Genomic DNA, 144179 nt, shown 5'->3' with positions numbered 1-144179 from the left:
GCATTTCGTTCAAAAAGTGCTTATCTCACCGAGTGGAAGCGTTTTTGATTAGGAGTGGAAATAACTCATGAATTTCATCAAGCTGGTTTCTGCTTTTGCAATATATTGTTTAGGACATGATTCAGCAAAATATATGTGAAAATCAGTGTAATCCAGCGACAAGTTCAAAAGATATAGCCATTCGTTCACAAAGTGCTTATCTCACCGAGTGGAAGCGTTTTTGATTAGGAGTGGAAATAACTCATGAATTTCATCAAGCTGGTTTCTGCTGTGGATATGTGTTGTTTAGGACATGATTCTGCACAATATATGTCAAATTCAGTGTAATCCCATCACAGTTTATAAAGATATAGCCATTCGTTCAAAAAGTGCGTACCTCACCGCGTTGAAGCGTTTTTGATTAGGAGTCGAAATAACTCATGAATTTCATCAAGCTGGTTTCTGCTGTTGAAATATGTTGTTTAGGACATGATTCTGCACAATATATGTCAAAATCAGTGTAATCCAGCGACAAGTTGAAATGATATAGCCATTCGTTCAAAAAGTGTTATCTCACCGAGTGGAAGCGTTTTTGATTAGGAGTGGAAATAACTCATGAATTTCATTAAGCTGGTTTTTGTTGTTGCAATATGTTGTTTAGGACATGATTCTGCACAATATATTTCAAATTCAGTATAATCCCATCACAGTTTATAAAGATATAGCCATTTGTTCAAAAAGTGCGTATCTCAACGCATTGAAGCGTTTTTGATTAGGAGTGGAAATAACTCATGAATTTCATCAAGCTGGTTTCTGCTGTGGAAATATGTTTTTTAGGACATGATTCTGCACAATATAATTCAAATTCAGTGTAATCCCATCACAGTTTATAAAGATATAGCCATTCGTTCAAAAAGTGCTTATCTCACCGAGTGGAAGCGTTTTTGATTAGGAGTGGAAATAACTCATGAATTTCATCAAGCTGGTTTCTGCTTTTGCAATATATTGTTTAGGACATGATTCAGCAAAATATATGTGAAAATCAGTGTAATCCAGCAACAAGTTCAAAAGATATAGCCATTCGTTCAGAAAGTGCTTATCTCACCGAGTTGAAGCGTTTTTGATTAGGAGTGGAAATAACTCATGAATTTCATCAAGCTGGTTTCTGCTGTGGAAATATGTTGTTTAGGACATGATTCAGCACAATATATGTCAAATTCAGTGTAATCCCATCACAGTTTATAAAGATATAGCATTTCGTTCAAAAAGTGCTTATTTCACCGAGTGGAAGCGTTTTTAATTAGGAGTGGAAATAACTCATGAATTTCATCAAGCTGGTTTCTGCTTTTGCAATATATTGTTTAGGACATGATTCAGCACAATATATGTAAAATTCAGTGTAATCCCATTACAGTTTATAAAGATATAGCCATTCGTTCTAAAAGTGCTTATCTCACCAAGTTGAAGCGTTTTTGATTAGGAGTGGAAATAACTCATGAATTTCATCAAGCTGGTTTTTGCTTTTGCAATATGTTGTTTAGGACATGATTCCTCACAATATAATTCAAATTCAGTGTAATCCCATCACAGTTTATAAAGATATAGCCATTCGTTCAAAAAGTGCTTATCTCACTGAGTTGAAGCGTTTTTGATGAGGAGTGGAAATAACTCATGAATTTCATCAAGCTGGTTTCTGCTCTTGAAACATGTTGTTTAGGACATGATTCTGCACAATATATGTCAAAATCGGTGTAATCTATCGACAATTTCAAAAGATATAGCCATTCCTTCAAAAAGTGCTTTTCTCACTGAGTTGAAGCGTTTTTGGTTAGGAGTGGAAATAACTCATGAATTTCATCAAGCTGGTTTCTGCTGTGGATATATGTTGTTTAGGACATAATTCTGCACAATATATGTCAAATTCAGTATAATCCCCTCACAGTTTATAAAGATATAGCCATTCGTTCAAAAAGTGCGTACCTCACCGCGTTGAAGCGTTTTTGATTAGGAGTGGAAATAACTCATGAATATCATCAAGCTGGTTTTTGCTGTTGCAATTTGTTGTTTAGGACATGATTCAGCACAATATATGTCAAATTCAGTGTAATCCCATCACAGTTTATAAAGATATAGCAATTTGTTCAAAAAGTGCGTATCTCACCGAGTGGAAGCGTTTTTGATTAGGAGTGGAAATAACTCATGAATTTCATCAAGCTGGTTTCTGCTTTTGCAATATATTGTTTAGGACATGATTCAGCACAATATATGTAAAATTCAGTGTAATCCCATTACAGTTTATAAAGATATAGCCATTCGTTCTAAAAGTGCTTATCTCACCAAGTTGAAGCGTTTTTGATTAGGAGTGGAAATAACTCATGAATTTCATCAAGCTGGTTTCTGCTCTTGAAAGATGTTGTTTAGGAAATGATTCTGCACAATATATGTCAAAATCGTTGTAATCTATCGACAATTTCAAAAGATATAGCCATTCCTTCAAAAAGTGCTTATCTCACTGAGTTGAAGCGTTTTTGATTAGGAGTGGAAATAACTCGTGAATTTCATCAAGCTGGTTTCTGCTGTGGATATATGTTGTTTAGGACATGATTCTGCACAATATATGTCAAATTCAGTGTAATCCCATCACAGTTTATAAAGATATAGCCATTCGTTCAAAAAGTGCGTACCTCACCGCGTTGAAGAGTTTTTGATTAGGAGTCGAAATAACTCATGAATATCATCAAGCTGGTTTTTGCTGTTGCAATATGTTGTTTAGGACATGATTCAGCACAATATATGTCAAATTCAGTGTAATCCCATTACAGTTTATAAAGATATAGCCATTCGTTCTAAAAGTGTTTATCTCACCAAGTTGAAGCGTTTTTGATTAGGAGTGGAAATAACTCATGAATTTCATCAAGCTGGTTTCTGCTGTGGAAATATGTTGTTTAGGACATGATACTGCACAATATATGTCGAATTCAGTGAAATCCCATCACAGTTTATAAAGATATAGCCATTTGTTCAAAAAGTGCTTATCTCACCGAGTGGAAGCGTTTTTGATTAGGAGTGGAAATAACTCATGAATTTCATCAAGCTGGTTTCTACTGTTGAAATATGTTGTTTAGGACATGATTCTGCACAATATATGTCAAAATCAGTGTAATCCAGCGACAAGTTGAAATGATATAGCCATTCGTTCAAAAAGTGCTTATCTCACCGAGTGGAAGCGTTTTTGATTAGGAGTGGAAATAACTCATGAATTTCATTAAGCTGGTTTCTGCTGTTGCAATATGTTGTTTAGGACATGATTCTGCACAATATATTTCAAATTCAGTGTAATTCCATCACAGTTTATAAAGATATAGCCATTTGTTCAAAAAGTGCGTATCTCAACGCATTGAAGCGTTTTTGATTAGGAGTGGAAATAACTCATGAATTTCATCAAGCTGGTTTCTGCTTTTGCAATATATTGTTTAGGACATGATTCAGCAAAATATATTTGAAAATCAGTGTAATCCAGCGACAAGTTCAAAAGATATAGCCATTCGTTCACAAAGTGCTTATCTCACCGAGTGGAAGCGTTTTTGATTAGGAGTGGAAATAACTCATGAATTTCATCAAGCTGGTTTCTGCTGTGGATATGTGTTGTTTAGGACATGATTCTGCACAATATATGTCAAATTCAGTGTAATCCCATCACAGTTTATAAAGATATAGCCATTCGTTCAAAAAGTGCGTACCTCACCGCGTTGAAGCGTTTTTGATTAGGAGTCGAAATAACTCATGAATATCATCAAGCTGGTTTCTGCTGTTGAAATATGTTGTTTAGGACATGATTCTGCACAATATATGTCAAAATCAGTGTAATCCAGCGACAAGTTGAAATGATATAGCCATTCGTTCAAAAAGTGCTTATCTCACCGAGTGGAAGCGTTTTTGATTAGGAGTGGAAATAACTCATGAATTTCATTAAGCTGGTTTTTGTTGTTGCAATATGTTGTTTAGGACATGATTCTGCACAATATATTTCAAATTCAGTGTAATCCCATCACAGTTTATAAAGATATAGCCATTTGTTCAAAAAGTGCGTATCTCAACGCATTGAAGCGTTTTTGATTAGGAGTGGAAATAACTCATGAATTTCATCAAGCTGGTTTCTGCTGTGGAAATATGTTGTTTAGGACATGATTCTGCACAATATAATTCAAATTCAGTGTAATCCCATCACAGTTTATAAAGATATAGCCATTCGTTCAAAAAGTGCTTATCTCACCGAGTGGAAGCGTTTTTGATTAGGAGTGGAAATAACTCATGAATTTCATCAAGCTGGTTTCTGCTTTTGCAATATATTGTTTAGGACATGATTCAGCAAAATATATGTGAAAATCAGTGTAATCCAGCAACAAGTTCAAAAGATATAGCCATTCGTTCAGAAAGTGCTTATCTCACCGAGTTGAAGCGTTTTTGATTAGGAGTGGAAATAACTCATGAATTTCATCAAGCTGGTTTCTGCTGTGGAAATATGTTGTTTAGGACATGATTCTGCAGAATAAATGGCAAATTCAGTGTAATCCCATCACAGTTTATAAAGATATAGCCATTCGTTCAAAAAGTGATTATCTCACCGAGTTGAAGCGTTTTTGATGAGGAGTGGAGATAACTCATGAATTTCATCAAGCTGTTTTCTTCTGTTGAAATTTGTTGTTTAGGACATGATTCTGAACAATATATGTCAAATGCAGTGCAATCCATTGACAAGTTCAAAAGATATAGCCATTCCTTCAAAAACTGCTTATCTCACCGAGTTGAAGCGTTTTTGATTAGGAGAGGAAATTACTCATGAATTTCATCAAGCTGGTTTCTGCTGTTGCAATATGTTGTTTTGGACATGATTCTGCAAAATATATTTCAAATTCAGTGTAATCCCATCACAGTTTATAAAGATATAGCCATTCGTTCAAAAAGTACGTATCTCACCGCATTGAAGCGTTTTTGATTAGGAGTGGAAATAACTCATGAATTTCATCAAGCTGGTCTCTGCTGTGGAAATATGTTGTTTAGGACATGATACTGCACAATATATGTCAAATTCAGTGAAATCCCATCACAGTTTATAAAGATATAGCCATTCGTTCAAAAAGTGCTTATCTCAACGAGTGGAAGCGTTTTTGATTAGGAGTGGAAATAACTCATGAATTTCATCAAGCTGGTTTCTGCTGTTGAAATATGTTGTTTAGGACATGATTCTGCACAATATATGTCAAAATCAGTGTAATCCAGCGACAAGTTGAAATGATATAGCCATTCGTTCAAAAAGTGCTTATCTCACCGAGTGGAAGCGTTTTTGATTAGGAGTGGAAATAACTCATGAATTTCATCAAGCTGGTTTCTGCTGTTGAGATATGTTGTTTAGGACATGATTCTGCACAATATATGTCAAATTCACTGTAATCCCATCACAGTTTATAAAGGTATAGCCATTCGTTCAAAAGGTGCGTATCTCACCGAGTTGAAGCTTTTTTATTAGGAGTGGAAATAACTCATGAATTTCATTAAGCTGGTTTCTGCTGTTGCAATATGTTGTTGAGGACATGATTCTGCACAATATATGTCAAATTCAGTGTAATCCCATCACAGTTTATAAAGATATAGCAATTCGTTCAAAAAGTGCGTATCTCACCGAGTTGAAGCGTTTTTGATTAGGAGTGGAAATAACTCATGAATTTCATCAAGCTGGTTTTTGCTTTTGCAATATGTTGTTTAGGACATGATTCCTCACAATATAATTCAAATTCAGTGTAATCCCATCACAGTTTATAAAGATATAGCCATTCGTTCAAAAAGTGCTTATCTCACTGATTTGAAGCGTTTTTGATGAGGAGTGGAAATAACTCATGAATTTCATCAAGCTGGGTTCTGCTCTTGAAAGATGTTGTTTAGGAAATGATTCTGCACAATATATGTCAAAATCGTTGTAATCTATCGACAATTTCAAAAGATATAGCCATTCCTTCAAAAAGTACTTATCTCACTGAGTTGAAGCGTTTTTGATTAGGAGTGGAAATAACTCATGAATTTCATCAAGCTGGTTTCTGCTGTGGATATATGTTGTTTAGGACATGATTCTGCACAATATATGTCAAATTCAGTGTAATCCCATCACAGTTTATAAAGATATAGCCATTCGTTCAAAAAGTGCGTACCTCACCGCGTTGAAGCGTTTTTGATTAGGAGTCGAAATAACTCATGAATATCATCAAGCTGGTTTTTGCTGTTGCAATATGTTGTTTTGGACATGATTCAGCACAATATATGTCAAATTCAGTGTAATCCCATCACAGTTTATAAAGATATAGCATTTCGTTCAAAAAGTGCTTATCTCACCGAGTGGAAGCGTTTTTAATTAGGAGTGGAAATAACTCATGAATTTCATCAAGCTGGTTTCTGCTTTTGCAATATATTGTTTAGGACATGATTTAGCACAATATATGTAAAATTCAGTGTAATCCCATCACAGTTTATAAAGATATAGCCATTCGTTCTAAAAGTGCTTATCTCACCAAGTTGAAGCGTTTTTGATTAGGAGTGGAAATAACTCCTGAATTTCATCAAGCTGGTTTCTGCTTTTGCAATATATTGTTTAGGACATGATTCAGCAAAATATATGTGAAAATCAGTGTAATCCAGCGACAAGTTCAAAAGATATAGCCATTCGTTCACAAAGTGCTTATCTCACCGAGTGGAAGCGTTTTTGATTAGGAGTGGAAATAACTCATGAATTTCATCAAGCTGGTTTCTGCTGTGGATATGTGTTGTTTAGGACATGATTCTGCACAATATATGTCAAATTCAGTGTAATCCCATCACAGTTTATAAAGATATAGCCATTCGTTCAAAAAGTGCGTACCTCACCGCGTTGAAGCGTTTTTGATTAGGAGTCGAAATAACTCATGAATTTCATCAAGCTGGTTTCTGCTGTTGAAATATGTTGTTTAGGACATGATTCTGCACAATATATGTCAAAATCAGTGTAATCCAGCGACAAGTTGAAATGATATAGCCATTCGTTCAAAAAGTGCTTATCTCACCGAGTGGAAGCGTTTTTGATTAGGAGTGGAAATAACTCATGAATTTCATTAAGCTGGTTTTTGTTGTTGCAATATGTTGTTTAGGACATGATTCTGCAAAATATATGTCAAATTCACTGTAATCCCATCACAGTTTATAAAGATATAGCCATTTGTTCAAAAAGTGCGTATCTCAACGCATTGAAGCGTTTTTGATTAGGAGTGGAAATAACTCATGAATTTCATCAAGCTGGTTTCTGTTGTGGAAATATGTTGTTTAGGACATGATTCTGCACAATATAATTCAAATTCAGTGTAATCCCATCACAGTTTATAAAGATATAGCCATTCGTTCAAAAAGTGCTTATCTCACCGAGTGGAAGCGTTTTTGATTAGGAGTGGAAATAACTCATGAATTTCATCAAGCTGGTTTCTGCTTTTGCAATATATTGTTTAGGACATGATTCAGCAAAATATATGTGAAAATCAGTGTAATCCAGCAACAAGTTCAAAAGATATAGCCATTCGTTCAGAAAGTGCTTATCTCACCGAGTTGAAGCGTTTTTGATTAGGAGTGGAAATAACTCATGAATTTCATCAAGCTGGTTTCTGCTGTGGAAATATGTTGTTTAGGACATGATTCTGCAGAATAAATGGCAAATTCAGTGTAATCCCATCACAGTTCATAAAGATATAGCCATTCGTTCAAAAAGTGATTATCTCACCGAGTTGAAGCGTTTTTGATGAGGAGTGGAGATAACTCATGAATTTCATCAAGCTGTTTTCTTCTGTTGAAATTTGTTGTTTAGGACATGATTCTGAACAATATATGTCAAATGCAGTGCAATCCAGCGACAAGTTCAAAAGATATAGCCATTCCTTCAAAAAGTGCTTATCTCACCGAGTTGAAGCGTTTTTGATTAGGAGAGGAAATAACTCATGAATTTCATCAAGCTGGTTTCTGCTGTTGCAATATGTTGTTTTGGACATGATTCTGCAAAATATATTTCAAATTCAGTGTAATCCCATCACAGTTTATAAAGATATAGCCATTCGTTCAAAAAGTGCGTATCTCACCGCATTGAAGCGTTTTTGATTAGGAGTGGAAATAACTCATGAATTTCATCAAGCTGGTTTCTGCTGTGGAAATATGTTTTTTAGGACATGATACTGCACAATATATGTCAAATTCAGTGAAATCCCATCACAGTTTATAAAGATATAGCCATTCGTTCAAAAAGTGCTTATCTCACCGAGTGGAAGCGTTTTTGATTAGGAGTGGAAATAACTCATGAATTTCATCAAGCTGGTTTCTGCTGTTGACATATGTTGTTTAGGACATGATTCTGCACAATATATGTCAAAATCGTTGTAATCTATCGACAATTTCAAAAGATATAGCCATTCCTTCAAAAAGTACTTATCTCACTGAGTTGAAGCGTTTTTGATTAGGAGTGGAAATAACTCATGAATTTCATCAAGCTGGTTTCTGCTGTGGATATATGTTGTTTAGGACATGATTCTGCACAATATATGTCAAATTCAGTGTAATCCCATCACAGTTTATAAAGATATAGCCATTCGTTCAAAAAGTGCGTACCTCACCGCGTTGAAGCGTTTTTGATTAGGAGTCGAAATAACTCATGAATATCATCAAGCTGGTTTTTGCTGTTGCAATATGTTGTTTTGGACATGATTCAGCACAATATATGTCAAATTCAGTGTAATCCCATCACAGTTTATAAAGATATAGCATTTCGTTCAAAAAGTGCTTATCTCACCGAGTGGAAGCGTTTTTAATTAGGAGTGGAAATAACTCATGAATTTCATCAAGCTGGTTTCTGCTTTTGCAATATATTGTTTAGGACATGATTTAGCACAATATATGTAAAATTCAGTGTAATCCCATCACAGTTTATAAAGATATAGCCATTCGTTCTAAAAGTGCTTATCTCACCAAGTTGAAGCGTTTTTGATTAGGAGTGGAAATAACTCCTGAATTTCATCAAGCTGGTTTCTGCTTTTGCAATATATTGTTTAGGACATGATTCAGCAAAATATATGTGAAAATCAGTGTAATCCAGCGACAGGTTCAAAAGATATAGCCATTCGTTCACAAAGTGCTTATCTCACCGAGTGGAAGCGTTTTTGATTAGGAGTGGAAATAACTCATGAATTTCATCAAGCTGGTTTCTGCTGTGGATATGTGTTGTTTAGGACATGATTCTGCACAATATATGTCAAATTCAGTGTAATCCCATCACAGTTTATAAAGATATAGCCATTCGTTCAAAAAGTGCGTACCTCACCGCGTTGAAGCGTTTTTGATTAGGAGTCGAAATAACTCATGAATTTCATCAAGCTGGTTTCTGCTGTTGAAATATGTTGTTTAGGACATGATTCTGCACAATATATGTCAAAATCAGTGTAATCCAGCGACAAGTTGAAATGATATAGCCATTCGTTCAAAAAGTGCTTATCTCACCGAGTGGAAGCGTTTTTGATTAGGAGTGGAAATAACTCATGAATTTCATTAAGCTGGTTTTTGTTGTTGCAATATGTTGTTTAGGACATGATTCTGCAAAATATATGTCAAATTCACTGTAATCCCATCACAGTTTATAAAGATATAGCCATTTGTTCAAAAAGTGCGTATCTCAACGCATTGAAGCGTTTTTGATTAGGAGTGGAAATAACTCATGAATTTCATCAAGCTGGTTTCTGTTGTGGAAATATGTTGTTTAGGACATGATTCTGCACAATATAATTCAAATTCAGTGTAATCCCATCACAGTTTATAAAGATATAGCCATTCGTTCAAAAAGTGCTTATCTCACCGAGTGGAAGCGTTTTTGATTAGGAGTGGAAATAACTCATGAATTTCATCAAGCTGGTTTCTGCTTTTGCAATATATTGTTTAGGACATGATTCAGCAAAATATATGTGAAAATCAGTGTAATCCAGCAACAAGTTCAAAAGATATAGCCATTCGTTCAGAAAGTGCTTATCTCACCGAGTTGAAGCGTTTTTGATTAGGAGTGGAAATAACTCATGAATTTCATCAAGCTGGTTTCTGCTGTGGAAATATGTTGTTTAGGACATGATTCTGCAGAATAAATGGCAAATTCAGTGTAATCCCATCACAGTTTATAAAGATATAGCCATTCGTTCAAAAAGTGATTATCTCACCGAGTTGAAGCGTTTTTGATGAGGAGTGGAGATAACTCATGAATTTCATCAAGCTGTTTTCTTCTGTTGAAATTTGTTGTTTAGGACATGATTCTGAACAATATATGTCAAATGCAGTGCAATCCATCGACAAGTTCAAAAGATATAGCCATTCCTTCAAAAAGTGCTTATCTCACCGAGTTGAAGCGTTTTTGATTAGGAGAGGAAATAACTCATGAATTTCATCAAGCTGGTTTCTGCTGTTGCAATATGTTGTTTTGGACATGATTCTGCAAAATATATTTCAAATTCAGTGTAATCCCATCACAGTTTATAAAGATATAGCCATTCGTTCAAAAAGTGCGTATCTCACCGCATTGAAGCGTTTTTGATTAGGAGTGGAAATAACTCATGAATTTCATCAAGCTGGTTTCTGCTGTGGAAATATGTTTTTTAGGACATGATACTGCACAATATATGTCAAATTCAGTGAAATCCCATCACAGTTTATAAAGATATAGCCATTCGTTCAAAAAGTGCTTATCTCACCGAGTGGAAGCGTTTTTGATTAGGAGTGGAAATAACTCATGAATTTCATCAAGCTGGTTTCTGCTGTTGACATATGTTGTTTAGGACATGATTCTGCACAATATATGTCAAAATCAGTGTAATCCAGCGACAAGTTGAAATGATATAGCCATTCGTTCAAAAAGTGCTTATCTCACCGAGTGGAAGCGTTTTTGATTAGGAGTGGAAATAACTCATGAATTTCATCAAGCTGGTTTCTGCTGTTGAGATATGTTGTTTAGGACATGATTCTGCACAATATATGTCAAATTCAGTGTAATCCCATCACAGTTTATAAAGGTATAGCCATTCGTTCAAAAGGTGCGTATCTCACCGAGTTGAAGCTTTTTTATTAGGAGTGGAAATAACTCATGAATTTCATTAAGCTGGTTTCTGCTGTTGCAATATGTTGTTGAGGACATGATTCTGCACAATATATGTCAAATTCAGTGTAATCCCATCACAGTTTATAAAGATATAGCAATTCGTTCAAAAAGTGCTTATCTCACTGATTTGAAGCGTTTTTGATGAGGAGTGGAAATAACTCATGAATTTCATCAAGCTGGTTTCTGCTCTTGAAAGATGTTGTTTAGGAAATGATTCTGCACAATATATGTCAAAATCGTTGTAATCTATCGACAATTTCAAAAGATATAGCCATTCCTTCAAAAAGTACTTATCTCACTGAGTTGAAGCGTTTTTGATTAGGAGTGGAAATAACTCATGAATTTCATCAAGCTGGTTTCTGCTGTGGATATATGTTGTTTAGGACATGATTCTGCACAATATATGTCAAATTCAGTGTAATCCCATCACAGTTTATAAAGATATAGCCATTCGTTCAAAAAGTGCGTACCTCACCGCGTTGAAGCGTTTTTGATTAGGAGTCGAAATAACTCATGAATATCATCAAGCTGGTTTTTGCTGTTGCAATATGTTGTTTTGGACATGATTCAGCACAATATATGTCAAATTCAGTGTAATCCCATCACAGTTTATAAAGATATAGCATTTCGTTCAAAAAGTGCTTATCTCACCGCGTTGAAGCGTTTTTAATTAGGAGTGGAAATAACTCATGAATTTCATCAAGCTGGTTTCTGCTTTTGCAATATATTGTTTAGGACATGATTTAGCACAATATATGTAAAATTCAGTGTAATCCCATCACAGTTTATAAAGATATAGCCATTCGTTCTAAAAGTGCTTATCTCACCAAGTTGAAGCGTTTTTGATTAGGAGTGGAAATAACTCATGAATTTCATCAAGCTGGTTTCTGCTGTGGAAATATGTTGTTTAGGACATGATACTGCACAATATATGTCAAATTCAGTGAAATCCCATCACAGTTTATAAAGATATAGCCATTCGTTCAAAAAGTGCTTATCTCACCGAGTGGAAGCGTTTTTGATTAGGAGTGGAAATAACTCATGAATTTCATCAAGCTGGTTTCTACTGTGTAAATATGTTGTTTAGGACATGATTCTGCACAATATATGTCAAAATCAGTGTAATCCAGCGACAAGTTGAAATGATATAGCCATTCGTTCAAAAAGTGCTTATCTCACCGAGTGGAAGCGTTTTTGATTAGGAGTGGAAATAACTCATGAATTTCATCAAGCTGGTTTCTGCTGTTGCAATATGTTGTTTAGGACATGATTCTGCACAATATAATTCAAATTCAGTGTAATCCCATCACAGTTTATAAAGATATAGCCATTTGTTCAAAAAGTGCGTATCTCAACGCATTGAAGCGTTTTTGATTAGGAGTGGAAATAACTCATGAATTTCATCAAGCTGGTGTCTGCTGTGGAAATATGTTGTTTAGGACATGATTCTGCACAATATATGTCAAATTTCAGTGTAATCCCATCACAGTTTATAAAGATATAGCATTTCGTTCAAAAAGTGCTTATCTCACCGAGTGGAAGCGTTTTTGATTAGGAGTGGAAATAACTCATGAATTTCATCAAGCTGGTTTCTGCTTTTGCAATAAATTGTTTAGGACATGATTCAGCAAAATATATGTGAAAATCAGTGTAATCCAGCGACAAGTTCAAAAGATATAGCCATTCGTTCACAAAGTGCTTATCTCACCGAGTTGAAGCGTTTTTTATTAGGGATGGAAATAACTCATGAATTTCATCAAGCTGGTTTCTGCTGTGGAAATATGTTGTTTAGGACATGATTCTGCAGAATAAATGGAAAATTCAGTGTAATCCCATCACAGTTTATAAAGATATAGCCATTCGTTCAAAAAGTGATTATCTCACCGAGTTGAAGCGTTTTTCATGACGAGTGGAGATAACTCATGAATTTCATCAAGCTGTTTTCTTCTGTTGAAATATGTTGTTGAGGACATGATTCTGCACAATATATGTCAAATTCAGTGTAATCCCATCACAGTTTATAAAGATATAGCAATTCGTTCAAAAAGTGCGTATCTCACCGAGTTGAAGCGTTTTTGATTAGGAGTGGAAATAACTCATGAATTTCATCAAGCAGGTTTTTGCTTTTGCAATATGTTGTTTAGGACATGATTCCTCACAATATAATTCAAATTCAGTGTAATCCCATCACAGTTTATAAAGATATAGCCATTCGTTCAAAAAGTGCTTGTCTCACTGAGTTGAAGCGTTTTTGATGAGGAGTGGAAATAACTCATGAATTTCATCAAGCTGGTTTCTGCTCTTGAAAGATGTTGTTTAGGAAATGATTCTGCACAATATATGTCAAAATCGTTGTAATCTATCGACAATTTCAAAAGATATAGCCATTCCTTCAAAAAGTGCTTATCTCACTGAGTTGAAGCGTTTTTGATTAGGAGTGGAAATAACTCATGAATTTCATCAAGCTGGTTTCTGCTGTGGATATATATTGTTTAGGACATGATTCTGCACAATATATGTCAAATTCAGTGTAATCCCATCACAGTTTATAAAGATATAGCCATTCCTTCAAAAACTGCTTATCTCACCGAGTTGAAGCGTTTTTGATTTGGAGTGGAAATAACTCATGAATTTCATCAAGCTGGTTTCTGCTTTTGCAATATATTGTTTAGGACATGATTCAGCAAAATATATGTGAAAATCAGTGTAATCCAGCGACAAGTTCAAAAGATATAGCCATTCGTTCACAAAGTGCTTAACTCACCGAGTTGAAGCGTTTTTTATTAGGGATGGAAATAACTCATGAATTTCATCAAGCTGGTTTCTGCTGTGGAAATATGTTGTTTAGGACATGATTCTGCCGAATAAATGGAAAATTCAGTGTAATCCCATCACAGTTTATAAAGATATAGCCATTCGTTCAAAAAGTGATTATCTCACCGAGTTGAAGCGTTTTTCATGACGAGTGGAGATAACTCATGAATTTCATCAAGCTGTTTTCTTCTGTTGAAATATGTTGTTGAGGACATGATTCTGCACAATATATGTCAAATTCAGTGTAATCCCATCACAGTTTATAAAGATATAGCAATTCGTTCAAAAAGTGCGTATCTCACCGAGTTGAAGCGTTTTTGATTAGGAGTGGAAATAACTCATGAATTTCATCAAGCAGGTTTTTGCTTTTGCAATATGTTGTTGAGGACATGATTCCTCACAATATAATTCAAATTCAGTGTAATCCCATCACAGTTTATAAAGATATAGCCATTCGTTCAAAAAGTGCTTGTCTCAAGAGTTTGAGCGTTTTTGATGAGGAGTGGAAATAACTCATGAATTTCATCAAGCTGGTTTCTGCTCTTGAAAGATGTTGTTTAGGAAATGATTCTGCACAATATATGTCAAAATCGTTGTAATCTATCGACAATTTCAAAAGATATAGCCATTCCTTCAAAAAGTGCTTATCTCACTGAGTTGAAGCGTTTTTGATTAGGAGTGGAAATAACTCATGAATTTCATCAAGCTGGTTTCTGCTGTGGATATATATTGTTTAGGACATGATTCTGCACAATATATGTCAAATTCAGTGTAATCCCATCACAGTTTATAAAGATATAGCCATTCCTTCAAAAACTGCTTATCTCACCGAGTTGAAGCGTTTTTGATTTGGAGTGGAAATAACTCATGAATTTCATTAAGCTGGTTTCTGCTGTTGCAATATGTTTATTAGGACATGATACTGCACAATATATGTCAAATTCAGTGAAATCCCATCACAGTTCATAAAGATATAGCCATTCGTTCAAAAAGAGCTTATCTCACCGAGTGGAAGCGTTTTTGATTAGGAGTGGAAATAACTCATGAATTTCATCAAGCTGGTTTCTGCTGTTGAAATATGTTGTTTAGGACATGATTCTGCACAATATATGTCAAAATCACTGTAATCCCATCACAGTTTATAAAGGTTTAGCCATTCGTTCAAAAAGTGCGTATTTCACCGAGTTGAAGCTTTTTTATTAGGAGTGGAAATAACTCATGAATTTCCTTAAGCTGGTTTCTGCTGTTGCAATATGTTGTTTAGGACATGATTCTGCACAATATAATTCAAATTCTGTGTAATCCCATCACAGTTTATAAAGATATAGCCATTCGTTCAAAAAGTGCTTATCTCACTGAGTTGAAGCGTTTTTGATGAGGACTGGAAATAACTCATGAATTTCATGAAGCTGGTTTCTGCTCTTGAAATATGTTGTTTAGGACATGATTCTGCACAATATATGTCAAAATCGGTGTAATCTATCGAAAATTTCAAAAGATATCGCCATTCGTTCAAAAAGTGCTTATCTCACTGAGTTGAAGCGTTTTTGATTAGGAGTGGAAATAACTCATGAATTTCATCAAGCTGGTTTCTGCTGTGGAAATATGTTGTTTAGGACATGATTCTGCACAATATATGTCAAATTCAGTGTAATCCCATCACAGTTTATAAAGATATAGCCATTCGTTCAAAAAGTGCTTATCTCACCGCGTTGAAGCGTTTTTGATTTGGAGTGGAAATAACTCATGCAGTTTCATCAAGCTGGTTTCTGCTGTTGAAATATGTTGTTTAGGACATGATTCTGCACAATATATGTCAAATTCACTGTAATCCCATCACTCTTTATAAAGGTATAGCCATTCGTTCAAAAAGTGCGTATCTCACCGAGTTGAAGCTTTTTTATTAGGAGTGGAAATAACTCATGAATTTCATTAAGCTGGTTTCTGCTGTTGCAATATGTTGTTTAGGACATGATTCTGCACAATATATGTCAAATTCAGTGTAATCCCATCACAGTTTATAAAGATATAGCCATTCCTTCAAAAAGTGCGTATCTCACCGAGTTGAAGCGTTTTTGATTAGGAGTGGAAATAACTCATGAATTTCATCAAGCAGGTTTCTGCTTTTGCAATATGTTGTTTAGGACATGATTCTGCACAATATAATTCAAATTCAGTGTAATCCCATCACAGTTTATAAAGATATAGCCATTTGTTCAAAAAGTGCTTATCTCACTGAGTTGAAGCGTTTTTGATGAGGAGTGGAAATAACTCATGAATTTCATCAAGCTGGTTTCTGCTCTTGAAATGTGTTGTTTAGGACATGATTCTGCACAATATATGTCAAAATCGGTGTAATCTATCGTCAATTTCAAAAGATATAGCCATTCCTTCAAAAAGTGCTTATCTCACTGAGTTGAAGCGTTTTTGATTAGGAGTGGAAATAACTCATGAATTTCATCAAGCTGGTTTCTGCTGTGGAAATATGTTGTTTAGGACATGATTCTGCACAATATATTTCAAATTCAGTGTAATCCCATCACAGTTTATAAAGATATAGCCATTCGTTCAAAAAGTGCGTATCTCACCGCGTTGAAGCGTTTTTGATTAGGAGTGGAAATATCTCATGAATTTCATCAAGCTGGTTTTTGCTGTTGCAATATGTTGTTTAGGACATGATTCTGCACAATATATGTCAAATACAGTGTAATCCCATCACAGTTTATAAAGATATAGTCATTCGTTCAAAAAGTGCTTATCTCACCGAGTTGAAGCTTTTTTGATTAGGAGTGGAAATAACTCATGAATTTAATCAAGCTGGTTTCAGCTGTGGAAATATGTTGTTTAGGACATGATTTTGCACAATATATGTCAAATTTGTGTAATCCAGCTACAAGTTGAAATGATATAGCCATTCGTTCAAAAAGTGCTTATCTCACCGAGTGGAAGCGTTTTTGATTTGGAGTGGAAATAACTCATGAATTTCATTAAGCTGGTTTCTCCTGTTGCAATATGTTGTTTAGGACATGATACTGCACAATATATGTCAAATTCAGTGAAATCCCATCACAGTTTATAAAGATATAGCCATTCGTTCAAAAAGAGCTTATCTCACCGAGTGGAAGCGTTTTTGTTTAGGAGTGGAAATAACTCATGAATTTCATCAAGCTGGTTTCTGCTGTTGAAATATGTTGTTTAGGACATGATTCTGCACAATATATGTCAAATTCACTGTAATCCCATCAAACTTTATAAAGGTATAGCCATTCGTTCAAAAAGTGCGTATCTCACTGAGTTGAAGCTTTTTTATTAGGAGTGGAAATAACTCATGAATTTCATTAAGCTGGTTTCTCCTGTTGCAATATGTTGTTTAGGACATGATTCTGCACAATATATGTCAAATTCAGTGTAATCCCATCACAGTTTATAAAGATATAGCCATTCGTTCAAAAAGTGCGTATCTCACTGAGTTGAAGCGTTTTTGATTAGGAGTGGAAATAACTCATGAATTTCATCAAGCTGGTTTCTGCTGTGGAAATATGTTGTTTAGGACATGATTCTGCACAATAAAATTCAAATTCAGTGTAATCCCATCACAGTTTATAAAGATATAGCCATTCGTTCAAAAAGTGCTTATCTCACTGAGTTGAAGCGTTTTTGATGAGGAGTGGAAATAACTCATGAATTTCATCAAGCTGGTTTCTGCTCTTGAAATATGTTGTTTAGGACATGATTCTGCACAATATATGTCAAAATCGGTGTAATCTATCGAAAATTTCAAAAGATATAGCCATTCCTTCAAAAAGTGCTTATCTCACTGAGTTGAAGCGTTTTTGATTAGGAGTGGAAATAACTCATGAATTTCATCAAGCTGGTTTCTGCTGTGGAAATATGTTGTTTAGGACATGATTCTGCACAATATATGTCAAATTCAGTGTAATCCCATCACAGTTTATAAAGATATAGCCATTCGTTCAAATAGTGATTATCTCACCGCGTTGAAGCGTTTTTGATTAGGAGTGGAAATAACTCATGAATTTCATCAAGCTGGTTTTTGCTGTTGCAATATGTTGTTTAGGACATGATTCTGCACAATATATGTCAAATTCAGTGTAATCCCATCACAGTTTATAAAGATATAGCCATTCGTTCAAAAAGTGCTTATCTCACCGAGTGGAAGCGTTTTTGATTAGGAGTGGAAATAACTCATGAATTTCATCAAGCTGGTTTCTGCTGTTGAAATATGTTGTTTAGGACATGATTCTGCACAATATATGTCAAAATCGGTGTAATCTATCGAAAATTTCAAAAGATATAGCCATTCGTTCAAAAAGTGCTTATCTCACCGAGTGGAAGCGTTTTTGATTAGGAGTGGAAATAACTCATGAATTTCATCAAGCTGGTTTTTGCTGTTGCAATATGTTGTTTAGGCCATGATTCTGCACAATATATGTCAAATTCACTGTAATCCCATCACACTTTATAAAGGTATAGCCATTCGTTCAAAAAGTGCGTATCTCACCGAGTTGAAGCTTTTTTATTAAGAGTGGAAATAACTCATGAATTTCATCAAGCTGGTTTCTGCTGTGGAAATATGTTGTTTAGGACATGATTCAGAAGAATAAATGGAAAATTCAGTATAATCCCATCACAGTTTATAAAGATATAGCCATTCGTTCAAAAAGTGATTATCTCACCGAGTTGAAGCGTTTTTCATGACGAGTGGAGATAACTCATGAATTTCATCAAGCTGTTTTCTTCTGTTGAAATATGTTGTTGAGGACATGATTCTGCACAATATATGTCAAATTCAGTGTAATCCCATCACAGTTTATAAAGATATAGCCATTCGTTCAAAAAGTGCTTATCTCACCGAGTGGAAGCGTTTTTGATTAGGAGTGGAAATAACTCATGAATTTCATCAAGCTGGTTTCTGCTGTTGAAATATGTTTTTTAGGACATGATTCTGCACAATATATGTCAAAATCACTGTAATCCCATCACAGTTTATAAAGGTATAGCCATTCGTTCAAAAAGTGCGTATTTCACCGAGTTGAAGCTTTTTTATTAGGAGTGGAAATAACTCATGAATTTCCTTAAGCTGGTTTCTGCTGTTGCAATATGTTGTTTAGGACATGATTCTGCACAATATAATTCAAATTCTGTGTAATCCCATCACAGTTTATAAAGATATAGCCATTCGTTCAAAAAGTGCTTATCTCACTGAGTTGAAGCGTTTTTGATGAGGACTGGAAATAACTCATGAATTTCATCAAGCTGGTTTCTGTTCTTGAAATATGTTGTTTAGGACATGATTCTGCACAATATATGTCAAAATCGGTGTAATCTATCGAAAATTTCAAAAGATATCGCCATTCGTTCAAAAAGTGCGTATCTCACTGAGTTGAAGCGTTTTTGATTAGGAGTGGAAATAACTCATGAATTTCATCAAGCTGGTTTCTGCTGTTGCAATATGTTGTTTAGGACATGATTCTGCACAATATATGTCAAATTCAGTGTAATCCCATTACAGTTTATAAAGATATAGCCATTCGTTCAAAAAGTGCTTATCTCACCGCGTTGAAGCGTTTTTGATTTGGAGTGGAAATAACTCATGCAGTTTCATCAAGCTGGTTTCTGCTGTTGAAATATGTTGTTTAGGACATGATTCTGCACAATATATGTCAAATTCACTGTAATCCCATCACTCTTTAGAACGGTATAGCCATTCGTTCAAAAAGTGCGTATCTCACCGAGTTGAACCTTTTTTATTAGGAGTGGAAATAACTCATGAATTTCATTAAGCTGGTTTCTGCTGTTGCAATATGTTGTTTAGGACATGATACTGCACAATATATGTCAAATTCAGTGAAATCCCATCACAGTTTATAAAGATATAGCCATTCGTTCAAAAAGAGCTTATCTCACCGAGTTGAAGCGTTTTTGTTTAGGAGTGGAAATAACTCATGAATTTCATCAAGCTGGTTTCTGCTGTTGAAATATGTTGTTTAGGACATGATTCTGCACAATATATGTCAAATTCACTGTAATCCCATCAAACTTTATAAAGGTATAGCCATTCGTTCAAAAAGTGCGTATCTCACCGAGTTGAAGCTTTTTTATTAGGAGTGGAAATAACTCATGAATTTCATTAAGCTGGTTTCTGCTGTTGCAATATGTTGTTTAGGACATGATTCTGCACAATATATGTCAAATTCAGTGTAATCCCATCACAGTTTATAAAGATATAGCCATTCGTTCAAAAAGTGCGTATCTCACCGAGTTGAAGCGTTTTTGATTAGGAGTGGAAATAACTCATGAATTTCATCAAGCTGGTTTCTGCTTTTGCAATATGTTGTTTAGGACATGATTCTGCACAATAAAATTCAAATTCAGTGTAATCCCATCACAGTTTATAAAGATATAGCCATTCGTTCAAAAAGTGCTTATCTCACTGAGTTGAAGCGTTTTTGATGAGGAGTGGAAATAACTCATGAATTTCATCAAGCTGGTTTCTTCTCTTGAAATATGTTGTTTAGGACATGATTCTGCACAATATATGTCAAAATCGGTGTAATCCCATCACAGTTTATAAAGATATAGCCATTCCTTCAAAAAGTGCTTATCTCACCGAGTTGAAGCGTTTTTGATTTGGAGTGGAAATAACTCATGAATTTCATTAAGCTGGTTTCTGCTGTTGCAATATGTTTATTAGGACATGATACTGCACAATATATGTCAAATTCAGTGAAATCCCATCACAGTTCATAAAGATATAGCCATTCGTTCAAAAAGAGCTTATCTCACCGAGTGGAAGCGTTTTTGATTAGGAGTGGAAATAACTCATGAATTTCATCAAGCTGGTTTCTGCTGTTGAAATATGTTGTTTAGGACATGATTCTGCACAATATATGTCAAAATCACTGTAATCCCATCACAGTTTATAAAGGTATAGCCATTCGTTCAAAAAGTGCGTATTTCACCGAGTTGAAGCTTTTTTATTAGGAGTGGAAATAACTCATGAATTTCCTTAAGCTGGTTTCTGCTGTTGCAATATGTTGTTTAGGACATGATTCTGCACAATATAATTCAAATTCTGTGTAATCCCATCACAGTTTATAAAGATATAGCCATTCGTTCAAAAAGTGCTTATCTCACTGAGTTGAAGCGTTTTTGATGAGGACTGGAAATAACTCATGAATTTCATCAAGCTGGTTTCTGCTCTTGAAATATGTTGTTTAGGACATGATTCTGCACAATATATGTCAAAATCGGTGTAATCTATCGAAAATTTCAAAAGATATCGCCATTCGTTCAAAAAGTGCTTATCTCACTGAGTTGAAGCGTTTTTGATTAGGAGTGGAAATAACTCATGAATTTCATCAAGCTGGTTTCTGCTGTGGAAATATGTTGTATAGGACATGATTCTGCACAATATATGTTAAATTCAGTGTAATCCCATCACAGTTGATAAAGATATAGCCATTCGTTCAAAAAGTGCTTATCTCACCGCGTTGAAGCGTTTTTGATTTGGAGTGGAAATAACTCATGCAGTTTCATCAAGCTGGTCTCTGCTGTTGAAATATGTTGTTTAGGACATGATTCTGCACAATATATGTCAAATTCACTGTAATCCCATCACTCTTTATAAAGGTATAGCCATTCGTTCAAAAAGTGCGTATCTCACCGAGTTGAACCTTTTTTATTAGGAGTGGAAATAACTCATGAATTTCATTAAGCTGGTTTCTGCTGTTGCAATATGTTGTTTAGGACATGATTCTGCACAATATATGTCAAATTCACTGTAATCCCATCAAACTTTATAAAGGTATAACCATTCGTTCAAAAAGTGCGTATCTCACCGAGTTGAAGCTTTTTTATTAGGAGTGGAAATAACTCATGAATTTCATTAAGCTGGTTTCTGCTGTAGCAATATGTTGTTTAGGACATGATTCTGCACAATATATGTCAAATTCAGTGTAATCCCATCACAGTTTATAAAGATATAGCCATTCGTTCAAAAAGTGCGTATCTCACCGAGTTGAAGCGTTTTTGATTAGGAGTGGAAATAACTCATGAATTTCATCAAGCTGGTTTCTGCTGTGGAAATATGTTGTTTAGGACATGATTCTGCACAATATATGTCAAATTCAGTGTAATCCCATCACAGTTGATAAAGATATAGCCATTCGTTCAAAAAGTGCTTATCTCACCGCGTTGAAGCGTTTTTGATTTGGAGTGGAAATAACTCATGCAGTTTCATCAAGCTGGTCTCTGCTGTTGAAATATGTTGTTTAGGACATGATTCTGCACAATATATGTCAAATTCACTGTAATCCCATCACTCTTTATAAAGGTATAGCCATTCGTTCAAAAAGTGCGTATCTCACCGAGTTGAACCTTTTTTATTAGGAGTGGAAATAACTCATGAATTTCATTAAGCTGGTTTCTGCTGTTGCAATATGTTGTTTAGGACATGATTCTGCACAATATATGTCAAATTCACTGTAATCCCATCAAACTTTATAAAGGTATAGCCATTCGTTCAAAAAGTGCGTATCTCACCGAGTTGAAGCTTTTTTATTAGGAGTGGAAATAACTCATGAATTTCATTAAGCTGGTTTCTGCTGTTGCAATATGTTGTTTAGGACATGATTCTGCACAATATATGTCAAATTCAGTGTAATCCCATCACAGTTTATAAAGATATAGCCATTCGTTCAAAAAGTGCGTATCTCACCGAGTTGAAGCGTTTTTGATTAGGAGTGGAAATAACTCATGAATTTCATCAAGCTGGTTTCTGCTGTGGAAATATGTTGTTTAGGACATGATTCTGCACAATATATGTCAAATTCAGTGTAATCCCATCACAGTTGATAAAGATATAGCCATTCGTTCAAAAAGTGCTTATCTCACCGCGTTGAAGCGTTTTTGATTTGGAGTGGAAATAACTCATGCAGTTTCATCAAGCTGGTCTCTGCTGTTGAAATATGTTGTTTAGGACATGATTCTGCACAATATATGTCAAATTCACTGTAATCCCATCACTCTTTATAAAGTTATAGCCATTCGTTCAAAAAGTGCGTATCTCACCGAGTTGAAGCTTTTTTATTAGGAGTGGAAATAACTCATGAATTTCATTAAGCTGGTTTCTGCTGTTGCAATATGTTGTTTAGGACATGATTCTGCACAATATATGTCAAATTCATTGTAATCCCATCACAGTTTATAAAGATATAGCCATTCCTTCAAAAAGTGCGTATCTAACCGAGTTGAAGCGTTTTTGATTAGGAGTGGAAATAACTCATGAATTTCATCAAGCTGGTTTCTGCTTTTGCAATATGTTGTTTAGGACATGATTCTGCACAATATAATTCAAATTCAGTGTAATCCCATCACAGTTTATAAAGATATAGCCATTCGTTCAAAAAGTGCTTATCTCACTGAGTTGAAGCGTTTTTGATGAGGAGTGGAAATAACTCATGAATTTCATCAAGCTGGTTTCTGCTCTTGAAATGTGTTGTTTAGGACATGATTCTGCACAATATATGTCAAAATCGGTGTAATCTATCGTCAATTTCAAAAGATATAGCCATTCCTTCAAAAAGTGCTTATCTCACTGAGTTGAAGCGTTTTTGATTAGGAGTGGAAATAACTCATGAATTTCATCAAGCTGGTTTTTGCTGTTGCAATATGTTGTTTAGGACATGATTCTGCACAATATATGTCAAATTCAGTGTAATCCCATCACAGTTTATAAAGATATAGCCATTCGTTCAAAAAGTGCTTATCTCACCGAGTGGAAGCGTTTTTGATTAGGAGTGGAAATAACTCATGAATTTCATCAAGCTGGTTTCTGCTGTTGAAATATGTTGTTTAGGACATGATTCTGCACAATATATGTCAAAATCGGTGTAATCTATCGAAAATTTCAAAAGATATAGCCATTCGTTCAAAAAGTGCTTATCTCACCGAGTGGAAGCGTTTTTGATTAGGAGTGGAAATAACTCATGAATTTCATCAAGCTGGTTTTTGCTGTTGCAATATGTTGTTTAGGCCATGATTCTGCACAATATATGTCAAATTCACTGTAATCCCATCACACTTTATAAAGGTATAGCCATTCGTTCAAAAAGTGCGTATCTCACCGAGTTGAAGCTTTTTTATTAAGAGTGGAAATAACTCATGAATTTCATCAAGCTGGTTTCTGCTGTGGAAATATGTTGTTTAGGACATGATTCAGAAGAATAAATGGAAAATTCAGTATAATCCCATCACAGTTTATAAAGATATAGCCATTCGTTCAAAAAGTGATTATCTCACCGAGTTGAAGCGTTTTTCATGACGAGTGGAGATAACTCATGAATTTCATCAAGCTGTTTTCTTCTGTTGAAATATGTTGTTGAGGACATGATTCTGCACAATATATGTCAAATTCAGTGTAATCCCATCACAGTTTATAAAGATATAGCCATTCATTCAAAAAGTGCTTATCTCACCGAGTGGAAGCGTTTTTGATTAGGAGTGGAAATAACTCATGAATTTCATCAAGCTGGTTTCTGCTGTTGAAATATGTTTTTTAGGACATGATTCTGCACAATATATGTCAAAATCACTGTAATCCCATCACAGTTTATAAAGGTATAGCCATTCGTTCAAAAAGTGCGTATTTCACCGAGTTGAAGCTTTTTTATTAGGAGTGGAAATAACTCATGAATTTCCTTAAGCTGGTTTCTGCTGTTGCAATATGTTGTTTAGGACATGATTCTGCACAATATAATTCAAATTCTGTGTAATCCCATCACAGTTTATAAAGATATAGCCATTCGTTCAAAAAGTGCTTATCTCACTGAGTTGAAGCGTTTTTGATGAGGACTGGAAATAACTCATGAATTTCATCAAGCTGGTTTCTGTTCTTGAAATATGTTGTTTAGGACATGATTCTGCACAATATATGTCAAAATCGGTGTAATCTATCGAAAATTTCAAAAGATATCGCCATTCGTTCAAAAAGTGCGTATCTCACTGAGTTGAAGCGTTTTTGATTAGGAGTGGAAATAACTCATGAATTTCATCAAGCTGGTTTCTGCTCTTGCAATATGTTGTTTAGGACATGATTCTGCACAATATATGTCAAATTCAGTGTAATCCCATTACAGTTTATAAAGATATAGCCATTCGTTCAAAAAGTGCTTATCTCACCGCGTTGAAGCGTTTTTGATTTGGAGTGGAAATAACTCATGCAGTTTCATCAAGCTGGTTTCTGCTGTTGAAATATGTTGTTTAGGACATGATTCTGCACAATATATGTCAAATTCACTGTAATCCCATCACTCTTTAGAACGGTATAGCCATTCGTTCAAAAAGTGCGTATCTCACCGAGTTGAACCTTTTTTATTAGGAGTGGAAATAACTCATGAATTTCATTAAGCTGGTTTCTGCTGTTGCAATATGTTGTTTAGGACATGATACTGCACAATATATGTCAAATTCAGTGAAATCCCATCACAGTTTATAAAGATATAGCCATTCGTTCAAAAAGAGCTTATCTCACCGAGTTGAAGCGTTTTTGTTTAGGAGTGGAAATAACTCATGAATTTCATCAAGCTGGTTTCTGCTGTTGAAATATGTTGTTTAGGACATGATTCTGCACAATATATGTCAAATTCACTGTAATCCCATCAAACTTTATAAAGGTATAGCCATTCGTTCAAAAAGTGCGTATCTCACCGAGTTGAAGCTTTTTTATTAGGAGTGGAAATAACTCATGAATTTCATTAAGCTGGTTTCTGCTGTTGCAATATGTTGTTTAGGACATGATTCTGCACAATATATGTCAAATTCAGTGTAATCCCATCACAGTTTATAAAGATATAGCCATTCGTTCAAAAAGTGCGTATCTCACCGAGTTGAAGCGTTTTTGATTAGGAGTGGAAATAACTCATGAATTTCATCAAGCTGGTTTCTGCTTTTGCAATATGTTGTTTAGGACATGATTCTGCACAATAAAATTCAAATTCAGTGTAATCCCATCACAGTTTATAAAGATATAGCCATTCGTTCAAAAAGTGCTTATCTCACTGAGTTGAAGCGTTTTTGATGAGGAGTGGAAATAACTCATGAATTTCATCAAGCTGGTTTCTTCTCTTGAAATATGTTGTTTAGGACATGATTCTGCACAATATATGTCAAAATCGGTGTAATCCCATCACAGTTTATAAAGATATAGCCATTCCTTCAAAAAGTGCTTATCTCACCGAGTTGAAGCGTTTTTGATTTGGAGTGGAAATAACTCATGAATTTCATTAAGCTGGTTTCTGCTGTTGCAATATGTTTATTAGGACATGATACTGCACAATATATGTCAAATTCAGTGAAATCCCATCACAGTTCATAAAGATATAGCCATTCGTTCAAAAAGAGCTTATCTCACCGAGTGGAAGCGTTTTTGATTAGGAGTGGAAATAACTCATGAATTTCATCAAGCTGGTTTCTGCTGTTGAAATATGTTGTTTAGGACATGATTCTGCACAATATATGTCAAAATCACTGTAATCCCATCACAGTTTATAAAGGTATAGCCATTCGTTCAAAAAGTGCGTATTTCACCGAGTTGAAGCTTTTTTATTAGGAGTGGAAATAACTCATGAATTTCCTTAAGCTGGTTTCTGCTGTTGCAATATGTTGTTTAGGACATGATTCTGCACAATATAATTCAAATTCTGTGTAATCCCATCACAGTTTATAAAGATATAGCCATTCGTTCAAAAAGTGCTTATCTCACTGAGTTGAAGCGTTTTTGATGAGGACTGGAAATAACTCATGAATTTCATCAAGCTGGTTTCTGCTCTTGAAATATGTTGTTTAGGACATGATTCTGCACAATATATGTCAAAATCGGTGTAATCTATCGAAAATTTCAAAAGATATCGCCATTCGTTCAAAAAGTGCTTATCTCACTGAGTTGAAGCGTTTTTGATTAGGAGTGGAAATAACTCATGAATTTCATCAAGCTGGTTTCTGCTGTGGAAATATGTTGTTTAGGACATGATTCTGCACAATATATGTTAAATTCAGTGTAATCCCATCACAGTTGATAAAGATATAGCCATTCGTTCAAAAAGTGCTTATCTCACCGCGTTGAAGCGTTTTTGATTTGGAGTGGAAATAACTCATGCAGTTTCATCAAGCTGGTCTCTGCTGTTGAAATATGTTGTTTAGGACATGATTCTGCACAATATATGTCAAATTCACTGTAATCCCATCACTCTTTATAAAGGTATAGCCATTCGTTCAAAAAGTGCGTATCTCACCGAGTTGAACCTTTTTTATTAGGAGTGGAAATAACTCATGAATTTCATTAAGCTGGTTTCTGCTGTTGCAATATGTTGTTTAGGACATGATTCTGCACAATATATGTCAAATTCACTGTAATCCCATCAAACTTTATAAAGGTATAACCATTCGTTCAAAAAGTGCGTATCTCACCGAGTTGAAGCTTTTTTATTAGGAGTGGAAATAACTCATGAATTTCATTAAGCTGGTTTCTGCTGTAGCAATATGTTGTTTAGGACATGATTCTGCACAATATATGTCAAATTCAGTGTAATCCCATCACAGTTTATAAAGATATAGCCATTCGTTCAAAAAGTGCGTATCTCACCGAGTTGAAGCGTTTTTGATTAGGAGTGGAAATAACTCATGAATTTCATCAAGCTGGTTTCTGCTGTGGAAATATGTTGTTTAGGACATGATTCTGCACAATATATGTCAAATTCAGTGTAATCCCATCACAGTTGATAAAGATATAGCCATTCGTTCAAAAAGTGCTTATCTCACCGCGTTGAAGCGTTTTTGATTTGGAGTGGAAATAACTCATGCAGTTTCATCAAGCTGGTCTCTGCTGTTGAAATATGTTGTTTAGGACATGATTCTGCACAATATATGTCAAATTCACTGTAATCCCATCACTCTTTATAAAGGTATAGCCATTCGTTCAAAAAGTGCGTATCTCACCGAGTTGAACCTTTTTTATTAGGAGTGGAAATAACTCATGAATTTCATTAAGCTGGTTTCTGCTGTTGCAATATGTTGTTTAGGACATGATTCTGCACAATATATGTCAAATTCACTGTAATCCCATCAAACTTTATAAAGGTATAGCCATTCGTTCAAAAAGTGCGTATCTCACCGAGTTGAAGCTTTTTTATTAGGAGTGGAAATAACTCATGAATTTCATTAAGCTGGTTTCTGCTGTTGCAATATGTTGTTTAGGACATGATTCTGCACAATATATGTCAAATTCAGTGTAATCCCATCACAGTTTATAAAGATATAGCCATTCGTTCAAAAAGTGCGTATCTCACCGAGTTGAAGCGTTTTTGATTAGGAGTGGAAATAACTCATGAATTTCATCAAGCTGGTTTCTGCTGTGGAAATATGTTGTTTAGGACATGATTCTGCACAATATATGTCAAATTCAGTGTAATCCCATCACAGTTGATAAAGATATAGCCATTCGTTCAAAAAGTGCTTATCTCACCGCGTTGAAGCGTTTTTGATTTGGAGTGGAAATAACTCATGCAGTTTCATCAAGCTGGTCTCTGCTGTTGAAATATGTTGTTTAGGACATGATTCTGCACAATATATGTCAAATTCACTGTAATCCCATCACTCTTTATAAAGGTATAGCCATTCGTTCAAAAAGTGCGTATCTCACCGAGTTGAAGCTTTTTTATTAGGAGTGGAAATAACTCATGAATTTCATTAAGCTGGTTTCTGCTGTTGCAATATGTTGTTTAGGACATGATTCTGCACAATATATGTCAAATTCAGTGTAATCCCATCACAGTTTATAAAGATATAGCCATTCCTTCAAAAAGTGCGTATCTAACCGAGTTGAAGCGTTTTTGATTAGGAGTGGAAATAACTCATGAATTTCATCAAGCTGGTTTCTGCTTTTGCAATATGTTGTTTAGGACATGATTCTGCACAATATAATTCAAATTCAGTGTAATCCCATCACAGTTTATAAAGATATAGCCATTCGTTCAAAAAGTGCTTATCTCACTGAGTTGAAGCGTTTTTGATGAGGAGTGGAAATAACTCATGAATTTCATCAAGCTGGTTTCTGCTCTTGAAATGTGTTGTTTAGGACATGATTCTGCACAATATATGTCAAAATCGGTGTAATCTATCGTCAATTTCAAAAGATATAGCCATTCCTTCAAAAAGTGCTTATCTCACTGAGTTGAAGCGTTTTTGATTAGGAGTGGAAATAACTCATGAATTTCATCAAGCTGGTTTCTGCTGTGGAAATATGTTGTTTAGGACATGATTCTGCACAATATATTTCAAATTCAGTGTAATCCCATCACAGTTTATAAAGATATAGCCATTCGTTCAAAAAGTGCGTATCTCACCGCGTTGAAGCGTTTTTGATTTGGAGTGGAAATAACTCATGAATTTCATCAAGCTGGTTTTTGCTGTAGCAATATGTTGTTTAGGACATGATTCTGCACAATATATGTCAAATTCAGTGTAATCCCATCACAGTTTATAAAGATATAGCCATTCGTTCAAAAAGTGCTTATCTCACCGAGTTGAAGCTTTTTTGATTAGGAGTGGAAATAACTCATGAATTTAATCAAGCTGGTTTCAGCTGTGGAAATATGTTGTTTAGGACATGATTTTGCACAATATATGTCAAAATCAGTGTAATCCAGCGACAAGTTGAAATGATATAGCCATTCGTTCAAAAAGTGCTTATCTCACCGAGTGGAAGCGTTTTTGATTTGGAGTGGAAATAACTCATGAATTTCATTAAGCTGGTTTCTGCTGTTGCAATATGTTGTTTAGGACATGATACTGCACAATATATGTCAAATTCAGTGAAATCCCATCACAGTTTATAAAGATATAGCCATTCGTTCAAAAAGAGCTTATCTCACCGAGTGGAAGCGTTTTTGTTTAGGAGTGGAAATAACTCATGAATTTCATCAAGCTGGTTTCTGCTGTTGAAATATGTTGTTTAGGACATGATTCTGCACAATATATGTCAAATTCACTGTAATCCGATCAAACTTTATAAAGGTATAGCCATTCGTTCAAAAAGTGCGTATCTCACCGAGTTGAAGCTTTTTTATTAGGAGTGGAAATAACTCATGAATTTCATTAAGCTGGTTTCTGCTGTTGCAATATGTTGTTTAGGACATGATTCTGCACAATATATGTCAAATTCAGTGTAATCCCATCACAGTTTATAAAGATATAGCCATTCCTTCAAAAAGTGCGTATCTCACCGAGTTGAACCTTTTTTATTAGGAGTGGAAATAACTCATGAATTTCATTAAGCTGGTTTCTGCTGTTGCAATATGTTGTTTAGGACATGATTCTGCACAATATATGTCAAATTCAGTGTAATCCCATCACATTTTATAAAGATATAGCCATTCCTTCAAAAAGTGCGTATCTCACCGAGTTGAAGCGTTTTTGATTAGGAGTGGAAATAACTCATGAATTTCATCAAGCTGGTTTCTGCTTTTGCAATATGTTGTTTAGGACATGATTCTGCACAATATAATTCAAATTCAGTGTAATCCCATCACAGTTTATAAAGATATAGCCATTCGTTCAAAAAGTGCTTATCTCACTGAGTTGAAGCGTTTTTGATGAGGAGTGGAAATAACTCATGAATTTCATCAAGCTGGTTTCTGCTCTTGAAATGTGTTGTTTAGGACATGATTCTGCACAATATATGTCAAAATCGGTGTAATCTATCGTCAATTTCAAAAGATATAGCCATTCCTTCAAAAAGTGCTTATCTCACTGAGTTGAAGCGTTTTTGATTAGGAGTGGAAATAACTCATGAATTTCATCAAGCTGGTTTCTGCTGTGGAAATATGTTGTTTAGGACATGATTCTGCACAATATATTTCAAATTCAGTGTAATCCCATCACAGTTTATAAAGATATAGCCATTCGTTCAAAAAGTGCGTATCTCACCGCGTTGAAGCGTTTTTGATTAGGAGTGGAAATAACTCATGAATTTCATCAAGCTGGTTTTTGCTGTTGCAATATGTTGTTTAGGACATGATTCTGCACAATATATGTCAAATTCAGTGTAATCCCATCACAGTTTATAAAGATATAGCCATTCGTTCAAAAAGTGCTTATCTCACCGAGTTGAAGCTTTTTTGATTAGGAGTGGAAATAACTCATGAATTTAATCAAGCTGGTTTCAGCTGTGGAAATATGTTGTTTAGGACATGATTTTGCACAATATATGTCAAAATCAGTGTAATCCAGCGACAAGTTGAAATGATATAGCCATTCGTTCAAAAAGTGCTTATCTCACCGTGTGGAAGCGTTTTTGATTTGGAGTGGAAATAACTCATGAATTTCATTAAGCTGGTTTCTTCTGTTGCAATATGTTGTTTAGGACATGATACTGCACAATATATGTCAAATTCAGTGAAATCCCACAACAGTTTATAAAGATATAGCCATTCGTTCAAAAAGAGCTTATCTCACCGAGTGGAAGCGTTTTTGTTTAGGAGTGGAAATAACTCATGAATTTCATCAAGCTGGTTTCTGCTGTTGAAATATGTTGTTTAGGACATGATTCTGCACAATATATGTCAAATTCACTGTAATCCCATCAAACTTTATAAAGGTATAGCCATTCGTTCAAAAAGTGCGTATCTCACCGAGTTGAAGCTTTTTTATTAGGAGTGGAAATAACTCATGAATTTCATTAAGCTGGTTTCTGCTGTTGCAATATGTTGTTTAGGACATGATTCTGCACAATATATGTCAAATTCAGTGTAATCCCATCACAGTTTATAAAGATATAGCCATTCGTTCAAAAAGTGCGTATCTCACCGAGTTGAAGCGTTTTTGATTAGGAGTGGAAATAACTCATGAATTTCATCAAGCTGGTTTCTGCTGTTGCAATATGTTGTTTCGGACATGATTCTGCACAATATATGTCAAATTCAGTGTAATCCCATCACAGTTTATATAGATATAGCCATTCGTTCAAAAAGTGCTTATCTCACTGAGTTGAAGCGTTTTTGATGAGGAGTGGAAATAACTCATGAATTTCATCAAGCTGGTTTCTGCTCTTGAAATAAGTTGTTTAGGACATGATTCTGCACAATATATGTCAAAATCGGTGTAATCTATCGACAATTTCAAAAGATATAGCCATTCCTTCAAAAAGTGCTTATCTCACTGAGTTGAAGCGTTTTTGATTAGGAGTGGAAATAACTCATGAATTTCATCAAGCTGGTTTCTGCTGTGGAAATATGTTGTTTAGGACATGATTCTGCACAATATATGTCAAATTCAGTGTAATCCCATCACAGTTTATAAAGATATAGCCATTCGTTCAAAAAGTGCTTATCTCGCCGCGTTGAAGCGTTTTTGATTTGGAGTGGAACTAACTCATGCAGTTTCATCAAGCTGGTTTCTGCTGTTGAAATATGTTGTTTAGGACATGATTCTGCACAATATATGTCAAATTCACTGTAATCCCATCACTCTTTATAAAGGTATAGCCATTCGTTCAAAAAGTGCGTATCTCACCGAGTTGAACCTTTTTTATTAGGAGTGGAAATAACTCATGAATTTCATTAAGCTGGTTTCTGCTGTTGCAATATGTTGTTTAGGACATGATTCTGCACAATATATGTCAAATTCAGTGTAATCCCATCACAGTTGATAAAGATATAGCCATTCCTTCAAAAAGTGCGTATCTCACCGAGTTGAAGCGTTTTTGATTAGGAGTGGAAATAACTCATGAATTTCATCAAGCTGGTTTCTGCTTTTGCAATATGTTGTTTAGGACATGATTCTGCACAATATAATTCAAATTCAGTGTAATCCCATCACAGTTTATAAAGATATAGCCATTCGTTCAAAAAGTGCTTATCTCACTGAGTTGAAGCGTTTTTGATGAGGAGTGGAAATAACTCATGAATTTCATCAAGCTGGTTTCTGCTCTTGAAATGTGTTGTTTAGGACATGATTCTGCACAATATATGTCAAAATCGGTGTAATCTATCGTCAATTTCAAAAGATATAGCCATTCCTTCAAAAAGTGCTTATCTCACTGAGTTGAAGCGTTTTTGATTAGGAGTGGAAATAACTCATGAATTTCATCAAGCTGGTTTCTGCTGTGGAAATATGTTGTTTAGGACATGATTCTGCACAATATATTTCAAATTCAGTGTAATCCCATCACAGTTTATAAAGATATAGCCATTCGTTCAAAAAGTGCGTATCTCACCGCGTTGAAGCGTTTTTGATTAGGAGTGGAAATAACTCATGAATTTCATCAAGCTGGTTTTTGCTGTTGCAATATGTTGTTTAGGACATGATTCTGCACAATATATGTCAAATTCAGTGTAATCCCATCACAGTTTATAAAGATATAGCCATTCGTTCAAAAAGTGCTTATCTCACCGAGTTGAAGCTTTTTTGATTAGGAGTGGAAATAACTCATGAATTTAATCAAGCTGGTTTCAGCTGTGGAAATATGTTGTTTAGGACATGATTTTGCACAATATATGTCAAAATCAGTGTAATCCAGCGACAAGTTGAAATGATATAGCCATTCGTTCAAAAAGTGCTTATCTCACCGTGTGGAAGCGTTTTTGATTTGGAGTGGAAATAACTCATGAATTTCATTAAGCTGGTTTCTGCTGTTGCAATATGTTGTTTAGGACATGATACTGCACAATATATGTCAAATTCAGTGAAATCCCACAACAGTTTATAAAGATATAGCCATTCGTTCAAAAAGAGCTTATCTCACCGAGTGGAAGCGTTTTTGTTTAGGAGTGGAAATAACTCATGAATTTCATCAAGCTGGTTTCTGCTGTTGAAATATGTTGTTTAGGACATGATTCTGCACAATATATGTCAAATTCACTGTAATCCCATCAAACTTTATAAATGTATAGCCATTCGTTCAAAAAGTGTGTATCTCACCGAGTTGAAGCTTTTTTATTAGGAGTGGAAATAACTCATGAATTTCATTAAGCTGGTTTCTGCTGTTGCAATATGTTGTTTAGGACATGATTCTGCACAATATATGTCAAATTCAGTGTAATCCCATCACAGTTTATAAAGATATAGCCATTCGTTCAAAAAGTGCGTATCTCACCGAGTTGAAGCGTTTTTGATTAGGAGTGGAAATAACTCATGAATTTCATCAAGCTGGTTTCTGCTGTTGCAATATGTTGTTTAGGACATGATTCTGCACAATATATGTCAAATTCAGTGTAATCCCATCACAGTTTATAAAGATATAGCCATTCGTTCAAAAAGTGCTTATCTCACTGAGTTGAAGCGTTTTTGATGAGGAGTGGAAATAACTCATGAATTTCATCAAGCTGGTTTCTGCTCTTGAAATAAGTTGTTTAGGACATGATTCTGCACAATATATGTCAAAATCGGTGTAATCTATCGACAATTTCAAAAGATATAGCCATTCCTTCAAAAAGTGCTTATCTCACTGAGTTGAAGCGTTTTTGATTAGGAGTGGAAATAACTCATGAATTTCATCAAGCTGGTTTCTGCTGTGGAAATATGTTGTTTAGGACATGATTCTGCACAATATATGTCAAATTCAGTGTAATCCCATCACAGTTTATAAAGATATAGCCATTCGTTCAAAAAGTGCTTATCTCGCCGCGTTGAAGCGTTTTTGATTTGGAGTGGAACTAACTCATGCAGTTTCATCAAGCTGGTTTCTGCTGTTGAAATATGTTGTTTAGGACATGATTCTGCACAATATATGTCAAATTCACTGTAATCCCATCACTCTTTATAAAGGTATAGCCATTCGTTCAAAAAGTTCGTATCTCACCGAGTTGAACCTTTTTTATTAGGAGTGGAAATAACTCATGAATTTCATTAAGCTGGTTTCTGCTGTTGCAATAAGTTGTTTAGGACATGATTCTGCACAATATATGTCAAATTCAGTGTAATCCCATCACAGTTTATAAAGATATAGCCATTCCTTCAAAAAGTGCGTATCTCACCGAGTTGAAGCGTTTTTGATTAGGAGTGGAAATAACTCATGAATTTCATCAAGCTGGTTTCTGCTTTTGCAATATGTTGTTTAGGACATGATTCTGCACAATATAATTCAAATTCAGTGTAATCCCATCACAGTTTATAAAGATATAGCCATTCGTTCAAAAAGTGCTTATCTCACTGAGTTGAAGCGTTTTTGATGAGGAGTGGAAATAACTCATGAATTTCATCAAGCTGGTTTCTGCTCTTGAAATGTGTTGTTTAGGACATGATTCTGCACAATATATGTCAAAATCGGTGTAATCTATCGTCAATTTCAAAAGATATAGCCATTCCTTCAAAAAGTGCTTATCTCACTGAGTTGAAGCGTTTTTGATTAGGAGTGGAAATAACTCATGAATTTCATCAAGCTGGTTTCTGCTGTGGAAATATGTTGTTTAGGACATGATTCTGCACAATATATTTCAAATTCAGTGTAATCCCATCACAGTTTATAAAGATATAGCCATTCGTTCAAAAAGTGTTTATCTCACCGCGTTGAAGCGTTTTTGATTAGGAGTGGAAATAACTCATGAATTTCATCAAGCTGGTTTTTGCTGTTGCAATATGTTGTTTAGGACATGATTCTGCACAATATATGTCAAATTCAGTGTAATCCCATCACAGTTTATAAAGATATAGCCATTCGTTCAAAAAGTGCTTATCTCACCGAGTTGAAGCTTTTTTGATTAGGAGTGGAAATAACTCATGAATTTAATCAAGCTGGTTTCAGCTGTGGAAATATGTTGTTTAGGACATGATTTTGCACAATATATGTCAAAATCAGTGTAATCCAGCGACAAGTTGAAATGATATAGCCATTCGTTCAAAAAGTGCTTATCTCACCGAGTGGAAGCGTTTTTGATTTGGAGTGGAAATAACTCATGAATTTCATTAAGCTGGTTTCTGCTGTTGCAATATGTTGTTTAGGACATGATACTGCACAATATATGTCAAATTCAGTGAAATCCCATCACAGTTTATAAAGATATAGCCATTCGTTCAAAAAGAGCTTATCTCACCGAGTGGAAGCGTTTTTGTTTAGGAGTGGAAATAACTCATGAATTTCATCAAGCTGGTTTCTGCTGTTGAAATATGTTGTTTAGGACATGATTCTGCACAATATATGTCAAATTCACTGTAATCCCATCAAACTTTATAAAGGTATAGCCATTCGTTCAAAAAGTGCGTATCTCACCGAGTTGAAGCTTTTTTATTAGGAGTGGAAATAACTCATGAATTTCATTAAGCTGGTTTCTGCTGTTGCAATATGTTGTTTAGGACATGATTCTGCACAATATATGTCAAATTCAGTGTAATCCCATCACAGTTTATAAAGATATAGCCATTCGTTCAAAAAGTGCGTATCTCACCGAGTTGAAGCGTTTTTGATTAGGAGTGGAAATAACTCATGAATTTCATCAAGCTGGTTTCTGCTTTTGCAATATGTTGTTTAGGACATGATTCTGCACAATAAAATTCAAATTCAGTGTAATCCCATCACAGTTTATAAAGATATAGCCATTCGTTCAAAAAGTGCTTATCTCACTGAGTTGAAGCGTTTTTGATGAGGAGTGGAAATAACTCATGAATTTCATCAAGCTGGTTTCTGCTCTTGAAATATGTTGTTTAGGACATGATTCTGCACAATATATGTCAAAATCGGTGTAATCCCATCACAGTTTATAAAGATATAGCCATTCCTTCAAAAAGTGCTTATCTCACCGAGTTGAAGCGTTTTTGATTTGGAGTGGAAATAACTCATTAATTTCATTAAGCTGGTTTCTGCTGTTGCAATATGTTTATTAGGACATGATACTGCACAATATATGTCAAATTCAGTGAAATCCCATCACAGTTCATAAAGATATAGCCATTCGTTCAAAAAGAGCTTATCTCACCGAGTGGAAGCGTTTTTGATGAGGAGTGGAAATAACTCATGAATTTCATCAAGCTGGTTTCTGCTGTTGAAATATGTTGTTTAGGACATGATTCTGCACAATATATGTCAAAATCACTGTAATCCCATCACAGTTTATAAAGGTATAGCCATTCGTTCAAAAAGTGCGTATTTCACCGAGTTGAAGCTTTTTTATTAGGAGTGGAAATAACTCATGAATTTCCTTAAGCTGGTTTCTGCTGTTGCAATATGTTGTTTAGGACATGATTCTGCACAATATGATTCAAATTCTGTGTAATCCCATCACAGTTTATAAAGATATAGCCATTCGTTCAAAAAGTGCTTATCTCACTGAGTTGAAGCGTTTTTGATGAGGACTGGAAATAACTCATGAATTTCATCAAGCTGGTTTCTGCTCTTGAAATATGTTGTTTAGGACATGATTCTGCACAATATATGTCAAAATCGGTGTAATCTATCGAAAATTTCAAAAGATATCGCCATTCGTTCAAAAAGTGCTTATCTCACTGAGTTGAAGCGTTTTTGATTAGGAGTGGAAATAACTCATGAATTTCATCAAGCTGGTTTCTGCTGTGGAAATATGTTGTTTAGGACATGATTCTGCACAATATATGTCAAATTCAGTGTAATCCCATCACAGTTTATAAAGATATAGCCATTCGTTCAAAAAGTGCTTATCTCACCGCGTTGAAGCGTTTTTGATTTGGAGTGGAAATAACTCATGCAGTTTCATCAAGCTGGTTTCTGCTGTTGAAATATGTTGTTTAGGACATGATTCTGCACAATATATGTCAAATTCACTGTAATCCCATCACTCTTTATAAAGGTATAGCCATTCGTTCAAAAAGTGCGTATCTCACCGAGTTGAACCTTTTTTATTAGGAGTGGAAATAACTCATGAATTTCATTAAGCTGGTTTCTGCTGTTGCAATATGTTGTTTAGGACATGATTCTGCACAATATATGTCAAATTCAGTGTAATCCCATCACAGTTTATAAAGATATAGCCATTCCTTCAAAAAGTGCGTATCTAACCGAGTTGAAGCGTTTTTGATTAGGAGTGGAAATAACTCATGAATTTCATCAAGCTGGTTTCTGCTTTTGCAATATGTTGTTTAGGACATGATTCTGCACAATATAATTCAAATTCAGTGTAATCCCATCACAGTTTATAAAGATATAGCCATTCGTTCAAAAAGTGCTTATCTCACTGAGTTGAAGCGTTTTTGATGAGGAGTGGAAATAACTCATGAATTTCATCAAGCTGGTTTCTGCTCTTGAAATGTGTTGTTTAGGACATGATTCTGCACAATATATGTCAAAATCGGTGTAATCTAGCGTCAATTTCAAAAGATATAGCCATTCGTTCAAAAAGTGCGTATCTCACCGCGTTGAAGCGTTTTTGATTAGGAGTGGAAATAACTCATGAATTTCATCAAGCTGGTTTTTGCTGTAGCAATATGTTGTTTAGGACATGATTCTGCACAATATATGTCAAATTCAGTGTAATCCCATCACAGTTTATAAAGATATAGCCATTCGTTCAAAAAGTGCTTATCTCACCGAGTTGAAGCTTTTTTGATTAGGAGTGGAAATAACTCATGAATTTAATCAAGCTGGTTTCAGCTGTGGAAATATGTTGTTTAGGACATGATTTTGCACAATATATGTCAAAATCAGTGTAATCCAGCGACAAGTTGAAATGATATAGCCATTCGTTCAAAAAGTGCTTATCTCACCGAGTGGAAGCGTTTTTGATTTGGAGTGGAAATAACTCATGAATTTCATTAAGCTGGTTTCTGCTGTTGCAATATGTTGTTTAGGACATGATACTGCACAATATATGTCAAATTCAGTGAAATCCCATCACAGTTTATAAAGATATAGCCATTCGTTCAAAAAGAGCTTATCTCACCGAGTGGAAGCGTTTTTGTTTAGGAGTGGAAATAACTCATGAATTTCATCAAGCTGGTTTCTGCTGTTGAAATATGTTGTTTAGGACATGATTCTGCACAATATATGTCAAATTCACTGTAATCCCATCAAACTTTATAAAGGTATAGCCATTCGTTCAAAAAGTGCGTATCTCACCGAGTTGAAGCTTTTTTATTAGGAGTGGAAATAACTCATGAATTTCATTAAGCTGGTTTCTGCTGTTGCAATATGTTGTTTAGGACATGATTCTGCACAATATATGTCAAATTCAGTGTAATCCCATCACAGTTTATAAAGATATAGCCATTCGTTCAAAAAGTGCGTATCTCACCGAGTTGAAGCGTTTTTGATTAGGAGTGGAAATAACTCATGAATTTCATCAAGCTGGTTTCTGCTTTTGCAATATGTTGTTTAGGACATGATTCTGCACAATAAAATTCAAATTCAGTGTAATCCCATCACAGTTTATAAAGATATAGCCATTCGTTCAAAAAGTGCTTATCTCACTGAGTTGAAGCGTTTTTGATGAGGAGTGGAAATAACTCATGAATTTCATCAAGCTGGTTTCTACTCTTGAAATATGTTGTTTAGGACATGATTCTGCACAATATATGTCAAAATCGGTGTAATCTATCGAAAATTTCAAAAGATATAGCCATTCCTTCAAAAAGTGCTTATCTCACTGAGTTGAAGCGTTTTTGATTAGGAGTGGAAATAACTCATGAATTTCATCAAGCTGGTTTCTGCTGTGGATATATGTTGTTTAGGACATGATTCTGCACAATATATGTCAAATTCAGTGTAATCCCATCACAGTTTATAAAGATATAGCCATTCGTTCAAATAGTGATTATCTCACCGCGTTGAAGCGTTTTTGATTAGGAGTGGAAATAACTCATGAATTTCATCAAGCTGGTTTTTGCTGTTGCAATATGTTGTTTAGGACATGATTCTGCACAATATATGTCAAATTCAGTGTAATCCCATCACAGTTTATAAAGATATAGCCATTCGTTCAAAAAGTGCTTATCTCACCGAGTGGAAGCGTTTTTGATTAGGAGTGGAAATAACTCATGAATTTCATCAAGCTGGTTTCTGCTGTTGAAATATGTTGTTTAGGACATGATTCTGCAAAATATATGTCAAATTCAATGTAATCCCATCACACTTTATAAAAGTATAGCCATTCGTTCAAAAAGTGCGTATCTCACCGAGTTGAAGCTTTTTTATTAAGAGTGGAAATAACTCATGAATTTCATCAAGCTGGTTTCTGCTCTTGAAATGTGTTGTTTAGGACATGATTCTGCACAATATATGTCAAAATCGGTGTAATCTAGCGTCAATTTCAAAAGATATAGCCATTCCTTCAAAAAGTGCGTATCTCACCGCGTTGAAGCGTTTTTGATTAGGAGTGGAAATAACTCATGAATTTCATCAAGCTGGTTTTTGCTGTAGCAATATGTTGTTTAGGACATGATTCTGCACAATATATGTCAAATTCAGTGTAATCCCATCACAGTTTATAAAGATATAGCCATTCGTTCAAAAAGTGCTTATCTCACCGAGTTGAAGCTTTTTTGATTAGGAGTGGAAATAACTCATGAATTTAATCAAGCTGGTTTCAGCTGTGGAAATATGTTGTTTAGGACATGATTTTGCACAATATATGTCAAAATCAGTGTAATCCAGCGACAAGTTGAAATGATATAGCCATTCGTTCAAAAAGTGCTTATCTCACCGAGTGGAAGCGTTTTTGATTTGGAGTGGAAATAACTCATGAATTTCATTAAGCTGGTTTCTGCTGTTGCAATATGTTGTTTAGGACATGATACTGCACAATATATGTCAAATTCAGTGAAATCCCATCACAGTTTATAAAGATATAGCCATTCGTTCAAAAAGAGCTTATCTCACCGAGTGGAAGCGTTTTTGTTTAGGAGTGGAAATAACTCATGAATTTCATCAAGCTGGTTTCTGCTGTTGAAATATGTTGTTTAGGACATGATTCTGCACAATATATGTCAAATTCACTGTAATCCCATCAAACTTTATAAAGGTATAGCCATTCGTTCAAAAAGTGCGTATCTCACCGAGTTGAAGCTTTTTTATTAGGAGTGGAAATAACTCATGAATTTCATTAAGCTGGTTTCTGCTGTTGCAATATGTTGTTTAGGACATGATTCTGCACAATATATGTCAAATTCAGTGTAATCCCATCACAGTTTATAAAGATATAGCCATTCGTTCAAAAAGTGCGTATCTCACCGAGTTGAAGCGTTTTTGATTAGGAGTGGAAATAACTCATGAATTTCATCAAGCTGGTTTCTGCTTTTGCAATATGTTGTTTGGGACATGATTCTGCACAATAAAATTCAAATTCAGTGTAATCCCATCACAGTTTATAAAGATATAGCCATTCGTTCAAAAAGTGCTTATCTCACTGAGTTGAAGCGTTTTTGATTAGGAGTGGAAATAACTCATGAATTTCATCAAGCTGGTTTCTGCTCTTGAAATATGTTGTTTAGGACATGATTCTGCACAATATATGTCAAAATCGGTGTAATCTATCGAAAATTTCAAAAGATATAGCCATTCCTTCAAAAAGTGCTTATCTCACTGAGTTGAAGCGTTTTTGATTAGGAGTGGAAATAACTCATGAATTTCATCAAGCTGGTTTCTGCTGTGGATATATGTTGTTTAGGACATGATTCTGCACAATATATGTCAAATTCAGTGTAATCCCATCACAGTTTATAAAGATATAGCCATTCGTTCAAATAGTGATTATCTCACCGCGTTGAAGCGTTTTTGATTAGGAGTGGAAATAACTCATGAATTTCATCAAGCTGGTTTTTGCTGTTGCAATATGTTGTTTAGGACATGATTCTGCACAATATATGTCAAATTCAGTGTAATCCCATCACAGTTTATAAAGATATAGCCATTCGTTCAAAAAGTGCTTATCTCACCGAGTGGAAGCGTTTTTGATTAGGAGTGGAAATAACTCATGAATTTCATCAAGCTGGTTTCTGCTGTTGAAATATGTTGTTTAGGACATGATTCTGCAAAATATATGTCAAATTCAATGTAATCCCATCACACTTTATAAAAGTATAGCCATTCGTTCAAAAAGTGCGTATCTCACCGAGTTGAAGCTTTTTTATTAAGAGTGGAAATAACTCATGAATTTCATTAAGCTGGTTTCTGCTGTTGCAATATGTTGTTTAGGACATGATTCTGCACAATATATGTCAAATTCAGTGTAATCCCATCACAGTTTATAAAGGTATAGCCATTCGTTCAAAAAGTGCGTATCTCACCGAGTTGAAGCTTTTTTATTAGGAGTGGAAATAACTCATGAATTTCATTAAGCTGGTTTCTGCTGTTGCAATATGTTGTTTAGGACATGATTCTGCACAATATATGTCAAATTCAGTGTAATCCCATCACAGTTTATAAAGATATAGCCATTCCTTCAAAAAGTGCGTATCTCACCGAGTTGAAGCGTTTTTGATTAGGAGTGGAAATAACTCATGAATTTCATCAAGCTGGTTTCTGCTTTTGCAATATGTTGTTTAGGACATGATTCTGCACAATATAATTCAAATTCAGTGTAATCCCATCACAGTTTATAAAGATATAGCCATTCGTTCAAAAAGTGCTTATCTCACTGAGTTGAAGCGTTTTTGATGAGGAGTGGAAATAACTCATGAATTTCATCAAGCTGGTTTCTGCTCTTGAAATATGTTGTTTAGGACATGATTCTGCACAATATATGTCAAAATCGGTATATTCTATCGACAATATCAAAAGATATAGCCATTCCTTCAAAAAGTGCTTATCTCACTGAGTTGAAGCGTTTTTGATTAGGAGTAGAAATAACTCATGAATTTCATCAAGCTGGTTTCTGCTCTTGAAATATGTTGTTTAGGACATGATTCTGCACAATATATGTCAAATTCAGTGTAATCCCATCAAAGTTTATAAAGATATAGCCATTCCTTCAAAAAGTGCGTATCTCACCGCGTTGAAGCGTTTTTGATTAGGAGTGGGAATAACTCATGAATTTCATCAAGCTGGTTTCTGCTGTTGCAATATGTTGTTTAGGACATGATTCTGCACAATATATGTCAAATTCAGTGTAATCCCATCACAGTTTATAAAGATATAGCCATTCGTTCAAAAAGTGCTTATCTCACTGAGTTGAAGCGTCTTTGATGAGGAGTGGAAATAACTCATGAATTTCATCAAGCTGGTTTCTGCTCTTGAAATAAGTTGTTTAGGACATGATTCTGCACAATATATGTCAAAATCGGTGTAATCTATCGACAATTTCAAAAGATATAGCCATTCCTTCAAAAAGTGCTTATCTCACTGAGTTGAAGCGTTTTTGATTAGGAGTGGAAATAACTCATGAATTTCATCAAGCTGGTTTCTGCTGTGGAAATATGTTGTTTAGGACATGATTCTGCACAATATATGTCAAATTCAGTGTAATCCCATCACAGTTTATAAAGATATAGCCATTCGTTCAAAAAGTGCGTATCTCAACGCGTTGAAGCGTTTTTTATTAGGAGTGGAAATAACTCATGAATTTCATCAAGCTGGTTTTTGCTGTTGCAATATGTTGTTTAGGACATGATTCTGCACAATATATGTCAAATTCAGTGTAATCCCATCACAGTTTATAAAGATATAGCCATTCGTTCAAAAAGTGCTTATCTCACTGAGTTGAAGCGTTTTTGATTAGGAGTGGAAATAACTCATGAATTTCATCAAGCTGGTTTCTGCTGTGGAAATATGTTGTATAGGACATGATTCTGCACAATATATTTCAAATTCAGTGTAATCCCATCACAGTTTATAAAGATATAGCCATTCGTTCAAAAAGTGCTTATCTCACCGAGTGGAAGCGTTTTTGATTAGGAGTGGAAATAACTCATGAATTTCATCAAGCTGGTTTCTGCTGTTGAAATATGTTGTTTAGGACATGATTCTGCACAATATATGTCAAATTCAGTGTAATCCCATCACAGTTTATAAATATATAGCCATTCGTTCAAATAGTGATTATCTCACCGCGTTGAAGCGTTTTTGATTAGGATTGGAAATAACTCATGAATTTCATCAGGCTGGTTTTTGCTGTTGCAATATGTTGTTTAGGACATGATTCTGCACAATATATGTCAAATTCAGTGTAATCCCATCACAGTTTATAAAGATATAGCCATTCATTCAAAAAGTGCTTATCTCACCGAGTGGAAGCGTTTTTGATTAGGAGTGGAAATAACTCATGAATTTCATCAAGCTGGTTTCTGCTGTTGAAATATGTTGTTTAGGACATGATTCTGCACATTATATGTCAAATTCAGTGTAATCCCATCACAGTTTATAAAGATATAGCCATTCGTTCAAAAAGTGCTTATCTCACTGAGTTGAAGCGTTTTTGATGAGGAGTGGAAATAACTCATGAATTTCATCAAGCTGGTTTCTTCTCTTGAAATATGTTGTTTAGGACATGATTCTGCACAATATATGTCAAATTCAGTGTAATCCCATCACAGTTTATAAAGATATAGCCATTCCTTCAGAAAGTGCGTATCTCACCGAGTTGAAGCGTTTTTGATTAGGAGTGGAAATAATTCATGAATTTCATCAAGCTGGTTTCTGCTTTTGCAATATGTTGTTTAGGACATGATTCTGCACAATATAATTCAAATTCAGTGTAATCCCATCACAGTTTATAAAGATATAGCCATTCGTTCAAAAAGTGCTTATCTCACTGAGTTGAAGCGTTTTTGATGAGGAGTGGAAATAACTCATGAATTTCATCAAGCTGGGTTCTGCTCTTGAAATATGTTGTTTAGGACATGATTCTGCACAATATATGTCAAAATTGGTGTAATCTATCGACAATTTCAAAAGATATAGCCATTCCTTCAAAAAGTGCTTATCTCACTGAGTTGAAGCGTTTTTGATTAGGAGTGGAAATAACTCATGAATTTCATCAAGCTGGTTTCTGCTGTGGAAATATGTTGTTTAGGACATGATTCTGCACAATATATGTCAAATTCAGTGTAATCCCATCACAGTTTATAAAGATATAGCCATTCGTTCAAAAAGTGCTTATCTCACCGCGTTGAAGCGTTTTTGATTAGGAGTGGAAATAACTCATGAATTTCATCAAGCTGGTTTTTGCTGTTGCAATATGTTGTTTAGGACATGATTCTGCACAATATATGTCAAATTCAGTGTAATCCCATCACAGTTTATAAAGATATAGCCATTCCTTCAAAAAGTGCTTATCTCACCGAGTTGAAGCGTTTTTGATTAGGAGTGGAAATAACTCATGAATTTCATCAAGCTGGTTTCTGCTGTTGCAATATGTTGTTTAGGACATGATTCTGCACAATATATGTCAAATTCAGTGTAATCCCATCACAGTTTATAAAGATATAGCCATTCGTTCAAAAAGTGCTTATCTCACTGAGTTGAAGCGTTTTTGATGAGGAGTGGAAATAACACATGAATTTTATCAAGCTGGTTTCTGCTCTTGAAATATGTTGTTTAGGACATGATTCTGCACAATATATGTCAAAATCGGTGTAATCTATCGACAATTTCAAAAGATATAGCCATTCCTTCAAAAAGTGCTTATCTCACTGAGTTGAAGCGTTTTTGATTAGGAGTGGAAATAACTCATGAATTTCATCAAGCTGGTTTCTGCTGTGGAAATATGTTGTTTAGGACATGATTCTGCACAATATATGTCAAATTCAGTGTAATCCCATCACAGTTTATAAAGATATAGCCATTCGTTCAAAAAGTGCGTATCTCACCGCGTTGAAGCGTTTTTGATTAGGAGTGGAAATAACTCATGAATTTCATCAAGCTGGTTTTTGCTGTTGAAATATGTTGTTTAGGACATGATTCTGCACAATATATGTCAAATTCAGTGTAATCCCATCACAGTTTATAAAGATATAGCCATTCGTTCAAAAAGTGCTTATCTCACTGAGTTGAAGCGTTTTTGATTAGGATTGGAAATAACTCATGAATTTCATCAAGCTGGTTTCTGCTGTGGAAATATGTTGTTTAGGACATGATTCTGCACAATATATGTCAAATTCAGTGTAATCCCATCACAGTTTATAAAGATATAGCCATTCGTTCAAAAAGTGCGTATCTCACCGCGTTGAAGCGTTTTTGATTAGGAGTGGAAATAACTCATGAATTTCATCAAGCTGGTTTTTGCTGTTGCAATATGTTGTTTAGGACATGATTCTGCACAATATATGTCAAATTCACTGTAATCCCATCACACTTTATAAAGGTATAGCCATTCGTTCAAAAAGTGCGTATCTCACCGAGTTGAAGCTTTTTTATTAGGAGTGGAAATAACTCATGAATTTCATTAAGCTGGTTTCTGCTGTTGCAATATGTTGTTTAGAACATGATTCTGCACAATATATGTCAAATTCAGTGTAATCCCATCACAGTTTATAAAGATATATCCATTCGTTCAAAAAGTGCGTATCTCACCGAGTTGAAGCGTTTTTGATTAGGAGTGGAAATAACTCATGAATTTCATCAAGCTGGTTTCTGCTTTTGCAATATGTTGTTTAGGACATGATTCTGCACAATATAATTCAAATTCAGTGTAATCCCATCACAGTTTATAAAGATATAGCCATTCGTTCAAAAAGTGCTTATCTCACTGAGTTGAAGCGTTTTTGATGAGGAGTGGAAATAACTCATGAATTTCATCAAGCTGGTTTCTGCTCTTGAAATATGTTGTTTAGGACATGATTTTGTACAATATATGTCAAAATCAGTGTAATCCAGCGACATGTTCAAAATATATAGCCATTCGTTCAAAAAGTGCTTATCTCACCGAGTGGAAGCGTTTTTGATTAGGAGTGGAAATAACTCATGAATTTCATGAAGCTGGTTTCTGCTGTTGAAGTATGTTTTTTAGGACATGATTCTGCACAATATATGTAAAATTCAGTGTAATCCCATCATAGTTTATAAAGATATAGCCATTCGTTCAAAAAGTGCGTATCTCACCGCATTGAAGCGTTTTTGATTAGGAGTGGAAATAACTCATGAATTTGATCAAGCTGGTTTCTGCTGTTGCAATATGTTGTTTAGGACATGATTCTGCGCAATATATGTCAAATTCAGTGAAATCCCATCACAGTTTATAAAGATATAGCCATTCGTTCAAAAAGTGCTTATCTCACCGAGTTGAAGCTTTTTTATTAGGAGTGGAAATAACTCATGAATTTCATCAAGCTGGTTTCTGCTTTTGCAATATATTGTTTAGGACATGATTCAGCACAATATATGTCAAATTCAGTGTAATCCAATCACAGTTTATAAAGATATAGCCATTCGTTCAAAAAGTGCTTATCTCACCGAGTTGAAGCTTTTTTGATGAGGAGTGGAAATAACTCATGAATTTCATCAAGCTGCTTTCTGCTGTTGCAATATGTTGTTTAGGACATGATTCTGCACAATATATGTCAAATTCAGTGTAATCCAGCGACAACTTCCAAAGATATAGCCATTCGTTCAAAAAGCGCTTATCTCAGCAAGTTGAAGCGTTTTTGATGAGGAGTGGAAATAACTCATGAATTTCATTGAGCTTGTTTCTGCTGTTGCAATATGTTGTTTAGGACATGATTCTGCACAATATATGTCAAATTCAGTGTAATCCCATCACAGTTTATAAAGATATAGCCATTCGTTCAAAAAGTGCGTATCTGACCGAGTTGAAGCGTTTTTGATTAGGAGTGGAAATAACTCATGAATTTCATCAAGCTGGTTTCTGCTTTTGCAATATGTTGTTTAGGACATGATTCTGCACAATATAATTCAAATTCAGTGTAAACCAGCGACATGTTCAAAAGATATAGCCATTCGTTCAAAAAGTGCTTATCTCATCGAGTGGAAGCGTTTTTGATTAGGAGTGGAAATAACTCATGAATTTCATCAAGCTGGTTTCTGCTTTTGCAATATATTGTTTAGGACATGATTCAGCACAATATATGTCAAATTCAGTGTAATCCAATCACAGTTTATAAAGATATAGCCATTCGTTCAAAAAGTGCTTATCTCACCGAGTTGAAGCTTTTTTGATGAGGAGTGGAAATAACTCATGAATTTCATCAAGCTGGTAACTGTTGTTGCAATATGTTTTTTAGGACATGATTCTGCACAATATATGTCAAATTCAGTGTAATCCCATCACAGTTTATAAAGATATAGCCATTCCTTCAAAAAGTGCGTATCTCACCGAGTTGAAGCGTTTTTGATTAGGAGTGGAAATAACTCATGAATTTCATCAAGCTGGTTTCTGCTGTTGCAATATGTTGTTTAGGACATGATTCTGCACAATATATGTCAAATTCAGTGTAATCCAGCGACAACTTCAAAAGATATAGCCATTCGTTCAAAAAGCGCTTATCTCAGCAAGTTGAAGCGTTTTTGATGAGGAGTGGAAATAACTCATGAATTTCATTAAGCTTGTTTCTGCTGTTGCAATATGTTGTTTAGGACATGATTCTGCACAATATATGTCAAATTCAGTGTAATCCCATCACAGTTTATAAAGATATAGCCATTCGTTCAAAAAGTGCGTATCTGACCGAGTTGAAGCGTTTTTGATTAGGAGTGGAAATAACTCATGAATTTCATCAAGCTGGTTTCTGCTTTTGCAATATGTTGTTTAGGACATGATTCTGCACAATATAATTCAAATTCAGTGTAATCCCATCACAGTTTATAAAGATATAGCCATTCGTTCAAAAAGTGCTTATCTCACTGAGTTGAAGCGTTTTTGATGAGGAGTGGAAATAACTCATGAATTTCATCAAGCTGGTTTCTGCTCTTGAAATGTGTTGTTTAGGACATGATTCTGCACAATATATGTCAAAATCCGTGTAATCCAGCGACAAGTTGAAATTATATAGCCATTCGTTCAAAAAGTGCTTATCTCACCGAGTGGAAGCGTTTTTGATTTGGAGTGGAAATAACTCATGAATATCATTAAGCTGGTTTCTGCTGTTGTAATATGTTGTTTAGGACATGATACTGCACAATATATGTCAAATTCAGTGTAATCCCATCACAGTTTATAAAGATATAGCCATTCGTTCAAAAAGAGCTTATCTCACCGAGTGGAAGCGTTTTTGTTTTGGAGTGGAAATAACTCATGAATTTCATCAAGCTGGTTTCTGCTGTTGAAATATCTTGTTTAGGACATGATTCTGCACGATATATGTCAAATTCAGTGTAATCCCATCACACTTTATAAAGGTATAGCCATTCGTTCAAAAAGTGCGTATCTCACCGAGTTGAAGCTTTTTTATTAGGAGTGGAAATAACTCATGAATTTCATTAAGCTGGTTTCTGCTGTTGCAATATGTTGTTTAGGACATGATTCTGCACAATATATGTCAAATTCAGTGTAATCCCATCACAGTTTATAGAGATATTGCCATTCGTTCAAAAAGTGCTTATCTCACAGACTTGAAGCTTTTTTATTAGGAGTGGAAATAACTCATGAATTTCATCAAGCTGGTTTCTGCTTTTGCAATATATTGTTTAGGACATGATTCAGCACAATATATGTCAAATTCAGTGTAATCCCATCACAGTTTATAAAGATATAGCCATTCGTTCAAAAAGTGCTTATCTCACCGAGTGGAAGCATTTTTGATTAGGAGTGGAAATAACTCATGAATTTCATCAAGCTGGTTTCTGCTGTTGAAATATGTTGTTTAGGACATGATTCTGCACAATATATGTCAAATTCACTGGAATCCCATCACAGTTTATAAAGATATAGCCATTCGTTCAAAAAGTGCGTATCTCACCGCGTTGAAGCTTTTTTGATTAGGAGTGGAAATAACTCATGAATTTCATCAAGCTGGTTTTTGCTGTTGCAATATGTTGTTTAGGACATGATTCTGCACAATATATGTCAAATTCACTGTAATCCCATCACACTTTATAAAGGTATAGCCATTCGTTCAAAAAGTGCGTATCTCACCGAGTTGAAGCTTTTTTATTAGGAGTGGAAATAACTCATGAATTTCATTAAGCTGATTTCTGCTGTTGCAATATGTTGTTTAGGACATGATTCTGCACAATATATGTCAAATTCAGTGTAATCCCATCACAGTTTATAAAGATATAGCCATTCGTTCAAAAAGTGCGTATCTCACCGAGTTGAAGCGTTTTTGATTAGGAGTGGAAATAACTCATGAATTTCATCAAGCTGGTTTTTGCTGTTGCAATATGTTTTTTAGGACATGATTCTGCACAATATATGTCAAATTCAGCGTAATCCCATCACAGTTTATAAAGATATAGCCATTCGTTCAAAAAGTGCGTATCTCACCGAGTTGAAGCGTTTTTGATTAGGAGTGGAAATAACTCATGAATTTCATCAAGCTGGTTTCTGCTGTTGAAATATGTTGTTTAGGACATGATTCTGCACAATATATGTCAAATTCACTGTAATCCCATCACACTTTATAAAGGTATAGCCATTCGTTCAAAAAGTGCGTATCTCACCGAGTTGAAGCTTTTTTATTAGGAGTGGAAATAACTCATGAATTTCATTAAGCTGGTTTCTGCTGTTGCAATATGTTGTTTAGGACATGATTCTGCACAATATATGTCAAATTCAGTGTTATCCCATCACAGTTTATAAAGATATAGCCATTCGTTCAAAAAGTGCGTATCTCACCGAGTTGAAGCGTTTTTTATTAGGAGTGGAAATAACTCATGAATTTCATCAAGCTGGTTTCTGCTTTTGCAATATGTTGTTTAGGACATGATTCTGCACAATATAATTCAAATTCAGTGTAATCCCATCACAGTTTATAAAGATATAGCCATTCGTTCAAAAAGTGCTTATCTCACTGAGTTGAAGCGTTTTTGATGAGGAGTGGAAATAACTCATGAATTTCATCAAGCTGGTTTCTGCTCTTGAAATATGTTGTTTAGGACATGATTCTGCACAATATATGTCAAAATCGGTGTAATCTATCGACAATTTCAAAAGATATAGCCATTCCTTCAAAAAGTGCTTATCTCACTGAATTGAAGCGTTTTTGATTAGGAGTGGAAATAACTCATGAATTTCATGAAGCTGGTTTCTGCTGTTGAAGTATGTTTTTTAGGACATGATTCTGCACAATATATGTAAAATTCAGTGTAATCCCATCACAGTTTATAAAGATATAGCCATTCGTTCAAAAAGTGCGTATCTCACCGCATTGAAGCGTTTTTGATTAGGAGTGGAAATAACTCATGAATTTGATCAAGCTGGTTTCTGCTGTTGCAATATGTTGTTTAGGACATGATTCTGCGCAATATATTACAAATTCAGTGTAATCCCATCACAGTTTATAAAGATATTGCCATTCGTTCAAAAAGTGCTTATCTCACCGAGTTGAAGCTTTTTTATTAGGAGTGGAAATAACTCATGAATTTCATCAAGCTGGTTTCTGCTTTTGCAATATATTGTTTAGGACATGATTCAGCACAATATATGTAAAATTCAGTGTAATCCAATCACAATTTATAAAGATATAGCCATTCGTTCAAAAAGTGCTTATCTCACCAAGTTGAAGCGTTTTTGATGAGGAGTGGAGATAACTCATGAATTTCATCAAGCTGGTTTCTGCTGTTGCAATATGTTGTTTAGGACATGATTCTGCACAATATATGTCAAATTCAGTGTAATCCCATCACAGTTTATGAAGATAGAGCCATTCGTTCAAGAAGTGCTTTTCTCACCGAGTTGAAGCGATTTTGATTAGGAGGGGAAATAACTCATGAATTTCATCAAGCTGGTTTCTGCTGTTGCAATATGTTTTTTAGGACATGATTCTGCACAATATATGTCAAATTCGGTGTAATCCAGCAACAAGTTCAAAAGAAAAAGCCATTCGTTCACAAAGTGCTTATCTCACCGCATTGAAGCGTTTTTGATTAGGAGTGGAAATAACTCATGATTTTCATCAAGCTGGTTTCTGCTATTTCAATATGTTGTTTAGGACATGATTCTGCACAATATATGTCAAATTCAGTGTAATTCAGCTACAAGTTCAAAAGATATAGCCATTCGTTCAAAAAGTGCATATCTCACCGAGTTGAAGCGTTTTTGATTAGGAGTGGAAATAACTCATAAATTTCATCAAGCTGGTTTCTGCTGTTTCAATATGTTATTTAGGACATGATTCTTCACAATATGTGTCAAATTCAGTGTAATCCCATCAAAGTTTATAAAGATATAGCCATCAGTTCAAAAAGTGCCTATCACACCGAGTTGAAGCGTTTTTGAAGAGGAGTGGAAATAACTCATGAATTTCATCAAGCTGGTTTCTGCTGATGCAATATGTTGTTTAGGACATGATTCTGCACGATATATGTCAAATTCAGTGCAATCCATCGACAAGCTCAAAAGATATAGCCATCCGTTCAAAAAGTGCTTATCTCACCGAGTTGAAGCTTTTTTGATGAGGAGTGGAAATAACTCATGAATTTCATCAAGCTGGTAACTGCTGTTGAAATATGTTGTTTAGGACATAATTCTGCACAATATATGTCAAATTCAGTGTAATCCCATCACAGTTTATAAAGATATAGCCATTCCTTCAAAAAGTGCGTATCTCACCGAGTTGAAGCGTTTTTGATTAGGAGTGGAAATAACTCATGAATTTCATCAAGCTGGTTTCTGCTTTTGCAATATGTTGTTTAGGACATGATTCTGCACAATATAATTCAAATTCAGTGTAATCCCATCACAATTTATAAAGATATAGCCATTCGTTCGAAAAGTGCTTATCTCACTGAGTTGAAGCGTTTTTGATGATGAGTGGAAATAACTCATGAATTTCATCAAGCTGGTTTCTGCTCTTGAAATGTGTTGTTTAGGACATGATTCTGCACAATATATGTCAAAATCGGTGTAATCTATCGACAATTTCAAAAGATATAGCCATTCGTTCAAAAAGTGCTTATCTCACTGAGTTGAAGCGTTTTTGATTAGGAGTGGAAATAACTCATGAATTTCATCAAGCTGGTTTCTGCTCTTGAAATATGTTGTTTAGGACATGATTCTGCACAATATATGTCAAATTCAGTGTAATCCCATCACAGTTTATAAAGATATAGCCATTCGTTCAAAAAGTTCTTATCTCACCGAGTTGAAGCTTTTTTGATTAGGAGTGGAAATAACTCATGAATTTCATCAAGCTGGTTTTTGCTGTTGCAATATGTTGTTTAGGACATGATTCTGCACAATATATGTCAAATTCAGTGTAATCCCATCACAGTTTATAAAGATATAGCCATTCGTTAAAAAAGTGCTTATCTCACCGAGTGGAAGCATTTTTGATTAGGAGTGGAAATAACTCATGAATTTCATCAAGCTGGTTTCTGCTGTTGAAATATGTTGTTTAGGACATGATTCTGCACAATATATGTCAAATTCACTGTAATCCCATCACAGTTTATAAAGATATAGCCATTCGTTCAAAAAGTGCGTATCTCACCGCGTTGAAGCTTTTTTGATTAGGAGTGGAAATAACTCATGAATTTCATCAAGCTGGTTTTTGCTGTTGCAATATGTTGTTTAGGACATGATTCTGCACAATATATGTCAAATTCACTGTAATCCCATCACAGTTTATAAAGGTATAGCCATTCGTTCAAAAAGTGCGTATCTCACCGAGTTGAAGCTTTTTTATTAGGAGTGGAAATAACTCATGAATTTCATTAAGCTGATTTCTGCTGTTGCAATATGTTGTTTAGGACATGATTCTGCACAATATATGTCAAATTCAGTGTAATCCCATCACAGTTGATAAAGATATAGCCATTCGTTCAAAAAGTGCGTATCTCACCGAGTTGAAGCGTTTTTGATTAGGAGTGGAAATAACTCATGAATTTCATCAAGCTGGTTTTTGCTGTTGCAATATGTTTTTTAGGACATGATTCTGCACAATATATGTCAAATTCAGTGTAATCCCATCACAGTTTATAAAGATATAGCCATTCGTTCAAAAAGTGCGTATCTCACCGAGTTGAAGCGTTTTTGATTAGGAGTGGAAATAACTCATGAATTTCATCAAGCTGGTTTCTGCTGTTGAAATATGTTGTTTAGGACATGATTCTGCACAATATATGTCAAATTCACTGTAATCCCATCACACTTTATAAAGGTATAGCCATTCGTTCAAAAAGTGCGTATCTCACCGAGTTGAAGCTTTTTTATTAGGAGTGGAAATAACTCATGAATTTCATTAAGCTGGTTTCTGCTTTTGCATAATGTTGTTTAGGACATGATTCTGCACAATATATGTCAAATTCAGTGTTATCCCATCACAGTTTATAAAGATATAGCCATTCGTTCAAAAAGTGCGTATCTCACCGAGTTGAAGCGTTTTTCATTAGGAGTGGAAATAACTCATGAATTTCATCAAGCTGGTTTCTGCTTTTGCAATATGTTGTTTAGGACATGATTCTGCACAATATAATTCAAATTCAGTGTAATCCCATCACAGTTTATAAAGATATAGCCATTCGTTCAAAAAGTGCTTATCTCACTGAGTTGAAGCGTTTTTGATGAGGAGTGGAAATAACTCATGAATTTCATCAAGCTGGTTTCTGCTCTTGAAATGTGTTGTTTAGACATGATTTTGCACAATATATGTCAAAATCGGTGTAATCTATCGAAAATTTCAAAAGATATAGCCAGTCCTTCAAAAAGTGCTTATCTCACTGAGTTGAAGCGTTTTTGATTAGGAGTGGAAATAACTCATGAATTTCATCAAGCTGGTTTCTGCTGTGGAAATATGTTGTTTAGGACATGATTCTGCACAATATATGTCAAATTCAGTGTAATCCCATCACAGTTTATAAAGATATAGCCATTCGTTCAAAAAGTGCGTATCTCACCGCGTTGAAGCGTTTTTGATTAGGAGTGGAAATAACTCATGAATTTCATCAAGCTGGTTTTTGCTGTTGCAATATGTTGTTTAGGACATGATTCTGCACAATATATGTCAAATTCACTGTAATCCCATCACAGTTTATAAAGATATAGCCATTCGTTCAAAAAGTGCGTATCTCACCGCGTTGAAGCTTTTTTGATTAGGAGTGGAAATAACTCATGAATTTCATCAAGCTGGTTTTTGCTGTTGCAATATGTTGTTTAGGACATGATTCTGCACAATATATGTCAAATTCACTGTAATCCCATCACACTTTATAAAGGTATAGCCATTCGTTCAAAAAGTGCGTATCTCACCGAGTTGAAGCTTTTTTATTAGGAGTGGAAATAACTCATGAATTTCATCAAGCTGATTTCTGCTGTTGCAATATGTTGTTTAGGACATGATTCTGCACAATATATGTCAAATTCAGTGTAATCCCATCACAGTTTATAAAGATATAGCCATTCGTTCAAAAAGTGCGTATCTCACCGAGTTGAAGCGTTTTTGATTAGGAGTGGAAATAACTCATGAATTTCATCAAGCTGGTTTTTGTTGTTGCAATATGTTTTTTAGGACATGATTCTGCACAATATATGTCAAATTCAGTGTAATCCCATCACAGTTTATAAAGATATAGCCATTCGTTCAAAAAGTGCGTATCTCACCGAGTTGAAGCGTTTTTGATTAGGAGTGGAAATAACTCATGAATTTCATCAAGCTGGTTTCTGCTGTTGCAATATGTTGTTTAGGACATGATTCTGCACAATATATGTCAAATTCACTGTAATCCCATCACACTTTATAAAGGTATAGCCATTCGTTCAAAAAGTGCGTATCTCACCGAGTTGAAGCTTTTTTATTAGGAGTGGAAATAACTCATGAATTTCATTAAGCTGGTTTCTGCTGTTGCAATATGTTGTTTAGGACATGATTCTGCACAATATATGTCAAATTCAGTGTTATCCCATCACAGTTTATAAAGATATAGCCATTCGTTCAAAAAGTGCGTATCTCACCGAGTTGAAGCGTTTTTCATTAGGAGTGGAAATAACTCATGAATTTCATCAAGCTGGTTTCTGCTTTTGCAATATGTTGTTTAGGACATGATTCTGCACAATATAATTCAAATTCAGTGTAATCCCATCACAGTTTATAAAGATATAGCCATTCGTTCAAAAAGTGCTTATCTCACTGAGTTGAAGCGTTTTTGATGAGGAGTGGAAATAACTCATGAATTTCATGAAGCTGGTTTCTGCTCTTGAAATATGTTGTTTAGGACATGATTCTGCACAATATATGTCAAAATCGGTGTAATCTATCGACAATTTCAAAAGATATAGCCATTCCTTCAAAAAGTGCTTATCTCACTGAATTGAAGCGTTTTTGATTAGGAGTGGAAATAACTCATGAATTTCATGAAGCTGGTTTCTGCTGTTGAAGTATGTTTTTTAGGACATGATTCTGCACAATATATGTAAAATTCAGTGTAATCCCATCACAGTTTATAAAGATATAGCCATTAGTTCAAAAAGTGCGTATCTCACCGCATTGAAGCGTTTTTGATTAGGAGTGGAAATAACTCATGAATTTGATCAAGCTGGTTTCTGCTGTTGCAATATGTTGTTTAGGACATGATTCTGCGCAATATATGTCAAATTCAGTGTAATCCCATCACAGTTTATAAAGATATTGCCATTCGTTCAAAAAGTGCTTATCTCACCGAGTTGAAGCTTTTTTATTAGGAGTGGAAATAACTCATGAATTTCATCAAGCTGGTTTCTGCTTTTGCAATATATTGTTTAGGACATGATTCAGCACAATATATGTCAAATTCAGTGTAATCCAATCACAATTTATAAAGATATAGCCATTCGTTCAAAAAGTGCTTATCTCACCGAGTTGAAGCGTTTTTGATGAGGAGTGGAGATAACTCATGAATTTCATCAAGCTGGTTTCTACTGTTGCAATATGTTGTTTAGGACATGATTCTGCACAATATATGTCAAATTCAGTGTAATCCCATCACAGTTTATGAAGATAGAGCCATTCGTTCAAGAAGTGCTTTTCTCACCGAGTTGAAGCGATTTTGATTAGGAGGGGGAAATAACTCATGAATTTCATCAAGCTGGTTTCTGCTGTTGCAATATGTTGTTTAGGACATGATTCTGCACAATATATGTCAAATTCGGTGTAATCCAGCTACAAGTTCAAAAGAAAAAGCCATTCGTTCACAAAGTGCTTATCTCACTGCATTGAAGCGTTTTTGATTAGGAGTGGAAATAACTCATGATTTTCATCAAGCTGGTTTCTGCTATTTCAATATGTTGTTTAGGACATGATTCTGCACAATATATGTCAAATTCAGTGTAATTCAGCAACAAGTTCAAAAGATATAGCCATTCGTTCAAAAAGTGCATATCTCACCGAGTTGAAGCGTTTTTGATTAGGAGTGGAAATAACTCATAAATTTCATCAAGCTGGTTTCTGCTGTTTCAATATGTTATTTAGGACATGATTCTTCACAATATGTGTCAAATTCAGTGTAATCCCATCAAAGTTTATAAAGATATAGCCATCAGTTCAAAAAGTGCCTATCACACCGAGTTGAAGCGTTTTTGATGAGGAGTGGAAATAACTCATGAATTTCATCAAGCTGGTTTCTGCTGTTGCAATATGTTGTTTAGGACATGATTCTGCACGATATATGTCAAATTCAGTGCAATCCATCGACAAGCTCAAAAGATATAGCCATCCGTTCAAAAAGTGCTTATCTCACCGAGTTGAAGCTTTTTTGATGAGGAGTGGAAATAACTCATTAATTTCATCAAGCTGGTAACTGCTGTTGAAATATGTTGTTTAGGACATGATTCTGCACAATATAATTCAAATTCAGTGTAATCCCATCACAATTTATAAAGATCTAGCCATTCGTTCGAAAAGTGCTTATCTCACTGAGTTGAAGCGTTTTTGATGAGGAGTGGAAATAACTCATGAATTTCATCAAGCTGGTTTCTGCTCTTGAAATGTGTTGTTTAGGACATGATTCTGCACAATATATGTCAAAATCGGTGTAATCTATCGACAATTTCAAAAGATATAGCCATTCCTTCAAAAAGTGCTTATCTCACTGAGTTGAAGCGTTTTTGATTAGGAGTGGAAATAACTCATGAATTTCATCAAGCTGGTTTCTGCTGTTGCAATATGTTGTTTAGGACATGATTCTGCACAATATATGTCAAATTCAGTGTAATCCCATCACAGTTTATAAAGATATAGCCATTCGTTCAAAAAGTGCGTATCTCACCACGTTGAAGCGTTTTTGATTAGGAGTGGAAATAACTCATGAATTTCATCAAGCTGGTTTTTGCTGTTGCAATATGTTGTTTAGGACATGATTCTGCACAATATATGTCAAATTCAGTGTAATCCCATCACAGTTTATAAAGATATAGCCTTTCGTTCAAAAAGTTCTTATCTCACCGAGTTGAAGCTGTTTTGATTAGGAGTGGAAATAACTCATGATTTTAATCAAGCTGGTTTCAGCTGTGGAAATATGTTGTTTAGGACATGATTTTGAACAATATATGTCAAAATCAGTGTAATCCAGCGACAAGTTGAAAAGATATAGCCATTCGTTCAAAAAGCGCTTATCTCACCAAGTTGAAGCGTTTTTGATGAGGAGTGGAAATAACTCATGAATTTCATTAAGCTTGTTTCTGCTGTTGCAATATGTTGTTTAGGACATGATTCTGCACAATATAATTCAAATTCAGTGTAATCCCATCACAGTTTATAAAGATATAGCCATTCGTTCAAAAAGTGCTTATCTCACTGAGTTGAAGCGTTTTTGATGAGGAGTGGAAATAACTCATGAATTTCATCAAGCTGGTTTCTGCTCTTGAAATGTGTTGTTTAGGACATGATTCTGCACAATATATGTCAAAATCGGTGTAATCTATCGACAATTTCAAAAGATATAGCCATTCCTTCAAAAAGTGCTTATCTCACTGAGTATAAGCGTTTTTGATTAGGAGTGGAAATAACTCATGAATTTCATCAAGCTGGTTTCTGCTTTTGCAATATGTTGTTTAGGACATGATTCTGCACAATATATGTCAAATTCAGTGTAATCCCATCACAGTTTATAAAGATATAGCCATTCGTTCAAAAAGTGCGTATCTCACCGCGTTGAAGCGTTTTTGATTAGGAGTGGAAATAACTCATGAATTTCATCAAGCTGGTTTTTGCTGTTGCAATATGTTGTTTAGGACATGATTATGCACAATATATGTCAAATTCAGTGTAATCCCATCACAGTTTATAAAGATATAGCTATTCGTTCAAAAAGTGCGTATCTCACCGAGTTGAAGCTTTTTTGATTAGGAGTGGAAATAACTCATGAATTTAATCAAGCTGGTTTCAGCTGTGGATATATGTTGTTTAGGACATGATTTTGCACAATATATGTCAAAATCAGTGTAATCCAGCGACAAGTTGAAATGATATAGCCATTCGTTCAAAAAGTGCGTATCTCACCGAGTTGAAGCTTTTTTATTAGGAGTGGAAATAACTCATGAATTTCATTAAGCTGGTTACTGCTGTTGCAATATGTTGTTTAGGACATGATTCTGCACAATATATGTCAAATTCAGTGTAATCCCATCACAGTTTATAAAGATATAGCCATTCGTTCAAAAAGTGCGTATCTCACCGAGTTGAAGCGTTTTTGATTAGGAGTGGAAATAACTCATGAATTTCATCAAGCTGGTTTCTGCTCTTGAAATATGTTGTTTAGGACATGATTCTGCACAATATATGTCAAAATCGGTGTAATCTATCGAAAATTTCAAAAGATATAGCCATTCGTTCAAATAGTGATTATCTCACCGCGTTGAAGCGTTTTTGATTAGGAGTGGAAATAACTCATGAATTTCATCAAGCTGGTTTTTGCTGTTGCAATATGTTGTTTAGGACATGATTCTGCACAATATATGTCAAATTCAGTGTAATCCCATTACAGTTTATAAAGATATAGCCATTCGTTCAAAAAGTGCTTATCTCACCGAGTGGAAGCGTTTTTGATTAGGAGTGGAAATAACTCATGAATTTCATCAAGCTGGTTTCTGCTGTTGAAATATGTTGTTTAGGACATGATTCTGCACAATATATGTCAAATTCACTGTAATCCCATCACACTTTATAAAGGTATAGCCATTCGTTCAAAAGTGCGTATCTCACCGAGTTGAAGCTTTTTTATTAGGAGTGGAAAAAAACTCATGAATTTCATTAAGCTGGTTTCTGCTGTTGCAATATGTTGTTTAGGACATGATTCTGCACAATATATGTCAAATTCAGTGTAATCCCATGACAGTTTATAAAGATATAGTCATTCGTTCAAAAACTGCGTATCTCACCGAGTTGAAGCGTTTTTGATTAGGAGTGGAAATAACTCATGAATTTCATCAAGCTGGTTTCTGCTTTTGCAATATGTTGTTTAGGACATGATTCTGCACAATATAATTCAAATTCAGTGTAATCCCATCACAGTTTATAAAGATATAGCCATTCGTTCGAAAAGTGCTTATCTCACTGAGTTGAAGCGTTTTTGATGAGGAGTGGAAATAACTCATGAATTTCATCAAGCTGGTTTCTGCTCTTGAAATATGTTGTTTAGGACATGATTCTGCACAATATATGTCAAAATCGGTGTAATCTATAGAAAATTTCAAAAGATATAGCCATTCCTTCAAAAAGTGCTTATCTCACTGAGTTGAAGCGTTTTTGATTAGGAATGGAAATAACTCATGAATTTCATCAAGCTGGTTTCTGCTGTGGAAATATGTTGTTTAGGACATGATTCTGCACAATATATGTCAAATTCAGTGTAATCCCATCACAGTTTATAAAGATATAGCCATTCGTTCAAATAGTGATTATCTCACCGCGTTGAAGCGTTTTTGATTAGGAGTGGAAATAACTCATGAATTTCATCAAGCTGGTTTTTGCTGTTGCAATATGTTGTTTAGGACATGATTCTGCACAATATATGTCAAATTCAGTGTAATCCCATTACAGTTTATAAAGATATAGCCATTCGTTCAAAAAGTGCTTATCTCACCGAGTTGAAGCTTTTTTGATTAGGAGTGGAAATAACTCATGAATTTAATCAAGCTGGTTTCAGCTGTGGAAATATGTTGTTTAGGACATGATTTTGCACAATATATGTCAAAATCAGTGTAATCCAGCGACATGTTCAAAAGATATAGCCATTCGTTCAAAAAGTGCTTATCTCACCGAGTGGAAGCGTTTTTGATTAGGAGTGTAAATAACTCATGATTTTCATGAAGCTGGTTTCTGCTGTTGAAGTATGTTTTTTAGGACATGATTCTGCACAATATATGTAAAATTCAGTGTAATCCCATCACAGTTTATAAAGATATAGCCATTCGTTCAAAAAGTTCGTATCTCACCGCATTGAAGCGTTTTTGATTAGGAGTGGAAATAACTCATGAATTCGATCAAGCTGGTTTCTGCTGTTGCAATATGTTGTTTAGGACATGATTCTGCGCAATATATGTCCAATTCAGTGTAATCCCATCACAGTTTATAAAGATATAGCCATTTGTTCAAAAAGTGCTTATCTCACCGAGTTGAAGCTTTTTTGATTAGGAGTGGAAATAACTCATGAATTTAATCAAGCTGGTTTCAGCTGTGGAAATATGTTGTTTAGGACATGATTTTGCACAATATATGTCAAAATCAGTGTAATCCAGCGACAAGTTCAAAAGATATAGCCATTCGTTCAAAAAGCGCTTATCTCACCAAGTTGAAGCGTTTTTGATGAGGAGTGGAAATAACTCATGAATTTCATTAAGCTTTTTTCTTCTGTTGCAATATGTTGTTTAGGACATGATTCTGCACAATATATGTCAAATTCAGTGTAATCCCATCACAGTTTATAAAGATATAGCCATTCGTTCAAAAAGTGCGTATCTCACCGAGTTGAAGCGTTTTTGATTTGGAGTGGAAATAACTCGTGAATTTCATCAAGCTGGTTTCTGCTTTTGCAATATGTTGTTTAGGACATGATTCTGCACAATATAATTCAAATTCAGTGTAATCCCATCACAGTTTATAAAGATATAGCCATTCGTTCAAAAAGTGCTTATCTCACTGAGTTGAAGCGTTTTTGATGAGGAGTGGAAAAAACTCATGAATTTCATCAAGCTGGTTTTTGCTCTTGAAATATGTTGTTTAGGACATGATTCTGCACAATATATGTCAAAATCGGTGTAATCTATAGACAATTTCAAAAGATATAGCCATTCCTTCAAAAAGTGCTTATCTCACTGAGTTGAAGCGTTTTTGATTAGGAGTGGAAAAAACTCATGAATTTCATCAAGCTGGTTTCTGCTGTGGAAATATGTTGTTTAGGACATGATTCTGCACAATATATGTCAAATTCAGTGTAATCCCATCACAGTTTATAAAGATATAGCCATTCGTTCAAAAAGTGCGTATCTCACCGCGTTGAAGCGTTTTTGATGAGGAGTGGAAATAACTCATGAATTTCATCAAGCTGGTTTTTGCTGTTGCAATATGTTGTTTAGGACATGATTCTGCACAATATATGTCAAATTCAGTGTAATCCCATCACAGTTTATAAAGATATAGCCATTCGTTCAAAAAGTGCGTATCTCACCGAGGGGAAGCGTTTTTGATTAGGAGTGGAAATAACTCATGAATTTCATCAAGCTGGTTTCTGCTTTTGCAATATGTTGTTTAGGACATGATTCTGCACAATATAATTCAAATTCAGTGTTATCCCATCACAGTTTATAAAGATATAGCCATTTGTTCAAAAAGTGCTTATCTCACTGAGTTGAAGCGTTTTTGATGAGGAGTGGAAATAACTCATGAATTTCATCAAGCTGGTTTCTGCTCTTGAAATATGTTGTTTAGGACATGATTCTGCACAATATATGTCAAAATCGGTGTAATCTATCGACAATTTCAAAAGATATAGCCATTCCTTCAAAAAGTGCTTATCTCACTGAGTTGAAGCGTTTTTGATTAGGAGTAGAAATAACTCATGAATTTCATCAAGCTGGTTTCTGCTGTGGATATATGTTGTTTAGGACATGATTCTGCACAATATATGTCAAATTCAGTGTAATCCAGCGACATGTTCAAAAGATATAGCCATTCGTTCAAAAAGTGCTTATTTCACCGAGTGGAAGCGTTTTTGATAAGGAGTGGAAATAACTCATGAATTTCATGAAGCTGGTTTCTGCTGTTGAAGTATGTTGTTTAGGACATGATTCTGCACAATATATGTCAAATTCAGTGTAATCCCATCACAGTTTATAAAGATATAGCCATTCGTTCAAAAAGTGCGTATCTCACCGCATTTAAGCGTTTTTGATTAGGAGTGGAAATAACTCATGAATTTCATGAAGCTGGTTTCTGCTGTTGAAGTATGTTTTTTAGGACATGATTCTGCACAATATATGTCAAATTCAGTGAAATCCCATCACAGTTTATAAAGATATAGCCATTCGTTCAAAAAGTGCGTATCTCACCGCATTGAAGCGTTTTTGATTAGGAGTGGAAATAACTCATGAATTTGATCGAGCTGGTTTCTGCTCTTGCAATATGTTGTTTAGGACATGATTCTGCGCAATATATGTCAAATTCAGTGTAATCCCATCACAGTTTATAAAGATATAGCCATTCGTTCAAAAAGTGCTTATCTCACCGAGTTGAAGCGTTTTTGATGAGGAGTGGAGATAACTCATGAATTTCATCAAGCTGGTTTCTGCTGTTGCAATATGTTGTTTAGGACATGATTCTGCACAATATATGTCAAATTCAGTGTAATCCCATCACAGTTTATGAAGATAGAGCCATTCGTTCAAGAAGTGCTTTTCTCACCGAGTTGAAGCGATTTTGATTAGGAGGGGAAATAACTCATGAATTTCATCAAGCTGGTTTCTGCTGTTGCAATATGTTGTTTAGGACATGATTCTGCACAATATATGTCAAATTCGGTGTAATCCAGCTACAAGTTCAAAAGAAAAAGCCATTCGTTCACAAAGTGCTTATCTCACCGCATTGAAGCGTTTTTGATTAGGAGTGGAAATAACTCATGATTTTCATCAAGCTGGTTTCTGCTATTTCAATATGTTGTTTAGGACATGATTCTGCACAATATGTGTCAAATTCAGTGTAATCCCATCAAAGTTTATAAAGATATAGCCATCAGTTCAAAAATTGCCTATCTCACCGAGTTGAAGCGTTTTTGATGAGGAGTGGAAATAACTCATGAATTTCATCAAGCTGGTTTCTGCTGTTGCAATATGTTGTTTAGAACATGATTCTGCACGATATATGTCAAATTCAGTGCAATCCATTGACAAGTTCAAAAGATATAGCCATTCGTTCAAAAAGTGCTTATCTCACCGAGTTGAAGCTTTTTTGATGAGGAGTGGAAATAACTCATGAATTTCATCAAGCTGGTAACTTCTGTTCAAATATGTTGTTTAGGACATAATTCTGCACAATATATGTCAAATTCAGTGTAATCCCATCACAGTTTATAAAGATATAGCCATTCCTTCAAAAAGTGCGTATCTCACCGAGTTGAAGCGTTTTTGATTAGGAGTGGAAATAACTCATGAATTTCATCAAGCTGGTTTCTGCTGTTGCAATATATTGTTTAGGACATGATTCTGCACAATATATGTCAAATTCAGTGTAATCCAGCGACAACTTCAAAAGATATAGCTATTCCTTCAAAAAGCGCTTATCTCACCAAGTTGAAGCGTTTTTGATGAGTAGTGGAAATAACTCATGAATTTCATTAAGCTTGTTTCTGCTGTTGCAATATGTTGTTTAGGACATGATTCTGCACAACATATGTCAAATTCAGTGTAATCCCATCACAGTTTATAAAGATATAGCCATTCGTTCAAAAAGTGCGTATCTCACCGAGTTGAAGCGTTTTTGATTAGGAGTGGAAATAACTTATTAATTTCATCAAGCTGGTTTCTGCTTTTGCAATATGTTGTTTATGACATGATTCTGCACAATATATGTCAAATTCAGTGTAATCCCATCACAGTTTATAAAGATATAGCCATTCGTTCAAAAAGTGCTTATCTCACCGAGTTGAAGCTTTTTTGATTAGGAGTGGAAATAACTCATGAATTTAATCAAGCTGGTTTCAGCTGTGGAAATATGTTGTTTAGGACATGATTTTGCACAATATATGTCAAAATCAGTGTAATCCAGCGACAAGTTGAAATGATATAGCCATTCGTTCAAAAAGTGCTTATCTCACTGAGTGGAAGCGTTTTTGATTTGGAGTGGAAATAACTCATGAATTTCATTCAGCTGGTTTCTGCTGTTGCAATATGTTGTTTAGGACATGATACTGCACAATATATGTCACATTCAGTGAAATCCCATCACAGTTTATATAGATGTAGCCATTCGTTCAAAAAGAGCTTATCTCACCGAGTGGAAGCGTTTTTGATTAGGAGTGGAAATAACTCATGAATTTCATCAAGCTGGTTTCTGCTGTTGAAATATGTTGTTTAGGACATGATTCTGCACAATATATGTCAAATTCACTGTAATCCCATCACAGTTTATAAAGGTATAGCCATTCGTTCAAAAACTGCGTATCTCACCGAGTTGAAGCTTTTTTATTAGGAGTGGAAAAAAACTCATGAATTTCATTAAGCTGGTTTCTGCTGTTGCAATATGTTGTTTAGGACATGATTCTGCACAATATAATTCAAATTCAGTGTAATCCCATCACAGTTTATAAAGATATAGCCATTCGTTCAAAAAGTGCTTATCTCACTGAGTTGAAGCGTTTTTGATGAGGAGTGGAAATAACTCATGAATTTCATCAAGCTGGTTTTCTGCTCTTGAAATATGTTGTTTAGGACATGATTCTGCACAATATGTGTCAAATTCAGTGTAATCCCATCAAAGTTTATAAAGATATAGCCATCAGTTCAAAAATTGCCTATCTCACCGAGTTGAAGCGTTTTTGATGAGGAGTGGAAATAACTCATGAATTTCATCAAGCTGGTTTCTGCTGTTGCAATATGTTGTTTAGAACATGATTCTGCACGATATATGTCAAATTCAGTGCAATCCATTGACAAGTTCAAAAGATATAGCCATTCGTTCAAAAAGTGCTTATCTCACCGAGTTGAAGCTTTTTTGATGAGGAGTGGAAATAACTCATGAATTTCATCAAGCTGGTAACTGCTGTTCAAATATGTTGTTTAGGACATAATTCTGCACAATATATGTCAAATTCAGTGTAATCCCATCACAGTTTATAAAGATATAGCCATTCCTTCAAAAAGTGCGTATCTCACCGAGTTGAAGCGTTTTTGATTAGGAGTGGAAATAACTCATGAATTTCATCAAGCTGGTTTCTGCTGTTGCAATATATTGTTTAGGACATGATTCTGCACAATATATGTCAAATTCAGTGTAATCCAGCGACAACTTCAAAAGATATAGCTATTCCTTCAAAAAGCGCTTATCTCACCAAGTTGAAGCGTTTTTGATGAGTAGTGGAAATAACTCATGAATTTCATTAAGCTTGTTTCTGCTGTTGCAATATGTTGTTTAGGACATGATTCTGCACAACATATGTCAAATTCAGTGTAATCCCATCACAGTTTATAAAGATATAGCCATTCGTTCAAAAAGTGCGTATCTCACCGAGTTGAAGCGTTTTTGATTAGGAGTGGAAATAACTTATTAATTTCATCAAGCTGGTTTCTGCTTTTGCAATATGTTGTTTATGACATGATTCTGCACAATATATGTCAAATTCAGTGTAATCCCATCACAGTTTATAAAGATATAGCCATTCGTTCAAAAAGTGCTTATCTCACCGAGTTGAAGCTTTTTTGATTAGGAGTGGAAATAACTCATGAATTTAATCAAGCTGGTTTCAGCTGTGGAAATATGTTGTTTAGGACATGATTTTGCACAATATATGTCAAAATCAGTGTAATCCAGCGACAAGTTGAAATGATATAGCCATTCGTTCAAAAAGTGCTTATCTCACTGAGTGGAAGCGTTTTTGATTTGGAGTGGAAATAACTCATGAATTTCATTCAGCTGGTTTCTGCTGTTGCAATATGTTGTTTAGGACATGATACTGCACAATATATGTCACATTCAGTGAAATCCCATCACAGTTTATAAAGATGTAGCCATTCGTTCAAAAAGAGCTTATCTCACCGAGTGGAAGCGTTTTTGATTAGGAGTGGAAATAACTCATGAATTTCATCAAGCTGGTTTCTGCTGTTGAAATATGTTGTTTAGGACATGATTCTGCACAATATATGTCAAATTCACTGTAATCCCATCACAGTTTATAAAGGTATAGCCATTCGTTCAAAAACTGCGTATCTCACCGAGTTGAAGCTTTTTTATTAGGAGTGGAAAAAAACTCATGAATTTCATTAAGCTGGTTTCTGCTGTTGCAATATGTTGTTTAGGACATGATTCTGCACAATATAATTCAAATTCAGTGTAATCCCATCACAGTTTATAAAGATATAGCCATTCGTTCAAAAAGTGCTTATCTCACTGAGTTGAAGCGTTTTTGATGAGGAGTGGAAATAACTCATGAATTTCATCAAGCTGGTTTTCTGCTCTTGAAATATGTTGTTTAGGACATGATTCTGCACAATATATGTCAAAATCGGTGTAATCTATCGACAATTTCAAAAGATATAGCCATTCCTTCAAAAAGTGCTTATCTCACTGAGTTGAAGCGTTTTTGATGAGGAGTGGAAATAACTCATGAATTTCATCAAGCTGGTTTATGCTGTGGAAATATGTTGTTTAGGACATGATTCTGCACAATATATGTCAAATTCACTGTAATCCCATCACAGTTTATAAAGATATAGCCATTTGTTCAAATAGTGATTATCTCACCGCGTTGAAGCGTTTTTGATTAGGAGTGGAAATAACTCATGAATTTCATCAAGCTGGTTTTTGCTGTTGCAATATATTGTTTAGGACATGATTCTGCACAATATATGTCAAATTCAGTGTAATCCCATCACACTTTATAAAGGTATAGCCATTCGTTCAAAAAGTGCGTATCTCACCGAGTTGAAGCTTTTTTATTAGGAGTGGAAATAACTCATGAATTTCATTAAGCTGGTTTCTGCTGTTGCAATATGTTGTTTAGGACATGATTCTGCACAATATATTTTAAATTTAGTGTAATCCCATCACAGTTTATAAAGATATAGCCATTCGTTCAAAAAGAGCTTATCTCACTGAGTTGAAGCGTTTTTGATGAGGAGTGGAAATAACTCATGAATTTCATCAAGCTGGTTTCTGCTGTTGAAATATGTTGTTTAGGACATGATTCTGCACAATATATGTCAAATTCACTGTAATCCCATCACAGTTTATAAAGGTATAGCCATTCGTTCAAAAAGTGCGTATCTCACCGAGTTGAAGCATTTTTGATTAGGAGTGGAAATAACTCATGAATTTCATCAAGCTGGTTTCTGCTTTTGCAATATGTTGTTTAGGACATGATTCTGCACAATATAATTCAAATTCAGTGTAATCCCATCACAGTTTATAAAGATATAGCCATTCGTTCAAAAAGAGCTTATCTCACTGAGTTGAAGCGTTTTTGATGAGGAGTGGAAATAACTCATGAATTTCATCAAGCTGGTTTCTGCTGTTGAAATATGTTGTTTAGGACATGATTCTGCACAATATATGTCAAATTCACTGTAATCCCATCACAGTTTATAAAGGTATAGCCATTCGTTCAAAAAGTGCGTATCTCACCGAGTTGAAGCTTTTTTATTAGGAGTGGAAATAACTCATGAATTTCATTAAGCTGGTTTCTGCTGTTGCAATATGTTGTTTAGCACATGATTCTGCACAATATAATTCAAATTCAGTGTAATCCCATCACAGCTTATAAAGATATAGCCTTTCGTTCAAAAAGTGCTTATCACACTGAGTTGAAGCGTTTTTGATGAGGAGTGGAAATAACTCATGAATTTCATCAAGCTGGTTTCTGCTCTTGAAATATGTTGTTTAGGACATGATTCTGCACAATATATGTCAAAATCGTTGTAATCTATCGAAAATTTCAAAAGATATAGCCATTCCTTCAAAAAGTGCTTATCTCACTGAGTCGTAGCGTTTTTGATTAGGAGTGGAAATAACTCATGAATTTCATCAAGCTGGTTTCTGCTGTGGAAATATGTTGTTTAGGACATGATTCTGCACAATATATGTCAAATTCAGTGTAATCCCATCACAGTTTATAAAGATATAGAAATTCGTTCAAATAGTGATTATCTCACCGCGTTGAAGCGTTTTTGATTAGGAGTGGAAAAAACTCATTAATTTCATCAAGCTGGTTTCTGCTGTTGCAATATGTTGTTTAGGACATGATTCTGCACAATATATGTCAAATTCAGTGTAATCCCATCACAGTTTATAAAGATATAGCCATTCGTTCAAAAAGTGCGTATCTCACCGAGTTGAAGCGTTTTTGATTAGGAGTGGAAATAACTCATGAATTTCATCAAGCTGGTTTCTGCTTTTGCAATATGTTGTTTAGGACATGATTCTGCACAATATAATTCAAATTCAGTGTAATCCCATCACAGTTTATAAAGATATAGCCATTCGTTCAAAAAGTGCTTATCTCACTGAGTTGAAGCGTTTTTGATGAGGAGTGGAAATAACTCATGAATTTCATCAAGCTGGTTTATGCTGTGGAAATATGTTGTTTAGGACATGATTCTGCACAATATATGTCAAATTCACTGTAATCCCATCAAAGTTTATAAAGATATAGCCATTTGTTCAAATAGTGATTATCTCACCGCGTTGAAGCGTTTTTGATTAGGAGTGGAAATAACTCATGAATTTCATCAAGCTGGTTTTTGCTGTTGCAATATGTTGTTTAGGACATGATTCTGCACAATATATGTCAAATTCAGTGTAATCCCATCACAGTTTATAAAGATATAGCCATTCGTTCAAAAAGTGCTTATCTCACCGAGTGGAAGAGTTTTTGATTAGGAGTTGAAATAACTCATGAATTTCATCAAGCTGGTATATGCTGTGGAAATATGTTGTTTAGGACATGATTCTGCACAATATATGTCAAATTAACTGTAATCCCATCAAAGTTTATAAAGATATAGCCATTTGTTCAAATAGTGATTATCTCACCGCGTTGAAGCGTTTTTGATTAGGAGTGGAAATAACTCATGAATTTCATCAAGCTGGTTTTTGCTGTTGCAATATGTTGTTTAGGACATGATTCTGCACAATATATGTCAAATTCAGTGTAATCCCATCACACTTTATAAAGGTATAGCCATTCGTTCAAAAAGTGCGTATCTCACCGAGTTGAAGCGTTTTTGATTAGGAGTGGAAATAACTCATGAATTTCATTAAGCTGGTTTCTGCTGTTGCAATATGTTGTTTAGGACATGATTCTGCACAATATATTTTAAATTTAGTGTAATCCCATCACAGTTTATAAAGATATAGCCATTCGTTCAAAAAGAGCTTATCTCACTGAGTTGAAGCGTTTTTGATGAGGAGTGGAAATAACTCATGAATTTCATCAAGCTGGTTTCTGCTGTTGAAATATGTTGTTTAGGACATGATTCTGCACAATATATGTCAAATTCACTGTAATCCCATCACAGTTTATAAAGGTATAGCCATTCGTTCAAAAAGTGCGTATCTCACCGAGTTGAAGCATTTTTGATTAGGAGTGGAAATAACTCATGAATTTCATCAAGCTGGTTTCTGCTTTTGCAATATGTTGTTTAGGACATGATTCTGCACAATATAATTCAAATTCAGTGTAATCCCATCACAGTTTATAAAGATATAGCCATTCGTTCAAAAAGAGCTTATCTCACTGAGTTGAAGCGTTTTTGATGAGGAGTGGAAATAACTCATGAATTTCATCAAGCTGGTTTCTGCTGTTGAAATATGTTGTTTAGGACATGATTCTGCACAATATATGTCAAATTCACTGTAATCCCATCACAGTTTATAAAGGTATAGCCATTCGTTCAAAAAGTGCGTATCTCACCGAGTTGAAGCTTTTTTATTAGGAGTGGAAATAACTCATGAATTTCATTAAGCTGGTTTCTGCTGTTGCAATATGTTGTTTAGCACATGATTCTGCACAATATAATTCAAATTCAGTGTAATCCCATCACAGCTTATAAAGATATAGCCTTTCGTTCAAAAAGTGCTTATCACACTGAGTTGAAGCGTTTTTGATGAGGAGTGGAAATAACTCATGAATTTCATCAAGCTGGTTTCTGCTCTTGAAATATGTTGTTTAGGACATGATTCTGCACAATATATGTCAAAATCGTTGTAATCTATCGAAAATTTCAAAAGATATAGCCATTCCTTCAAAAAGTGCTTATCTCACTGAGTCGTAGCGTTTTTGATTAGGAGTGGAAATAACTCATGAATTTCATCAAGCTGGTTTCTGCTGTGGAAATATGTTGTTTAGGACATGATTCTGCACAATATATGTCAAATTCAGTGTAATCCCATCACAGTTTATAAAGATATAGAAATTCGTTCAAATAGTGATTATCTCACCGCGTTGAAGCGTTTTTGATTAGGAGTGGAAAAAACTCATTAATTTCATCAAGCTGGTTTCTGCTGTTGCAATATGTTGTTTAGGACATGATTCTGCACAATATATGTCAAATTCAGTGTAATCCCATCACAGTTTATAAAGATATAGCCATTCGTTCAAAAAGTGCGTATCTCACCGAGTTGAAGCGTTTTTGATTAGGAGTGGAAATAACTCATGAATTTCATCAAGCTGGTTTCTGCTTTTGCAATATGTTGTTTAGGACATGATTCTGCACAATATAATTCAAATTCAGTGTAATCCCATCACAGTTTATAAAGATATAGCCATTCGTTCAAAAAGTGCTTATCTCACTGAGTTGAAGCGTTTTTGATGAGGAGTGGAAATAACTCATGAATTTCATCAAGCTGGTTTATGCTGTGGAAATATGTTGTTTAGGACATGATTCTGCACAATATATGTCAAATTCACTGTAATCCCATCAAAGTTTATAAAGATATAGCCATTTGTTCAAATAGTGATTATCTCACCGCGTTGAAGCGTTTTTGATTAGGAGTGGAAATAACTCATGAATTTCATCAAGCTGGTTTTTGCTGTTGCAATATGTTGTTTAGGACATGATTCTGCACAATATATGTCAAATTCAGTGTAATCCCATCACACTTTATAAAGGTATAGCCATTCGTTCAAAAAGTGCGTATCTCACCGAGTTGAAGCGTTTTTGATTAGGAGTGGAAATAACTCATGAATTTCATTAAGCTGGTTTCTGCTGTTGCAATATGTTGTTTAGGACATGATTCTGCACAATATATGTCAAATTCAGTGTAATCCCATCACAGTTTATAAAGATATAGCCATTCGTTCAAAAAGTGCGTATCTCACCGAGTTGAAGCATTTTTGATTAGGAGTGGAAATAACTCATGAATTTCATCAAGCTGGTTTCTGCTTTTGCAATATGTTGTTTAGGACATGATTCTGCACAATATAATTCAAATTCAGTGTAATCCCATCACAGTTTATAAAGATATAGCCATTCGTTCAAAAAGTGCTTATCTCACCGAGTTGAAGCTTTTTTGATGAGGAGTGGAAATAACTCATGAATTTCATCAAGCTGGTAACTGCTGTTGAAATATGTTGTTTAGGACATAATTCTGCACAATATATGTCAAATTCAGTTTAATCCCATCACAGTTTATAAAGATATAGCCATTCCTTCAAAAAGTGCGTATCTCACCGAGTTGAAGCGTTTTTGATTAGGAGTGGAAATAACTCATGAATTTCATCAAGCTGGTTTCTGCTGTTGCAATATATTGTTTAGGACATGATTCTGCACAATATATGTCAAATTCAGTGTAATCCAGCGACAACTTCAAAAGATATAGCTATTCGTTCAAAAAGCGCTTATCTCACCAAGTTGAAGCGTTTTTGATGAGTAGTGGAAATAACTCATGAATTTCATTAAGCTTGTTTCTGCTGTTGCAATATGTTGTTTAGGACATGATTCTGCACAATATATGTCAAATTCAGTGTAATCCCATCACAGTTTATAAAGATATAGCCATTCGTTCAAAAAGTGCGTATCTCACCGAGTTGAAGCGTTTTTGATTAGGAGTGGAAATAACTCATTAATTTCATCAAGCTGGTTTCTGCTGTTGCAATATGTTGTTTAGGACATGATTCTGCACAATATATGTCAAATTCAGTGTAATCCCATCACAGTTTATAAAGATATAGCCATTCGTTCAAAAAGTGCTTATCTCGCCGAGTTGAAGCTTTTTTAATTGGGAGTGGAAATAACTCATGAATTTAATCAAGCTGGTTTCAGCTGTGGAAATATGTTGTTTAGGACATGATTTTGCACAATATATGTCAAAATCAGTGTAATCCAGCGACAAGTTGAAATGATATAGCCATTCGTTCAAAAAGTGCTTATCTCACTGAGTGGAAGCGTTTTTGATTTGGAGTGGAAATAACTCATGAATTTCATTCAGCTGGTTTCTGCTGTTGCAATATGTTGTTTAGGACATGATACTGCACAATATATGTCAAATTCAGTGAAATCCCATCACAGTTTATAAAGATGTAGCCATTCGTTCAAAAACAGCTTATCTCACCGAGTGGAAGCGTTTTTGATTAGGAGTGGAAATAACTCATGAATTTCATCAAGCTGGTTTCTGCTGTTGAAATATGTTGTTTAGGACATGATTCTGCACAATATATGTCAAATTCACTGTAATCCCATCACAGTTTATAAAGGTATAGCCATTCGTTCAAAAACTGCGTATCTCACCGAGTTGAAGCTTTTTTATTAGGAGTGGAAAAAAACTCATGAATTTCATTAAGCTGGTTTCTGCTGTTGCAATATGTTGTTTAGGACATGATTCTGCACAATATAATTCAAATTCAGTGTAATCCCATCACAGTTTATAAAGATATAGCCATTCGTTCAAAAAGTGCTTATCTCACTGAGTTGAAGCGTTTTTGATGAGGAGTGGAAATAACTCATGAATTTCATCAAGCTGGTTTTCTGCTCTTGAAATATGTTGTTTAGGACATGATTCTGCACAATATATGTCAAAATCGGTGTAATCTATCGACAATTTCAAAAGATATAGCCATTCCTTCAAAAAGTGCTTATCTCACTGAGTTGAAGCGTTTTTGATGAGGAGTGGAAATAACTCATGAATTTCATCAAGCTGGTTGATGCTGTGGAAATATGTTGTTTAGGACATGATTCTGCACAATATATGTCAAATTCACTGTAATCCCATCACAGTTTATAAAGATATAGCCATTTGTTCAAATAGTGATTATCTCACCGCGTTGAAGCGTTTTTGATTAGGAGTGGAAATAACTCATGAATTTCATCAAGCTGGTTTTTGCTGTTGCAATATGTTGTTTAGGACATGATTCTGCACAATATATGTCAAATTCAGTGTAATCCCATCACACTTTATAAAGGTATAGCCATTCGTTCAAAAAGTGCGTATCTCACCGAGTTGAAGCTTTTTTATTAGGAGTGGAAATAACTCATGAATTTCATTAAGCTGGTTTCTGCTGTTGCAATATGTTGTTTAGGACATGATTCTGCACAATATATGTCAAATTCAGTGTAATCCCATCACAGTTTATAAAGATATAGCCATTTGTTCAAAAAGTGCGTATCTCACCGAGTTGAAGCATTTTTGATTAGGAGTGGAAATAACTCATGAATTTCATCAAGCTGGTTTCTGCTTTTGCAATATGTTGTTTAGGACATGATTCTGCACAATATAATTCAAATTCAGTGTAATCCCATCACAGTTTATAAAGATATAGCCATTCGTTCAAAAAGAGCTTATCTCACTGAGTTGAAGCGTTTTTGATGAGGAGTGGAAATAACTCATGAATTTCATCAAGCTGGTTTCTGCTGTTGAAATATGTTGTTTAGGACATGATTCTGAACAATATATGTCAAATTCACTGTAATCCCATCACAGTTTATAAAGGTATAGCCATTCGTTCAAAAAGTGCGTATCTCACCAGGTTGAAGCTTTTTTATTAGGAGTGGAAATAACTCATGAATTTCATTAAGCTGGTTTCTGCTGTTGCAATATGTTGTTTAGCACATGATTCTGCACAATATAATTCAAATTCAGTGTAATCCCATCACAGTTTATAAAGATATAGCCATTCGTTCAAAAAGTGCTTATCACACTGAGTTGAAGCGTTTTTGATGAGGAGTGGAAATAACTCATGAATTTCATCAAGCTGGTTTCTGCTCTTGAAATATGTTGTTTAGGACATGATTCTGCACAATATATGTCAAAATCGTTGTAATCTATCGAAAATTTCAAAAGATATAGCCATTCCTTCAAAAAGTGCTTATCTCACTGAGTCGTAGCGTTTTTGATTAGGAGTGGAAATAACTCATGAATTTCATCAAGCTGGTTTCTGCTGTGGAAATATGTTGTTTAGGACATGATTCTGCACAATATATGTCAAATTCAGTGTAATCCCATCACAGTTTATAAAGATATAGAAATTCGTTCAAATGGTGATTATCTCACCGCGTTGAAGCGTTTTTGATTAGGAGTGGAAAAAACTCATGAATTTCATCAAGCTGGTTTCTGCTGTTGCAATATGTTGTTTAGGACATGATTCTGCACAATATATGTCAAATTCAGTGTAATCCCATCACAGTTTATAAAGATATAGCCTTTCGTTCAAAAAGTGCGTATCTCACCGAGTTGAAGCGTTTTTGATGAGGAGTGGAAATAACTCATGAATTTCATCAAGCTGGTTTCTGCTTTTGCAATATGTTGTTTAGGACATGATTCTGCACAATATAATTCAAATTCAGTGTAATCCCATCACAGTTTATAAAGATATAGCCATTCGTTCAAAAAGTGCTTATCTCACTGAGTTGAAGCGTTTTTGATGAGGAGTGGAAATAACTCATGAATTTCATCAAGCTGGTTTTCTGCTCTTGAAATATGTTGTTTAGGACATGATTCTGCACAATATATGTCAAAATCGGTGTAATCTATCGACAATTTCAAAAGATATAGCCATTCCTTCAAAAAGTGCTTATCTCACTGAGTTGAAGCGTTTTTGATGAGGAGTGGAAATAACTCATGAATTTCATCAAGCTGGTTTATGCTGTGGAAATATGTTGTTTAGGACATGATTCTGCACAATATATGTCAAATTCACTGTAATCCCATCAAAGTTTATAAAGATATAGCCATTTGTTCAAATAGTGATTATCTCACCGCGTTGAAGCGTTTTTGATTAGGAGTGGAAATAACTCATGAATTTCATCAAGCTGGTTTCTGCTTTTGCAATATGTTGTTTAGGACATGATTCTGCACAATATAATTCAAATTCAGTGTAATCCCATCACAGTTTATAAAGATATAGCCATTCGTTCAAAAAGAGCTTATCTCACTGAGTTGAAGCGTTTTTGATGAGGAGTGGAAATAACTCATGAATTTCATCAAGCTGGTTTCTGCTGTTGAAATATGTTGTTTAGGACATGATTCTGAACAATATATGTCAAATTCACTGTAATCCCATCACAGTTTATAAAGGTATAGCCATTCGTTCAAAAAGTGCGTATCTCACCAGGTTGAAGCTTTTTTATTAGGAGTGGAAATAACTCATGAATTTCATTAAGCTGGTTTCTGCTGTTGCAATATGTTGTTTAGCACATGATTCTGCACAATATAATTCAAATTCAGTGTAATCCCATCACAGTTTATAAAGATATAGCCATTCGTTCAAAAAGTGCTTATCACACTGAGTTGAAGCGTTTTTGATGAGGAGTGGAAATAACTCATGAATTTCATCAAGCTGGTTTCTGCTCTTGAAATATGTTGTTTAGGACATGATTCTGCACAATATATGTCAAAATCGTTGTAATCTATCGAAAATTTCAAAAGATATAGCCATTCCTTCAAAAAGTGCTTATCTCACTGAGTCGTAGCGTTTTTGATTAGGAGTGGAAATAACTCATGAATTTCATCAAGCTGGTTTCTGCTGTGGAAATATGTTGTTTAGGACATGATTCTGCACAATATATGTCAAATTCAGTGTAATCCCATCACAGTTTATAAAGATATAGAAATTCGTTCAAATGGTGATTATCTCACCGCGTTGAAGCGTTTTTGATTAGGAGTGGAAAAAACTCATGAATTTCATCAAGCTGGTTTCTGCTGTTGCAATATGTTGTTTAGGACATGATTCTGCACAATATATGTCAAATTCAGTGTAATCCCATCACAGTTTATAAAGATATAGCCTTTCGTTCAAAAAGTGCGTATCTCACCGAGTTGAAGCGTTTTTGATGAGGAGTGGAAATAACTCATGAATTTCATCAAGCTGGTTTCTGCTTTTGCAATATGTTGTTTAGGACATGATTCTGCACAATATAATTCAAATTCAGTGTAATCCCATCACAGTTTATAAAGATATAGCCATTCGTTCAAAAAGTGCTTATCTCACTGAGTTGAAGCGTTTTTGATGAGGAGTGGAAATAACTCATGAATTTCATCAAGCTGGTTTTCTGCTCTTGAAATATGTTGTTTAGGACATGATTCTGCACAATATATGTCAAAATCGGTGTAATCTATCGACAATTTCAAAAGATATAGCCATTCCTTCAAAAAGTGCTTATCTCACTGAGTTGAAGCGTTTTTGATGAGGAGTGGAAATAACTCATGAATTTCATCAAGCTGGTTTATGCTGTGGAAATATGTTGTTTAGGACATGATTCTGCACAATATATGTCAAATTCACTGTAATCCCATCAAAGTTTATAAAGATATAGCCATTTGTTCAAATAGTGATTATCTCACCGCGTTGAAGCGTTTTTGATTAGGAGTGGAAATAACTCATGAATTTCATCAAGCTGGTTTTTGCTGTTGCAATATGTTGTTTAGGACATGATTCTGCACAATATATGTCAAATTCAGTGTAATCCCATCACAGTTTATAAAGATATAGCCATTCGTTCAAAAAGTGCTTATCTCACCGCGTTGAAGCGTTTTTGATTAGGAGTGGAAATAACTCATGAATTTCATCAAGCTGGTTTCTGCTGTTGAAATATGTTGTTTAGGACATGATTCTGCACAATATATGTCAAAATCGGTGTAATCTATCGAAAATTTCAAAAGATATAGCCATTCCTTCAAAAAGTGCTTATCTCACTGAGTTGCAGCGTTTTTGATTAGGAGTGGAAATAACTCATGAATTTCATCAAGCTGGTTTCTGCTGTGGAAATATGTTGTTTAGGACATGATTCTGCACAATATATGTCAAATTCAGTGTAATCCCATCACAGTTTATAAAGATATAGCCATTCGTTCAAATAGTGATTATCTCACCGCATTGAAGCGTTTTTGATTAGGAGTGGAAATAACTCATGAATTTCATCAAGCTGGTTTCTGCTTTTGCAATATGTTGTTTAGGACATGATTCTGCACAATATAATTCAAATTCAGTGTAATCCCATCACAGTTTATAAAGATATAGCCATTCGTTCAAAAAGTGCTTATCTCACTGAGTTGAAGCGTTTTTGATGAGGAGTGGAAATAACTCATGAATTTCATCAAGCTGGTTTCTGCTCTTGAAATATGTTGTTTAGGACATGATTCTGCACAATATATGTCAAAATCGGTGTAATCTATCGAAAATTTCAAAAGATATAGCCATTCCTTCAAAAATTGCTTATCTCACTGAGTTGAAGCGTTTTTGATTAGGAGTGGAAATAACTTATGAATTTCATCAAGCTGGTTTCTGCTGTGGAAATATGTTGTTTAGGACATGATTCTGCACAATATATGTCAAATTCAGTGTAATCCAATCACAGTTTATGAAGATATAGCCATTCGTTGAAATAGTGATTATCTCACCGCGTTGAAGCGTTTTTGATTAGGAGTGGAAATAACTCATGAATTTCATCAAGCTGGTTTTTGCTGTTGCAATATGTTGTTTAGGACATGATTCTGCACAATATATGTCAAATTCAGTGTAATCCCATCACAGTTTATAAAGATATAGCCATTCGTTCAAAAAGTGCTTATCTCACCGAGTGGAAGCGTTTTTGATTAGGAGTGGAAATAACTCATGAATTTCATCAAGCTGGTTTCTGCTGTTGAAATATGTTGTTTAGGACATGATTCTGCACAATATATGTCAAATTCACTGTAATCCCATCACACTTTATAAAGATATAGCCATTCGTTCGAAAAGTGCTTATCTCACCGAGTTGAAGCTTTTTTGATTAGGAGTGGAAATAACTCATGAATTTAATCAAGCTGGTTTCAGCTGTGGAAATATGTTGTTTAGGACATGATTTTGCACAATATATGTCAAAATCAGTGTAATCCAGCGACATGTTCAAAAGATATAGCCATTCGTTCAAAAAGTGCTTATCTCACCGAGTGGAAGCGTTTTTGATTAGGAGTGTAAATAACTCATGAATTTCATGAAGCTGGTTTCTGCTGTTGAAGTATGTTGTTTAGGACATGATTCTGCACAATATATGTAAAATTCAGTGTAATCCCATCACAGTTTATAAAGATATAGCCATTCGTTCAAAAAGTGCGTATCTCACCGCATTGAAGCGTTTTTGATTAGGAGTGGAAATAACTCATGAATTCGATCAAGCTGGTTTCTGCTGTTGCAATATGTTGTTTAGGACATGATTCTGCACAATATATGTCCAATTCAGTGTAATCCCATCACAGTCTATGAAGATATAGCCATTCGTTCAAGAAGTGCTTTTCTCACCGAGTTGAAGCGATTTTGATTAGGAGGGGAAATAACTCATGAATTTCATCAAGCTGGTTTCTGCTGTTGCAATATGTTGTTTAGGACATGATTCTGCACAATATATGTCAAATTCGGTGTAATCCAGCTACAAGTTCAAAAGAAAAAGCCAATCGTTCAAAAAGTGCTCATCTCACCGCATTGAAGTGTTTTTGATTATGAGTGGAAATAACTCATGATTTTCATCAAGCTGGTTTCTGCTATTTCAATATGTTGTTTAGGACATGATTCTGCACAATGTATGTCAAATTCAGTGTAATCAAGCTACAAGTTCAAAAGATATAGCCATTCGTTCAAAAAGCGCTTATCTCACCAAGTTGAAGCGTTTTTGATGAGGGGTGGAAATAACTCATGAATTTCATCAAGCTGGTTTCTGCTCTTGAAATATGTTGTTAAGGACATGATTCTGCACAATATATGTCAAAATCGGTGTAATCTATCGACAATTTCAAAAGATATAGCCATTCCTTCAAAAAGTGCTTATCTCACTGAGTTGAAGCGTTTTTGATTAGGAGTGGAAATAACTCATGAATTTCATCAAGCTGGTTTCTGCTTTTGCAATATGTTGTTTAGGACATGATTCTGCACAATATATGTCAAATTCAGTGTAATCCCATCACAATTTATAAAGATATAGCCATTCGTTCGAAAAGTGCTTATCTCACTGAGTTGAAGCGTTTTTGATGAGGAGTGGAAATAACTCATGAATTTCATCAAGCTGGTTTCTGCTGTGGAAATATGTTGTTTAGGACATGATTCTGCACAATATATGTCAAATTCAGTGTAATCCGATCACAGTTTATAAAGATATAGCCATTCGTTCAAATAGTGATTATCTCACCGCGTTGAAGCGTTTTTGATTAGGAGTGGAAATAACTCATGAATTTCATCAAGCTGGTTTTTGCTGTTGCAATATGTTGTTTAGGACATGATTCTGCACAATATATGTCAAATTCAGTGTAATCCCATTACAGTTTATAAAGATATAGCCATTCGTTCAAAAAGTGCTTATCTCAACGAGTTGAAGCTTTTTTGATTAGGAGTGGAAATAACTCATGAATTTAATCAAGCTGGTTTCAGCTGTGGAAATATGTTGTTTAGGACATGATTTTGCACAATATATGTCAAAATCAGTGTAATCCAGCGACATGTTCAAAAGATATAGCCATTCGTTCAAAAAGTGCTTATCTCACCGAGTGGAAGCGTTTTTGATTAGGAGTGTAAATAACTCATGAATTTCATGAAGCTGGTTTCTGCTGTTGAAGTATGTTTTTTAGGACATGATTCTGCACAATATATGTAAAATTCAGTGTAATCCCATCACAGTTTATAAAGATATAGCCATTCGTTCAAAAAGTGCGTATCTCACCGCATTGAAGCGTTTTTGATTAGGAGTGGAAATAACTCATGAATTCGATCAAGCTGGTTTCTGCTGTTGCAATATGTTGTTTAGGACATGATTCTGCACAATATATGTCCAATTCAGTGTAATCCCATCACAGTCTATGAAGATATAGCCATTCGTTCAAGAAGTGCTTTTCTCACCGAGTTGAAGCGATTTTGATTAGGAGGGGAAATAACTCATGAATTTCATCAAGCTGGTTTCTGCTGTTGCAATATGTTGTTTAGGACATGATTCTGCACAATATATGTCAAATTCGGTGTAATCCAGCTACAAGTTCAAAAGAAAAAGCCAATCGTTCAAAAAGTGCTCATCTCACCGCATTTAAGTGTTTTTGATTATGAGTGGAAATAACTCATGATTTTCATCAAGCTGGTTTCTGCTATTTCAATATGTTGTTTAGGACATGATTCTGCACAATGTATGTCAAATTCAGTGTAATCAAGCTACAAGTTCAAAAGATATAGCCATTCGTTCAAAAAGCGCTTATCTCACCAAGTTGAAGCGTTTTTGATGAGGGGTGGAAATAACTCATGAATTTCATCAAGCTGGTTTCTGCTCTTGAAATATGTTGTTTAGGACATGATTCTGCACAATATATGTCAAAATCGGTGTAATCTATCGACAATTTCAAAAGATATAGCCATTCCTTCAAAAAGTGCTTATCTCACTGAGTTGAAGCGTTTTTGATTAGGAGTGGAAATAACTCATGAATTTCATCAAGCTGGTTTCTGCTGTGGAAATATGTTGTTTAGGACATGATTCTGCACAATATATGTCAAATTCAGTGTAATCCAGCGACATGTTCAAAAGATATAGCCATTTGTTCAAAAAGTGCTTATTTCACCGAGTGGAAGCGTTTTTGATTAGGAGTGGAAATAACTCATGAATTTCATGAAGCTGGTTTCTGCTGTTGAAGTATGTTGTTTAGGACATGATTCTGCACAATATATGTCAAATTCAGTGTAATCCCATCACAGTTTATAAAGGTATAGCCATTCGTTCAAATAGTGATAATATCACCGCGTTGAAGCGTTTTTGATTAGGAGTGGAAATAACTCATGAATTTCATCAAGCTGGTTTCTGCTCTTGCAATATGTTGTTTAGGACATGATTCTGCACAATATATGTCAAATTCGGTGTAATCCAGCTACAAGTTCAAAAGAAAAAGCCAATCGTTCAAAAAGTGCTCATCTCACCGCATTGAAGTGTTTTTGATTATGAGTGGAAATAACTCATGATTTTCATCAAGCTGGTTTCTGCTATTTCAATATGTTGTTTAGGACATGATTCTGCACAATGTATGTCAAATTCAGTGTAATCAAGCTACAAGTTCAAAAGATATAGCCATTCGTTCAAAAAGCGCTTATCTCACCAAGTTGAAGCGTTTTTGATGAGGGGTGGAAATAACTCATGAATTTCATCAAGCTGGTTTCTGCTCTTGAAATATGTTGTTTAGGACATGATTCTGCACAATATATGTCAAAATCGGTGTAATCTATCGACAATTTCAAAAGATATAGCCATTCCTTCAAAAAGTGCTTATCTCACTGAGTTGAAGCGTTTTTGATTAGGAGTGGAAATAACTCATGAATTTCATCAAGCTGGTTTCTGCTGTGGAAATATGTTGTTTAGGACATGATTCTGCACAATATATGTCAAATTCAGTGTAATCCAGCGACATGTTCAAAAGATATAGCCATTTGTTCAAAAAGTGCTTATTTCACCGAGTGGAAGCGTTTTTGATTAGGAGTGGAAATAACTCATGAATTTCATGAAGCTGGTTTCTGCTGTTGAAGTATGTTGTTTAGGACATGATTCTGCACAATATATGTCAAATTCAGTGTAATCCCATCACAGTTTATAAAGGTATAGCCATTCGTTCAAATAGTGATAATATCACCGCGTTGAAGCGTTTTTGATTAGGAGTGGAAATAACTCATGAATTTCATCAAGCTGGTTTCTGCTCTTGAAATATGTTGTTTAGGACATGATTCTGCACAATATATGTCAAAATCGGTGTAATCTATAGAAAATTTCAAAAGATATAGCCATTCCTTCAAAAAGTGCTTATCTCACTGAGTTGAAGCGTTTTTGATTAGGAGTGGAAATAACTCATGAATTTCATCAAGCTGGTTTCTGCTGTGGAAATATGTTGTTTAGGACAAGATTCTGCACAATATATGTCAAATTCAGTGTAATCCCATCACAGTTTGTAAAGATATAGCCATTCGTTCAAATAGTGATTATCTCACCGCGTTGAAGCGTTTTTGATTAGGAGTGGAAATAACTCATGAATTTCATCAAGCTGGTTTTTGCTGTTGCAATATGTTGTTTAGGACATGATTCTGCACAATATATGTCAAATTCAGTGTAATCCCATTACAGTTTATAAAGATATAGCCATTCGTTCAAAAAGTGCTTATCTCACCGAGTTGAAGCTTTTTTGATTAGGAGTGGAAATAACTCATGAATTTAATCAAGCTGGTTTCAGCTGTGGAAATATGTTGTTTAGGACATGATTTTGCACAATATATGTCAAAATCAGTGTAATCCAGCGACATGTTCAAAACATATAGCCATTCGTTCAAAAAGTGCTTATCTCACCGAGTGGAAGCGTTTTTGATTAGGAGTGTAAATAACTCATGAATTTCATGAAGCTGGTTTCTGCTGTTGAAGTATGTTTTTTAGGACATGAATCTGCACAATATATTTAAAATTCAGTGTAATCCCATCACAGTTTATAAAGATATAGCCATTCCTTCAAAAAGTGCGTATCTCACCGCATTGAAGCGTTTTTGATTAGGAGTGGAAATAACTCATGAATTCGATCAAGCTGGTTTCTGCTGTTGCAATATGTTTTTTAGGACATGATTCTGCACAATATATGTCCAATTCAGTGTAATCCCATCACAGTCGATGAAGATATAGCCATTCGTTCAAGAAGTGCTTTTCTCACCGAGTTGAAGCGATTTTGATTAGGAGGGGAAATAACTCATGAATTTCATCAAGCTGGTTTCTGCTGTTGCAATATGTTGTTTAGGACATGATTCTGCACAATATATGTCAAATTCGGTGTAATCCAGCTACAAGTTCAAAAGAAAAAGCCAATCGTTCAAAAAGTGCTCATCTCACCGCATTGAAGCGTTTTTGATTATGAGTGGAAATAACTCATGATTTTCATCAAGCTGGTTTCTGCTATTTCAATATGTTGTTTAGGACATGATTCTGCACAATGTATGTCAAATTCAGTGTAATCAAGCTACAAGTTCAAAAGATATAGCCATTCGTTCAAAAAGCGCTTATCTCACCAAGTTGAAGCGTTTTTGATGAGGGGTGGAAATAACTCATGAATTTCATCAAGCTGGTTTCTGCTCTTGAAATATGTTGTTTAGGACATGATTCTGCACAATATATGTCAAAATCGGTGTAATCTATCGACAATTTCAAAAGATATAGCACTTCCTTCAAAAAGTGCTTATCTCACTGAGTTGAAGCGTTTTTGATTAGGAGTGGAAATAACTCATGAATTTCATCAAGCTGGTTTCTGCTGTGGAAATATGTTGTTTAGGACATGATTTTGCACAATATATGTCAAATTCAGTGTAATCCAGCGACATGTTCAAAAGATATAGCCATTTGTTCAAAAAGTGCTTATTTCACCGAGTGGAAGCGTTTTTGATTAGGAGTGGAAATAACTCATGAATTTCATGAAGCTGGTTTCTGCTGTTGAAGTATGTTGTTTAGGACATGATTCTGCACAATATATGTCAAATTCAGTGTAATCCCATCACAGTTTATAAAGATATAGCCATTCGTTCAAAAAGTGCGTATCTCACCGCATTTAAGCGTTTTTGATTAGGAGTGGAAATAACTCATGAATTTCATGAAGCTGGTTTCTGCTGTTGAAGTATGTTTTTTAGGACATGATTCTGCACAATATATGTCAAATTCAGTGTAATCCCATCACAGTTTATAAAGATATAGCCATTCGTTCAAAAAGTGCGTATCTCACCGCATTGAAGCGTTTTTGATTAGGAGTGGAAATAACTCATGAATTTGATCAAGCTGGTTTCTGCTGTTACAATATGTTGTTTAGGACATGATTCTGCGCAAAATATGTCAAATTCAGTGTAATCCCATCACAGTTTATAAAGATATAGCCATTCGTTCAAAAAGTGCTTATCTCACCGAGTTGAAGCGTTTTTGATGAGGAGTGGAGATAACTCATGAATTTCATCAAGCTGGTTTCTGCTGTTGCAATATGTTGTTTAGGACATGATTCTGCACAATATATGTCAAATTCAGTGTAATCCCATCAAAGTTTATAAAGATATAGCCATCAGTTCAAAAAGTGCCTATCTCACCGAGTTGAAGCGTTTTTGATGAGGAGTGGAAATAACTCATGAATTTCATCAAGCTGATTTCTGCTGTTGCAATATGTTGTTTAGAACATGATTCTGCACAATATATGTCAAATTCAGTGCAATCCATTGACAAGTTCAAAAGATATAGCCATCCGTTCAAAAAGTGCTTATCTCACCGAGTTGAAGCTTTTTTGATGAGAAGTGGAAATAACTCATGAATTTCATCAAGCTGGTAACTGCTGTTGCAATATGTTGTTTAGGACATGATTCTGCACAATATAATTCAAATTCAGTGTAATCCCATCACAGTTTATAAAGATATAGCCATTCGTTCTAAAAGTGCTTATCTCACTGAGTTGAAGCGTTTTTGATGAGGAGTGGAAATAACTCATGAATTTCATCAAGCTGGTTTTCTGCTCTTGAAATATGTTGTTTAGGACATGATTCTGCACAATATATGTCAAAATCGGTGTAATCCCATCACAGTTTATAAAGATATAGCCATTCCTTCAAAAAGTGCTTATCTCACTGAGTTGAAGCGTTTTTGATGAGGAGTAGAAATAACTCATGAATTTCATCAAGCTGGTTTATGCTGTGGAAATATGTTGTTTAGGACATGATTCTGCACAATATATGTCAAATTCACTGTAATCCCATCACAGTTTATAAAGATATAGCCATTTGTTCAAATAGTGATTATCTCACCGCGTTGAAGCGTTTTTGATTAGGAGTGGAAATAACTCATGAATTTCATCAAGCTGGTTTTTGCTGTTGCAATATGTTGTTTAGGACATGATTCTGCACAATATATGTCAAATTCAGTGTAATCCCATCACACTTTATAAAGGTATAGCCATTCGTTCAAAAAGTGCGTATCTCACCGAGTTGAAGCTTTTTTATTAGGAGTGGAAATAACTCATGAATTTCATTAAGCTGGTTTCTGCTGTTGCAATATGTTGTTTAGGACATGATTCTGCACAATATATGTCAAATTCAGTGTAATCCCATCACAGTTTATAAAGATATAGCCATTTGTTCAAAAAGTGCGTATCTCACCGAGTTGAAGCATTTTTGATTAGGAGTGGAAATAACTCATGAATTTCATCAAGCTGGTTTCTGCTTTTGCAATATGTTGTTTAGGACATGATTCTGCACAATATAATTCAAATTCAGTGTAATCCCATCACAGTTTATAAAGATATAGCCATTCGTTCAAAAAGAGCTTATCTCACTGAGTTGAAGCGTTTTTGATGAGGAGTGGAAATAACTCATGAATTTCATCAAGCTGATTTCTGCTGTTGCAATATGTTGTTTAGAACATGATTCTGCACAATATATGTCAAATTCAGTGCAATCCATTGACAAGTTCAAAAGATATAGCCATCCGTTCAAAAAGTGCTTATCTCACCGAGTTGAAGCTTTTTTGATGAGAAGTGGAAATAACTCATGAATTTCATCAAGCTGGTAACTGCTGTTGCAATATGTTGTTTAGGACATGATTCTGCACAATATAATTCAAATTCAGTGTAATCCCATCACAGTTTATAAAGATATAGCCATTCGTTCTAAAAGTGCTTATCTCACTGAGTTGAAGCGTTTTTGATGAGGAGTGGAAATAACTCATGAATTTCATCAAGCTGGTTTTCTGCTCTTGAAATATGTTGTTTAGGACATGATTCTGCACAATATATGTCAAAATCGGTGTAATCCCATCACAGTTTATAAAGATATAGCCATTCCTTCAAAAAGTGCTTATCTCACTGAGTTGAAGCGTTTTTGATGAGGAGTAGAAATAACTCATGAATTTCATCAAGCTGGTTTATGCTGTGGAAATATGTTGTTTAGGACATGATTCTGCACAATATATGTCAAATTCACTGTAATCCCATCACAGTTTATAAAGATATAGCCATTTGTTCAAATAGTGATTATCTCACCGCGTTGAAGCGTTTTTGATTAGGAGTGGAAATAACTCATGAATTTCATCAAGCTGGTTTTTGCTGTTGCAATATGTTGTTTAGGACATGATTCTGCACAATATATGTCAAATTCAGTGTAATCCCATCACACTTTATAAAGGTATAGCCATTCGTTCAAAAAGTGCGTATCTCACCGAGTTGAAGCTTTTTTATTAGGAGTGGAAATAACTCATGAATTTCATTAAGCTGGTTTCTGCTGTTGCAATATGTTGTTTAGGACATGATTCTGCACAATATATGTCAAATTCAGTGTAATCCCATCACAGTTTATAAAGATATAGCCATTTGTTCAAAAAGTGCGTATCTCACCGAGTTGAAGCATTTTTGATTAGGAGTGGAAATAACTCATGAATTTCATCAAGCTGGTTTCTGCTTTTGCAATATGTTGTTTAGGACATGATTCTGCACAATATAATTCAAATTCAGTGTAATCCCATCACAGTTTATAAAGATATAGCCATTCGTTCAAAAAGAGCTTATCTCACTGAGTTGAAGCGTTTTTGATGAGGAGTGGAAATAACTCATGAATTTCATCAAGCCTGTTTCTGCTGTTGAAATATGTTGTTTAGGACATGATTCTGAACAATATATGTCAAATTCACTGTAATCCCATCACAGTTTATAAAGGTATAGCCATTCGTTCAAAAAGTGCGTATCTCACCGAGTTGAAGCTTTTTTATTAGGAGTGGAAATAACTCATGAATTTCATTAAGCTGGTTTCTGCTGTTGCAATATGTTGTTTAGGACATGATTCTGCACAATATAATTCAAATTCAGTGTAATCCCATCACAGTTTATAAAGATATAGCCATTCGTTCAAAAAGTGCTTATCACACTGAGTTGAAGCGTTTTTGATGAGGAGTAGAAATAACTCATGAATTTCATCAAGCTGGTTTCTGCTCTTGAAATATGTTGTTTAGGACATGATTCTGCACAATATATGTCAAAATCGTTGTAATCTATCGAAAATTTCAAAAGATATAGCCATTCCTTCAAAAAGTGCTTATCTCACTGAGTCGTAGCGTTTTTGATTAGGAGTGGAAATAACTCATGAATTTCATCAAGCTGGTTTCTGCTGTGGAAATATGTTGTTTAGGACATGATTCTGCACAATATATGTCAAATTCAGTGTAATCCCATCACAGTTTATAAAGATATAGAAATTCGTTCAAATAGTGATTATCTCACCGCGTTGAAGCGTTTTTGATTAGGAGTGGAAAAAACTCATGAATTTCATCAAGCTGGTTTCTGCTTTTGCAATATGTTGTTTAGGACATGATTCTGCACAATATAATTCAAATTCAGTGTAATCCCATCACAGTTTATAAAGATATAGCCATTCGTTCAAAAAGTGCTTATCTCACTGAGTTGAAGCGTTTTTGATGAGGAGTGGAAATAACTCATGAATTTCATCAAGCTGGTTTATGCTGTGGAAATATGTTGTTTAGGACATGATTCTGCACAATATATGTCAAATTCACTGTAATCCCATCAAAGTTTATAAAGATATAGCCATTTGTTCAAATAGTGATTATCTCACCGCGTTGAAGCGTTTTTGATTAGGAGTGGAAATAACTCATGAATTTCATCAAGCTGGTTTTTGCTGTTGCAATATGTTGTTTAGGACATGATTCTGCACAATATATGTCAAATTCAGTGTAATCCCATCACAGTTTATAAAGATATAGCCATTCGTTCAAAAAGTGCTTATCTCACCGAGTGGAAGCGTTTTTGATTAGGAGTTGAAATAACTCATGAATTTCATCAAGCTGGTTTATGCTGTGGAAATATGTTGTTTAGGACATGATTCTGCACAATATATGTCAAATTCACTGTAATCCCATCAAAGTTTATAAAGATATAGCCATTTGTTCAAATAGTGATTATCTCACCGCGTTGAAGCGTTTTTGATGAGGAGTGGAGATAACTCATGAATTTCATCAAGCTGGTTTCTGCTGTTGCAATATGTTGTTTAGGACATGATTCTGCACAATATATGTCAAATTCAGTGTAATCCCATCAAAGTTTATAAAGATATAGCCATCAGTTCAAAAAGTGCCTATCTCACCGAGTTGAAGCGTTTTTGATGAGGAGTGGAAATAACTCATGAATTTCATCAAGCTGATTTCTGCTGTTGCAATATGTTGTTTAGAACATGATTCTGCACAATATATGTCAAATTCAGTGCAATCCATTGACAAGTTCAAAAGATATAGCCATCCGTTCAAAAAGTGCTTATCTCACCGAGTTGAAGCTTTTTTGATGAGAAGTGGAAATAACTCATGAATTTCATCAAGCTGGTAACTGCTGTTGCAATATGTTGTTTAGGACATGATTCTGCACAATATAATTCAAATTCAGTGTAATCCCATCACAGTTTATAAAGATATAGCCATTCGTTCTAAAAGTGCTTATCTCACTGAGTTGAAGCGTTTTTGATGAGGAGTGGAAATAACTCATGAATTTCATCAAGCTGGTTTTCTGCTCTTGAAATATGTTGTTTAGGACATGATTCTGCACAATATATGTCAAAATCGGTGTAATCCCATCACAGTTTATAAAGATATAGCCATTCCTTCAAAAAGTGCTTATCTCACTGAGTTGAAGCGTTTTTGATGAGGAGTAGAAATAACTCATGAATTTCATCAAGCTGGTTTATGCTGTGGAAATATGTTGTTTAGGACATGATTCTGCACAATATATGTCAAATTCACTGTAATCCCATCACAGTTTATAAAGATATAGCCATTTGTTCAAATAGTGATTATCTCACCGCGTTGAAGCGTTTTTGATTAGGAGTGGAAATAACTCATGAATTTCATCAAGCTGGTTTTTGCTGTTGCAATATGTTGTTTAGGACATGATTCTGCACAATATATGTCAAATTCAGTGTAATCCCATCACACTTTATAAAGGTATAGCCATTCGTTCAAAAATTGCGTATCTCACCGAGTTGAAGCTTTTTTATTAGGAGTGGAAATAACTCATGAATTTCATTAAGCTGGTTTCTGCTGTTGCAATATGTTGTTTAGGACATGATTCTGCACAATATATGTCAAATTCAGTGTAATCCCATCACAGTTTATAAAGATATAGCCATTTGTTCAAAAAGTGCGTATCTCACCGAGTTGAAGCATTTTTGATTAGGAGTGGAAATAACTCATGAATTTCATCAAGCTGGTTTCTGCTTTTGCAATATGTTGTTTAGGACATGATTCTGCACAATATAATTCAAATTCAGTGTAATCCCATCACAGTTTATAAAGATATAGCCATTCGTTCAAAAAGAGCTTATCTCACTGAGTTGAAGCGTTTTTGATGAGGAGTGGAAATAACTCATGAATTTCATCAAGCCTGTTTCTGCTGTTGAAATATGTTGTTTAGGACATGATTCTGAACAATATATGTCAAATTCACTGTAATCCCATCACAGTTTATAAAGGTATAGCCATTCGTTCAAAAAGTGCGTATCTCACCGAGTTGAAGCTTTTTTATTAGGAGTGGAAATAACTCATGAATTTCATTAAGCTGGTTTCTGCTGTTGCAATATGTTGTTTAGGACATGATTCTGCACAATATAATTCAAATTCAGTGTAATCCCATCACAGTTTATAAAGATATAGCCATTCGTTCAAAAAGTGCTTATCACACTGAGTTGAAGCGTTTTTGATGAGGAGTAGAAATAACTCATGAATTTCATCAAGCTGGTTTCTGCTCTTGAAATATGTTGTTTAGGACATGATTCTGCACAATATATGTCAAAATCGTTGTAATCTATCGAAAATTTCAAAAGATATAGCCATTCCTTCAAAAAGTGCTTATCTCACTGAGTCGTAGCGTTTTTGATTAGGAGTGGAAATAACTCATGAATTTCATCAAGCTGGTTTCTGCTGTGGAAATATGTTGTTTAGGACATGATTCTGCACAATATATGTCAAATTCAGTGTAATCCCATCACAGTTTATAAAGATATAGAAATTCGTTCAAATAGTGATTATCTCACCGCGTTGAAGCGTTTTTGATTAGGAGTGGAAAAAACTCATGAATTTCATCAAGCTGGTTTCTGCTTTTGCAATATGTTGTTTAGGACATGATTCTGCACAATATAATTCAAATTCAGTGTAATCCCATCACAGTTTATAAAGATATAGCCATTCGTTCAAAAAGTGCTTATCTCACTGAGTTGAAGCGTTTTTGATGAGGAGTGGAAATAACTCATGAATTTCATCAAGCTGGTTTATGCTGTGGAAATATGTTGTTTAGGACATGATTCTGCACAATATATGTCAAATTCACTGTAATCCCATCAAAGTTTATAAAGATATAGCCATTTGTTCAAATAGTGATTATCTCACCGCGTTGAAGCGTTTTTGATTAGGAGTGGAAATAACTCATGAATTTCATCAAGCTGGTTTTTGCTGTTGCAATATGTTGTTTAGGACATGATTCTGCACAATATATGTCAAATTCAGTGTAATCCCATCACAGTTTATAAAGATATAGCCATTCGTTCAAAAAGTGCTTATCTCACCGAGTGGAAGCGTTTTTGATTAGGAGTTGAAATAACTCATGAATTTCATCAAGCTGGTTTATGCTGTGGAAATATGTTGTTTAGGACATGATTCTGCACAATATATGTCAAATTCACTGTAATCCCATCAAAGTTTATAAAGATATAGCCATTTGTTCAAATAGTGATTATCTCACCGCGTTGAAGCTTTTTTGATTAGGAGTGGAAATAACTCATGAATTTAATCAAGCTGGTTTTTGCTGTTGCAATATGTTGTTTAGGACATGATTCTGCACAATATATGTCAAATTCAGTGTAATCCCATCACAGTTTATAAAGATATAGCCATTCGTTCAAAAAGTGCTTATCTCACTGAGTTGAAGCGTTTTTGATGAGGAGTGGAAATAACTCATGAATTTCATCAAGCTGGTTTCTGCTGTTGAAATATGTTGTTTAGGACATGATTCTGCACAATATATGTCAAATTCACTGTAATCCCATCACAGTTTATAAAGGTATAGCCATTCGTTCAAAAAGTGCGTATCTCACCGAGTTGAAGCTTTTTTATTAGGAGTGGAAATAACTCATGAATTTCATTAAGCTGGTTTCTGCTGTTGCAATATGTTGTTTAGCACATGATTCTGCACAATATAATTCAAATTCAGTGTAATCCCATCACAGTTTATATAGATATAGCCATTCGTTCAAAAAGTGCTTATCACACTGAGTTGAAGCGTTTTTGATGAGGAGTGGAAATAACTCATGAATTTCATCAAGCTGGTTTCTCCTGTTGAAATATGTTGTTTAGGACATGATTCTGCACAATATATGTCAAAATCGGTGTAATCTATCGAAAATTTCAAAAGATATAGCCATTCCTTCAAAAAGTGCTTATCTCACTGAGTTGCAGCGTTTTTGATTAGGAGTGGAAATAACTCATGAATTTCATCAAGCTGGTTTCTGCTGTGGAAATATGTTGTTTAGGACATGATTCTGCACAATATATGTCAAATTCAGTGTAATCCAATCACAGTTTATAAAGATATAGCCATTCGTTGAAATAGTGATTATCTCACCGCGTTGAAGCGTTTTTGATTAGGAGTGGAAATAACTCATGAATTTCATCAAGCTGGTTTTTGCTGTTGCAATATGTTGTTTAGGACATGATTCTGCACAATATATGTCAAATTCAGTGTAATCCCATTACAGTTTATAAAGATATAGCCATTCGTTCAAAAAGTGCTTATCTCACCGAGTGGAAGCGTTTTTGATTAGGAGTGGAAATAACTCATGAATTTCATCAAGCTGGTTTCTGCTGTTGAAATATGTTGTTTAGGACATGATTCTGCACAATATATGTCAAATTCACTGTAATCCCATCACACTTTATAAAGGTATAGCCATTCGTTCAAAAGTGCGTATCTCACCGAGTTGAAGCTTTTTTATTAGGAGTGGAAAAAAACTCATGAATTTCATTAAGCTGGTTTCTGCTGTTGCAATATGTTGTTTAGGACATGATTCTGCACAATATATGTCAAATTCAGTGTAATCCCATCACAGTTTATAAAGATATAGCCATTCGTTCAAAAAGTGCGTATCTCACAAAAGTTGAAGCGTTTTTGATTAGGAGTGGAAATAACTCATGAATTTCATCAAGCTGGTTTCTGCTTTTGCAATATGTTGTTTAGGACATGATTCTGCACAATATAATTCAAATTCAGTGTAATCCCATCACAATTTATAAAGATATAGCCATTCGTTCGAAAAGTGCTTATCTCACTGAGTTGAAGCGTTTTTGATGAGGAGTGGAAATAACTCATGAATTTCATCAAGCTGGTTTCTGCTCTTGAAATATGTTGTTTAGGACATGATTCTGCACAATATATGTCAAAATCGGTGTAATCTATAGAAAATTTCAAAAGATATAGCCATTCCTTCAAAAAGTGCTTATCTCACTGAGTTGAAGCGTTTTTGATTAGGAGTGGAAATAACTCATGAATTTCATCAAGCTTGTTTCTGCTGTGGAAATATGTTGTTTAGGACATGATTCTGCACAATATATGTCAAATTCAGTGTAATCCCATCACAGTTTATAAAGATATAGCCATTCGTTCAAATAGTGATTATCTCACCGCGTTGAAGCGTTTTTGATTAGGAGTGGAAATAACTCATGAATTTCATCAAGCTGGTTTTTGCTGTTGCAATATGTTGTTTAGGACATGATTCTGCACAATATATGTCAAATTCAGTGTAATCCCATTACAGTTTATAAAGATATAGCCATTCGTTCAAAAAGTGCTTATCTCACCGAGTTGAAGCTTTTTTGATTAGGAGTGGAAATAACTGATGAATTTAATCAAGCTGGTTTCAGCTGTGGAAATATGTTGTTTAGGACATGATTTTGCACAATATATGTCAAAATCAGTGTAATCCAGCGACATGTTCAAAAGATATAGCCATTCGTTCAAAAAGTGCTTATCTCACCGAGTGGAAGCGTTTTTGATTAGGAGTGTAAATAACTCATGAATTTCATCAAGCTGGTTTCTGCTGTTGAAGTATGTTTTTTAGGACATGATTCTGCACAATATATGTAAAATTCAGTGTAATCCCATCACAGTTTATAAAGATATAGCCATTCGTTCAAAAAGTGCGTATCTCACCGCATTGAAGCGTTTTTGATTAGGAGTGAAAATAACTCATGAATTCGATCAAGCTGGTTTCTGCTGTTGCAATATGTTGTTTAGGACATGATTCTGCACAATATATGTCCAATTCAGTGTAATCCCATCACAGTCTATGAAGATATAGCCATTCGTTCAAGAAGTGCTTTTCTCACCGAGTTGAAGCGATTTTGATTAGGAGGGGAAATAACTCATGAATTTCATCAAGCTGGTTTCTGCTGTTGCAATATGTTGTTTAGGACATGATTCTGCACAATATATGTCAAATTCGGTGTAATCCAGCTACAAGTTCAAAAGAAAAAGCCAATCGTTCAAAAAGTGCTCATCTCACCGCATTGAAGCGTTTTTGATTATGAGTGGAAATAACTCATGATTTTCATCAAGCTGGTTTCTGCTATTTCAATATGTTGTTTAGGACATGATTCTGCACAATGTATGTCAAATTCAGTGTAATCAAGCTACAAGTTCAAAAGATATAGCCATTCGTTCAAAAAGCGCTTATCTCACCAAGTTGAAGCGTTTTTGATGAGGGGTGGAAATAACTCATGAATTTCATCAAGCTGGTTTCTGCTCTTGAAATATCTTGTGTAGGACATGATTCTGAACAATATATGTCAAAATCGGTGTAATCTATCGACAATTTCAAAAGATATAGCCATTCCTTCAAAAAGTGCTTATCTCACTGAGTTGAAGCGTTTTTGATTAGGAGTGGAAATAACTCATGAATTTCATCAAGCTGGTTTCTGCTGTGGAAATATGTTGTTTAGGACATGATTCTGCACAATATATGTCAAATTCAGTGTAATCCAGCGACATGTTCAAAAGATATAGCCATTTGTTCAAAAAGTGCTTATTTCACCGAGTGGAAGCGTTTTTGATTAGGAGTGGAAATAACTCATGAATTTCATGAAGCTGGTTTCTGCTGTTGAAGTATGTTGTTTAGGACATGATTCTGCACAATATATGTCAAATTCAGTGTAATCCCATCACAGTTTATAAAGATATAGCCATTCGTTCAAAAAGTGCGTATCTCACCGCATTGAAGCGTTTTTGATTAGGAGTGGAAATAACTCATGAATTTGATCAAGCTGGTTTCTGCTGTTGCAATATGTTGTTTAGGACATGATTCTGCGCAATATATGTCAAATTCAGTGTAATCCCATCACAGTTTATAAAGATATAGCCATTCGTTCAAAAAGTGCTTATCTCACCGAGTTGAAGCGTTTTTGATGAGGAGTCGAGATAACTCATGAATTTCATCAAGCTGGTTTCTGCTGTTGCAATATGTTGTTTAGGACATGATTCTGCACAATATATGTCAAATTCAGTGTAATCCCATCAAAGTTTATAAAGATATAGCCATCAGTTCAAAAAGTGCCTATCTCACCGAGTTGAAGCGTTTTTGATGAGGAGTGGAAATAACTCATGAATTTCATCAAGCTGGTTTCTGCTGTTGCAATATGTTGTTTAGAACATGATTCTGCACAATATATGTCAAATTCAGTGCAATCCATTGACAAGTTCAAAAGATATAGCCATCCGTTCAAAAAGTGCTTATCTCACCGCGTTGAAGCTTTTTTGATGAGGAGTGGAAATAACTCATGAATTTCATCAAGCTGGTAACTGCTGTTGAAATATGTTGTTAAGGACATAATTCTGCACAATATATGTCAAATTCAGTGTAATCCCATCACAGTTTATAAAGATATAGCCATTCCTTCAAAAAGTGCGTATCTCACCGAGTTGAAGCGTTTTTGATTAGGAGTGGAAATAACTCATGAATTTCATCAAGCTGGTTTCTGCTGTTGCAATATATTGTTTAGGACATGATTCTGCACAATATATGTCAAATTCAGTGTAATCCAGCGACAACTTCAAAAGATATAGCTATTCGTTCAAAAAGCGCTTATCTCACCAAGTTGAAGCGTTTTTGATGAGTAGTGGAAATAACTCATGAATTTCATTAAGCTTGTTTCTGCTGTTGCAATATGTTGTTTAGGACATGATTCTGCACAATATATGTCAAATTCAGTGTAATCCCATCACAGTTTATAAAGATATAGCCATTCGTTCAAAAAGTGCGTATCTCACCGAGTTGAAGCGTTTTTGATTAGGAGTGGAAATAACTCATGAATTTAATCAAGCTGGTTTCAGCTGTGGAAATATGTTGTTTAGGACATGATTTTGCACAATATATGTCAAAATCAGTGTAATCCAGCGACAAGTTGAAATGATATAGCCATTCGTTCAAAAAGTGCTTATCTCACTGAGTGGAAGCGTTTTTGATTTGGAGTGGAAATAACTCATGAATTTCATTCAGCTGGTTTCTGCTGTTGCAATATGTTGTTTAGGACATGATACTGCACAATATATGTCAAATTCAGTGAAATCCCATCACAGTTTATAAAGATGTAGCCATTCGTTCAAAAAGAGCTTATCTCACCGAGTGGAAGCGTTTTTGATTAGGAGTGGAAATAACTCATGAATTTCATCAAGCTGGTTTCTGCTGTTGAAATATGTTGTTTAGGACATGATTCTGCACAATATATGTCAAATTCACTGTAATCCCATCACAGTTTATAAAGGTATAGCCATTCGTTCAAAAAGTGCGTATCTCACCGAGTTGAAGCTTTTTTATTAGGAGTGGAAATAACTCATGAATTTCATTAAGCTGGTTTCTGCTGTTGCAATATGTTGTTTAGCACATGATTCTGCACAATATAATTCAAATTCAGTGTAATCCCATCACAGTTTATAAAGATATAGCCATTCGTTCAAAAAGTGCTTATCACACTGAGTTGAAGCGTTTTTGATGAGGAGTGGAAATAACTCATGAATTTCATCAAGCTGGTTTCTGCTCTTGAAATATGTTGTTTAGGACATGATTCTGCACAATATATGTCAAAATCGGTGTAATCTATCGAAAATTTCAAAAGATATAGCCATTCCTTCAAAAAGCGCTTATCTCACTGAGTTGTAGCGTTTTTGATTAGGAGTGGAAATAACTCATGAATTTCATCAAGCTGGTTTCTGCTGTGGAAACATGTTGTTTAGGACATGATTCTGCACAATATATGTCAAATTCAGTGTAATCCCATCACAGTTTATAAAGATATAGAAATTCGTTCAAATAGCGATTATCTCACCGCGTTGAAGCGTTTTTGATTAGGAGTGGAAAAAACTCATGAATTTCATCAAGCTGGTTTTTGCTGTTGCAATATGTTGTTCAGGACATGATTCTGCACAATATATGTCAAATTCAGTGTAATCCCATTACAGTTTATAAAGATATAGCCATTCGTTCAAAAAGTGCTTATCTCACCGAGTTGAAGCTTTTTTGATTAGGAGTGGAAATAACTCATGAATTTAATCAAGCTGGTTTCAGCTGTGGAAATATGTTGTTTAGGACATGATTTTGCACAATATATGTCAAAATCAGTGTAATCCAGCGACATGTTCAAAAGATATAGCCATTCGTTCAAAAAGTGGTTATCTCACCGAGTGGAAGCGTTTTTGATTAGGAGTGTAAATAACTCATGAATTTCATGAAGCTGGTTTCTGCTGTTGAAGTATGTTTTTTAGGACATGATTCTGCACAATATATGTAAAATTCAGTGTAATCCCATCACAGTTTATAAAGATATAGCCATTCATTCAAAAAGTGCGTATCTCACCGCATTGAAGCGTTTTTGATTAGGAGTGGAAATAACTCATGAATTCGATCAAGCTGGTTTCTGCTGTTGCAATATGTTGTTTAGGACATGATTCTGCACAATATATGTCCAATTCAGTGTAATCCCATCACAGTCTATGAAGATATAGCCATTCGTTCAAGAAGTGCTTTTCTCACCGAGTTGAAGCGATTTTGATTAGGAGGGGAAATAACTCATGAATTTCATCAAGCTGGTTTCTGCTGTTGCAATATGTTGTTTAGGACATGATTCTGCACAATATATGTCAAATTCGGTGTAATCCAGCTACAAGTTCAAAAGAAAAAGCCAATCGTTCAAAAAGTGCTCATCTCACCGCATTGAAGCGTTTTTGATTATGAGTGGAAATAACTCATGATTTTCATCAAGCTGGTTTCTGCTATTTCAATATGTTGTTTAGGACATGATTCTGCACAATGTATGTCAAATTCAGTGTAATCAAGCTACAAGTTCAAAAGATATAGCCATTCGTTCAAAAAGCGCTTATCTCACCAAGTTGAAGCGTTTTTGATGAGGGGTGGAAATAACTCATGAATTTCATCAAGCTGGTTTCTGCTCTTGAAATATCTTGTTTAGGACATGATTCTTAACAATATATGTCAAAATCGGTGTAATCTATCGACAATTTCAAAAGATATAGCCATTCCTTCAAAAAGTGCTTATCTCACTGAGTTGAAGCGTTTTTGATTAGGAGTGGAAATAACTCATGAATTTCATCAAGCTGGTTTCTGCTGTGGAAATATGTTGTTTAGGACATGATTCTGCACAATATATGTCAAATTCAGTGTAATCCAGCGACATGTTCAAAAGATATAGCCATTTGTTCAAAAAGTGCTTATTTCACCGAGTGGAAGCGTTTTTGATTAGGAGTGGAAATAACTCATGAATTTCATGAAGCTGGTTTCTGCTGTTGAAGTATGTTGTTTAGGACATGATTCTGCACAATATATGTCAAATTCAGTGTAATCCCATCACAGTTTATAAAGATATAGCCATTCGTTCAAAAAGTGCGTATCTCACCGCATTGAAGCGTTTTTGATTAGGAGTGGAAATAACTCATGAATTTGATCAAGCTGGTTTCTGCTGTTGCAATATGTTGTTTAGGACATGATTCTGCGCAATATATGTCAAATTCAGTGTAATCCCATCACAGTTTATAAAGATATAGCCATTCGTTCAAAAAGTGCTTATCTCACCGAGTTGAAGCGTTTTTGATGAGGAGTCGAGATAACTCATGAATTTCATCAAGCTGGTTTCTGCTGTTGCAATATGTTGTTTAGGACATGATTCTGCACAATATATGTCAAATTCAGTGTAATCCCATCAAAATTTATAAAGATATAGCCATCAGTTCAAAAAGTGCCTATCTCACCGAGTTGAAGCGTTTTTGATGAGGAGTGGAAATAACTCATGAATTTCATCAAGCTGGTTTCTGCTGTTGCAATATGTTGTTTAGAACATGATTCTGCACAATATATGTCAAATTCAGTGCAATCCATTGACAAGTTCAAAAGATATAGCCATCCGTTCAAAAAGTGCTTATCTCACCGAGTTGAAGCTTTTTTGATGAGGAGTGGAAATAACTCATGAATTTCATCAAGCTGGTAACTGCTGTTGAAATATGTTGTTTAGGACATAATTCTGCACAATATATGTCAAATTCAGTGTAATCCCATCACAGTTTATAAAGATATAGCCATTCCTTCAAAAAGTGCGTATCTCACCGAGTTGAAGCGTTTTTGATTAGGAGTGGAAATAACTCATGAATTTCATCAAGCTGGTTTCTGCTGTTGCAATATATTGTTTAGGACATGATTCTGCACAATATATGTCAAATTCAGTGTAATCCAGCGACAACTTCAAAAGATATAGCTATTCGTTCAAAAAGCGCTTATCTCACCAAGTTGAAGCGTTTTTGATGAGTAGTGGAAATAACTCATGAATTTCATTAAGCTTGTTTCTGCTGTTGCAATATGTTGTTTAGGACATGATTCTGCACAATATATGTCAAATTCAGTGTAATCCCATCACAGTTTATAAAGATATAGCCATTCGTTCAAAAAGTGCGTATCTCACCGAGTTGAAGCGTTTTTGATTAGGAGTGGAAATAACTCATGAATTTAATCAAGCTGGTTTCAGCTGTGGAAATATGTTGTTTAGGACATGATTTTGCACAATATATGTCAAAATCAGTGTAATCCAGCGACAAGTTGAAATGATATAGCCATTCGTTCAAAAAGTGCTTATCTCACTGAGTGGAAGCGTTTTTGATTTGGAGTGGAAATAACTCATGAATTTCATTCAGCTGGTTTCTGCTGTTGCAATATGTTGTTTAGGACATGATACTGCACAATATATGTCAAATTCAGTGAAATCCCATCACAGTTTATAAAGATGTAGCCATTCGTTCAAAAAGAGCTTATCTCACCGAGTGGAAGCGTTTTTGATTAGGAGTGGAAATAACTCATGAATATCATCAAGCTGGTTTCTGCTGTTGAAATATGTTGTTTAGGACATGATTCTGCACAATATATGTCAAATTCACTGTAATCCCATCACAGTTTATAAAGGTATAGCCATTCGTTCAAAAAGTGCGTATCTCACCGAGTCGAAGCTTTTTCATTAGGAGTGGAAATAACTCATGAATTTCATTAAGCTGGTTTCTGCTGTTGCAATATGTTGTTTAGCACATGATTCTGCACAATATAATTCAAATTCAGTGTAATCCCATCACAGTTTATAAAGATATAGCCATTCGTTCAAAAAGTGCTTATCACACTGAGTTGAAGCGTTTTTGATGAGGAGTGGAAATAACTCATGAATTTCATCAAGCTGGTTTCTGCTCTTGAAATATGTTGTTTAGGACATGATTCTGCACAATATATGTCAAAATCGGTGTAATCTATCGAAAATTTCAAAAGATATAGCCATTCCTTCAAAAAGCGCTTATCTCACTGAGTTGTAGCGTTTTTGATTAGGAGTGGAAATAACTCATGAATTTCATCAAGCTGGTTTCTGCTGTGGAAACATGTTGTTTAGGACATGATTCTGCACAATATATGTCAAATTCAGTGTAATCCCATCACAGTTTATAAAGATATAGAAATTCGTTCAAATAGCGATTATCTCACCGCGTTGAAGCGTTTTTGATTAGGAGTGGAAAAAACTCATGAATTTCATCAAGCTGGTTTTTGCTGTTGCAATATGTTGTTCAGGACATGATTCTGCACAATATATGTCAAATTCAGTGTAATCCCATTACAGTTTATAAAGATATAGCCATTCGTTCAAAAAGTGCTTATCTCACCGAGTTGAAGCTTTTTTGATTAGGAGTGGAAATAACTCATGAATTTAATCAAGCTGGTTTCAGCTGTGGAAATATGTTGTTTAGGACATGATTTTGCACAATATATGTCAAAATCAGTGTAATCCAGCGACATGTTCAAAAGATATAGCCATTCGTTCAAAAAGTGCTTATCTCACCGAGTGGAAGCGTTTTTGATTAGGAGTGTAAATAACTCATGAATTTCATGAAGCTGGTTTCTGCTGTTGAAGTATGTTTTTTAGGACATGATTCTGCACAATATATGTAAAATTCAGTGTAATCCCATCACAGTTTATAAAGATATAGCCATTCGTTCAAAAAGTGCGTATCTCACCGCATTGAAGCGTTTTTGATTAGGAGTGGAAATAACTCATGAATTCGATCAAGCTGGTTTCTGCTGTTGCAATATGTTGTTTAGGACATGATTCTGCACAATATATGTCCAATTCAGTGTAATCCCATCACAGTCTATGAAGATATAGCCATTCGTTCAAGAAGTGCTTTTCTCACCGAGTTGAAGCGATTTTGATTAGGAGGGGAAATAACTCATGAATTTCATCAAGCTGGTTTCTGCTGTTGCAATATGTTGTTTAGGACATGATTCTGCACAATATATGTCAAATTCGGTGTAATCCAGCTACAAGTTCAAAAGAAAAAGCCAATCGTTCAAAAAGTGCTCATCTCACCGCATTGAAGCGTTTTTGATTATGAGTGGAAATAACTCATGATTTTCATCAAGCTGGTTTCTGCTATTTCAATATGTTGTTTAGGACATGATTCTGCACAATGTATGTCAAATTCAGTGTAATCAAGCTACAAGTTCAAAAGATATAGCCATTCGTTCAAAAAGCGCTTATCTCACCAAGTTGAAGCGTTTTTGATGAGGGGTGGAAATAACTCATGAATTTCATCAAGCTGGTTTCTGCTGTGGAAATATGTTGTTTAGGACATGATTCTGCACAATATATGTCAAATTCAGTGTAATCCAGCGACATGTTCAAAAGATATAGCCATTTGTTCAAAAAGTGCTTATTTCACCGAGTGGAAGCGTTTTTGATTAGGAGTGGAAATAACTCATGAATTTCATGAAGCTGGTTTCTGCTGTTGAAGTATGTTGTTTAGGACATGATTCTGCACAATATATGTCAAATTCAGTGTAATCCCATCACAGTTTATAAAGATATAGCCATTCGTTCAAAAAGTGCGTATCTCACCGCATTGAAGCGTTTTTGATTAGGAGTGGAAATAACTCATGAATTTGATCAAGCTGGTTTCTGCTGTTGCAATATGTTGTTTAGGACATGATTCTGCGCAATATATGTCAAATTCAGTGTAATCCCATCACAGTTTATAAAGATATAGCCATTCGTTCAAAAAGTGCTTATCTCACCGAGTTGAAGCGTTTTTGATGAGGAGTCGAGATAACTCATGAATTTCATCAAGCTGGTTTCTGCTGTTGCAATATGTTGTTTAGGACATGATTCTGCACAATATATGTCAAATTCAGTGTAATCCCATCAAAGTTTATAAAGATATAGCCATCAGTTCAAAAAGTGCCTATCTCACCGAGTTGAAGCGTTTTTGATGAGGAGTGGAAATAACTCATGAATTTCATCAAGCTGGTTTCTGCTGTTGCAATATGTTGTTTAGAACATGATTCTGCACAATATATGTCAAATTCAGTGCAATCCATTGACAAGTTCAAAAGATATAGCCATCCGTTCAAAAAGTGCTTATCTCACCGAGTTGAAGCTTTTTTGATGAGGAGTGGAAATAACTCATGAATTTCATCAAGCTGGTAACTGCTGTTGAAATATGTTGTTTAGGACATAATTCTGCACAATATATGTCAAATTCAGTGTAATCCCATCACAGTTTATAAAGATATAGCCATTCCTTCAAAAAGTGCGTATCTCACCGAGTTGAAGCGTTTTTGATTAGGAGTGGAAATAACTCATGAATTTCATCAAGCTGGTTTCTGCTGTTGCAATATATTGTTTAGGACATGATTCTGCACAATATATGTCAAATTCAGTGTAATCCAGCGACAACTTCAAAAGATATAGCTATTCGTTCAAAAAGCGCTTATCTCACCAAGTTGAAGCGTTTTTGATGAGTAGTGGAAATAACTCATGAATTTCATTAAGCTTGTTTCTGCTGTTGCAATATGTTGTTTAGGACATGATTCTGCACAATATATGTCAAATTCAGTGTAATCCCATCACAGTTTATAAAGATATAGCCATTCGTTCAAAAAGTGCGTATCTCACCGAGTTGAAGCGTTTTTGATTAGGAGTGGAAATAACTCATGAATTTAATCAAGCTGGTTTCAGCTGTGGAAATATGTTGTTTAGGACATGATTTTGCACAATATATGTCAAAATCAGTGTAATCCAGCGACAAGTTGAAATGATATAGCCATTCGTTCAAAAAGTGCTTATCTCACTGAGTGGAAGCGTTTTTGATTTGGAGTGGAAATAACTCATGAATTTCATTCAGCTGGTTTCTGCTGTTGCAATATGTTGTTTAGGACATGATTCTGCACAATATATGTCAAAATCGGTGTAATCTATCGAAAATTTCAGAAGATATAGCCATTCCTTCAAAAAGCGCTTATCTCACTGAGTTGTAGCGTTTTTGATTAGGAGTGGAAATAACTCATGAATTTCATCAAGCTGGTTTCTGCTGTGGAAACATGTTGTTTAGGACATGATTCTGCACAATATATGTCAAATTCAGTGTAATCCCATCACAGTTTATAAAGATATAGAAATTCGTTCAAATAGCGATTATCTCACCGCGTTGAAGCGTTTTTGATTAGGAGTGGAAAAAACTCATGAATTTCATCAAGCTGGTTTTTGCTGTTGCAATATGTTGTTTAGGACATGATTCTGCACAATATATGTCAAATTCAGTGTAATCCCATCACAGTTTATAAAGGTATAGCCATTCGTTCAAAAAGTGCGTATCTCACCGAGTTGAAGCTTTTTTATTAGGAGTGGAAAAAAACTCATGAATTTCATTAAGCTGGTTTCTGCTGTTGCAATATGTTGTTTAGGACATAATTCTGCACAATATATGTCAAATTCAGTGTAATCCCATCACAGTTTATAAAGATATAGCCATTCGTTCAAAAAGTGCGTATCTCACCGAGTTGAAGCGTTTTTGATTAGGAGTGGAAATAACTCATGAATTTCATCAAGCTGGTTTCTGCTTTTGCAATATGTTGTTTTAGCACATGATTCTGCACAATATAATTCAAATTCAGTGTAATCCCATCACAGTTTATAAAGATATAGCCATTCGTTCAAAAAGTGCTTATCACACTGAGTTGAAGCGTTTTTGATGAGGAGTGGAAATAACTCATGAATTTCATCAAGCTGGTTTTCTGCTCTTGAAATATGTTGTTTAGGACATGATTCTGCACAATATATGTCAAAATCGTTGTAATCTATCGAAAATTTCAAAAGATATAGCCATTCCTTCAAAAAGTGCTTATCTCACTGAGTCGTAGCGTTTTTGATTAGGAGTGGAAATAACTCATGAATTTCATAAAGCTGGTTTCTGCTGTGGAAATATGTTGTTTAGGACATGATTCTGCACAATATATGTCAAATTCAGTGTAATCCCATCACAGTTTATTAAGATATAGAAATTCGTTCAAATAGTGATTATCTCACCTCGTTGAAGCGTTTTTGATTAGGAGTGGAAAAAACTCATGAATTTCATCAAGCTGGTTTTTGCTGTTGCAATATGTTATTTAGGACATGATTCTGCACAATATATGTCAAATTCAGTGTAATCCCATCACAGTTTATAAAGATATAGCCATTCGTTCAAAAAGTGCTTATCTCACCGAGTGGAAGCGTTTTTGATTAGGAGTTGAAATAACTCATGAATTTCATCAAGCTGGTTTCTGCTGTTGAAATATGTTGTTTAGGACATGATTCTGCACAATATATTTCAAATTCACTGTAATCCCATCACACTTTATAAAGGTATAGCCATTCGTTCAAAAAGTGCGTATCTCACCGAGTTGAAGCATTTTTGATTAGGAGTGGAAATAACTCATGAATTTCATCAAGCTGGTTTCTGCTTTTGCAATATGTTGTTTAGGACATGATTCTGCACAATATAATTCAAATTCAGTGTAATCCCATCACAGTTTATAAAGATATAGCCATTCGTTCAAAAAGTGCTTATCTCACTGAGTTGAAGCGTTTTTGATGAGGAGTGGAAATAACTCATGAATTTCATCAAGCTGGTTTCTGCTGTTGAAATATGTTGTTTAGGACATGATTCTGCACAATATATGTCAAATTCACTGTAATCCCATCACAGTTTATAAAGGTATAGCCATTCGTTCAAAAAGTGCGTATCTCACCGAGTTGAAGCTTTTTTATTAGGAGTGGAAATAACTCATGAATTTCATCAAGCTGGTTTCTGCTTTTGCAATATGTTGTTTAGCACATGATTCTGCACAATATATGTCAAATTCAGTGTAATCCCATCACAGTTTATATAGATATAGCCATTCGTTCAAAAAGTGCTTATCACACTGAGTTGAAGCGTTTTTGATGAGGAGTGGAAATAACTCATGAATTTCATCAAGCTGGTTTCTGCTGTTGAAATATGTTGTTTAGGACATGATTCTGCACAATATATGTCAAAATCGGTGTAATCTATCGAAAATTTCAAAAGATATAGCCATTCCTTCAAAAAGTGCTTATCTCACTGAGTTGTAGCTTTTTGATTAGGAGTGGAAATAACTCATGAATTTCATCAAGCTGGTTTCTGCTGTGGAAATATGTTGTTTAGGACATGATTCTGCACAATATATGTCAAATTCAGTGTAATCCCATCACAGTTTATAAAGATATAGCCATTCGTTCAAATAGTGATTATCTCACCGCGTTGAAGCGTTTTTGATTAGGAGTGGAAAAAACTCATGAATTTCATCAAGCTGGTTTTTGCTGTTGCAATATGTTGTTTAGGACATGATTCTGCACAATATATGTCAAATTCAGTGTAATCCCATCACAGTTTATAAAGGTATAGCCATTCGTTCAAAAAGTGCGTATCTCACCGAGTTGAAGCTTTTTTATTAGGAGTGGAAAAAAACTCATGAATTTCATTAAGCTGGTTTCTGCTGTTGCAATTTGTTGTTTAGGACATGATTCTGCACAATATATGTCAAATTCAGTGTAATCCCATCACAGTTTATAAAGATATAGCCATTCGTTCAAAAAGTGCGTATCTCACCGAGTTGAAGCGTTTTTGATTAGGAGTGGAAATAACTCATGAATTTCATCAAGCTGGTTTTTGCTGTTGCAATATGTTGTTTAGGACATGATTCTGCACAATATATGTCAAATTCAGTGTAATCCCATCACAGTTTATAAAGGTATAGCCATTCGTTCAAAAAGTGCGTATCTCAGCGAGTTGAAGCTTTTTTATTAGGAGTGGAAAAAAACTCATGAATTTCATTAAGCTGGTTTCTGCTGTTGCAATATGTTGTTTAGGACATGATTCTGCACAATATATGTCAAATTCAGTGTAATCCCATCACAGTTTATAAAGATATAGCCATTCGTTCAAAAAGTGCGTATCTCACCGAGTTGAAGCGTTTTTGATTAGGAGTGGAAATAACTCATGAATTTCATCAAGCTGGTTTCTGCTGTGGAAATATGTTGTTTAGGACATGATTCAGCACAATATATTTCAAATTCAGTGTAATCCCATCACAGTTTATAAAGATATAGCCATTCGTTCAAAAAGTGCGTATCTCACCGCGTTGAAACGTTTTTGATTAGGAGTGGAAATAACTCATGAATTTCATCAAGCTGGTTTTTGCTGTTGCAATATGTTGTTTAGGACATGATTCTGCACAATATATGTCAAATTCAGTGTAATCCAGCGACAACTTCAAAAGATATAGCTATTCGTTCAAAAAGCGCTTATCTCACCAAGTTGAAGCGTTTTTGATGAGTAGTGGAAATAACTCATGAATTTCATTAAGCTTGTTTCTGCTGTTGCAATATGTTGTTTAGGACATGATTCTGCACAATATATGTCAAATTCAGTGTAATCCCATCACAGTTTATAAAGATATAGCCATTCGTTCAAAAAGTGCGTATCTCACCGAGTTGAAGCGTTTTTGATTAGGAGTGGAAATAACTCATGAATTTAATCAAGCTGGTTTCAGCTGTGGAAATATGTTGTTTAGGACATGATTTTGCACAATATATGTCAAAATCAGTGTAATCCAGCGACAAGTTGAAATGATATAGCCATTCGTTCAAAAAGTGCTTATCTCACTGAGTGGAAGCGTTTTTGATTTGGAGTGGAAATAACTCATGAATTTCATTCAGCTGGTTTCTGCTGTTGCAATATGTTGTTTAGGACATGATTCTGCACAATATATGTCAAAATCGGTGTAATCTATCGAAAATTTCAGAAGATATAGCCATTCCTTCAAAAAGCGCTTATCTCACTGAGTTGTAGCGTTTTTGATTAGGAGTGGAAATAACTCATGAATTTCATCAAGCTGGTTTCTGCTGTGGAAACATGTTGTTTAGGACATGATTCTGCACAATATATGTCAAATTCAGTGTAATCCCATCACAGTTTATAAAGATATAGAAATTCGTTCAAATAGCGATTATCTCACCGCGTTGAAGCGTTTTTGATTAGGAGTGGAAAAAACTCATGAATTTCATCAAGCTGGTTTTTGCTGTTGCAATATGTTGTTTAGGACATGATTCTGCACAATATATGTCAAATTCAGTGTAATCCCATCACAGTTTATAAAGGTATAGCCATTCGTTCAAAAAGTGCGTATCTCACCGAGTTGAAGCTTTTTTATTAGGAGTGGAAAAAAACTCATGAATTTCATTAAGCTGGTTTCTGCTGTTGCAATATGTTGTTTAGGACATAATTCTGCACAATATATGTCAAATTCAGTGTAATCCCATCACAGTTTATAAAGATATAGCCATTCGTTCAAAAAGTGCGTATCTCACCGAGTTGAAGCGTTTTTGATTAGGAGTGGAAATAACTCATGAATTTCATCAAGCTGGTTTCTGCTTTTGCAATATGTTGTTTTAGCACATGATTCTGCACAATATAATTCAAATTCAGTGTAATCCCATCACAGTTTATAAAGATATAGCCATTCGTTCAAAAAGTGCTTATCACACTGAGTTGAAGCGTTTTTGATGAGGAGTGGAAATAACTCATGAATTTCATCAAGCTGGTTTTCTGCTCTTGAAATATGTTGTTTATGACATGATTCTGCACAATATATGTCAAAATCGTTGTAATCTATCGAAAATTTCAAAAGATATAGCCATTCCTTCAAAAAGTGCTTATCTCACTGAGTCGTAGCGTTTTTGATTAGGAGTGGAAATAACTCATGAATTTCATAAAGCTGGTTTCTGCTGTGGAAATATGTTGTTTAGGACATGATTCTGCACAATATATGTCAAATTCAGTGTAATCCCATCACAGTTTATTAAGATATAGAAATTCGTTCAAATAGTGATTATCTCACCTCGTTGAAGCGTTTTTGATTAGGAGTGGAAAAAACTCATGAATTTCATCAAGCTGGTTTTTGCTGTTGCAATATGTTATTTAGGACATGATTCTGCACAATATATGTCAAATTCAGTGTAATCCCATCACAGTTTATAAAGATATAGCCATTCGTTCAAAAAGTGCTTATCTCACCGAGTGGAAGCGTTTTTGATTAGGAGTTGAAATAACTCATGAATTTCATCAAGCTGGTTTCTGCTGTTGAAATATGTTGTTTAGGACATGATTCTGCACAATATATTTCAAATTCACTGTAATCCCATCACACTTTATAAAGGTATAGCCATTCGTTCAAAAAGTGCGTATCTCACCGAGTTGAAGCATTTTTGATTAGGAGTGGAAATAACTCATGAATTTCATCAAGCTGGTTTCTGCTTTTGCAATATGTTGTTTAGGACATGATTCTGCACAATATAATTCAAATTCAGTGTAATCCCATCACAGTTTATAAAGATATAGCCATTCGTTCAAAAAGTGCTTATCTCACTGAGTTGAAGCGTTTTTGATGAGGAGTGGAAATAACTCATGAATTTCATCAAGCTGGTTTCTGCTGTTGAAATATGTTGTTTAGGACATGATTCTGCACAATATATGTCAAATTCACTGTAATCCCATCACAGTTTATAAAGGTATAGCCATTCGTTCAAAAAGTGCGTATCTCACCGAGTTGAAGCTTTTTTATTAGGAGTGGAAATAACTCATGAATTTCATCAAGCTGGTTTCTGCTTTTGCAATATGTTGTTTAGCACATGATTCTGCACAATATATGTCAAATTCAGTGTAATCCCATCACAGTTTATATAGATATAGCCATTCGTTCAAAAAGTGCTTATCACACTGAGTTGAAGCGTTTTTGATGAGGAGTGGAAATAACTCATGAATTTCATCAAGCTGGTTTCTGCTGTTGAAATATGTTGTTTAGGACATGATTCTGCACAATATATGTCAAAATCGGTGTAATCTATCGAAAATTTCAAAAGATATAGCCATTCCTTCAAAAAGTGCTTATCTCACTGAGTTGTAGCTTTTTGATTAGGAGTGGAAATAACTCATGAATTTCATCAAGCTGGTTTCTGCTGTGGAAATATGTTGTTTAGGACATGATTCTGCACAATATATGTCAAATTCAGTGTAATCCCATCACAGTTTATAAAGATATAGCCATTCGTTCAAATAGTGATTATCTCACCGCGTTGAAGCGTTTTTGATTAGGAGTGGAAAAAACTCATGAATTTCATCAAGCTGGTTTTTGCTGTTGCAATATGTTGTTTAGGACATGATTCTGCACAATATATGTCAAATTCAGTGTAATCCCATCACAGTTTATAAAGGTATAGCCATTCGTTCAAAAAGTGCGTATCTCACCGAGTTGAAGCTTTTTTATTAGGAGTGGAAAAAAACTCATGAATTTCATTAAGCTGGTTTCTGCTGTTGCAATTTGTTGTTTAGGACATGATTCTGCACAATATATGTCAAATTCAGTGTAATCCCATCACAGTTTATAAAGATATAGCCATTCGTTCAAAAAGTGCGTATCTCACCGAGTTGAAGCGTTTTTGATTAGGAGTGGAAATAACTCATGAATTTCATCAAGCTGGTTTTTGCTGTTGCAATATGTTGTTTAGGACATGATTCTGCACAATATATGTCAAATTCAGTGTAATCCCATCACAGTTTATAAAGGTATAGCCATTCGTTCAAAAAGTGCGTATCTCAGCGAGTTGAAGCTTTTTTATTAGGAGTGGAAAAAAACTCATGAATTTCATTAAGCTGGTTTCTGCTGTTGCAATATGTTGTTTAGGACATGATTCTGCACAATATATGTCAAATTCAGTGTAATCCCATCACAGTTTATAAAGATATAGCCATTCGTTCAAAAAGTGCGTATCTCACCGAGTTGAAGCGTTTTTGATTAGGAGTGGAAATAACTCATGAATTTCATCAAGCTGGTTTCTGCTTTTGCAATATGTTGTTTAGGACATGATTCTGCACAATATAATTCAAATTCAGTGTAATCCCATCACAGTTTATAAAGATATAGCCATTCGTTCAAAAAGTGCTTATCTCACTGAGTTGAAGCGTTTTTGATGAGGAGTGGAAATAACTCATGAATTTCATCAAGCTGGTTTTCTGCTCTTGAAATATGTTGTTTAGGACATGATTCTGCACAATATATGTCAAAATCGGTGTAATCTATCGACAATTTCAAAAGATATAGCCATTCCTTCAAAAAGTGCTTATCTCACTGAGTTGAAGCGTTTTTGATTAGGAGTGGAAATAACTCATGAATTTCTTCAAGCTGGTTTCTGCTGTGGAAATATGTTGTTTAGGACATGATTCAGCACAATATATTTCAAATTCAGTGTAATCCCATCACAGTTTATAAAGATATAGCCATTCGTTCAAAAAGTGCGTATCTCACCGCGTTGAAACGTTTTTGATTAGGAGTGGAAATAACTCATGAATTTCATCAAGCTGGTTTTTGCTGTTGCAATATGTTGTTTAGGACATGATACTGCACAATATATGTCAAATTCAGTGTAATCCCATCACAGTTTATAAAGATATAGCCATTCGTTCAAATAGTGCTTATCTCACCGAGTTGAAGCTTTTTTGATTAGGAGTGGAAATAACTCATGAATTTAATCAAGCTGGTTTCAGCTGTGGAAATATGTTGTTTAGGACATGATTCTGCACAATATATGTCAAAATCAGTGTAATCCAGCGACATGTTCAAAACATATAGCCATTCGTTCAAAAAGTGCTTATCTCACCGAGTGGAAGCGTTTTTGATTAGGAGTGTAAATAACTCATGAATTTCATGAAGCTGGTTTCTGCTGTTGAAGTATGTTTTTTAGGACATGATTCTGCACAATATATGTAAAAATCAGTGTAATCCCATCACAGTTTATAAAGATATAGCCATTCGTTCAAAAAGTGCGTATCTCACCGCATTGAAGCGTTTTTGATTAGGAGTGGAAATAACTCATGAATTTCATCAAGCTGGTTTCTGCTTTTGCAATATATTGTTTAGGACATGATTCTGCACAATATATGTCAAATTCAGTGTAATCCAATCACAGTTTATAAAGATATAGCCATTCGTTCAAAAAGTGCTTGTCTCACCGAGTTGAAGCGTTTTTGATGAGGAGTGGAGATAACTCAGGAATTTCATCAAGCTGGTTTCTGCAGTTGCAATATGTTGTTTAGGACATGATTCTGCACAATATATGTCAAATTCAGTGTAATCCCATCACAGTCTATGAAGATAGAGCCATTCGTTCAAGAAGTGCTTTTCTCACCGAGTTGAAGCGATTTTGATTAGGAGGGGAAATAACTGATGAATATCATCAAGCTGGTTTCTGCTGTTGCAATATGTTGTTTAGGACATGATTCTGCACAATATATGTCAAATTCGGTGTAATCCAGCTACAAGTTCAAAAGAAAAAGCCAATCGTTCAAAAAGTGCTCATCTCACCGCATTGAAGCGTTTTTGATTATGAGTGGAAATAACTCATGATTTTCATCAAGCTGGTTTCTGCTTTTGCAATATGTTGTTTAGGACATGATTCTGCACAATATAATTCAAATTCAGTGTAATCCCATCACAGTTTATAAAGATATAGCCATTCGTTCAAAAAGTGCTTATCTCACCGAGTTGAAGCGTTTTTGATTAGGAGTGGAAATAACTCATAAATTTCATCAAGCTGGTTTCTGCTTTTGCAATATGTTGTTTAGGACATGATTCTGCACAATATAATTCAAATTCAGTGTAATCCCATCACAGTTTATAAAGATATAGCCATTCGTTCAAAAAGTGCTTATCTCACTGAGTTGAAGCGTTTTTGATGAGGAGTGGAAAAAACTCATGAATTTCATTAAGCTGGTTTCTGCTCTTGAAATATGTTGTTTAGGACATGATTCTGCTCAATATATGTCAATATCGGTGTAATCTATAGACAATTTCAAAAGATATAGCCATTCCTTCAAAAAGTGCTTATCTCACCGAGTGGAAGCGTTTTTGATTAGGAGTGGAAATAACTCATGAATTTCATCAAGCTGGTTTCTGCTGTTGAAATATGTTGTTTAGGACATGATTCTGCACAATATATGTCAAATTCACTGTAATCCCATCACACTTTATAAAGGTATAGCCATTCGTTCAAAAAGTGCGTATCTCACCGAGTTGAAGCTTTTTTATTAGGAGTGGAAATAACTCATGAATTTCATTAAGCTGGTTTCTGCTGTTGCAATATGTTGTTTAGGACATGATTCTGCACAATATATGTCAAATTCAGTGTAATCCCATCACAGTTTATAAAGATATAGCCATTCGTTCAAAAAGTGCGTATCTCACCAAGGGGAAGCGTTTTTGATTAGGAGTGGAAATAACTCATGAATTTCATCAAGCTGGTTTCTGCTGTGGGAATATGTTGTTTAGGACATGATTCTGCACAATATATGTCAAATTCAGTGTAAACCAGGGACATGTTCAAAAGATATAGCCATTCGTTCAAAAAGTGCTTATCTCACCGAGTGGAAGCGTTTTTGATTAGGAGTGGAAATAACTCATGAATTTCATGAAGCTGGTTTCTGCTGTTGAAGTATGTTGTTTAGGACATGATTCTGCACAATATATGTCAAATTCAGTGTAATCCCATCACAGTTTATAAAGATATAGCCATTCGTTCAAAAAGTGCGTATCTCACCGCATTTAAGCGTTTTTGATTAGGAGTGGAAATAACTCATGAATTTGATCAAGCTGGTTTCTGCTGTTGCAATATGTTGTTTAGAACATGATTCTGCGCAATATATGTCAAATTCAGTGTAATCCCATCACAGTTTATAAAGATATAGCCATTCGTTCAAAAAGTGCTTATCTCACCGAGTTGAAGCTTTTTTATTAGGAGTGGAAATAACTCATGAATTTCATGAAGCTGGTTTCTGCTGTTGAAGTATGTTGTTTAGGACATGATTCAGCACAATATATGTCAAATTCAGTGTAATCCAATCACAGTTTATAAAGATATAGCCATTCGTTCAAAAAGTGCTTATCTCACCGAGTTGAAGCGTTTTTGATGAGGAGTGGAGATAACTCATGAATTTCATCAAGCTGGTTTCCGCTGTTGCAATATGTTGTTTAGGACATGATTCTGCACAATATATGTCAAATTCAGTGTAATCCCATCACAGTTTATGAAGATAGAGCCATTCGTTCAAGAAGTGCTTTTCTCACCGAGTTGAAGCTTTTTTATTAGGAGTGGAAATAACTCATGAATTTCATCAAGCTGGTTTCTGCTGTTGAAGTATGTTGTTTAGGACATGATTCTGCACAATATATGTCAAATTCAGTGTAATCCCATCACAGTTTATGAAGATAGAGCCATTCGTTCAAGAAGTGCTTTTCTCACCGAGTTGAAGCGATTTTGATTAGGAGGGGAAATAACTCATGAATTTCATCAAGCTGGTTTCTGCTGTTGCAATATGTTGTTAAGGACATGATTCTGCACAATATATGTCAAATTCGGTGTAATCCCATCACAGTTTATATAGATATAGCCATTCGTTCAAAAAGTGCTTATCACACTGAGTTGAAGCGTTTTTGATGAGGAGTGGAAATAACTCATGAATTTCATCAAGCTGGTTTCTGCTGTTGAAATATGTTGTTTAGGACATGATTCTGCACAATATATGTCAAAATCGGTGTAATCTATCGAAAATTTCAAAAGATATAGCCATTCCTTCAAAAAGTGCTTATCTCACTGAGTTGTAGCTTTTTGATTAGGAGTGGAAATAACTCATGAATTTCATCAAGCTGGTTTCTGCTGTGGAAATATGTTGTTTAGGACATGATTCTGCACAATATATGTCAAATTCAGTGTAATCCCATCACAGTTTATAAAGATATAGCCATTCGTTCAAATAGTGATTATCTCACCGCGTTGAAGCGTTTTTGATTAGGAGTGGAAAAAACTCATGAATTTCATCAAGCTGGTTTTTGCTGTTGCAATATGTTGTTTAGGACATGATTCTGCACAATATATGTCAAATTCAGTGTAATCCCATCACAGTTTATAAAGGTATAGCCATTCGTTCAAAAAGTGCGTATCTCACCGAGTTGAAGCTTTTTTATTAGGAGTGGAAAAAAACTCATGAATTTCATTAAGCTGGTTTCTGCTGTTGCAATTTGTTGTTTAGGACATGATTCTGCACAATATATGTCAAATTCAGTGTAATCCCATCACAGTTTATAAAGATATAGCCATTCGTTCAAAAAGTGCGTATCTCACCGAGTTGAAGCGTTTTTGATTAGGAGTGGAAATAACTCATGAATTTCATCAAGCTGGTTTTTGCTGTTGCAATATGTTGTTTAGGACATGATTCTGCACAATATATGTCAAATTCAGTGTAATCCCATCACAGTTTATAAAGGTATAGCCATTCGTTCAAAAAGTGCGTATCTCAGCGAGTTGAAGCTTTTTTATTAGGAGTGGAAAAAAACTCATGAATTTCATTAAGCTGGTTTCTGCTGTTGCAATATGTTGTTTAGGACATGATTCTGCACAATATATGTCAAATTCAGTGTAATCCCATCACAGTTTATAAAGATATAGCCATTCGTTCAAAAAGTGCGTATCTCACCGAGTTGAAGCGTTTTTGATTAGGAGTGGAAATAACTCATGAATTTCATCAAGCTGGTTTCTGCTTTTGCAATATGTTGTTTAGGACATGATTCTGCACAATATAATTCAAATTCAGTGTAATCCCATCACAGTTTATAAAGATATAGCCATTCGTTCAAAAAGTGCTTATCTCACTGAGTTGAAGCGTTTTTGATGAGGAGTGGAAATAACTCATGAATTTCATCAAGCTGGTTTTCTGCTCTTGAAATATGTTGTTTAGGACATGATTCTGCACAATATATGTCAAAATCGGTGTAATCTATCGACAATTTCAAAAGATATAGCCATTCCTTCAAAAAGTGCTTATCTCACTGAGTTGAAGCGTTTTTGATTAGGAGTGGAAATAACTCATGAATTTCTTCAAGCTGGTTTCTGCTGTGGAAATATGTTGTTTAGGACATGATTCAGCACAATATATTTCAAATTCAGTGTAATCCCATCACAGTTTATAAAGATATAGCCATTCGTTCAAAAAGTGCGTATCTCACCGCGTTGAAACGTTTTTGATTAGGAGTGGAAATAACTCATGAATTTCATCAAGCTGGTTTTTGCTGTTGCAATATGTTGTTTAGGACATGATACTGCACAATATATGTCAAATTCAGTGTAATCCCATCACAGTTTATAAAGATATAGCCATTCGTTCAAATAGTGCTTATCTCACCGAGTTGAAGCTTTTTTGATTAGGAGTGGAAATAACTCATGAATTTAATCAAGCTGGTTTCAGCTGTGGAAATATGTTGTTTAGGACATGATTTTGCACAATATATGTCAAAATCAGTGTAATCCAGCGACATGTTCAAAACATATAGCCATTCGTTCAAAAAGTGCTTATCTCACCGAGTGGAAGCGTTTTTGATTAGGAGTGTAAATAACTCATGAATTTCATGAAGCTGGTTTCTGCTGTTGAAGTATGTTTTTTAGGACATGATTCTGCACAATATATGTAAAAATCAGTGTAATCCCATCACAGTTTATAAAGATATAGCCATTCGTTCAAAAAGTGCGTATCTCACCGCATTGAAGCGTTTTTGATTAGGAGTGGAAATAACTCATGAATTTCATCAAGCTGGTTTCTGCTTTTGCAATATATTGTTTAGGACATGATTCTGCACAATATATGTCAAATTCAGTGTAATCCAATCACAGTTTATAAAGATATAGCCATTCGTTCAAAAAGTGCTTGTCTCACCGAGTTGAAGCGTTTTTGATGAGGAGTGGAGATAACTCAGGAATTTCATCAAGCTGGTTTCTGCAGTTGCAATATGTTGTTTAGGACATGATTCTGCACAATATATGTCAAATTCAGTGTAATCCCATCACAGTCTATGAAGATAGAGCCATTCGTTCAAGAAGTGCTTTTCTCACCGAGTTGAAGCGATTTTGATTAGGAGGGGAAATAACTGATGAATATCATCAAGCTGGTTTCTGCTGTTGCAATATGTTGTTTAGGACATGATTCTGCACAATATATGTCAAATTCGGTGTAATCCAGCTACAAGTTCAAAAGAAAAAGCCAATCGTTCAAAAAGTGCTCATCTCACCGCATTGAAGCGTTTTTGATTATGAGTGGAAATAACTCATGATTTTCATCAAGCTGGTTTCTGCTTTTGCAATATGTTGTTTAGGACATGATTCTGCACAATATAATTCAAATTCAGTGTAATCCCATCACAGTTTATAAAGATATAGCCATTCGTTCAAAAAGTGCTTATCTCACCGAGTTGAAGCGTTTTTGATTAGGAGTGGAAATAACTCATAAATTTCATCAAGCTGGTTTCTGCTTTTGCAATATGTTGTTTAGGACATGATTCTGCACAATATAATTCAAATTCAGTGTAATCCCATCACAGTTTATAAAGATATAGCCATTCGTTCAAAAAGTGCTTATCTCACTGAGTTGAAGCGTTTTTGATGAGGAGTGGAAAAAAGTCATGAATTTCATTAAGCTGGTTTCTGCTCTTGAAATATGTTGTTTAGGACATGATTCTGCTCAATATATGTCAATATCGGTGTAATCTATAGACAATTTCAAAAGATATAGCCATTCCTTCAAAAAGTGCTTATCTCACCGAGTGGAAGCGTTTTTGATTAGGAGTGGAAATAACTCATGAATTTCATCAAGCTGGTTTCTGCTGTTGAAATATGTTGTTTAGGACATGATTCTGCACAATATATGTCAAATTCACTGTAATCCCATCACACTTTATAAAGGTATAGCCATTCGTTCAAAAAGTGCGTATCTCACCGAGTTGAAGCTTTTTTATTAGGAGTGGAAATAACTCATGAATTTCATTAAGCTGGTTTCTGCTGTTGCAATATGTTGTTTAGGACATGATTCTGCACAATATATGTCAAATTCAGTGTAATCCCATCACAGTTTATAAAGATATAGCCATTCGTTCAAAAAGTGCGTATCTCACCAAGGGGAAGCGTTTTTGATTAGGAGTGGAAATAACTCATGAATTTCATCAAGCTGGTTTCTGCTGTGGGAATATGTTGTTTAGGACATGATTCTGCACAATATATGTCAAATTCAGTGTAAACCAGGGACATGTTCAAAAGATATAGCCATTCGTTCAAAAAGTGCTTATCTCACCGAGTGGAAGCGTTTTTGATTAGGAGTGGAAATAACTCATGAATTTCATGAAGCTGGTTTCTGCTGTTGAAGTATGTTGTTTAGGACATGATTCTGCACAATATATGTCAAATTCAGTGTAATCCCATCACAGTTTATAAAGATATAGCCATTCGTTCAAAAAGTGCGTATCTCACCGCATTTAAGCGTTTTTGATTAGGAGTGGAAATAACTCATGAATTTGATCAAGCTGGTTTCTGCTGTTGCTATATGTTGTTTAGAACATGATTCTGCGCAATATATGTCAAATTCAGTGTAATCCCATCACAGTTTATAAAGATATAGCCATTCGTTCAAAAAGTGCTTATCTCACCGAGTTGAAGCTTTTTTATTAGGAGTGGAAATAACTCATGAATTTCATGAAGCTGGTTTCTGCTGTTGAAGTATGTTGTTTAGGACATGATTCAGCACAATATATGTCAAATTCAGTGTAATCCAATCACAGTTTATAAAGATATAGCCATTCGTTCAAAAAGTGCTTATCTCACCGAGTTGAAGCGTTTTTGATGAGGAGTGGAGATAACTCATGAATTTCATCAAGCTGGTTTCCGCTGTTGCAATATGTTGTTTAGGACATGATTCTGCACAATATATGTCAAATTCAGTGTAATCCCATCACAGTTTATGAAGATAGAGCCATTCGTTCAAGAAGTGCTTTTCTCACCGAGTTGAAGCTTTTTTATTAGGAGTGGAAATAACTCATGAATTTCATCAAGCTGGTTTCTGCTGTTGAAGTATGTTGTTTAGGACATGATTCTGCACAATATATGTCAAATTCAGTGTAATCCCATCACAGTTTATGAAGATAGAGCCATTCGTTCAAGAAGTGCTTTTCTCACCGAGTTGAAGCGATTTTGATTAGGAGGGGAAATAACTCATGAATTTCATCAAGCTGGTTTCTGCTGTTGCAATATGTTGTTAAGGACATGATTCTGCACAATATATGTCAAATTCGGTGTAATCCAGCTACAAGTTCAAAAGAAAAAGCCATTCGTTCAAAAAGTGCTTATCTCACCGCATTGAAGCGTTTTTGATTAGGAGTGGAAATAACTCATAATTTTCATCAAGCTGGTTTCTGCTATTTCAATATGTTGTTTAGGACATGATTCTGCACAATATGTGTCAAATTCAGTGTAATCCAGCAACAAGTTCAAAAGATATAGCCATTCGTTCAAAAAGTGCATATCTCACCGAGTTGAAGTGTTTTTGATTAGGAGTGGAAATAACTCATGAATTTCATCAAGCTAGTTTCTGCTGTTTCAATATGTTGTTTAGGACATGATTCTGCACAATATGTGTCAAATTCAGTGTAATCCCATCAAAGTTTATAAAGATATAGCCATCAGTTCAAAAAGTGCCTATCTCACCGAGTTGAAGCGTTTTTGATGAGGAGTGGAAATAACTCATGAATTTCATCAAGCTGGTTTCTGCTGTTGCAATATGTTGTTTAGGACATGATTCTGCACAATATATGTCAAATTCAGTGCAATCCATCGTCAAGTTCAATAGATATAGCCATCCGTTCAAAAAGTGCTTATCTCACCGAGTTGAAGCTTTTTTGATGAGGAGTGGAAATAACTCATGAATTTCATCAAGCTGGTAACTGCTGTTGAAATATGTTGTTTAGGACATAATTCTGCACAATATATATCCAATTCAGTGTAATCCCATCACAGTTTATAAAGATATAGCCATTCGTTCAAAAAGTGCGTATCTCACCGAGTTGAAGCGTTTTTGATTAGGAGTGGAAATAACTCATGAATTTCATCAAGCTGCTTTCTGCTGTTGCAATATGTTGTTTAGGACATGATTCTGCACAATATATGTCAAATTCAGTGTAATCCAGCGACAACTTCAAAAGATATCGCCATTCGTTCACTGGGTGCTTATCTCACCAAGTTGAAGCGTTTTTGATGAGGAGTGGAAATAACTCATGAATTTCATTAAGCTTGTTTCTGCTTATGCAATATGTTGTTTATGACATGATTCTGCACAATATATGTCAAATTCAGTGAAATCTCATCACAGTTTATAAAGATATAGCCATTCGTTCAAAAAGTGCGTATCTCACCGAGTTGAAGCGTTTTTGATTAGGAGTGGAAATAACTCATGAATTTCATCAAGCTGGTATCTGCTTTTGCAATATGTTGTTTAGGACATGATTCTGCACAATATAATTCAAATTCACTGTAATCCCATCACAGTTTATAAAGATATAGCCATTCGTTCAAAAAGTGCTTATCTCACTGAGTTGAAGCCTTTTTGATGAGGAGTGGAAATAACTCTTGAATTTCATCAAGCTGGTTTCTGCTCTTGAAATATGTTGTTTAGGACATGCTTCTGCACAATATATGTCAAAATCGATGTAATCTATCGACAATTTCAAAAGATATAGCCATTCCTTCAAAAAGTGCTTATCTCACTGAGTTGAAGCGTTTTTGATTAGGAGTGGAAATAACTCATGAATTTCATCAAGCTGGTTTCTGCTGTTGAAATATGTTGTTTAGGACATGATTCTGCACAATATATGTCAAATTCACTGTAATCCCATCACACTTTATAAAGGTATAGCCATTCGTTCAAAAAGTGCGTATCTCACCGAGTTGAAGCTTTTTTATTAGGAGTGGAAATAACTCATGAATTTCATTAAGCTGGTTTCTGCTGTTGCAATATGTTGTTTAGGACATGATTCTGCACAATATATGTCAAAATCGGTGTAATCTATAGACAATTTCAAAAGATATAGCCATTCGTTCAAAAAGTGCGTATCTCACCGAGGGGAAACGTTTTTGATTAGGAGTGGAAATAACTCATGAATTTCATCAAGCTGGTTTCTGCTTTTGCAATATGTTGTTTAGGACATGATTCTGCACAATATAATTCAAATTCAGTGTAATCCCATCACAGTTTATAAAGATATAGCCATTCGTTCAAAAAGTGCTTATCTCACTGAGTTGAAGCGTTTTTGATGAGGAGTGGAAATAACTCATGAATTTCATCAAGCTGGTTTCTGCTCTTGACATATGTTGTTTAGGACATGATTCTGCACAATATATGTCAAAATCGGTGTAATCTATAGACAATTTCAAAAGATATAGCCATTCCTTCAAAAAGTGCTTATCTCACTGCGTTGAAGCGTTTTTGATTAGGAGTGGAAATAACTCATGAATTTCATCAAGCTGGTTTCTGCTGTGGAAATATGTTGTTTAGGACATGATTCTGCACAATATATGTCAAATTCAGTGTAATCCCATCACAGTTTATAAAGATATAGCCATTCGTTCAAAAAGTGCGTATCTCACCGAGTTGAAGCGTTTTTGATTAGGAGTGGAAATAACTCATGAATTTCATCAAGCTGCTTTCTGCTGTTGCAATATGTTGTTTAGGACATGATTCTGCACAATATATGTCAAATTCAGTGTAATCCAGCGACAACTTCAAAAGATATCGCCATTCGTTCACTGGGTGCTTATCTCACCAAGTTGAAGCGTTTTTGATGAGGAGTGGAAATAACTCATGAATTTCATTAAGCTTGTTTCTGCTGTTGCAATATGTTGTTTATGACATGATTCTGCACAATATATGTCAAATTCAGTGAAATCTCATCACAGTTTATAAAGATATAGCCATTCGTTCAAAAAGTGCGTATCTCACCGAGTTGAAGCGTTTTTGATTAGGAGTGGAAATAACTCATGAATTTCATCAAGCTGGTATCTGCTTTTGCAATATGTTGTTTAGGACATGATTCTGCACAATATAATTCAAATTCACTGTAATCCCATCACAGTTTATAAAGATATAGCCATTCGTTCAAAAAGTGCTTATCTCACTGAGTTGAAGCCTTTTTGATGAGGAGTGGAAATAACTCTTGAATTTCATCAAGCTGGTTTCTGCTCTTGAAATATGTTGTTTAGGACATGATTCTGCACAATATATGTCAAAATCGATGTAATCTATCGACAATTTCAAAAGATATAGCCATTCCTTCAAAAAGTGCTTATCTCACTGAGTTGAAGCGTTTTTGATTAGGAGTGGAAATAACTCATGAATTTCATCAAGCTGGTTTCTGCTGTTGAAATATGTTGTTTAGGACATGATTCTGCACAATATATGTCAAATTCACTGTAATCCCATCACACTTTATAAAGGTATAGCCATTCGTTCAAAAAGTGCGTATCTCACAGAGTTGAAGCTTTTTTATTAGGAGTGGAAATAACTCATGAATTTCATTAAGCTGGTTTCTGCTGTTGCAATATGTTGTTTAGGACATGATTCTGCACAATATATGTCAAAATCGGTGTAATCTATAGACAATTTCAAAAGATATAGCCATTCGTTCAAAAAGTGCGTATCTCACCGAGGGGAAGCGTTTTTGATTAGGAGTGGAAATAACTCATAAATTTCATCAAGCTGGTTTCTGCTTTTGCAATATGTTGTTTAGGACATGATTCTGCACAATATAATTCAAATTCAGTGTAATCCCATCACAGTTTATAAAGATATAGCCATTCGTTCAAAAAGTGCTTATCTCACTGAGTTGAAGCGTTTTTGATGAGGATTGGAAATAACTCATGAATTTCATCAAGCTGGTTTCTGCTCTTGACATATGTTGTTTAGGACATGATTCTGCACAATATATGTCAAAATCGGTGTAATCTATAGACAATTTCAAAAGATATAGCCATTCCTTCAAAAAGTGCTTATCTCACTGCGTTGAAGCGTTTTTGATTAGGAGTGGAAATAACTCATGAATTTCATCAAGCTGGTTTCTGCTGTGGAAATATGTTGTTTAGGACATGATTCTGCACAATATATGTCAAATTCAGTGTAAACCAGCGACATGTTCAAAAGATATAGCCATTCGTTCAAAAAGCGCTTATCTCACCGAGTGGAAGCGTTTTTGATTAGGAGTGGATATAACTCATGAATTTCATGAAGCTGGTTTCTGCTGTTGAAGTATGTTGTTTAGGACATGATTCTGCACAATATATGTCAAATTCAGTGTAATCCCATCACAGTTTATAAAGATATAGCCATTCGTTCAAAAAGTGCGTATCTCACCGAGTTGAAGCGTTTTTGATTAGGAGTGGAAATAACTCATGATTTTCATCAAGCTGGTTTCTGCTATTTCAATATGTTGTTTAGGACATGATTCTGCACAATATGTGTCAAATTCAGTGTAATCCAGCTACAAGTTCAAAAGATATAGCCATTCGTTCAAAAAGTGCATATCTCACCGAGTTGAAGCGTTTTTTATTAGGAGTGGAAATAACTCATGAATTTCATCAAGCTGGTTTCTGCTGTTTCAATATGTTGTTTAGGACATGATTCTGCACAATATATGTCAAATTCAGTGCAATCCCATCACAGTTTATAAAGATATAGCCATTCGTTCAAAAAGTGCGTATCTCACTGAGTTGAAGCGTTTTTGATTAGGAGTGGAAATAACTCATGAATTTCATCAAGCTGCTTTCTGCTGTTGCAATATGTTGTTTAGGACATGATTCTGCACAATATATGTCAAATTCAGTGTAATCCAGCGACAACTTCAAAAGATATCGCCATTCTTTCACAAAGTGCTTATCTCACCAAGTTGAAGCGTTTTTGATGAGGAGTGGAAATAACTCATGAATTTCATTAAGCTTGTTTCTGCTGTTGCAATATGTTGTTTATGACATGATTCTGCACAATATATGTCAAATTCAGTGTAATCTCATCACAGTTTATAAAGATATAGCCATTCGTTCAAAAAGTGCGTATCTCACCAAGTTGAAGCGTTTTTTATTAGGAGTGGAAATAACTCATGAATTTCATCAAGCTGCTTTCTGCTCTTGAAATATGTTGTTTAGGACATGATTCTGCACAATATATGTCAAAATCGATGTAATCTATCGACAATTTCAAAAGATATAGCCATTCCTTCAAAAAGTGCTTATCTCACTGAGTTGAAGCGTTTTTGATTAGGAGTGGAAATAACTCATGACTTTCATCAAGCTGGTTTCTGCTGTGGAAATATGTTGTTTAGGACATGATTCTGCACAATATATGTCAAATTCAGTGTAATCCCATCACATTTTATAAAGGTATAGCCATTCGTTCAAAAAGTGCGTATCTCACCGAGTTGAAGCTTTTTTATCAGGAGTGGAAATAACTCATGAATTTCATTAAGCTGGTTTCTGCTGTTGCAATATGTTGTTTAGGACATAATCTGCACAATATATGTCAAATTCAGTGTAATCCCATCACAGTTTATAAAGATATAGCCATTCGTTCAAAAAATGCATATCTCATCAAGTTGAAGCGTTTTTGATTAGGAGTGGAAATAACTCATGAATTTCATCAAGCTGGTTTCTGCTGTTTCAATATGTTGTTTAGGACATGATTCTGCACAATATGTGTCAAATTCAGTGTAATCCCATCAAAGTTTATAAAGATATAGCCATCAGTTCAAAAAGTGCCTATCTCACCGAGTTGAAACGTTTTTGATGAGGAGTGGAAATAACTCATGAATTTCATCAAGCTGGTTTCTGCTGTTGCAATATGTTGTTTAGGACATGATTCTGCACAATATATGTCAAATTCAGTGCAATCCATCGACAAGTTCAAAAGATATAGCCATCCGTTCAAAAAGTGCTTATCTCACCGAGTTGAAGCTTTTTTGATGAGGAGTGGAAATAACTCATGAATTTCATCAAACTGGTAACTGCTGTTGAAATATGTTGTTTAGGACATAATTCTGCACAATATATGTCAAATTCAGTGTAATCCCATCACAGTTTATAAAGATATAGCCATTCGTTCAAAAAGTGCGTATCTCACCGAGTTGAAGCGTTTTTGATTAGGAGTGGAAATAACTCATGAATTTCATCAAGCTGCTTTCTGCTGTTGCAATATGTTGTTTAGGACATGATTCTGCACAATATATGTCAAATTCAGTGTAATCCAGCGACAACTTCAAAAGATATCGCCATTCGTTCACAAAGTGCTTATCTCACCAAGTTGAAGCGTTTTTGATGAGGAGTGGAAATAACTCATGAATTTCACTGAGCTTGTTTCTGCTGTTGCAATATGTTGTTTAGGACATGATTCTGCACAATATATGTCAAATTCAGTGTAATCTCATCACAGTTTATAAAGATATAGCCATTCGTTCAAAAAGTGCGTATCTCACCGAGTTGAAGCGTTTTTGATTAGGAGTGGAAATAACTCATGAATTTCATCAAGCTGGTTTCCGCTGTTGCAATATGTTGTTTAGGACATGATTCTGCACAATATATGTCAAATTCAATGTAATCCCATCACAGTTTATGAAGATAGAGCCATTCGTTCAAGAAGTGCTTTTCTCACCGAGTTGAAGCGATTTTGATTAGGAGGGGAAATAACTCATGAATTTCATCAAGCTGGTTTCTGCTGTTGCAATATGTTGTTTAGGACATGATTCTGCACAATATATGTCAAATTCGGTGTAATCCAGCTACTAGTTCAAAAGAAAAAGCCATTCGTTCAAAAAGTGCTTATCTCACCGCATTGAAGCGTTTTTGATTAGGAGTGGAAAAAACTCATGATTTTCATCAAGCTGGTTTCTGCTATTTCAATATGTTGTTTAGGACATGATTCTGCACAATATGTGTCAAATTCAGTGTAATCCAGCTACAAGTTCAAAAGATATAGCCATTCGTTCAAAAAGTGCATATCTCACCGAGTTGAAGCGTTTTTTATTAGGAGTGGAAATAACTCATGAATTTCATCAAGCTGGTTTCTGCTGTTTCAATATGTTGTTTAGGACATGATTCTGCACAATATGTGTCAAATTCAGTGTAATCCCATCAAAGTTTATAAAGATATAGCCATCAGTTCAAAAAGTGCCTATCTCACCGAGTTGAAGCGTTTTTGATGAGGAGTGGAAATAACTCATGAATTTCATCAAGCTGGTTTCTGCTGTTGCAATATGTTGTTTAGGACATGATTCTGCACAATATATGTCAAATTCAGTGCAATCCCATCACAGTTTATAAAGATATAGCCATTCGTTCAAAAAGTGCGTATCTCACTGAGTTGAAGCGTTTTTGATTAGGAGTGGAAATAACTCATGAATTTCATCAAGCTGCTTTCTGCTGTTGCAATATGTTGTTTAGGACATGATTCTGCACAATATATGTCAAATTCAGTGTTATCCAGCGACAACTTCAAAAGATATTGCCATTCTTTCACAAAGTGCTTATCTCACCAAGTTGAAGCGTTTTTGATGAGGAGTGGAAATAACTCATGAATTTCATTAAGCTTGTTTCTGCTGTTGCAATATGTTGTTTATGACATGATTCTGCACAATATATGTCAAATTCAGTGTAATCTCATCACAGTTTATAAAGATATAGCCATTCGTTCAAAAAGTGCGTATCTCACCAAGTTGAAGCGTTTTTGATTAGGAGTGGAAATAACTCATGAATTTCATCAAGCTGCTTTCTGCTCTTGAAATATGTTGTTTAGGACATGATTCTGCACAATATATGTCAAAATCGATGTAATCTATCGACAATTTCAAAAGATATAGCCATTCCTTCAAAAAGTGCTTATCTCACTGAGTTGAAGCGTTTTTGATTAGGAGTGGAAATAACTCATGACTTTCATCAAGCTGGTTTCTGCTGTGGAAATATGTTGTTTAGGACATGATTCTGCACAATATATGTCAAATTCAGTGTAATCCCATCACATTTTATAAAGGTATAGCCATTCGTTCAAAAAGTGCGTATCTCACCGAGTTGAAGCTTTTTTATCAGGAGTGGAAATAACTCATGAATTTCATTAAGCTGGTTTCTGCTGTTGCAATATGTTGTTTAGGACATAATCTGCACAATATATGTCAAATTCAGTGTAATCCCATCACAGTTTATAAAGATATAGCCATTCGTTCAAAAAGTGCATATCTCATCAAGTTGAAGCGTTTTTGATTAGGAGTGGAAATAACTCATGAATTTCATCAAGCTGGTTTCTGCTGTTTCAATATGTTGTTTAGGACATGATTCTGCACAATATGTGTCAAATTCAGTGTAATCCCATCAAAGTTTATAAAGATATAGCCATCAGTTCAAAAAGTGCCTATCTCACCGAGTTGAAACGTTTTTGATGAGGAGTGGAAATAACTCATGAATTTCATCAAGCTGGTTTCTGCTGTTGCAATATGTTGTTTAGGACATGATTCTGCACAATATATGTCAAATTCAGTGCAATCCCATCACAGTTTATAAAGATATAGCCATTCGTTCAAAAAGTGCGTATCTCACTGAGTTGAAGCGTTTTTGATTAGGAGTGGAAATAACTCATGAATTTCATCAAGCTGCTTTCTGCTGTTGCAATATGTTGTTTAGGACATGATTCTGCACAATATATGTCAAATTCAGTGTAATCCAGCGACAACTTCAAAAGATATTGCCATTCTTTCACAAAGTGCTAATCTCACCAAGTTGAAGCGTTTTTGATGAGGAGTGGAAATAACTCATGAATTTCATTAAGCTTGTTTCTGCTGTTGCAATATGTTGTTTATGACATGATTCTGCACAATATATGTCAAATTCAGTGTAATCTCATCACAGTTTATAAAGATATAGCCATTCGTTCAAAAAGTGCGTATCTCACCAAGTTGAAGCGTTTTTGATTAGGAGTGGAAATAACTCATGAATTTCATCAAGCTGCTTTCTGCTCTTGAAATATGTTGTTTAGGACATGATTCTGCACAATATATGTCAAAATCGATGTAATCTATCGACAATTTCAAAAGATATAGCCATTCCTTCAAAAAGTGCTTATCTCACTGAGTTGAAGCGTTTTTGATTAGGAGTGGAAATAACTCATGACTTTCATCAAGCTGGTTTCTGCTGTGGAAATATGTTGTTTAGGACATGATTCTGCACAATATATGTCAAATTCAGTGTAATCCCATCACATTTTATAAAGGTATAGCCATTCGTTCAAAAAGTGCGTATCTCACCGAGTTGAAGCTTTTTTATCAGGAGTGGAAATAACTCATGAATTTCATTAAGCTGGTTTCTGCTGTTGCAATATGTTGTTTAGGACATAATCTGCACAATATATGTCAAATTCAGTGTAATCCCATCACAGTTTATAAAGATATAGCCATTCGTTCAAAAAGTGCATATCTCATCAAGTTGAAGCGTTTCTGATTAGGAGTGGAAATAACTCATGAATTTCATCAAGCTGGTTTCTGCTGTTTCAATATGTTGTTTAGGACATGATTCTGCACAATATGTGTCAAATTCAGTGTAATCCCATCAAAGTTTATAAAGATATAGCCATCAGTTCAAAAAGTGCCTATCTCACCGAGTTGAAACGTTTTTGATGAGGAGTGGAAATAACTCATGAATTTCATCAAGCTGGTTTCTGCTGTTGCAATATGTTGTTTAGGACATGATTCTGCACAATATATGTCAAATTCAGTGCAATCCATCGACAAGTTCAAAAGATATAGCCATCCGTTCAAAAAGTGCTTATCTCACCGAGTTGAAGCTTTTTTGATGAGGAGTGGAAATAACTCATGAATTTCATCAAACTGGTAACTGCTGTTGAAATATGTTGTTTAGGACATAATTCTGCACAATATATGTCAAATTCAGTGTAATCCCATCACAGTTTATAAAGATATAGCCATTCGTTCAAAAAGTGCGTATCTCACCGAGTTGAAGCGTTTTTGATTAGGAGTGGAAATAACTCATGAATTTCATCAAGCTGCTTTCTGCTGTTGCAATATGTTGTTTGGGACATGATTCTGCACAATATATGTCAAATTCAGTGTAATCCAGCGGCAACTTCAAAAGATATCGCCATTCGTTCACAAAGTGCTTATCTCACCAAGTTGAAGCGTTTTTGATGAGGAGTGGAAATAACTCATGAATTTCATTGAGCTTGTTTCTGCTGTTGCAATATGTTGTTTAGGACATGATTCTGCACAATATATGTCAAATTCAGTGTAATCTCATCACAGTTTATAAAGATATAGCCATTCGTTCAAAAAGTGCGTATCTCACCGAGTTGAAGCGTTTTTGATTAGGAGTGGAAATAACTCATGAATTTCATCAAGCTGGTTTCCGCTGTTGCAATATGTTGTTTAGGACATGATTCTGCACAATATATGTCAAATTCAATGTAATCCCATCACAGTTTATGAAGATAGAGCCATTCGTTCAAGAAGTGCTTTTCTCACCGAGTTGAAGCGATTTTGATTAGGAGGGGAAATAACTCATGAATTTCATCAAGCTGGTTTCTGCTGTTGCAATATGTTGTTTAGGACATGATTCTGCACAATATATGTCAAATTCGGTGTAATCCAGCTACTAGTTCAAAAGAAAAAGCCATTCGTTCAAAAAGTGCTTATCTCACCGCATTGAAGCGTTTTTGATTAGGAGTGGAAATAACTCATGATTTTCATCAAGCTGGTTTCTGCTATTTCAATATGTTGTTTAGGACATGATTCTGCACAATATGTGTCAAATTCAGTGTAATCCAGCTACAAGTTCAAAAGATATAGCCATTCGTTCAAAAAGTGCATATCTCACCGAGTTGAAGCGTTTTTTATTAGGAGTGGAAATAACTCATGAATTTCATCAAGCTGGTTTCTGCTGTTTCAATATGTTGTTTAGGACATGATTCTGCACAATATGTGTCAAATTCAGTGTAATCCCATCAAAGTTTATAAAGATATAGCCATCAGTTCAAAAAGTGCCTATCTCACCGAGTTGAAGCGTTTTTGATGAGGAGTGGAAATAACTCATGAATTTCATCAAGCTGGTTTCTGCTGTTGCAATATGTTGTTTAGGACATGATTCTGCACAATATATGTCAAATTCAGTGCAATCCCATCACAGTTTATAAAGATATAGCCATTCGTTCAAAAAGTGCGTATCTCACTGAGTTGAAGCGTTTTTGATTAGGAGTGGAAATAACTCATGAATTTCATCAAGCTGCTTTCTGCTGTTGCAATATGTTGTTTAGCACATGATTCTGCACAATATATGTCAAATTCAGTGTAATCCAGCGACAACTTCAAAAGATATCGCCATTCTTTCACAAAGTGCTTATCTCACCAAGTTGAAGCGTTTTTGATGAGGAGTGGAAATAACTCATGAATTTCATTAAGCTTGTTTCTGCTGTTGCAATATGTTGTTTATGACATGATTCTGCACAATATATGTCAAATTCAGTGTAATCTCATCACAGTTTATAAAGATATAGCCATTCGTTCAAAAAGTGCGTATCTCACCAAGTTGAAGCGTTTTTGATTAGGAGTGGAAATAACTCATGAATTTCATCAAGCTGCTTTCTGCTCTTGAAATATGTTGTTTAGGACATGATTCTGCACAATATATGTCAAAATCGATGTAATCTATCGACAATTTCAAAAGATATAGCCATTCCTTCAAAAAGTGTTTATCTCACTGAGTTGAAGCGTTTTTGATTAGGAGTGGAAATAACTCATGACTTTCATCAAGCTGGTTTCTGCTGTGGAAATATGTTGTTTAGGACATGATTCTGCACAATATATGTCAAATTCAGTGTAATCCCATCACATTTTATAAAGGTATAGCCATTCGTTCAAAAAGTGCGTATCTCACCGAGTTGAAGCTTTTTTATCAGGAGTGGAAATAACTCATGAATTTCATTAAGCTGGTTTCTGCTGTTGCAATATGTTGTTTAGGACATAATCTGCACAATATATGTCAAATTCAGTGTAATCCCATCACAGTTTATAAAGATATAGCCATTCGTTCAAAAAGTGCATATCTCACCAAGTTGAAGCGTTTTTGATTAGGAGTGGAAATAACTCATGAATTTCATCAAGCTGGTTTCTGCTGTTTCAATATGTTGTTTAGGACATGATTCTGCACAATATGTGTCAAATTCAGTGTAATCCCATCAAAGTTTATAAAGATATAGCCATCAGTTCAAAAAGTGCCTATCTCACCGAGTTGAAACGTTTTTGATGAGGAGTGGAAATAACTCATGAATTTCATCAAGCTGGTTTCTGCTGTTGCAATATGTTGTTTAGGACATGATTCTGCACAATATATGTCAAATTCAGTGTAATCTCATCACAGTTTATAAAGATATAGCCATTCGTTCAAAAAGTGAGTATCTCACCGAGTTGAAGCGTTTTTGATTAGGAGTGGAAATAACTCATGAATTTCATCAAGCTGGTATCTGCTTTTGCAATATGTTGTTTAGGACATGATTCTGCACAATATGTGTCAAATTCAGTGTAATCCCATCACAGTTTATAAAGATATAGCCATTCGTTCAAAAAGTGCGTATCTCACCGAGTTGAAGCGTTTTTGATTAGGAGTGGAAATAACTCATGAATTTCATCAAGCTGCTTTCTGCTGTTGCAATATGTTGTTTAGGACATGATTCTGCACAATATATGTCAAATTCAGTGTAATCCAGCGACAACTTCAAAAGATATCGCCATTCGTTCACAAAGTGCTTATCTCACCAAGTTGAAGCGTTTTTGATGAGGAGTGGAAATAACTCATGAATTTCATTGAGCTTGTTTCTGCTGTTGCAATATGTTGTTTAGGACATGATTCTGCACAATATATGTCAAATTCAGTGTAATCTCATCACAGTTTATAAAGATATAGCCATTCGTTCAAAAAGTGAGTATCTCACCGAGTTGAAGCGTTTTTGATTAGGAGTGGAAATAACTCATGAATTTCATCAAGCTGGTATCTGCTTTTGCAATATGTTGTTTAGGACATGATTCTGCACAATATAATTCAAATTCACTGTAATCCCATCACAGTTTATAAAGATATAGCCATTCGTTCAAAAAGTGCTTATCTCACTGAGTTGAAGCCTTTTTGATGAGGAGTGGAAATAACTCATGAATTTCATCAAGCTGGTTTCTGCTCTTGAAATATGTTGTTTAGGACATGATTCTGCACAATATATGTCAAAATCGATGTAATCTATCGACAATTTCAAAAGATATAGCCATTCCTTCAAAAAGTGCTTATCTCATTGAGTTGAAGCGTTTTTGATTAGGAGTGGAAATAACTCATGAATTTCATCAAGCTGGTTTCTGCTGTTGAAATACTTTGTTTAGGACATGATTCTGCACAATATATGTCAAATTCACTGTAATCCCATCACACTTTATAAAGGTATAGCCATTCGTTCAAAAAGTGCGTATATCACCGAGTTGAAGCTTTTTTATTAGGAGTGGAAATAACTCATGAATTTCATTAAGCTGGTTTCTGCTGTTGCAATATGTTGTTTAGGACATGATTCTGCACAATATATGTCAAATTCAGTGTAATCCCATCACAGTTTATAAAGATATAGCCATTCGTTCAAAAAGTGCGTATCTCACAGAGGGGAAGCGTTTTTGATTAGGAGTGTAAATAACTCATGAATTTCATCAAGCTGGTTTCTGCTTTTGCAATATGTTGTTTAGGACATGATTCTGCACAATATAATTCAAATTCAGTGTAATCCCATCACAGTTTATAAAGATATAGCCATTCGTTCAAAAAGTGCTTATCTCACTGAGTTGAAGCGTTTTTGATGAGGAGTGGAAATAACTCATGAATTTCATCAAGCTGGTTTCTGCTCTTGACATATGTTGTTTAGGACATGATTCTGCACAATATATGTCAAAATCGGTGTAATCTATAGACAATTTCAAAAGATATAGCCATTCCTTCAAAAAGTGCTTATCTCACTGACTTGAAGCGTTTTTGATTAGGAGTGGAAATAACTCATGAATTTCATCAAGCTGGTTTCTGCTGTGGAAATATGTTGTTTAGGACATGATTCTGCACAATATATGTCAAATTCAGTGTAAACCAGCGACATGTTCAAAAGATATAGCCATTCGTTCAAAAAGTGCTTATCTCACCGAGTGGAAGCGTTTTTGATTAGGAGTGGAATTAACTCATGAATTTCATGAAGCTGGTTTCTGCTGTTGAAGTATGTTGTTTAGGACATGATTCTGCACAATATATGTCAAATTCAGTGTAATCCCATCACAGTTTATAAAGATATAGCCATTCGTTCAAAAAGTGCGTATCTCACCGCATTTAAGCGTTTTTGATTAGGAGTGGAAATAACTCATGAATTTGATCAAGCTGGTTTCTGCTGTTGCTATATGTTGTTTAGAACATGATTCTGCGCAATATATGTCAAATTCAGTGTAATCCCATCACAGTTTATAAAGATATAGCCATTCGTTCAAAAAGTGCTTATCTCACCGAGTTGAAGTTTTTTTATTAGGAGTGGAAATAACTCATGAATTTCATCAAGCTGGTTACTGCTTTTGCAATATATTGTTTAGGACATGATTCAGCATAATATATGTAAAATTCAGTGTAATCCAATCACAGTTTATAAAGATATAGCCATTCGTTCAAAAAGTGCTTATCTCACCGAGTTGAAGCGTTTTTGATGAGGAGTCGAGATAACTCATGAATTTCATCAAGCTGGTTTCCGCTGTTTCAATATGTTGTTTAGGACATGATTCAGCACAATATATGTCAAATTCAGTGTAATCCCATCAAAGTTTATAAAGATATAGTCATCAGTTCAAAAAGTGCCTATCTCACCGAGTTGAAGCGTTTTTGATGAGGAGTGGAAATAACTCATGAATTTCATCAAGCTGGTTTCTGCTGTTGCAATATGTTGTTTAGGACATGATTCTGCACAATATATGTCAAATTCAGTGTAATCCATTGACAAGTTCAAAAGATATAGCCATCCGTTCAAAAAGTGCTTATCCCACCGAGTTGAAGCTTTTTTGATGAGGAGTGGAAATAACTCATGAATTTCATCAAGCTGGTAACTGCTGTTGAAATATGTTGTTTAGGACATAATTCTGCACAATATATGTCAAATTCAGTGTAATCCCATCACAGTTTATAAAGATATAGCCATTCGTTCAAAAAGTGCGTATCTCACCGAGTTGAAGCGTTTTTGATTAGGAGTGGAAATAACTCATGAATTTCATCAAGCTGGTATCTGCTTTTGTAATATGTTGTTTAGGACATGATTCTGCACAATATAATTCAAATTCACTGTAATCCCATCACAGTTTATAAAGATATAGCCATTCCTTCAAAAAGTGCTTATCTCACTGAGTTGAAGCCTTTTTGATGAGGAGTGGAAATAACTTATGAATTTCATCAAGCTGGTTTCTGCTCTTGAAATATGTTGTTTAGGACATGATTCTGCACAATATATGTCAAAATCGATGTAATCTATCGACAATTTCAAAAGATATAGCCATTCCTTCAAAAAGTGCTTATCTCACTGAGTTGAAGCGTTTTTGATTAGGAGTGGAAATAACTCATGACTTTCATCAAGCTAGTTTCTGCTGTGGAAATATGTTGTTTAGGACATGATTCTGCACAATATATGTCAAATTCAGTGTAATCCCATCACAGTTTATAAAGATACAGCCATTCGTTCAAAAAGTGCGTATCTCACCGCGTTGAAGCGTTTTTGATTAGGAGTGGAAATAACTCATGAATTTCATCAAGCTGCTTTTTGCTGTTGCAATATGTTGTTTAGGACATGATTCTGCACAATATATGTCAAATTCAGTGTAATCCCATCACATTTTATAAAGGTATAGCCATTCGTTCAAAAAGTGCGTATCTCACCGAGTTGAAGCTTTTTTATTAGGAGTGGAAATAACTCATGAATTTCATTAAGCTGGTTTCTGCTGTTGCAATATGTTGTTCAGGACATAATCTGCACAATATATGTCATATTCAGTGTAATCCCATCACAGTTTATAAAGATATAGCCATTCGTTCAAAAAATGCATATCTCACCAAGTTGAAGCGTTTTTGATTAGGAGTGGAAATAACTCATGAATTTCATCAAGCTGGTTTCTGCTGTTTCAATATGTTGTTTAGGACATGATTCTGCACAATATGTGTCAAATTCAGTGTAATCCCATCAAAGTTTATAAAGATATAGCCATCAGTTCAAAAAGTGCCTATCTCACCGAGTTGAAGCGTTTTTGATGAGGAGTGGAAATAACTCATGAATTTCATCAAGCTGGTTTCTGCTTTTGCAATATGTTGTTTAGGACATGATTCTGCACAATATATGTCAAATTCAGTGCAATCCATCGACAAGTTCAAAAGATATAGCCATCCGTTCAAAAAGTGCTTATCTCACCGAGTTCAAGCTTTTTTGATGAGGAGTGGAAATAACTCATGAATTTCATCAAACTGGTAACTGCTGTTGAAATATGTTGTTTAGGACATAATTCTGCACAATATATGTCAAATTCAGTGTAATCCCATCACAGTTTATAAAGATATAGCCATTCGTTCAAAAAGTGCGTATCTCACAGAGTTGAAGCGTTTTTGATTAGGAGTGGAAATAAATCATGAATTTCATCAAGCTGCTTTCTGCTGTTGCAATATGTTGTTTAGGACATGATTCTGCACAATATATGTCAAATTCAGTGTAATCCAGCGACAACTTCAAAAGATATCGCCATTCGTTCACAAAGTGCTTATCTCACCAAGTTGAAGCGTTTTTGATGAGGAGTGGAAAAGACTCATGAATTTCATCAAGCTGGTTTCTGCTGTTGAAATATGTTGTTTATGACATGATTCTGCACAATATATGTCAAATTCAGTGTAATCTCATCACAGTTTATAAAGATATAGCCATTCGTTCAAAAAGTGCGTATCTCACCGAGTTGAAGCGTTTTTGATTAGGAGTGGAAATAACTCATGAATTTCATCAAGCTGGTATCTGCTTTTGCAATATGTTATTTAGGACATGATTCTGCACAATATAATTCAAATTCACTGTAATCCCATCACAGTTTATAAAGATATAGCCATTCGTTCAAAAAGTGCTTATCTCACTGAGTTGAAGCCTTTTTGATGAGGAGTGGAAATAACTCATGAATTTCATCAAGCTGGTTTCTGCTCTTGAAATATGTTGTTTAGGACATGATTCTGAACAATATATGTCAAAATCGATGTAATCTATCGACAATTTCAAAAGATATAGCCATCCGTTCAAAAAGTGCTTATCTCACCGAGTTGAAGCTTTTTTGATGAGGAGTGGAAATAACTCATGAATTTCATCAAACTGGTAACTGCTGTTGAAATATGTTGTTTAGGACATAATTCTGCACAATATATGTCAAATTCAGTGTAATCCCATCACAGTTTATAAAGATATAGCCATTCCTTCAAAAAGTGCGTATCTCACCGAGTTGAAGCGTTTTTGATTAGGAGTGGAAATAACTCATGAATTTCATCAAGCTGCTTTCTGCTGTTGCAATATGTTGTTTAGGACATGATTCTGCACAATATATGTCAAATTCAGTGTAATCCAGCGACAACTTCAAAAGATATCGCCATTCGTTCACAAAGTGCTTATCTCACCAAGTTGAAGCGTTTTTGATGAGGAGTGGAAATAACTCATGAATTTCATTAAGCTTGTTTCTGCTGTTACAATATGTTGTTTATGACATGATTCTGCACAATATATGTCAAATTCAGAGTAATCTCATCACAGTTTATAAAGATATAGCCATTCGTTCAAAAAGTGCGTATCTCACCGAGTTGAAGCGTTTTTGATTAGGAGTGGAAATAACTCATGAATTTCATCAAGCTGGTATCTGCTTTTGCAATATGTTGTTTAGGACATGATTTTGCACAATATAATTCAAATTCACTGTAATCCCATCACAGTTTATAAAGATATAGCCATTCGTTCAAAAACTGCATATCTCACTGAGTTGAAGCCTTTTTGATGAGGAGTGGAAATAACTCATGAATTTCATCAAGCTGGTTTCTGCTCTTGAAATATGTTGTTTAGGACATGATTCTGCACAATATATGTCAAAATTGATGTAATCTATCGACATTTTCAAAAGATATAGCCATTCCTTCAAAAAGTGCTTATCTCACCGAGTTGAAGCGTTTTTTATTAGGAGTGGAAATAACTCATGACTTTCATCAAGCTGGTTTCTGCTGTGGAAATATGTTGTTTAGGACATGATTCTGCACAATATATGTCAAATTCAGTGTAATCCCATCACAGTTTATAAAGATATAGCCATTCGTTCAAAAAGTGCGTATCTCACCGAGTCGAAGCTTTTTTATTAGGAGTGGAAATAACTCATGAATTTCATTAAGCTGGTTTCTGCTGTTGCAATATGTTGTTTAGGACATAATCTGCACAATATATGTCAAATTCAGTGTAATCCCATCACAGTTTATAAAGATATAGCCATTCGTTCAAAAAGTGCATATCTCACCAAGTTGAAGCGTTTTTGATTAGGAGTGGAAATAACTCATGATTTTCATCAAGCTGGTTTCTGCTTTTGCAATATGTTGTTTAGGACATGATTCTGCACAATATAATTCAAATTCAGTGTAATCCCATCACAGTTTATAAAGATATAGCCATTCGTTCAAAAAGTGCTTATCTCACTGAGTTGAAGCGTTTTTGATGAGGAGGGGAAATAACTCTTGAATTTCATCAAGCTGGTTTCTGCTCTTGAAATATGTTGTTTAGGACATGATTCTGCACAATATATGTCAAAATCGGTGTAATCTATCGACTATTTCAAAAGATATAGCCATTCCTTCAAAAAGTGCTTATCTCACTGAGTTGAAGCGTTTTTGATTAGGAGTGGAAATAACTCATGAATTTCATCAAGCTGGTTTCTGCTGTGGAAATATGTTGTTTAGGACATGATTCTGCACAATATAAGTCACATTCAGTGTAATCCCATCACAGTTTATAAAGATATCGCCATTCGTTCAAAAAGTGCGTATCTCACCGCGTTGAAGCGTTTTTGATTAGGAGTGGAAATAACTCATGAATTTCATCAAGCTGGTTTTTGCTGTTGCAATAAGTTGTTCAGGAAATGATTCTGCACAATATATGTCAAATTCAGTGTAATCCCATCACAGTTTATAAAGATATAGCCATTCGTTCAAAAAGTGCTTATCTCACCGAGTTGAAGCTTTTTTGATTAGGAGTGGAAATAACTCATGAATTTAATCAAGCTGGTTTCAGCTGTGGAAATTTGTTGTTTAGGACATGATTTTGCACAATATATTTCAAAATCAGTGTAATCCAGCGACATGTTCAAAAGATATAGCCATTCGTTCAAAAAGTGCTTATCTCACCGAGTGGAAGCGTTTTTGATTAGGAGTGGAATTAACTCATGAATTTCATGAAGCTGGTTTCTGCTGTTGAAGTATGTTGTTTAGGACATGATTCTGCACAATATATGTCAAATTCAGTGTAATCCCATCACAGTTTATAAAGATATAGCCATTCGTTCAAAAAGTGCGTATCTCACCGCATTTAAGCGTTTTTGATTAGGAGTGGAAATAACTCATGAATTTGATCAAGCTGGTTTCTGCTGTTGCAATATGTTGTTTAGAACATGATTCTGCGCAATATATGTCAAATTCAGTGTAATCCCATCACAGTTTATAAAGATATAGCCATTCGTTCAAAAAGTGCTTATCTCACCGAGTTGAAGCTTTTTTATTTGGAGTGGAAATAACTCATGAATTTCATCAAGCTGGTTACTGCTTTTGCAATATATTGTTTAGGACATGATTCAGCACAATATATGTCAAATTCAGTGTAATCCAATCACAGTTTATAAAGATATAGCCATTCGTTCAAAAAGTGCTTATCTCACCGAGTTGAAGCGTTTTTGATGAGGAGTGGAGATAACTCATGAATTTCATCAAGCTGGTTTCCGCTGTTGCAATATGTTGTTTAGGACATGATTCAGCACAATATATGTCAAATTCAGTGTAATCCCATCAAAGTTTATAAAGATATAGTCATCAGTTCAAAAAGTGCCTATCTCACCGAGTTGAAGCGTTTTTGATGAGGAGTGGAAATAACTCATGAATTTCATCAAGCTGGTTTCTGCTGTTGCAATATGTTGTTTAGGACATGATTCTGCACAATATATGTCAAATTCAGTGTAATCCATTGACAAGTTCAAAAGATATAGCCATCCGTTCAAAAAGTGCTTATCTCACCGAGTTGAAGCTTTTTTGATGAGGAGTGGAAATAACTCATGAATTTCATCAAGCTGGTAACTGCTGTTGAAATATGTTGTTTAGGACATAATTCTGCACAATATATGTCAAATTCAGTGTAATCCCATCACAGTTTATAAAGATATAGCCATTCGTTCAAAAAGTGCGTATCTCACCGAGTTGAAGCGTTTTTGATTAGGAGTGGAAATAACTCATGAATTTCATCAAGCTGATATCTGCTTTTGTAATATGTTGTTTAGGACATGATTCTGCACAATATAATTCAAATTCACTGTAATCCCATCACAGTTTATAAAGATATAGCCATTCGTTCAAAAAGTGCTTATCTCACTGAGTTGAAGCCTTTTTGATGAGGAGTGGAAATAACTTATGAATTTCATCAAGCTGGTTTCTGCTCTTGAAATATGTTGTTTAGGACATGTTTCTGCACAATATATGTCAAAATCGATGTAATCTATCGACAATTTCAAAAGATATAGCCATTCCTTCAAAAAGTGCTTATCTCACTGAGTTGAAGCGTTTTTGATTAGGAGTGGAAATAACTCATGACTTTCATCAAGCTAGTTTCTGCTGTGGAAATATGTTGTTTAGGACATGATTCTGCACAATATATGTCAAATTCAGTGTAATCCCATCACAGTTTATAAAGATATAGCCATTCGTTCAAAAAGTGCGTATCTCACCGCGTTGAAGCGTTTTTGATTAGGAGTGGAAATAACTCATGAATTTCATCAAGCTGCTTTTTGCTGTTGCAATATGTTGTTTAGGACATGATTCTGCACAATATATGTCAAATTCAGTGTAATCCCATCACATTTTATAAAGGTATAGCCATTCGTTCAAAAAGTGCGTATCTTAGCGAGTTGAAGCTTTTTTATTACGAGTGGAAATAACTCATGAATTTCATTAAGCTGGTTTCTGCTGTTGCAATATGTTGTTCAGGACATAATCTGCACAATATATGTCATATTCAGTGTAATCCCATCACAGTTTATAAAGATATAGCCATTCGTTCAAAAAGTGCTTATCTCACCGAGTTCAAGCTTTTTTGATGAGGAGTGGAAAAAACTCATGAATTTCATCAAACTGATAACTGCTGTTGAAATATGTTGTTTAGGACATAATTCTGCACAATATATGTCAAATTCAGTGTAATCCCATCACAGTTTATAAAGATATAGCCATTCGTTCAAAAAGTGCGTATCTCACAGAGTTGAAGCGTTTTTGATTAGGAGTGGAAATAAATCATGAATTTCATCAAGCTGCTTTCTGCTGTTGCAATATGTTGTTTAGGACATGATTCTGCACAATATATGTCAAATTCAGTGTAATCCAGCGACAACTTCAAAAGATATCGCCATTCGTTCACAAAGTGCTTATCTCACCAAGTTGAAGCGTTTTTGATGAGGAGTGGAAATAACTCATGAATTTCATCAAGCTGGTTTCTGCTGTTGAAATATGTTGTTTATGACATGATTCTGCACAATATATGTCAAATTCAGTGTAATCTCATCACAGTTTATAAAGATATAGCCATTCGTTCAAAAAGTGCGTATCTCACCGAGTTGAAGCGTTTTTGATTAGGAGTTGAAATAACTCATGAATTTCATCAAGCTGGTATCTGCTTTTGCAATATGTTATTTAGGACATGATTCTGCACAATATAATTCAAATTCACTGTAATCCCATCACAGTTTATAAAGATATAGCCATTCGTTCAAAAAGTGCTTATCTCACTGAGTTGAAGCCTTTTTGATGAGGAGTGGAAATAACTCATGAATTTCATCAAGCTGGTTTCTGCTCTTGAAATATGTTGTTTAGGACATGATTCTGAACAATATATGTCAAAATCGATGTAATCTATCGACAATTTCAAAAGATATAGCCATCCGTTCAAAAAGTGCTTATCTCACCGAGTTGAAGCTTTTTTGATGAGGAGTGGAAATAACTCATGAATTTCATCAAACTGGTAACTGCTGTTGAAATATGTTGTTTAGGACATAATTCTGCACAATATATGTCAAATTCAGTGTAATCCCATCACAGTTTATAAAGATATAGCCATTCCTTCAAAAAGTGCGTATCTCACCGAGTTGAAGCGTTTTTGATTAGGAGTGGAAATAACTCATGAATTTCATCAAGCTGCTTTCTGCTGTTGCAATATGTTGTTTAGGACATGATTCTGCACAATATATGTCAAATTCAGTGTAATCCAGCGACAACTTCAAAAGATATCGCCATTCGTTCACAAAGTGCTTATCTCACCAAGTTGAAGCGTTTTTGATGAGGAGTGGAAATAACTCATGAATTTCATTAAGCTTGTTTCTGCTGTTACAATATGTTGTTTATGACATGATTCTGCACAATATATGTCAAATTCAGTGTAATCTCATCACAGTTTATAAAGATATAGCCATTCGTTCAAAAAGTGCGTATCTCACCGAGTTGAAGCGTTTTTGATTAGGAGTGGAAATAACACATGAATTTCATCAAGCTGGTATCTGCTTTTGCAATATGTTGTTTAGGACATGATTTTGCACAATATAATTCAAATTCACTGTAATCCCATCACAGTTTATAAAGATATAGCCATTCGTTCAAAAACTGCATATCTCACTGAGTTGAAGCCTTTTTGATGAGGAGTGGAAATAACTCATGAATTTCATCAAGCTGGTTTCTGCTCTTGAAATATGTTGTTTAGGACATGATTCTGCACAATATATGTCAAAATTGATGTAATCTATCGACAATTTCAAAAGATATAGCCATTCCTTCAAAAAGTGCTTATCTCACTGAGTTGAAGCGTTTTTGATTAGGAGTGGAAAAAACTCATGACTTTCATCAAGCTGGTTTCTGCTGTGGAAATATGTTGTTTAGGACATGATTCTGCACAATATATGTCAAATTCAGTGTAATCCCATCACAGTTTATAAAGATATAGCCATTCGTTCAAAAAGTGCGTATCTCACCGCGTTGAAGCGTTTTTGATTAGGAGTGGAAATAACTCATGAATTTCATCAAGCTGGTTTTTGCTGTTGCAATATGTTGTTTAGGACATGATTCTGCACAATATATGTCAAATTCAGTGTAATCCCATCACATTTTATAAAGGTATAGCCATTCGTTCAAAAAGTGCGTATCTCACCGAGTCGAAGCTTTTTTATTAGGAGTGGAAATAACTCATGAATTTCATTAAGCTGGTTTCTGCTGTTGCAATATGTTGTTTAGGACATAATCTGCACAATATATGTCAAATTCAGTGTAATCCCATCACAGTTTATAAAGATATAGCCATCCGTTCAAAAAGTGCTTATCTCACCGAGTTCAAGCTTTTTTGATGAGGAGTGGAAATAACTCATGAATTTCATCAAACTGGTAACTGCTGTTGAAATATGTTGTTTAGGACATAATTCTGCACAATATATGTCAAATTCAGTGTAATCCCATCACAGTTTATAAAGATATAGCCATTCGTTCAAAAAGTGCGTATCTCACAGAGTTGAAGCGTTTTTGATTAGGAGTGGAAATAAATCATGAATTTCATCAAGCTGCTTTCTGCTGTTGCAATATGTTGTTTAGGACATGATTCTGCACAATATATGTCAAATTCAGTGTAATCCCATCACAGTTTATAAAGATATAGCCATTCGTTCAAAAAGTGCTTATCTCACCGAGTTGAGCTTTTTTGATTAGGAGTGGAAATAACTCATGAATTTAATCAAGCTGGTTTCAGCTGTGGAAATTTGTTGTTTAGGACATGATTTTGCACAATATATTTCAAAATCAGTGTAATCCAGCGACATGTTCAAAAGATATAGCCATTCGTTCAAAAAGTGCTTATCTCACCGAGTGGAAGCGTTTTTGATTAGGAGTGGAAATAACTCATGAATTTGATCAAGCTGGTTTCTGCTGTTGCAATATGTTGTTTAGGACATGATTCTGCGCAATATATGTCAAATTCAGTGTAATCCCATCACAGTTTATAAAGATATAGCCATTCGTTCAAAAAGTGCTTATCTCACCGAGTTGAAGCTTTTTAATTAGGAGTGGAAATAACTCATGAATTTCATCAAGCTGATTTCTGCTTTTGAAATATATTGTTTAGGACATGATTCAGCACAATATATGTCAAATTCACTGTAATCCAATCACAGTTTATAAAGATATAGCCATTCGTTCAAAAAGTGCTTATCTCACCGAGTTGAATTGTTTTTGATGAGGAGTGGAGATAACTCATGAATTTCATCAAGCTGGTTTCTGCTGTTGCAATATGTTGTTTA

Source organism: Fistularia commersonii, chromosome 13 (assembly GCF_037954325.1).
Source record: "Fistularia commersonii isolate RoL2024-O1a breed Wild chromosome 13, RoL_Fcom_v1.0, whole genome shotgun sequence".
Lineage (NCBI taxonomy): Eukaryota > Metazoa > Chordata > Actinopteri > Syngnathiformes > Fistulariidae > Fistularia > Fistularia commersonii.
The sequence above is the reverse complement of the archived record's forward strand: the minus strand, read 5'-3'. Positions refer to the sequence as shown.